This window comes from Anabrus simplex, chromosome X, assembly GCF_040414725.1.
Source record: "Anabrus simplex isolate iqAnaSimp1 chromosome X, ASM4041472v1, whole genome shotgun sequence".
NCBI classification, from domain to species: Eukaryota; Metazoa; Arthropoda; class Insecta; order Orthoptera; family Tettigoniidae; genus Anabrus; species Anabrus simplex.
The window spans coordinates 208,488,145-208,632,323 of NC_090279.1; the positions used below are offsets into that span (position 1 = coordinate 208,488,145).

Below are 144,179 nucleotides of genomic sequence, written 5' to 3' on the forward strand. Positions count from 1 at the left end.
CGACGATGCGGAAATATAAATATATCATATTCCAGAAAACTAGATCTTAATGATGCTCATTATAGTTCAAGTTTCATTATGATACAGGTTCTCCACCAATCAGAGTTCAGATTTTCATTATGATACAGGTTCTCCACCAATCAGAGTTCAGATTTTCATTATGATACAGGTTCTCCACCAATCATAGTTCAGATTTTCATTATGATACAGGTTCTCCACCAATCAGAGTTCAGATTTTCATTATGATACAGGTTCTCCACCAGAGTTCAGATTTTCATTATGATACAGGTTCTCCACCAATCAGAGTTCAGATTTTCATTATGATACAGGTTCTCCACCAATCAGAGTTCAGATTTTCATTATGATACAGGTTCTCCACCAATCAAGAGTTCAGATTTTCATTATGATACAGGTTCTCCACCAATCAGAGTTCAGATTTTCATTATGATACAAGTTCTCCACCAATCAGAGTTCAGATTTTCAATATGGTACATGTTCTCCACCAATCAGAGTTCAGATTTTCATTATGATACAGGTTCTCCACCAATCATAGTTCAGATTTTCATTATGATACAGGTTCTCCACCAATCAGAGTTCAGATTTTCATTATGATACAGGTTCTCCACCAATCAGAGTTCAGATTTTCATTATGACACAGGTTCTCCACCAATCAGAGTTCAGATTTTCATTATGATACAGGTTCTCCACCAATCAAGAGTTCAGATTTTCATTATGATACAGGTTCTCCACCAATCAGAGTTCAGATTTTCATTATGATACAAGTTCTCCACCAATCAGAGTTCAGATTTTCAATATGGTACATGTTCTCCACCAATCAGAGTTCAGATTTTCATTATGATACAGGTTCTCCACCAATCAGAGTTCAGATTTTCATTATGATACAAGTTCTCCACCAATCAGAGTTCAGATTTTCAATATGGTACATGTTCTCCACCAATCAGAGCTCAGATTTTCATTATGACTGTTTGACCAATTAGGAAAGGATAGCATCGCGCCTGCGCTCAACGCACTAGCTTCGCACTTGTTTCCAAAATCAAACATGTCGGACACATATATTAACATCAAAGCACATTATCGTTCCAATATTCCACAACCACACGGCACATTCCCGAAAATTCACTTCACTAACTGTACAATAAACAATTTGAAATAAAGCTAGGTTATGATAACCTTCTATCAAAGCTTTGAAAATATATGACATTGTCAAGGTCTCTGATCCACTCACGGAAAATCAATAACTCTGCGCTCTGTTCAGTAAACTCAACTGTCAAGCGACATCCCGACAGAAATTTATGAATATTTAAAAAAATAGAGTCATAATTATCGTCGAGCATAAACAGTTGCTTCGCTCGTTTCGTAAACATACTCGTGCCTCAATTATTGCCATTATAGGCGAGTTGCATAATGTACTATTACATACGAAAATAACTGGCTCACCATTTTAACAGCCGAGATTCAGACTGGTTATTGATGCTAGGTCAAACACGGGCATACTTCTTACAAGGCCAAGAACTATGCGTCCGCCCCCTGTAAAGCTGCTTAGGTCTCGTAGAGTAGAAACGTCGCTGGACGGTCAGGCTTTAAAAAAAAGAGATACCCTGTATAGTATTGAGAAGGTTGAGTCCTATTAAACTCTGATTTGTTAGTATAATGAGGTTATTCCTTATTGTTAATCACTTTTCTTACCTTACACTTTCTATTGATGAAAGTTGGTCATTATGTCCTAGCTAGCTAGCATCCTGGTAAAACAGTGATAAACACATAGTTCCAAACTACTGTATACAAAAGACAAAGACAAAGTCACCTCCGTACAGGCCATGAAGGCCCTTGGAGGAGTGGAATGTAAAGGCTTCCACCATTGTTAACCGCGGCACGTGAAGGGGTAGAGTGGTTAGCTATACGCCCGGCCGCCTTTGCTCCCATTAATTAACCTTGTACTCATTTTTGGTGTAGGCTGAGTGAACCTCAGGGCCATATGCACCTTCGGAAGTGGAAATCTCGTTTCTTAAATCTTACGACTTCCTGACGGGGATTCAAACCCACGTCTTTCCGGGCGAACCTAGCACGCATTTACCGCCTCGGCCAGGCAGCCCCTTCTAAACTACTGAAAATGAAAACGTACAACCTGTTTTCCAGTCATTGATCGGGTCAGGGATGGAATGAATGATGCAGATATAGGCTATTAGTACGATGGGGTCGCCACTCCCAAAGTGATTTATTAATGTATGGTAGATGCTATGAAATGAGAATGGAGAGTGTTGCTGGAATGAAAGACGACAGGGAAAACAGGAGTACGCGGAGAAAAACCTGTCCCGCCTCCGCTTTGTCCAGCACAAATCTCACATGGAGTGACCGGGATTTGGACCACGGTATCCAGCGGTGAAAGGCCGACGCGCTGCCGTCTGAGCCACGGAGGCTTTTCCAAACTACTGTATTCCCTAGTATTTTTATAACATAATAGAGTTCTTCTGCTTGGACTTCAATTTCTCCCTGTTTGCTGATGTGAATATTCCACGAGGCTCTATGTTGATGTGAAGGAGGTCTAATATCTTCCAGGATGTCGCACCACACTGCCAAAGTATTCCAGCGAGAGATGCATATTTAACACAGCTCCCGTGATGCACATTTCCGATGTGAATCCATCAGTCTCCTCGCAGTCTAGAAATTACAGTCATCAACCAATATAATCACTTGTGAGCTCGTCACGTGACCGGGGTGGCGAAGGGAAATGGCAAGTAGCGTCCTGGAGCGCCGTCGGATGTCATTCGTCGGACACGACGCCAGGTTCCTGCCGTTAATATGAAGGGCATTCTCAGCGCAGACCAGCAGCCTTACACTAAGTTGATTGTCGTACCAGAGTAGTTACTCATTCTCAATGCTCAATTACGAGAATCAAACCGAGAGAGACGGGTGGAGATGATTGTTCTGATAAGAAGTACTCGTTTTTAGGACAACGATTAAAGTGGTCAAAGACGCAAACTGATTTATAAACTCACTAAATATTTCTTTCTTAATCTGTTTACTCTGCAGGATTGGTTTTTCCCTCGGACTCAGCGAGGGATCCTACCTCTACCGCCTCAATGGCAGTATCCTGGAGAGTGAGACTTTGGGTCGGGGATATAACTGGGGCGGAGACCAGTACCTCGTCCAGGCGAACCTCGTCTGCTATGCTGAACAGGGGTGTTGTGGAGGATTGGGAAGATTAGAAGGGATGGACAAGGAAGAGGGAAGGAAGCGGCCGTGGCCATAAGTGGGGACCAACCCAGGCATTTGCCTGGAGGAGAAGTGGGAAACCGCGGAAAACCACTTCGAGAATGGCGGAGGAGGAACCTTCCGAGGATGAGTGGACCCCGTTCCAGCCCTCATACCACTTCTCAAATTTCGTGGCAGAGCGTGAATCTAACCCGGGCCTCCGGGGGTGGCAGCTAATCACTCTACCCACTACACCACAGAGGCCGACAAAAACTCTCTAAATATGAATCCTAAACCTATGTACACAGCAAGAAAAAATATAGAAACATGGAATATCAATCTACGAGGGCAATTCAGAAATTACGTTTCCCTAATTAAAAACATAGTTACATAAAAAACTTTATTGCCACGCGGTGAAGCAATGTTGGAGTTATTTTTCGACATAATCACCAACAGAATTGTGGCACTTGTCATAACGTAGGATCAACTTTTGTATGCCGGTGTCTGCCGCCTGGGGATGGAATCAGCGTTTATAGGATAGAATGCAAACTTAACAAAGTGAATAACAAGTGTCGCCTAGCCCGGACAACATCTCTGCTCTGATATTTGCATAAACACTAGGGGCGCGCCCTAGCAGAACCCCTGGAAGTTATGTAACAACACTTCTAACTAGCCACTTTAACCGGAATTCTAACCTATTACTGCCTAAATATCCATGATCTATGAATATAATTCAACAAATTTTTTCGTAAAAGCAGATTGGTTTTATTGAGGATTCAAATACACCATGTTATTCCCCAATCCTTTTGCTGCAATAATCTATGTTTCAACATAATCTCCGTTCAATGCACTGCCTTACGCCACTGCAATGTGAGGGCCTGAATGCCTGCATCGTTCCACTCGACTGGTCGATGTCGGAGCCAACGGCGTGCTGCATCGATGACTTCCCCATCATCCACGTAGCGCTTACCGCGGAGTGCATCCTTCATTGGGCCAAACAGGTGAAAGTCAGAAGGCGCGTGATCCGGTCTGTAGGGTGGTTGAAGAAGAACAGTCCACTAAAGTTTTGTGAGCTCCTGTCGGGTGCGCAGACTTATGTGAGGTCTTGCGTTGTCGTGGAGAAGGCTCACCGTGTTGTTGTCCACTGTCAGGTCTCCGTAGACATACTGCAAGTGCCTATGAATATCTGTAACGCCCTGGGTTTTCATCAAAAGAAACTCAATTACCGCTCTCTGTTTGGTACATACCTCCGTTACAGTCGCCATTTTCAAGGTTATTTATAGCGCAGCCACCTATCGGAAAATAATAAAACTCTACGAGACGAAGCGGGAATACTCAAAGATATCCCAAACAAAATTGCAATATTTTAAAGCCCAAATTGGCCTAGAAATAAAATGTGCTGTATTATACACAGAACGCTGCTCGTATCAATAACACACTGGTGACGTATAGTATAACTAGTACAGTATTACATATTGTGCGTGTGATTCCTGTTTCCGCTGGCCACACAGCTCCGAAGACAAGTTAACTATCCTAGAGCAGCTAGGAAGAGGAAAGATTGATACGGCAGCTCGAGCTTATGACGTGAATGCGATGGACATGAAAGACATTTGAGTCGCGCAAATTTCCTGCCGGCGTAGTGTGTTCCATTAGCAGAGGGAATCTGTCTGTCAGAGGTAATACAGTCGCCATGCAAATTAGTTGTCACGTCTTGGTGGATCGCCTGTTCGCCTTCCCTCGCATCCTCTGGGGAGAGAGGGGCCAGTCTGGGCTGCGCTATCATTGGAGCTGAAGGGGCAGAATGGTGGTACATTGTATAATAATAATAATAATAATAATAATAATAATAATAATATAATAATAAAGAAAAGTTGGAATTTCACCTACAGTGTTAATAACATAATATGGAAAAATCAACAGGGTAGAAAAGTTTAAGTACTTCGGAGAAGTAATTCAAATGAATGGTCTAGACAAAGAAGCAAATAAATTAAGAGCAAGGAAATTGGAAAAAGCTACCAACGCTTTCACGAAGAAGGAATCAAAACCCTCCCTGGGAAAAAAGTGTACATGTGTCAATAATGTAATAGTGCGTTTTCGCGAATTGTTCATTCCGAGAAACACAATGGCACCCACTCGGGGGTGAGACTACACAATTGTACAATATGCAGTAATACGTTTTCGTGAAACAAACTAGAGATTAACCAATATAATAATGCTCTTCAGGACCTGCTCATCTGATGAGTTATACTGACCACTGTCCCTGCATTGCAAGGAGGCCATAGCCCTTAGGGGATTCACACGGCTGATTGATTATTTTATTATATTATAACAACAGACCAGGGATGCCTATGCTGGTGAGAGTCTCTCCATCTAAACTAAAATCAAGCACTCAACGCAGTAATTAAACCAGAATGTCTCTAAGCTACCGAGTGTGTGCTCTAAATGAAAGCTGGAGAAATAAGAAGTAGAGGAAAAGGAAAGGAACATTCTAAGAAAAATCTGGAGCCGATCAAAGACTGAAAATGGAGAGTTCTGTCACGGGAAGTTTGCGGAAACGAAAAGAAACCGAATTAATATCTGATATGAGAATTAAGCTGTTTGGTAACATAATGAAGATGAATAATGCCAAAGTCACAAACCAAATGTTAACAAGATTAAAAAATGGCAGTCAGTGGAGACAAAGTATAAACAGTAAGAAAGAAGCCCAGCAAGGTCATCAGATATGCTTTGTGCTATGGGTGATACTTTCATAATCAGTACACATCTGTTACTGTATTCATCTTACTTCTTTTCACTTCCTTGTCTTCAATCATCTTCTGTACGTCCTTCTTTCCGCAAACCTCCCCCGACCTAACTCGTGTTCATTTTCCTTCCTTCCTTTTTTCCTTTTTTGCTACACACTTGCCTTTCCATCTTCCGCTCCATTCTAATTTTTTATCCTATCAGTGTTTAGTTACACGTTATTTTTATTTCTTCTTTCACATTTTTCCCCGATTCGTCTAATGACCTTGCTGTTTATTTCTCACGCAGACGTGTGGCGTCACCTGCCACTCGCAAGGTTATTGCACAGTGAGCCATCTAGGGCAGAACGGGAGTACCACTTACTAAAAACTAACGGTAAAGCATTCTGAATTTTTTTTGGCTATTTTGTTTTACGTCGCACCGACACAGATAGGTCTTATGGCGACGACGGGACAGGAAAGGCCTAGGAATGGGAAGGAAGCGGTCGTGGCCTTAATTAAGGCACAGCTCCAGCATTTACCTGGTGTGAGAATGGGAACCCACGGACAACCATCTACAAGGCTGTCGACAGTGGGGTTCGAACCCACTATCTCCCGGATGTGAGCTCACAGCTGCGCTCCCCTACCCACACGGCCAACTCGCCCGGTCATTCTGAAATTAAAACCTTCGTTATTAGAGGTCTTCTGTACGTGGCAATTAATGAAACGTGTCTCATCATCACAGGCTGTCTAAGACGTACACCGCGAGAAAGTCCGACTCCATAGCTAAATGGTGGCCTTCCGTCACAGGGGTCCCGGGTTCGATTCCCGGCAGGGTCAAAAATTTTAACCATCCTTGGTTAATTTCTCTGGCACCGGGGCTGTGTGAATGTGTCCTCTTCATCAACATTTCATCCTCGTCATGACGCGCAGGTCGCCTACGGGAGTCAAATCAAAAGACCTACACCTGGCGAGCCGAACATGTCCTCGGACACTCCCGGTACTAAAAGCCATACGCCATTTCATTTTCATTTACCGCAAGAAAAACTGTACTATGTTGTTGGTATCGCAACTTCTGATATCCGACCTGAGGTACCGATTCGCAAGAAGACCACATCATTCAGAAACACAAGTTCATCCACTGTATGGGCTCCAACCAGTACAATCACGGTCATATTCACACAAAAGTTTCATGAAGATCACACAGAATCTTGAAGGAACACAACAGCAAGCAAGACTCACTAGGGATGAGCACCTTGGACGATGGAAAACGCCATGTGGAGTACTGGATGTTACTAGGTGCAAGACCTGTCAGCACGAATGCGGATATTTGGTGGATTCTGTTTTTGTGTGTGCCTGTAGTGAGGTGCAGAGTATTTCCACACGAAGGCCACAAGCAATGTGATCGACGTTGTTAATTTCTGGTGCATCATAATCTGACTTTTTGTGCACAGTTTCGTTTTCTCAACTTATGACATGAATTTGTCTTATTTTTGGTGGTCATCCGAAAACTCTCCCTCTGTAACGTTCCGCGACAAAATGTGTGACGGAAGAGTAACCATAGCAACCGTATGGTATGGTATGGTATGGATTGATGACCAGACAATGTTACCTAGCAATCGTGAGGTAAGGTATGGATTGATGGCCAGACAATGTTACCTAGCAATCGTGCAGGCTGTGAGGTAAGGTATGGATTGATGGCCAGACAATGTTACCTAGCAATCGTGAGGTAAGGTATGGATTGATGGGCAGACAATGTTACCTAGCAATCGTGTGGTAAGGTATGGATTGATGGCCAGACAATGTTACCTAGCAATCGTGCAGGCTGTGAGGTAAGGTATGGATGGATGGCCATACAATGTTACCTAGCAACCGTGCAGGCTGTGAGGTAAGGTATGGATGGATGGCCAGAAAATGTTACCTAGCAACCGTGCAGGCTGTGAGGTAAGGTATGGATGGATGGCCATACAATGTTACCTAGCAACCGTGCAGGCTAGAAGGTAAGGTATGGATGGATGGCCAGACCATGTTACCTAGCAACCGTGCAGGCTAGAAGGTAAGGTATGGACGGATGGCCAGACAATGTTACCTAGCAACCGTGCAGGCTAGAAGGTAAGGTATGGATGGATGGCCAGACAATGTTACCTAGCGACCGTGCAGGCTAGAAGGTAAGGTAAGATCATTTGATTTTCACAAAGGGAAAAGATGTTCCTTTTTATAGAAAAGTTTTATACATTTTTATGCACATGGAACTTTGCTTCTGATGATGATGATGCTTGTTGTTTTAAGGGGCATAACATCGAAGGTCATCGGCACCGAACTTTGCTTCTGCCAGGATATCTACATAAATAAATTTGTAGGGGGTCCGCTCTCAGAAATATCGTTTATTTTGCCAATTTTTCAAATATTTATCCGTTTTAGGTCTACTCAAGACTGTATCAGTGGATTTTAGGTTTCATTTCTGTCCTTCTGTCCACCGGCCTGTTCCACCATCACGGCTAAAGGGCTGGAGAGATCTCGACCAAACTTCACATTTACAGTACACTCATCCAGGAGAAGGTTTAGATATGAATATGATTTAAAAATAACTGAATAGACTGCGGGTTTATAGGAAGACCAGAACAGGTTTTTATTTTCAAATTTCTCTTATACTGTTGTTTTTCTGTAAAATGCGTAGACTATAGGCGAAACGCACCTTCATTTTAAACAACCTGTTTTATGTACATAATTTCGCGTACTCTTCAAATGATGGAGAAAATTACTGTTTTCTGCAGGTTTCATGCTCTGCATTGAGTGGCCGACAACGAACCTACCGGTTACCATGGCGACGTCTCTGGCTGCCTGCCAGCAGGGAGGTAATAAAATGCCGTTTTCGACGTCATTCCTGTAAATCCGTGGTTGTTCGATGGGTAGAAGGGAAGAGAGACGCCAAGCTGCCATTCTTTATAATGAAATCTCCACTGTGATTGGTATTAGGCAATTGGGCCTGGCATTATAGTAGAAACTCCCGAACTCGATTGTGAATAGCAGTATGAGACGTGGCTTTACCGTGCATCTGAAACAATGTACGCGGTCCTCCCCGTAGTGTTTCTCGGATAAGGCTAAGGAACAGGCAATTTAATATAATCTTACTCACTGCGTGTAGCAATTTACGTAGAAATCCGTATACAATGTAGAATACGGCAGCCAAGCATGGGTGCTTTTGCTAGTATATAAATAAATCTGTTCCTTTTATTCTTCCCTCTAAGAAGTGTAATAAGCTGCAACACTGAACCAGATTTCTTGGACTGCACCACTGTACAGCCAGAACAATATAATGTCCACTCAAGAGTAATCAGAGATCGAACTCCGTGAAATGTGATGAGAAGTCGCAAGCTAACGCTCCCCCTTTTCGTACTGGTAAACAGGCAATTCTGGAGAGCCACAGAGAGTCGACTCCCGGACCCCAGTGTGAAAGGGGTTGAAGTGAATTTACTATCACAAGTAGTTTCAGAGCGGCGGTTGCCTTACAGCCGAGCCTTAACAGCGTCTCACGCCCCATTGCTCCACAACGTGTATAGATTGCGACGGCGGTGGTGCCCAGCTAGTTACAGTGGACTGAGACAGATTGACCTGCTAGTAATTCCCTTAAAACACAGAGAGAGCCACCTTGCCTGCTGCCTGCCATTTCCTCTTCCTTACGGCTAACGTCCTCATCTGCAAGGCAACATTTCATCAGCATCTACCAAATGCAAAAAAGATTCATGGATGAGAAACTCTTTAGTAAGGTATAAAAACAGAACTTACGTCTTATTTTAGTGTCTCAACAATGCATTACAAGCAATACACATTATAGAATTTTAACAGCTCGAATAATATTACTATATAATATATTAATAATAATTAGAAAGAGGCGATTTATGTTTTATGGACACATCCTTCGTATGAATAATGACCGGCTCACAAAGAAAATGTGGAATTTTTTAAAACCAGGTTCCAGGAGAATGATCTGAGAGAGGCGGACATTACGTAGGATAAATCAATGGCAGGGTTAGTTTCAGAAGGATGGTGGAAAGCTATCAGTGATTTGTAGTAGAGACAAAACCCAGAAGATTCAGAGACCCTTTACCAGAGGAGCGGAATAAAGCGCTGATCGACGGGCTTAAGACATACTGGCAGGACGTCAAAGCCGGCAGATAAACAAGACACAGACACTTAAAATCAGATTGGTTGTTAACACGCTGTCCATAGAAGCTTAATTCAAAGAACAAAACAAACAATATGCAGCGGAATGTTTAGGTTTTTATCAAAGGAGAAATTGAAGAATTATAGAAAGAGGAAAGGTCTGAGGAGAGTTACGAGTACTTGGATGAGCCAAACTGAAGAATTGTGAAAAAAATCATAATTTCTTTTTTATTGTCACGTGATCCGAATGAATCGGGAAAGAATGACTAAAAAATATACATTTGATCATTGTGACGAAAATCTCAAAACACAATAATTTGATTCATCGGACTGTAAAAGGATTTTGGTAGAAATTAAGATTACAAGAGTAGAAATTCTAGACAGGCTTACATTTCACAAAAGGATTAGAAAGTTCGGGGGTCTTCATGAAAAGGATAGAAAGAGTGCACTGTCTAGACGGATGAAAGAAGAAATGAAAATAATGCAACCATAGAATTCGAAGAAAGACGAAAGAGAATAACAATAATGGTAAGTTGTCCGACTCGTTGGATGAATGGTCACCGTTCTGGCCTTCGGTTCAGAGGGTCCCGGGTTCGATTCCCGGCCGGGTCGGGGATTTTAACCTTCATTGATTAATTCCAATGGCCCTGGGGCTGGGTATTTGTGCTGTCCCCAACATCTCTGTAACTCACACACCACACATAACACGCAGTTACCTACACATGGTACATGCCGCCCACCCTCATCGGAGGGTCTTCCTTACAATGACTGCACTCGGCTAGAATTAGCCACACGAAATTTATTATTGTTATGGAAAGTTGACCAAAAGGAAAGACAAATAATAAGAAAACCTGGTCTGAAGACAGAAATGAAGCCTACAGTAAATGAATAAAGGAAATATTGGCACAAAGGGAGGCAAAAGTACGCCTCTAAGTACTTTGCGTAGTCCTAATGAGCTTATTCGCTGTTGCTGCTGCTGCTAATAACAACAACAACAATAATAATAATAATAATAATAATAATAATAATAATAATGCACAGAGTTATTTAATTCCACCGTCCTATCATGTATCTTCCTCCTGTTCTTCTGTCTGTTGGTCAGATTGAGTTGATTTGGGCCTGTATACGATTGTCACTCACTCTTGAAGATGACTGTCCCAAGTTATTCCTATAAATAGGTGTGGTTTGCATAATGTTCACCAGACCTGTGGTGTAGGATAAGCATGTGTGCCTGTTAACCATAGGAACCTAGTTCGATCCCGCCTTAGTCCAGAGGTCCTCATGCGCATAGACTTATGGGCACGTAAAATAGCTCCTACACCTCACCTTTAAATAGTTATTGGAAGGCAAACACAACATTCTTCCTCTATTATTATTATTATTATTATTATTATTATTATTATTATTATTATTATTATTATTGTTTCGTCGTGCCCATTCATAGAGCGCGTTTGAACAATATGTTCATTGGCTTGATGACTTTTTTTGCTTCCTGTTACTCCAAACTCTCTTCATGAACTCACTGTGTTGCCTCCTCCTTCCTTCTGACCACTTTGCACCAGTACTGCTGCTAGTTTTCACCACAAATATGTGTTCATTTACTGAGATCCCCAAAACTTTGCGATTTTTCACGATGTCTTCCCCAATTTTCAATTCTTTCAAAGTCTCCTCTTGTTTCCTCCAGCCAACTTATTCTCCTGTTATTATTATTATTATTATTATTATTATTATTATTATTATTATTATTATTATTATTATTATCCCCAAATTTGAGCAATGTTTTACTCTACTTATACATATCTCAAATTTACCTAATGTGTCTAAACCTGCAAATTGCCTATACCACAGGGAAAGGCTATGTTTATAGTATCGTAAACTACTTAACCCGCCAATGCACGGGTTGGGTCTGTGAGACCCATGCGTTGGTATTTCCAACATTTTCTGATAGACGGTGATAGCTGCATACTTCCGGCTTCTGCTACCTTCCTTTTATCACCGGTGTAGTATTCCTGCAGACGAACATGGAAGTGATTGCTTTAGTACATGAGCAGTGGTAAGTTAAACTGCTCTGTGGGTCTGTGAGACCCAACCCGTGCAGTCGTGTACGTTTTTTTTATCATAAGCATTTTAGTCTTTCAATATTAACCGTGTACATAAAGATTATAGGGTGATTATTACTTAGCGCCTTGTCCAAATCCGTGGTTTAGCTAGCCTGGCTGTCTTTCACCTTAGTTCCTTGGGTTTTAAGTACAGAGGTGACACTGAAAATGGGTTGACCTAGGCTAATGAGTTCGTTTCTTCGTAGGTGTAAGAAAAAGGAGTGTTATGATGTCAGCAAGCCACGTGATATGGAACGAATTGCCGCATTATTGGAGGAACCATTGTCAGATGATGAAATTTACTATGGTTTTTCTCTCGTCGATGCACAGTGACGATAAAACTGAGGAAAGTAAAGAAGGAAAGAGGAAGCCTGTAATAGTCACATTCTATAATTCAGCTAAGGGTGGTGTAGGCTGTGTAGACGAAAGGACGGCTCGAAACACCATAAGTTGGACAATGGTCGTCTTCTATGCGTTGCTGAATATTACAGGCTTTAACGAATATTTAATATTCAGAGCCAACAACACTAACTCTCCAGACGCAAGGAACAGAATAATTTTTTTGAAGAAACTCTTGTTTCTTCTAACTGAAGAACAAATAAGAGAAAGAGCTGTCTCAAGATATCTTACTAAGAGCATTCGCGATACTGCAAGAAGGATATGTGGGTTGACGGCAGAAGCAGGACGTGAAAATACAGAAAATAAAAGAGGACGTCGTGCATACTGCAAGTCAGAAAAGACCCGCTACTCGTGCTGTTTGTGCAGAAAGTAAATGTATCTTGAACCCCCCGTATTTGTGTGTAGTGAATGTAAAGCTGAAATTTGAAAGTTCCAGTGAACATTCTGGATCGTGAAGATTAGGTTATGACGATTTCATAAATTTTGATTTGATAAGTTCTGAATTTTGTGATCAAATAAAATATTGTGTGTAAATTTGCAGTGGTTAGAGAATTGCTTTGTAAAATGTTAAGTAAGTGTTAATCATCAAAGGTTTTGTGACAGCAATGTGTTTATGATGTTATCGGAATAGGAGGGAATGAATACTGAAAATAAAAATATATTAGCATACTATAAAAAAGAAATATGATGATGGGTCTGTGAGACCCAACCCGTTTACTCATGTAACTTTTTGTGACCCGTGCACTGGCGGGTTAAGGTTTGAGAGCCAACTAAATCTTCAGCAATTGTATGGTCTCCTTCGAATTTCTGAATAATCCCCTGCAGTCACTTCTTCCTTGTGATTTAACGTAAGACGTCCAATAACATCTGTTATGCTACGTTTTCGCTTAGCAATGTTGGTGTTAGTAAGCTGATACAGGGAAGAAAAAGATAATATTGGAATGAGCTTCGTATTTTTGACCTTAGGTAGCACCTTAGTCGAAGGGAGGAATTTTCCTGAAAATTAGTCTAGGCAATCCTAACATTTACACGTTTTTGGCAGAAGTCGAGGCATAGTAACTTTCAAACTCTCATCGTAATTAGCTTTGGTGAGACACGATCCAGCGACCTTCAATATAGTATATGAGAACCATACGTATCGTATTACCCAGCTGTTGGAGGATGCCATTACATCTCTGCACAAGTAATTTATTGTAACCTCACGCTGCAAGTAACACAAAGGAAGGTTACCTGTTCATTGAACGGTACTGTACCAATAAAATGAATATATTCCAGTTTTTAAACTCTTGTTATTACCACTGCTGTTTTTTGTCTCAAAAAAGACAATACATCGGAAATCAAATTACATTGGATTTACGAGCAAGAAACAAATTTGCCGATAAATGAAAGGCAATGACTCAAAATAACAGTTGTAAAAGATAAGGTGGGTCAAGCCACTTTGTTCCTTGTGTTCTGTTTGTGGAAAGGCTAGAATCGTACGCCACACTTTCCGTAACAGGAAACACACTATAAAGAATAGAAGACGATCGATAGTTAATGATCGTACTGCCGTTTGAAACTCGACAGGTGGTTTCTGTAACAGGCGTCCTTCCTGGATACTAAATAGCAGCGCTCCGATGGTGCGCCAGTAATGGGCAACGCATCTGGCGAGTAACGTCTTGGTTAACAAGTTCTAGGAAGTTGGCTTCCTCCTGAACAGTCCAGTACAGATACCATTGTAATACAGGTTAGCAGGCATTCTTCTAAAGCATACAGTCTCTGCCCACAATATTCTTATTAATAATGCTAGTTCGATTGGTTGAGTAGTCTTAGTCAAGTGACACGGTCAATTACAAAGCAGCAGTTTTTAAATACAGACCAGTGGTTTTGCATTTAAATTCGCTTAAATGGGAATTGAAATAGGTTGTAGTTTAAATGACATCTTCTTCTTCTTCCTCTTCTTCTAAGGGTTGTGTCTTGTCGTTTTAACCATTCTTCTCTTTTTTCTGCTGCACTCTTCGTTTTTGTAATTTTGGTATCTTGTGACCTCCACTACATTTACACGTGTTCTCCCTTTTCATAGCTTTCTAGTCTCTTCAATTACTTCTTCGCTTTATTTCTTGCTTGTTCGCTTGATTTTTCGCGCATTTTCTCGCTTCTTCACTTACTTCGCTTTCTTGTTTGTCCGTCTATTTCTTAACTTGATTTCTGGCATGTTCGCTTGCTTTTACTCAAACTTGATTGCTTTTTCGCTTATTTGTTCACTTTCTTTCTTGTTTGTCCGTCTATTTCTTAATTTAATTTCTTCTATATTTGCTTGGTTTTACGAGTATTTTCTTGCTTCTTCGCTTAATTTTTCGCGTTCTTCTTTGTCCGTCTATTTCTTAATTTAATTTCTTCTATATTTGCTTGGTTTTACGAGTATTTTCTTGCTTCTTCGCTTAATATTTCGTTTTTCTTCTTGTATATTCCCCTAATTCTTACCTTGATTTCTTCATTGTTCGAATGCGTTCTTAGCTATTTATTTACTTGATTTCTTATATGTTCATCTACGTCTTCAACTGCATTCTTGTTGTTCACTTGATTTATTGTTTCTTTGCTTACTTCTTCACTTGATTTCTTGATTGCTCGCCTGCTCCCAAGGTAGATTTATTGTTCCTTTGCTTACTTTCACACTTGATTTCTTGCTTGTTCGCTTAATATTTTGCTTGATTTCATGTTTCTTTGTTTTTCTTCTTACTACCTTTCTTGTTTATTCGCTTTCTTTCTCTCCTGTTCCTTTACAGCTTCGTTTACTTTCTTGCTTGTTCACCTGCTTATTTCCTTATTCACTTGCTTACATCTTATTGACACAAACTGTTCCCTTTCACCGACACAACAGACAATGACAGGTGCTACAGCTGGAACACTTCACCAAATACAATTCAGAAACCTTCCATTCATTTCAATATAATCACAGTGATTGTGCCACTTATTATGTCCAGACATGTACTATTACCACGGACATCGCGGCGCTACTGTGTCTTGCGGTGCCCAAGATCACTGAATGATTCATTCTCGCGGCTTCATTCCCCCATGCTGCGCCTCCAGATCCAGTAATTTCTGATTTGGCACGCACCAACTCTAAGAATTATTACTGCGCTCTATTGATGACACAGGAGGAAGAAAAAGAAACACCCCATTCTTCAAGAAGAAGCTTACAGAAATTAAAGATCTATTCCCAAGAGTTTCTTTTGAATGGCTCGGTAAGAATTGATTTCCTATTCTGTGAAGCTGTAATTCAGTCGGTCACTGAGTTTGATATATGTCCGGTGATCAATGTGCATTCCATAGAACCTGCTGTGCAGTGCTGTGGATCGGAAACGTCTCTCAAGGTTATTCTGTATTAGATCTTCCTCTTAAACCGCACTAACAATACTCTCTCTATATAGACATTGCTTAAGTATTAACACTTCCCCATTTAAATACGATAAAAATCCCGCTATAATACTATTTAATACATTCTTAATTTTCATCGTCTTGTGGTGATGTCTCCTCACAGAAGAACGGAGACCATCTTGGAGTATATGTTATGTTCCTATTTTTAGGTTCCGAAATCAAATTCCCATATCGTAAATATCAAACCACTGTCGAAGATTCCGCCTCCCGAATAATCTCCTCCAACCACATCCGCTCCCACCTCTTCTATGATCAGCTGTAGGCCTACAAAGCCTACAGTGTCGATACTTCGACACCGATAACACTTCACGAAACACCAACAAGTTTCGTATTTAATATCACAGAAATAAATATTATTTACTTGGTGTATATACATCCCATTAGTATATATTTAAGCATTCGTAGATTTGACGTAATAATTCCTGGACTTTATGGAGTCTAGGATACCTTCTCATACTACTCGCTACATTTTGTTCTGTTCTGTACTGACCACCTCAACTCAATTGTTATAGTTTTATTAAAGGAGTCAGTCGCCATTTCCAGAAATCACACCTATGGATCTTATCAGCTACCTCGAAGCCATTCTGTATTCATTAAATTTTCATTAAATTAGTGTATATACTGGTTATGGTGGGCACTACCCGTTATCCTTGTGGCAGCCTGCACATATTATTGGAAGATATATCAATTTAAGAACAAGACATTCTGCGCACGGCTGTGAGCTTGCATCCGGGAGATCGTGGGTGCGAGCCCCACTGTCGGCAGCCCTGAAGAAGGTTTTCCGTGGTTTCCCATTTTCACACCAAGCAAATGCTGGGGATGTACCTTAATTAAGGCCACGGCCGCTTCCTTCCAACTCCTAGGCCTTTCCTATCCCATCGTCGCCATAAGACCTATCTGTGTCGGTGCGACGTAAAGCAACTAACAAAAAAAAAGACATTCTGCTGCTTTACTTGATTTGAAATACTGTCTGTCTGTCTGTCTGTTTATTGAGTCATACGCCAGGAGTAGGGTGAACAACTGTTGAAAGAATGAATGAGGGACAAGACAGTTAAAAAAAGGGGAAGAGGTAGATTTTAATACGTGATTTGTAAACGACAAACAATTTTAATATTTTTAAAAAGCATTGCGTTGACAGTTTCCATTTATTTACTAAGATTACTCTTACTGAAGTAAAAATATACAAAAACATTTAACTCATCTTTCTTGCATTCTTTCTTTTCCAGTCTGTGGGTTCAACAAGCTTCATCTAAATGAAAACATTCAAAAGTCAAAAAATTCTGAAATAATAAAATAAATATTGAACATTTTACATCATAAATGTAACCACAAGTTTTTAAATAATTGGAAATAGAAGAAAATTCACTTATTACATTTATCAGTTACATAAAATATTTTCTAACAACACTTGTTCTAAATTTCAATCTATAATAAAGAAATACTGAAAACTTCAATATAAATGGAATTATTGCATATTTTATCTTAATAATTAATTTAATGTTACTTGTTTTACGTCCCACTAACTACTCTTTACGGTTTTCGGAGACGCCGAGGTGCCGGAATTTAGTCCCGCAGGAGTTCTTTTTCGTGTCAGTAAATCTACCGACACGAGGATGGCGTATTTGAGAACCTTCAAATACCACCGGACTGAGCCAGGATCGAACCTGCCAAGTTGGGGTCAGAAGGCCAGCGCCTTAACCATCTGAGCCACTCTTCCCAGCATATTTTATCTTCTTTGAAACTGTATCTATCAGCACGTTTCGTTAAATTAGTGTATATACCAGTTATGGTAGGCCCTACCCTTTATCCTTGTGGCAGCCTGCATATATTACAGGAAGACATAGCAATTAAAAAAAAAACATTATACCGTTCTCTTTGACTTGAATTACTGTCTGTCTGTCTGTCAGTCTGTCTGTCTGTCTGTCTGTCTGTCTGTCTGTCTGTCTGTCTGTCTGTCTGTCTGTCTGTCTGTCTGTCTGTCTGTCTGTCTGTCTGTCTGTCTGTCTGTCTGTCTGTCTGTCTGTCTGTTGAGTCATCCGTCAGGAGTAGGGTGGGCACCTATTGAAGGAAATATCTTTGTCATTCAGTACATCCTGATCGCTCCTCCAAACATGCTAGAATCTGCTTCGTTGCACTTTCAAAGATCATATGTTTGACGACAGTTACTCTGTTTAGTTCAAGCATATAGAGTGACTGTAGTATTGTGATTGTTAGTACCGATGATAATAACACGAAAATTCGCTCAGATAGTAAACGAGACAATTACGGGACAAATGACGGGAGATTTACAAAATATGTTAAAATGCGTGGCGGGACGGTTGGCCGCCCTAGCCGGGAGGCTGGCTGGATCGTCAAATGGCAAGGTTATACAGTTACAAGGAAATCACAAAAACCAATAACAGCTCCAACATGAGGCGTACTATGCAAGATGAGGAGTGCAGCAGTTTGCCATTGCTTTTCTCACTGAGCCGGAGAGTGCTACTGCAGCCTGACCGGCTCTATAAACAGCTCAGAACATACCACACTACCAGTCGACCACCACAGAAATGCATAATGGTAAATACATCCCTCCTCATAAGATTGACGCCAGGAAGAGCATACGGCAGTAAAACTAGGGAAAGACAGCGTTACATGTCAATAGCAATATATAGCGACACGGATCAAGAAGAATAAGAAAATAAGTAGAAAATATTCAAGCTAATTTTATAAGATATTTGTTTTTATGTATCTTTAAAACTAGTACAAATATGGTGCATATAATGAATTATTAACAAATTTTGGGATAGACAAGCTGCATACTAGGACAACATTAACGAGTGTAAAATGCCTACATAGAATTCTAAAACGTTAAGCAGATAACCTGCATGCACCGTTTGGAAGAAACAGAAATAATGTAAATTTCTTTATTAAAACGTGAAACAAAAATCACCATATGAATTCACCATTGAACAGAATATATCAGTCAATTAATAAAATGCCAAATGTGGACATATTTCACAAGGACAGTGTCTTCATAAGGTCAGTCAGAAGGGAACTCACACAGAGAGATGACATAAAGTAAATAGAGTTCCATACTTGTGTACCATGAATAGTTCAGTCCTTCGATTAATTTAGATTAACAATGTATATTTTAGGAGAAGTTAAAATATTAAATTTAAATACACACTTACCACTGTCCATAGTTGGTAAGTAGAGTATTAGGTTTCATAATTTATTTCTTATTGTATATTATCTATAACATTAAAAATAAGAAATGTTCTCTAAGTGGGGAGAAATGCCTGATGAACAATAAATTAAATAAATATATAAATAAAATAAGGAGAAAAGCACACAAAGAATTCAAAACTGAATGTAATGAATTTGGTGTAAAAAATCTAATTTTTTTTGGGAACATCCTCCTTTAAATCCAAATTCAAATATTTAAAATAAACTTATCATTGCAAAAATAAGATATTTTTTCATATAATAACTACACATTTTAAAAATTTGTCATTACTGTAATATTTCCATATGTTCCACAGTGTGTAATGAACAACTCCTGAAAAAGTCATACCTCTGGGATTTATAGCTCTCAAGAAATGATAAGCATTTGTCATATTTGAATATGGCAACAACATTTTTGAATGCAGTTTTCTCACACATATAATTTTTTGCAGAATTTGAAGCCTTTTCTCAAAAAAAAGCTATAAGTCTCAAAGCTATGGTTTTTCAAGAGTTGATCATTACACGTTGTGGATTAAATGAAACTATAATTTTAACGATTGTTTATTTAAAATGTTATTTATAGGATATTATGTGGTGAAATATGATAAGTTAAAAACTTTTAAAATATAAACTAATATTCATATGTAATTAACTATAGTTCAGTATTCATACTGTAGTGACAAATTGGTACAATAAAAATTTCAAACCGAGCTCGATAGCTGCAGTCGCTTAAGTGCGGCCAATATCCAGTATTCGGGAGATAGTAGGTTCGAACCCCACTGTCGGCAGCCCTGAAAATGGTTTTCCGTGGTTTCCCATTTTCACACCAGGCAAATGCTGGGGCTGTACCTTAATTAAGGCCACGGCCGCTTCCTTCCCATCCCTAGCCCTTCCCTATCCCATCGTCGCCATAAGACCTATCTGTGTCGGTGCGACGTAAAGCAACTAGCAAAAAAAAATGAATTGCATCATTAGAATTCTTGTTGTTAATTCTTTCATGCAAAAAGGGCATCACTGTTAAATATTTTATAATATTTATGTATATGCCTGACATTTAGGTCTCTATATTTTTTTCATTTATTACAGTTATTTATCTATATGCACACATAATGTAATGGGTTTAATTCTATAACTATGGTTGTAATGGTTTTTTAAAGAAAAGCTTGCATTTCGGAATACATCCCTCCCCTTAGATAGTAATTAAAATCTTAAAAACGCACTTAATTGAATACCTCGGTGAAGGGATTACAGAAAGTTGTAATCAAGAGAAATCCAAAGAATCGAGACTCTAGAAAACGTAAACAGCTTTTAGTTAATTAAAAACATTTATAATAAAAGTGTACATACTGGAAGTGCAAAATCCGACACGAAACGACAGTTATCAAACTAGAAGGACTTTACGGAGCAAAGGCAATATCTTAGACAAAAAACTAAAGGAATAATTAGAAGTTAATGAAAGGAAAATCATTAGAAAAATTCGATGACCAAAAAGGAAAGACAGGTAAAAATATGTTTGTGCAATCCTTTATCTGGAACCCCTAGACAAGTTAAACCCAACAAATCTCACACATCCTTAAAAAACCACACTTCACAACAAGTGGTGAACATGACCTATTACTCTGAGAGTTTATGTCGGGTTAATAAATATGGTTACTGTACTTAACATTATTTCTACTGTGAAATCCAAGTCATTGAGTACAATTTTTTCATCCGCTATTTCACCTTGAACATAATCACCTCTAACTATCGGAAGGTGATATATGATTTTAATTACAATTTTTTTTCTTCCCGACGAACTAAGCACTTGTTTTGCTTATCAACTTTATGGCATGTTGTAGCGGTCTCCTACTGGGCGATTGGGGCCCCCCTATCGCTTCTCTAAGATTTACGTCTTCCTCTTTTCAACCCCCTCCTCCTCCTCCACCTACCTTTCGCTTACTGCACCTCCCATATTATCTTACGTTTCATTTCCCATCGTCTTCTACGATATATTGGTCGAAATTTTTGAAGGATTCTCCTCTTCTAAATGAGACCACCTTCGGGTGAAATACTATAGATTAAGAAGCGAGCCATCTGGAGATGACTTGGGAGTATAATGAGCTCATAAATAAAGAAGGACCACATAAAGCTTGTTGATTGGCAAAAGGGAAATTGAATTTATAGATAATCATCTGGCAATTCAATTGCGTGCGTATCTGAAGTAATTATGCATGGATTATGTTAAGTGCCATGACACTGTATAACACCTGTCATTATTTATTACGTCTACCAAGAGGGAAGTCATCCACAGAGAGAGATGGCGATGTAGTTTGGTCACATGCGGTAGCTGTCAGTTTCCATTCAGGAGGTAGTGGTTTCGAATCCCACTGTTGGCGACTCTGAAGATGGCTTCCTGCGATTTTTTAATTTTCACACCATTATTATTATTATTATTATTATTATTATTATTATTATTATTATTATTATTATTATTATTATTATTATCATCATCATCATCTGTTGACCCTCCAGGTTCGGTTTTTCCCTCGGACTTAGTTAGGGATCCCACCTCTACCGCCTCAAGGGCAGTGTCCGGGAGCTTCAGACTCTTGGTCGGGGGATACAACTGGGGAGTATGACGAGTACCTCGCCCTGGCGGCTTCACCTGCTATGCTGAACAGGGGCCTTGTGGAGGGATGGGGAGATTGGAAGGGATAGGCAAGGAAGAGGGAAGGAAGCGACCTTGGCCTTAAGTTAGGTACCATCCCGGCATTCGCCTGGAGGAGAAGTGGGAAACCACGGAAAACCACTTCCAGGATGGCTGAGGTGGGAATCGAACCCACCTCTACTCAGTTGACCTCCCGAGGCTGAGTGGACCCCATTCTAGCCCTCGTACCACTTTTCAAATTTCGTGGCAGAGCCGGGAATCGAACCCGGGCCTCCGGGGGCGGCAGCTAATCACGCTAACCACTACACCACAGAGGCGGATCATTATTATTATTATTATTATTATTATTAACAAATACATCGCAATTGGGAAATATCCCCGTGGCAAAGGTCACTTACACTAGTGGCATAATAGAGTTAAAAGGTAATTACCCAACAACAACGACAAGAGTACAACAAGCAATTCCATGGAAATAAAGTATTACAAGAAATATTATTAGTTGAACATTCTAAATCCAGTATCAATATACATAAATTCAGACAAAACTTAGGTATTTCTAGTGCCAGACACTACGGCAAATGATGGAGTTGTATCTTTTGTATCTTTTGACATTCTCTAAAACAAATGTACAAAACCTAGCGAACTTTGTAGGCGTCTTGATACCCATAGCAACTGCAACGTGACCTCGAAAATGTTGTGAGATGGACAGCAGGCAATGGTATGTTGATAAACGGGGTTAAAAGTCAGGTTGTGAGTTTCACAAATAGGAAAAGTCCTCTCAGTTTTAATTACTGCGTTGATGGTGTAAAAGTTCATTTAGAGGATCATTGTAAGTATCTAGGTGTTAATATAAGGAAAGATCTTCATTGGGGTAATCACATAAATGGGATTGTAAATAAAGGGTACAGATCTCTGCACACGGGATGGGGAGATTGGAAGGGATAGACAAGGAAGAGGGAAGGAAGCGGCCGTGGCCTTAAGTTAGGTACCATCCCGGCATTTGCCTGGATGACAAGTGGGAAACCACGGAAAACCACTTCCAGGATGGTTGAGGTGGGAATCGAACCCACCTCTACTCAGTTGACCTCCCGAGGCTGAGTTGACCCCGTTCCAGCCCTCGTACCACTTTTCAAATTTCGTGGCAGAGCCGGGAATCGAACCCGGGCCTGCGAGGGTGGCAGCTAATCACACTAACCACTACACCACAGAGGCGGACTCTCGCTTTTCTTAAAGTAGAATACTAAGAAGAATCGAGTGAGCCCTCAGCAACCGGCACTTTTCTCTCCTTCTTTCTTTCTTTCTTTCTTTTTTTATTTCTTTCTTTCTCCAAAGCTTTTCCTAAAGGAGAATAAAATAAGAAGAGGAAGAAGATAAGAAGGAAAGAAGAAAAATAATGAGCCATATTTGATCAAGTAAGCCCTCAGCAACTGTTATTTTTCCACTGCTTTTCCTAAGGCAGAAGAAGAAGAAGAAGAAGAAGAAAAGAGAAGGAAGAACAGGATGAGAAAAGAAGAACGAAGGAAGCCATGTTTGATCGAGTAAGCCCTTAGCAACAGCTCTATTTCTTTCTTTCTCCACTATTTTTCCTAAAGCAGGAAAAGAAGGAAAGAAGATAAATAGGAGCCTTATTAGATCACGTAATGCCGCCCCGTGGTGTAGGGGTATCGTGCCTGCCTTTTGCACCCGTCCACCTCCCGAGTCCCAGACTAGCATTTATCTCAGGGGTGTCGGTTCATCATTTTAAGTCCACGAATATATAAATATAGAGGCATAATAGAACACGGGAATGAACGGAGCAATTTAAAATTAGAATGGGGAAAGCTCGATTGTAAACTTGAATTTAAGGACTCCATGATAGGACTAGGAAGTGACTGTTAACTTTAAAAAGGGTCTCATCTAACTACGATAAAAAGATTATGAGAATGGTTTCCTTTGAAATAATTGCCAGAAGGAGCGGTTTATTACGCCACCCGACGTACGAAACTTTGATACATTTGGCAATGATATTTAAATTTCCACACATGTTACATAAACAAATCACTTGCTATACCGCAAGTGGTATCAATATCTTGCTGGGAAGCTTCTGAAAGAAATTGCAATTGGAGTATAACTTATGGGTCGATTCCATTTGAATCGAACCGTTGTTCAAGGATATAGCTTCCTTCTATCGGGAGCCCGAGCATAACCCATGTTACGGTCGGCTTCCCGATTTAACTAAGATGATGTACCCCGGCTATATACATTTTTCCGAGACCGGTACTCGGACTGGGTAATGTTTCTCGTGAATTACGAAAAATGGATTACACGGACAGTTCCTATCTTACGATGTCCAGCTGATGCCATACCACTGAATTGGCATTTATATTTTATTTACACATAATCTGAGATGGTACAAAGTAGCCTCAGTAGACTACTGCCACAGATGAGATAACGAGAAGCGGTGGGAAATACCGTGCCGATGACCTCCCCTCACATCGCGGGCGAAGTAAACAAACACACAAAGTATTACTGTAACTCGTCCCGTGCGGAAACCGTATGATAACGAGGTAACAAACGACTAATATTTATCATTCTTATTATTCAAACATACGAATCGAGGGATGTTGTCACCAATTAATTAATTAATTCACCATCGTCAGAAATTATCATCCTTGAAATTATTATTATTATTATTATTATTATTATTATTATTATACTCAACGGTTCCTGGCACTGTCACGTTTGATTAATATCGTCATTATTATGCGGGATGCAAACACAGATGGTTACTAATGTTATTATTATTAGTATATCCCTCTTGTAGTTATTATTATTATTATTATTAATGAATAGGTGACTCAAGATATTATTATTATTATTAATGTTACTCAAGATTATTATTATTATTATTAATGAATCGGGCACTTCCGCCAAAAATGCATTAGGATATCGTCCGCGATCACGATTACTTCACTGATCAACCAACGTCATCATTACTGTTATTATTATGACAATTTATTATTAATCTGACCGCGACGATTTGACATCGTCCTAACATTGTTATTATGATTATCGGTTGCATATTATCCTTTAGATTCCCGTTTAACATCTTTATCAACGCTCATTTAATTAAGGCGGTCCAATCCTTTATCTGCAATATTTATTATTATTATTATCACGACATCATGATTGTCATCATTCGTCATTACAATGATTACAATATACGATCATTTATGTGGAATCTGAACTCTCATTATCCTTAAATCCGTAGTATCTCGACGAATTGCGGTGCAGTCTATTTATTTCGTACATGCTGTCACGGGTTCGAATTCTACCCGCTACATAACTCAGTATTTCTCTGTGACACTGCCCGTACATTTTACACTCATTTATATCCTAAGTGTCTCTCGTACGGAATTTATATACCTTTCTATCTCAATATTCCTTGATTCATTTATTTCTCACAGAATTATCAACTGACTTATTTATTCACTTCTTACATCATACGACCTTTTATTATCTGACTGCAGAGTCTTTAACATTTTCTATCTCATTTTGATCTACGCCTTAGTTCGTTCTCCACAAATAATCGTAACATTTTGAAATTATATTTACCAAAATTTGACAATCATGGTTTCGTAATATTAGTCCTACGTGTTCCGGCTACTGAATTGCAAATTTAAGACACGACATTTATTCGTAAAGAAAAATATTGGACCGTAATTTAAACCACACGTTCATTAACATGTACGGATTATTAGCACCGATCTTAAATTTCAATATTATTAATTTATCAAGTTAAATTACCACACACTTTAATTCCGAATTAAAAACGACATCCCGTCATTAAATGATTTCCGACAAACTCAACACCTGATCACTTAAATTTTATTATTACGCACTGATCACAAAAATTCCCAATACCTCATGAATTATTATTATTATTATTATTATTATTATTATTATTATTATTATTGTACCGGGCGGTACACCTCTACTCTGTTTATTTAAAAGTTGCGCCAGTTGAAACTCCTCTTCTGGAGGAAGGTTGAACTTTATCTATTCTATTAATTCTCTACTTTCTCAGAAGATGTCACCACGTGGAAAATTTTGAGTTTGTGAACTGTGTAACTTTTGATGTGTTTTTGTTTCGCTTGAAGTAAGAAGTGTGAACTTTCTCTTCTAGAGGACACTACTGACGATCAACAATAGTGCGACCTAGTGCGGAGTTAAAGAACTATTTTGTTGGAGAAATTTTTATTTCAAAAGTTTGTTTCTTGTTAAATTTCTTTCTGTCATGGTTTAAGTTGGCTGTATACCCCTCTTTTTCCCCTTATTTTGGATCTAGCCAATCCCGAATTTCTTTAATTAATTTTCCACCAATAATGTGTTTCTTCTTCCTCTATGTAGGGGTTTCTTTTCCCGAACCAATAAAAACTTTGAGGGAGGGTGTTTTATTTCCCCTAACGCCTAGAATCTTCCGCGAGAGGATATAAACTGCTGATTTTGGGGTCTCCGGGCCACTTCTGTTCCATCTTTCAGTGTATTAAGTACATAGCAGGAGGCGGGAAGCGCCTCTTTCCCCGGCAGCGATCTACTACCAGGTAATGGCCTATTAATATCTTCTTTTCTTGCTAGGTCGGCAGTTTAACTCTCGCGGCGGGTTCGAAGCGTTTTCCATCATGTAACCTTTTCCTAAAATGTAACTACTCTTTTCTTCTTTTTCTTGTAAAGCTACATATTGGGATAGAGAGTGCTAACCCTCTCGAGCTCCCACTCACATTTGTTTTGAGGTGAACTTATTTTCTCAAACTTTTCTTCGTTTATGTAATGTAAAGTGTTCTTCTCTAAGTCACCTCTGTAGTATGGGATTAGCCCTTGCGTTAGTGGCCCAGAGCCAGATTAGGTTTTAAATGCAAAGTGTATTAGGAGTGCAAGTTCGCCTCCTCTCAAGTTGTATTTTAGAGGTCATGTATTAATCGTTTCTCACCTAATAGACCTCAGTAGGTTGGGTATTTTACCCCTGTGTATATGTCCTTTGAGGACAACTTGAAAGTTGAGTTTGGTGTGGCCTGGGAGAGGCTTAACTTTAAGAGCGAGTGGCTCTTTTCTAAAACTGAGAGTTGTATGCCTCGAGGAGGCTTTGCTGTGTAATTTGGAGCAAGGGCTCCAGGGTTTGAGTGGGGTATTCTGCCCCTTTTGTTGAAATTGGTATATCGTAAAGTTGAGCTAGTTGCTCAAGAATTGTGTTTTCAGGGCTCGAAGCCCAAATTCTTTAATCCCTGTAATTGTACATTTCAAGTTGTATTTCGGCTACTAAGTACCTGTTCTATTTGTTGTTACCTAATGTTGAAAAGAAAATATAACCTTGTTAAATTTTAAAATTTAATTTCTCTTTAGTAGCTTGAGACCTATTCACCACCCAGCACCTTCTTTCATGCTTAACTACCACAAAAACTCGGTAACAAGTGGTAGCAGAGCGTGGTTGAATGGGTCTCAATTTAGCCCCTTTTGACGGCTAAACATTGCTTTAATTCGAACTCTAACAATTGTCTCAGTTGCTGGAATTGTTTGAGTTTTTCAAAATTGTTCTGTCATCATGCCCGGCCCTCGCGATGTTCTCCTCCTTAACTATTTGCGCAAAGAGGAGTTGATATACGAGTTAACTATCAGAAATGTGCAATCTGGAGGCACGGTTGCAATCGACACCAACAAGCTTAGAGAGTCCCTTGATTTGCCCATTTCCATCCCCAATTTGGGAGAGAAAGAAATTGATGACTCTCTTTCCACGATCGTCGAGAATATTACTGGGCTAGCATCTGTAGTCAGCTTTTTTGATGAAAACGATCCGTCTCCTAATCAAATTAAGCGTGTGCAAGGCAGGCTGTATCACTTTGCAAATAGAGTTAATGATCTATTGTCTCTAAAGGTGAATGACGTTCAGAGGAAGCAAGCTAATACGCTCCTTGAAACTATTTCTGAATTATCTAATAAGGTCACTCAATTGCTAACCGGCGAAGCTCCTCCCAAAACTGATCAACCCGCCACGGTGAATGTAGGTAACGAGGAAGAGCCTCCTCAGGGAGAAGTCAATAGGATAACCGTTGCTGCTCAAACTATCTCTGCCCCATCGAACAACGAATCTGAACACCGTGCGTCATTGAGTAACATCCGCTCTGAATTAACTTCTTTGCCATTGAAACCTTTAACGACCATGACACCTGGGTTCAGCAGCTTGCCTCATCCATTGGCAATGTTGCTTAGAGGTATCTCTAAGTTTTCCGTCAACACCACCAGTGACGTAATTTCATTTTTAAGATTTCTAGTGGAATTTCAGGATCATGCCCTTGTGTTTTCTCTTTCCCCATGTCAAATTTTGCAAATTATCTATCCTTATGCTATTGGTGTTCTATCTGACAAGATAGTTAGAGCCATTGCCGAGCAATCTTCTATTGAGGATTTCCATGCCCATTTGCTAGCTAACTTCATCCCGGCTAGGGCCAGGTCCTCCCTTATTCAGAAATACTATTATCGGGTACAGCGCTTGGATGAAAACCTGGCAGACTTCATCCAAGATATTAAGTTTTATACGAGGGTGTTTGCTCTCCACTTCCCTGAGGATCAGATCGTGCAAGCTATTGTTGAAGGGATTTCACCACCCTACAGGTCATATTTGTGTTTCGCGGCGTGCCCGCAAACCTTCTCTGAACTGGAAGCATTAGCCGTCTCTGCGGAAGGAGTTAGGTATGCCGATTCCTTGCGTGTGGCGAAAGAACCCCCGCCTTCCTTCAGTAACACTCGGCCTCCACCTCGCCGACCAGTCAATCCCCGTAAATGTTATGCTTGTGGGTCGCCTGACCATCTGCGGAATAAGTGTCCTCTGATCAAGTCAAGTGGGACAAGGAATGGAGCAGGGTCATCACAAGGCTGTTTTAAGTGTGGGGCCTTCTCACATATCGCCAAGAATTGCCCAAACTCAAATAGCACCCCCTCCTGCTCAACTTCTGGTGCAAATTCCAGCTATGCCAATAATAAAAAGTGACTAGTGGCGTCGGCTGAGCCGACTAATCCATATTCCCGAGACTCAGCCCCTAGTAAACAGGTTGTAAATGCAGAGAACGACCAGCCTTCAAATTCATCTTTTGAATGCCCCAAAGAGTGTCTTAGGATTGCGGCGGATACCCCCGCACCTGTTCCTTTTCTTAAGATTGAGTTAAATAACGAGCCTGTAACAGCTCTCTTAGATTCAGGCAGTGTTTGTTCCATTATTTCGGCTGATTGGTATTCTAAATTGAAATCTGTTTGTAAACTCCCTGACTATGTCTCTTCTCCTGTTCAATACGTTTCGGCTAATTCATCTCCATTAGAAATTCTAGGTTCCTTACTGGTCAAAATTCGTATTTTTAAGTTTACATGGAAAGTTAAATTGTTTGTGGCCAAGCAATTGTCTTGCCCCATTATATTGGGAGCTGACTTTATTTCTCACACTGGTCTTGTGCTCGATCTCCGGTCTAGGTCGTGCACATTCAAATTTGCTTCTAGTTATAAAATCCCACTATTAAAGTGTAATTCTGTATCATGTTCATCTATTTCGCCTACCCAGGATGAGATGTTGTTAGACCTTAGACATCTACCTGAGGAGCAGGCTGATAGTATTCGCAAACTGTGTCAGTCGTTTCCCGAGGTGTTCTCTGATACTCTTGGTGTTACTGACCTTATTGAATACAAAATTGAGGTCACGGACTCGATTCCTGTCCGTTTTCCACCGTATAGGCTATCTCCACCTAAAATGAAGGCTCTGAAAGAAATCATCGATCAGATGTTGAAGGATGGTATTATTAGGCCCTCTAAGTCAGCGTATTCTTCGCCTATTTTTCTAGTCCCGAAACCCCAAGGAGGCTTCAGGCCTGTCATTGATTACAGGGCTCTCAATCGGAAGGTGGTGTTGCAATCTGTGCCCCTTCCCGACCTTCATTCTTGCTTTTCATGGTTTCGTAAGGCCAAGTTCTTCACCATCTTGGACTTGAATCAGGCCTATAATCAAATTCCCCTTGCCGAAGAGTCTAAACATCTTACAGCGTTTGCCACGGACTGGAACTTATACGAATACAACCGCGTGCCTTTCGGGCTCCCCACCGGGGCAGCTGTGCTCACTAGGCTACTAGATAGGGTCTTTTCCGACATCAAATTTGAGTACTTATATCACTACTTGGATGATGTCGTCGTATTTTCCGAAACCTTTGAAGAACATCTAGATCATCTGCGAGAAGTTCTCGATCGCCTTCGTAAGGCTGGGTTAACTGTTAAGTTGTCCAAGGGTGCCTTTGCTAAGCCCTCAATGTCATTCCTAGGGCATATTGTGTCACCCGATGGGGTATCTGTCGATCATTCTAGAACACAGGCCATCCGTGATTTTAAACCTCCCAAGGACATCAAAGGTATCGCCAGGTTCATTGGTATGGTGAATTTCTTCAGGAAGTTCATTCCTAACTTTGCTAATAGAGCGGCGCCCTTAAACCTTCTTCGTAGGAAAGGCATCAAATTCGAGTGGGGACCTTCTCAACAAGCCGCTTTTGAAGATCTAAAATTAGCTCTCTGTAATGCCCCTGTACTTGCTATGCCTGATTTCTCGAAGAAATTCATCGTCCAAACCGACGCATCGTCGTCAGCAGTAGCCGCAGTTCTTCTTCAAGAGACTGAACTAGGGAGGCGACCCATCGCCTATGCGTCTAGGACATTGTCAGCTCTAGAAGCAAAGTACTCCATATATGAGCTTGAAGGTTTGGCAGTCTTATTCGCCTTAGAAAAGTTCCGTCTCTATCTGGAACACGTCAAATTCGATCTGGAGACAGATAATCAAGCCTTAAGCTGGGTCTTAGGTAGGCCGCGTCGTACTGGTCGTATAGCCCGTTGGGCCATCCGTATTTCTGCCTTCCAATTTGATGTACGACATATCAGAGGTACCGAAAATGTTGTTGCTGATGGACTCAGCCGTATGTTTCATAACGACGTCGAGACCCACGAACCGGTCGATAGTTCATCACCTTCCGAGTCCATACTATCTGGTGTTAATGCCATCTTAACAGATGCTCCCATGCTTTTTAGGGATATTGAGAAATACCAACGTGAAGATCCGACGCTGGCTCCTATAATGGAAACCCTTTCTTCTGGGGAACATGTTGTCCCTTATGTTCTGAGGAATGGTGTTTTATGTTGCCCTTCGAGGCATGATAAGTTAATGAAAGTTGTTGTTCCAGCGGTTCTTGTACCTATGATCTTCAAATACTATCATGAGACCCCATTGGGGGGGCATCTTGGAATCTTTAAAACTCGTGAAAAGATTCGTGAAATGTTCATATGGAAAGGTATGGACGGTGAAATTCGAGAACTTGTAAAAGCTTGTAAATCTTGTTTGATCAGTAAACCCACCATGTCCACTAAAGTAGGCCTTTTGTCTTCTCATCAAGCGTCGCGCCCCATGGAACGCCTGTATATCGATTATGTGGGACCCTTCCCCCAGTCAAAGGGTAATGCCAACAAGTTCATCTTTGTGTGTGTAGATGGTTTTACAAGATTTTCCTGGTTATTTCCGACTAAGCTGGCTACCGCTCAGTCCACCATTACTTGCCTAAATTCCATTTTTGCTTCTTTTGGTCCGTGCCAATACATTGTATCTGATAATGCTAAAGCTTTTACATCAAATCTGTTTCGTAAATTCTGTTTTGACTTGTCCATCTCTCATGTAACTACATCTGCTTATTACCCTCAACCATCTCTGGCTGAACGGGTTAACCGTAATCTCAGGTCCGCACTTATTGCCTATCATCATGAAGATCATTCTAGGTGGGACACGTCCCTGCATTGGTTAGCTTTTGCTTTGAATTCGGCGGTTCATGAATCTCACAAATTTACTCCAGCTTCTTTGATGTTTAAGTTTGTTCCCAACACGCCGCTCTCTAACCTCTGGTCTCTGAATGACATTCTGCCCGAGACAATAGATCCGGACAACATTAAAGATCTTTGGAAGAAGGCTAAAGCTAATCTTAAGGTGTCTCATGAAAAGGTTAGGGAAAGGTATGATCGTGGACGGAGACCCACCACTTTGAAGGTAGGTGACCAGGTTATGGTCAAAAATTTTGTTCCCGCGGGCAAGCTTGCCCCCAGATTTCATGGGCCTTGTATCATTCTCGATTTTCTTACGCCGGTTACCTTATTGCTAAGTAATCCAGCCACCGAGAGGATATTTAGAGTTCACCTGTCCCAGGTGAAACCGGTGTAATTTCTGTGTTAACTTGCTCCATATTATTTTGAAAGGATATGAAGGTTATATTTTTTTTGAGTTTCACTTTTAAGGCATTCTGCCCCTTCTGTAATATTTTGGTTTTAGATGTAAGCCTTATGTAAAACCTGCCCCGACCCGTTAAACTGCCATCCTGTTCTTGCCACGGCCATTACCACGCTCCCGTCTCCTGCTCCACTCTACACAGTGGCTTAATGAATACCATGAATATCTGCACGCCGCTGGCCCCTCACTCTCTCTACAAGCCTGTACCCTCAAAGAAAATAATTGTCCAACACAATTCTGCCGCCTAGCTTTAATGTTTCAGCGCCCCCGCAGCCGCGCAGCGCCGTGCAGCGACTGGGGAGGGGGATGGGCCCCCTCCTCTCCAGCGAGGACGACATGTGCACGGCGAGCCGGAGCTCACCTCCCGGCCAAGGCTGATGTGCGGCGCACGACCTGCTACATGCCCGCAGCCTGTATCTGTTCACCGCGGGCGCGGCGTACTTCAACACCTCTGCTCCCCTCATAGTGCGGGCGAGCGGTATCTCAGGGTACTTGAGGGGTCCGAGCGGCCTCCGTTGGACGCAAGCTGCAACGGCCGGTCTGGCCATCCGACCATCAACTACATGGACAGTCACCATAAGCAATAATTACATTTGGGAATTTAACAACAATATTTGGTGGACATTGCAAAATTTTTCTTCACTTTTAAGCATTAAAGGTTTATCTTCAGAAATTCAACTACTACAACAGAAAAACTTTACTGCACCTGCAACAACAAAATTTTGAAATTGCAACCAACCAAATTACTAAAATCTTATAAATGCTTCCGCAATTAATCTTAATATCAACATCAAAACTTGGACCTTATTTTGGAAACAAAGCTTATGTTCTTCTGTGTTACCCCTTGGAGGAACTTTTGGGGGGGGAGGTCTGTACCGGGCGGTACACCTCTACTCTGTTTATTTAAAAGTTGCGCCAGTTGAAACTCCTCTTCTGGAGGAAGGTTGAACTTTATCTATTCTATTAATTCTCTACTTTCTCAGAAGATGTCACCACGTGGAAAATTTTGAGTTTGTGAACTGTGTAACTTTTGATGTGTTTTTGTTTCGCTTGAAGTAAGAAGTGTGAACTTTCTCTTCTAGAGGACACTACTGAAGATCAACAATAGTGCGACCTAGTGCGGAGTTAAAGAACTATTTTGTTGGAGAAATTTTTATTTCAAAAGTTTGTTTCTTGTTAAATTTCTTTCTGTCATGGTTTAAGTTGGCTGTATACCCCTCTTTTTCCCCTTATTTTGGATCTAGCCAATCCCGAATTTCTTTAATTAATTTTCCACCAATAATGTGTTTCTTCTTCCTCTATGTAGGGGTTTCTTTTCCCGAACCAATAAAAACTTTGAGGGAGGGTGTTTTATTTCCCCTAACGCCTAGAATCTTCCGCGAGAGGATATAAACTGCTGATTTTGGGGTCTCCGGGCCACTTCTGTTCCATCTTTCAGTGTATTAAGTACATAGCAGGAGGCGGGAAGCGCCTCTTTCCCCGGCAGCGATCTACTACCAGGTAATGGCCTATTAATATCTTCTTTTCTTGCTAGGTCGGCAGTTTAACTCTCGCGGCGGGTTCGAAGCGTTTTCCATCATGTAACCTTTTCCTAAAATGTAACTACTCTTTTCTTCTTTTTCTTGTAAAGCTACATATTGGGATAGAGAGTGCTAACCCTCTCGAGCTCCCACTCACATTTGTTTTGAGGTGAACTTATTTTCTCAAACTTTTCTTCGTTTATGTAATGTAAAGTGTTCTTCTCTAAGTCACCTCTGTAGTATGGGATTAGCCCTTGCGTTAGTGGCCCAGAGCCAGATTAGGTTTTAAATGCAAAGTGTATTAGGAGTGCAAGTTCGCCTCCTCTCAAGTTGTATTTTAGAGGTCATGTATTAATCGTTTCTCACCTAATAGACCTCAGTAGGTTGGGTATTTTACCCCTGTGTATATGTCCTTTGAGGACAACTTGAAAGTTGAGTTTGGTGTGGCCTGGGAGAGGCTTAACTTTAAGAGCGAGTGGCTCTTTTCTAAAACTGAGAGTTGTATGCCTCGAGGAGGCTTTGCTGTGTAATTTGGAGCAAGGGCTCCAGGGTTTGAGTGGGGTATTCTGCCCCTTTTGTTGAAATTGGTATATCGTAAAGTTGAGCTAGTTGCTCAAGAATTGTGTTTTCAGGGCTCGAAGCCCAAATTCTTTAATCCCTGTAATTGTACATTTCAAGTTGTATTTCGGCTACTAAGTACCTGTTCTATTTGTTGTTACCTAATGTTGAAAAGAAAATATAACCTTGTTAAATTTTAAAATTTAATTTCTCTTTAGTAGCTTGAGACCTATTCACCACCCAGCACCTTCTTTCATGCTTAACTACCACAAAAACTCGGTAACAATTATTATTATTATTATTATTATTATTATTATTATTAATATCGCTTCTCACAAATTTAACAACTTCACTTTGGTATGACAAGGCTGGACTTCCCTTCAATGTCATTACATAACTCGTCAAAATGACTAACAGAAAAGCACAGATCGGGTCTATTTGACTCTGATAACAAAATCAAATGTAAAGAAAATTATTCTTGAATACAAAGAAAATAAGAATACATGCATGACTTAACGTACTACCCTATATCTACAAAATTTACATCTACAAGAAACTGACTACATAAAAGGACCCGATTATTTACATTGTTATTATTTAATACTGTCCGTGCTACAAATTTAGATGGGGTCGTTAAGCGACTCATCTTGTTACAGAAGGTAACCAAATCTAATCAAATTATTCCCATTTTTCCAGTCGCGCTAACATTTCCCAAATATTATGTACAGTTTAGTACTCATCTTAGTTATCGGTAATCCATTGCAGCTTGGCAGATGAGAGGCTCCTTTCGGCCCCTCTCCGCCGTTCTTACTCCTCCATTCTTGATGGCGTAGTTCCACAAATGATTTCCTGGCACTTACCATTTTACACTAATACCTTAATTATCACAATAATTTACCATTGACAAAGTTAACACTGAACATTTTACTTTTATAAAACAAATTAATACCCTAGACCCAAATTTTTAATATTTTACACTGTTTTAAGCTTCGTCCAATTACCGCACAATGGACATGGACACGTACGGCGGTGTGTCGAATTCTACGCCCGTCGCGATTTATGTCGTCCGACGCGATATGTCTGTTTCATACGGCCCTCTTGAAGTGTTCATGATATCGGTTATATTCCAAAGTACAGGCTATTATTCCCTCAAAGTACTGTTCGTCACACAGTATGTTATTTACGTACTTATTGCGGTGCAATTTATATTACTTACTCTTACAATGCAATTAACTGACTTCACTATGATATTTATAACTGGCAAACACTGTCCTAAGTTAACTACTTCCAGTTCATGTTGCTTGAGCGCGATCACATTTTATAAGTACTGGCGGATGCTCGCGCCATTAAATGTTGAGTTACTATACGCCCGACGGATTTGAAGTCGGCTAAGAACGACGGTTCAGCTCCAGAGATTCATTTCAAGTGTGGTGGCGAGTATCCCTTGCGCTCGTATATATGGATGAAGCTTTCCCTCGCGGATTCATTGACGTCATCCCCTTGAGGGAGGGGGTGGATTTTTAATATCGGCACTTGCACTCCGAATTTGACGTTAAAATTTATATCAAATTAATCCACTCCGCTAGCTTATTTGCTGGATTAAATATGAACTCCTGGCGATCACAGATTTAGGAGATACGGGTGGATTTAGCTCCTCACATTTCGCGCCTTTGGAAGCGTCCCTTACAACGTGGTTTTCGTCCAGCCAATGACATGCAAGCTGTCTGGTTTCCAAGAAATCCAGCCTTCAATTTATTTAATTTGCCAATAATTATTGATTATTTTTCCATGCGTGACATCTAATAAATTCATTACATTGCTCCGTGTACTCACAATAATTTATTACTGATTACTTTTGAAGTTACGAGAATATCTCATCGATCATCTCTTAAGATGGTATCCCTGAGTCTTCCATCAACTTTTAGCGATTGGCCGGCAAGTGGTCACGTGATTTAAATTTCCACCTGCCCGAACCTAGGCTAGCGAATGTCCTCGCAACCGCTGTATTTTTCCATGACGTCACTGAAATCTCCGTCCGCCAAAAATATCCCAGCGCATTACTCATGTTGCGAGTTTCCTTTGTGTCCACTACCCCCTTCTCTTTCTGATCAAGACTTATTTGTGGACTTGTATATTCCCTGATCGCCAACTAATGAGATCCCCTGCTGTGAAGTAGCTAAATGTTGTTGTGTCGAGCTAAGCCTCACGGCTCCAGTTTGTCGCGTACTCAACCCATTATTTCAACAAAGCTTGTACGGAATAAGTTTTCTGTATCTCAATAAATGTACCATATATTATTTCATCAATCAAATCATGACTGACTATGGACCTATGTCACTCGGGTTCACTTTTACCCGGAGGGCCCGGGTTCGATTCCCGGGCAGGTCAGGGATTTTTACCTGGATCTGAAGGGCTGGTTCGAGGTCTAATTGGCCTACGTGATTAGAATTGAGGAGCTATTAACGGTGAGATAGCGACCCCGGTCTAGGAAGCTGAGAATAACTGCCGAGAGGATTCATCATGTTGACAACAGGACACCTCGTAATCTGTAGGCCTTCGGGCCAAGTTGCGGTCGCTTGATAGGCCAAGGCCCTTCAGGGCTGTAGTGCCATGGGGTTAGGGATTAGATCGAGTAAGCCCTCAGCCAATTTTGTTTTTGTTCCTTTCTCTACCGCTCTTCCAATACTCCAGTGCTTTTGGGTGCGGACGACTACTTTTCTGGATATTTGCCCGTAAGACACAGCGCGTACCAATCCGCTTACGGGTGATTTGAGTTTGAACAGAATAAAGCTAAAACTTCAAAACCGGGCGAGTTGGCCTTGTGGTTAGAGGCGCGCGGCTGTGAGCTTGCATCCGGGAGATAGTGGGTTCGAATCCCACTGTCGGCAGCCCTGAAGATGGTTTTCCGTGGTTTCCCATTTTCACACCAAGCAAATGCTGGGGCTTACCTTAATTAAGGCCACGGCCGCTTCCTTAAAACTCCTAGGCCTTTCCTTTCCCATCGTCGCTATAAGATGTATCTGTGTCGGTGCGACGTAAATCCACTAGCAAAAGAAAATTCTAAAAACCTATGTGAAAGAAGAGTACTGTATTTGCAATACAATATTTGTGGACTGGAGTTGAGAGGAATGTTGCTTCTAATCTGTACACAGTAGGCTACGTATGGCAATAATATGCCAGCAAAATATACAAGTGAGTAAAATCTAGCAACAATGCAAATTGCTCAATGATGTCGGACACGATCTTGGCTTAAATGAGATGTTCTTTCTGACTTTCCAAATAGTAGAAATCATCGAGTGTGATACACACAACTCTTTTGTGATGCTGAATTTTGTTTCCCCATTTTTTCTCAATATTAAACGCTTTCTTTTTCTTTTCCGATAAGCTGGGCTGAGTGGCTCAGACGGTTGAGGCGCTGACCTTCTGACTCAACTTGGCAGGTACGATCAGGTGGTACTTGAAGGTGCTCAAATACGTCGGCCTCGTGTCGGAAGATTTACTGGCACGTAAAAGAACTCCTGCGCGACTAAATTCCAGCACCTCGGCGTCTCCAAAAACCGTAAAAGTAGTTAGTGGGACGTAAAGCGAATAACAGTATTATTATTCTTTTGCAACATTTTCACAAAAATAAGCATTACAGTGCTGTCATCAATTCCCAAATGCGTAACAACGAAATCAAAATTGGACGTTATAGGCGATACATTTCTCCAAAAACCTGATAAAAAATCCACAGTTCTAGACCTTCAGACAAGCAACTCAAATTTGAAAACATCCTAGGGATACGAGTTACGGATTTTAGGTAAATAAAATATAATAACGTATGAGAACATAGTTATTCCTTATTTATTCCTAAAACTTACAATCCGTTTCTTAATCATAGTTATCTGGTCGATTAGATTAGCAGTTTGCCTTTTTCTACCACTACGAGCGCTAATGTGAGTCAATGCATTGTTTCACTTAAGCGCCACTACGAACGCTGATACGAATCAATGCAGAGTTTCACTTAAGCCCTCATAGATATATTTGGTGTGGAAATTTTTCAAAACACAAAAAACATTAGGTTAATGAACCAAGGAACCCATTACAGGAAGCATTATGTAAATAAGTTGATTTGGCTAGGATCTGAATAAAAAAGAAAACGAGTAAAGAATCAGGGGACTGTAGACTGTTTTTCCTGAACTGCATTTAGGCAGGAACAGATTTTTGAAATTTGACTTTGTTTAGTTTGATATAGCTATCGAAGCCTCACAATTTTAAGTCTTTCCGGGCCCTTTAGCCCTTTAACTTTCGTCACAATTGAGGAAATTGCTTAATTTTACGTTTTTCATAGTATGGGGACCCCTACTTTGTCTGCTACGAAAATATGTTGTCGACATTAAAAGATTGTCGTTTAATACGATATGTCGTTATAAGCGATGTCGTTATAAGCGATTTTTTAAATACAGTGTTTATATACGATTCAGACAAGGCCATTAGATTTCGCCGTTATATTCAATTAGACATTAAATTAGCAGTCTAAGATTTAAATATAGAATTACTTATGAGCCAACGATACGTGCTGTTCCTAAACGGTCACCCATCCAAGTACTGACCACGTTCAATGTTGCTTAACTCCGGTGATCGGATGAGAACAGGTGTATTCTACATGGTATGGCCGTGAGCGATTAATGTAATAGAATTTAACATTCACTATACAAGTTAACTTATTCACTATTACGTTCAGGGGTCCGCAAAATGCAGATCCATGGTAAGTACTGACCTTTGAGAGAACCTCTGTTTTATAATACAATTTAGAATAGCATACAGCGTTGACCATTAATTGTAATTTCTGTTATAAGAGCACCTCTACAAAGTGGAAGCCAACTAGTACTGATATTTTGCTTGTGCAAACGAATCTCTATATCATGCCTGTATTTGTCCACCGAAGTATTGTGTGGTCTATTGTAAAGCAACTGTTTGATCTGTAAGGATTGTGAGGTCCCAGAGGGGATATTTCCTGGACTGTGTGTCACTAGGCTGCGTGGGCTGTATGTACATACTGTACAACAGGTCACTCTGCAGAACAAGTACATTTTGCTGCGGAGTTCTAGTCTGTTCTGTCGGTTTTAAATACATTTTATGATCCACTCAGCTCATATAGGGTGGGAGTAGGTGAGAAAATCACCCACTGAGCTTTAATGACGACAATGCACCTCTCAAGTCTGATTTAAGGTGGAATGAAAGACAATTAGTAGTTGACACCTGTCAAATAAATGAATAAATAAATAAATAAATAAATAAATAAATAAATAAATAAATAAATAAATAAATAAATAAATAAATACATAAATAAATAAATAAGTAAATAAATAAATAAAAAATAAATACCAGTGAACGGGAAGAACAAAAGAAATGATCGCTATTTGCTTTACGTCGCACCGAAACAGATGGGTCTTATGGCGACGATGGGACAGGAAAGGGATAGGGCTGAGAAGGAAGCGGCCGTGGCCTTAATTAAGGTAATGCCTCAACATTTGCCCGATGTGAAAATGGGAAACCAAGGAAAACCGTCTTCAGGGCTGCCGATAGTGGAGTTCGAGCCCACTACCTCCCGAATACTGGATACTGGCCGCACTTAAGCGACTGCAGCTATCGAGCTCGGTAGAAAGGATCGAAGAGTGGTGTCAAGATCTGTTACCTAGCATCATCAGCAGTCAATAACCACTGATCGGCATCAGAGCAGTCGCCCACGTGGCAGATTCCATACCTGTTTCTTTTACCAAGAATTTTCTTAAATAATTGCAAAGAATTTGGAAATTTATTGAACTTATCCCTTGGTAAATTATTCTAACCCCTAACTTCTCTTCCTATAAATGAATATTTGTCCCAATTTGTCCTCTTGAATTCCAACTTTATCTTCATATTGTGATCTTTTCTACTTTTAAAAAACACCACTCAGACTTACTAATGTCATTCCACGCCATCTCTCCCCTGACAGCTCGGAACATACAACTTTGTCAAGAAGCTCGACTCCTTTCTCCCAAGTCTTCCCAGCCCGAAGTTTGCAACATTTTTATAACGCTACTCTTTTGTCGGAAATCACCCAGAACAAATCGAGCTGCTTTTCTTTTGATTTTTTCCAGTTCTTGAATCAAGTAATGCCATACACTGGAACCATACTCTAGCTGGGTTCTTATCAGAGATTTAAATGCCCTCTCCTTTACATCCTTACTACAACCCCTAAATACACTCATAACCATGTGCAGAGGTCTGTACCCTTTATTTTCAATCCCCAGAAGGAATTTTCACCTCATCAACGCAATATTTAAAACTGAGAGAATTTTTCCTGTTAATGAAACTCACAACCAGATATTTAACCCCGTTTTTGTTCATACCATTTCCTGATGTTCACCATCTTGTAATATATTTATTACTCTATGCAGAATAACACAATCCACATTATAGCATCATCGGCATTTGCTGATGATCTAGCAGTCTTGTCCAGAAACAAAGATATAGCTTTAGAATAGATAAATCTACTCAAGGAACAATTAGGAAAAGCAGAGCTCCAGATATCTTTTGAAAAAGCAAAGTTCAGGACAAACATCAAAACTTCACCCCCATCGTCTGAGGACAAGGTATGGTAGGACTGAGAGAGTTGTGAGCTTCAAATAGCTCGGTGACGTTGTCCAAAACGAAAACTGAAAGGGAAACCAACAACAGCAAGCGAGAAAGTTGGTCAGTGCTTTTAGTAGAACTGTCAGACTTTATAAGAAGGAAGCAATCTAATTGGAGTAGAAGATCAGACACTACAATATTGTGATTTAAACTGAATGTCTTCATGCCAGCGAATGACTGTGGAGGCTGTTCTAAGAGACGCTGTGAGGTTTAGAGAGAAAACCTACATAAAATAATGGGTGCAAAAATTGTAAATGGACAATATATGTCAGAGTATTTTTGCCAGGTCTCCCGGCATTTCAAGAAAACTCTAGATTTTTCTGCAACACACCAGCAAATCCAGCAAATTATTATTATTATTATTATTATTATTATTATTATTATTATTATTATTATTATTATTATTATTATTATTATTTGTTCAGATCAAGGCATTCCGCTGCATACAAAACCTCTGGTCTTATGACAGTGAAATAATGTCCGGGTTATGCGTTGAAGAAAATGGACTTCTTGTCGTAAACACATTTATTCAGTTGATAAGCCATTTCCATTTTAATCATGCGCGACGCAGAAGATTATTTTCACAGATGTTTGGTTTTAGCCACTCACCGAGATATTTAAACTTATCTGTCCATTTGATTGCCCTCTGGTTTACTTTTAGTTCTCTTGGCGCTGGCTTGGTGTTAGTTATGAATTGCGTTTTGCTCCAAAGAGATCTGGAAGCCTTGAAGATCTGTACCTTGAGATAGTTAATTTGCTTTGCAGCCATGCATAATGAATCAGAGACAATTTCCAGATTATTATTATTATTATTATTATTATTATTATTATTATTATTATTATTATTATTATTATTATTATTATTATTATTATGAAGAACAATGCAGAGAGAAGCGAACTGGCGGTATGAGGGTGTAGCACTATATTTTATGGTCTGGGGCCTGATATTTATAGACTTGTCCCCAGTAAATGCTTTATAGGCTGTGAATGTTTTTGGGTGGTAGAAGGTAGGTGTGTGTATCTATCTACGTCTCCTCTGGTATGCAGTAAGGTTATACCTGCAGCCTCTTATACATACCTGATTTATTAGCTCCTTGTGGGAGCAGCGAGCTCAGTCAGTCTGTCGGTCGCGAAAGACAAGTCTACCAAGTTCCACTAATATCTTGCTGTCATATAGAAAATGAAACTGCCTCTGGTTATGCGTTCACCGGGCCTTACTCGTACTACAGTGGAATGGAATGAACTGTTCTCAGAGCCCAGGTTACGAGTTTCTTGTGTATACTGTTCAGAATGTAAATGAAATCGTATTTCTATATCGGTCATGTCCACAGTAACAATGAAAAGTACGTTTTAATTTTGCATCAACTCTGTCTGCATGTGTGTTCGTGTATCACGAGAAAATGGCCGAAGAGAATTTAATGAAAATCGGTATGTCGGGGAATGAAACACTACAATCTAGGCTATAAATAATTTTATTCACGCTCAATGAAATGGTAGTTTAGGGGAAGGTAAGGTAAGGGTGTATTGTGCCCGAAGGCAGGTCCGAACCTCCGCAGAGGTCTTCCTGAGCCGGAGTTTACGTACGGTGGGGTGGCCAGTTCCTTTCCGCTCCTCCATTCCCTTACCCCCCACCAACAGCGCGTGGCAACCCACCCAACTCCTGACCACGCCCCAGTGTTGCTTAACTTCGGAGATCTCACGGGATCCGGTGTTTCAACACGGCTACGGCCGTTGGCACTTAGGGGAAGGTCTAAAATGTAATTCTCAAATATTTATGTTATTAGTGATCCTATCGATACATGCCACATAACTAAAGTTACAGTGGAACATCGATATCTCGAATCACTTCAGGAGCTCAATTTTGTTTCGAGTTATCGAAATTTCGAAATATAGAGAACACCGTTTCTGAGCATGTAAAGCACATAACTGAATCATATGCGTCTACGGGCTAACACGAACTTGAAAATATACACACAAACTCTGTTTTACCGAGCTCGATAGCTGCAGTCGCTTAAGTGCGGCCAGTATCCAGTATTCGGGAGATCGTGGGTTCGAACCACACTGTCGGCAGCCCTGAAGATGGTTTTCCGTGGTTTCCCATTTTCACACCAGACAAATGCTGGGGCTGTACCTTATTTAAGGCCACGGCCGCTTCCTTCCCACTCCTAACCCCTTCCTGTCTCATCGTCGCCATACGACCTATCTGTGTCGGTGCGACGTAGAGCAAATAACAAATAAAACCTCTGTTTTACGGCATCACCTTAATTATAATACTTATTATATCAACTTTTTAGAAGACAGGATGCAGTACACGCAGTAGTCAACATGAAACATACCTCCGTTAACACATTTGGAAAAAATCCGTTAGTCTCTTCTGTTTGTTACTGTTCACCTTTCCTTCCTTCGCGTTGAAAATTCTCGTCGAAACCACGCAGCCAAGATTCGTAAATGGAACTTGTCATCCGCGACTTCAGGGATTGCTTTCGTACGTGAGCGGTGATTAATTCACACCCGAGTAACAGCGACGCTTCGCCCATTTTCCGAACATTAGAAATTTTAGTTTTTCGGTTCCCGTCATATTAGCTCCCAGGATCAATGTAACCCTTTCCTTACTTGTTAACTGTTCCTCACAAACCACAAATAATGCAGTATTGCACAGTTAGTGTTGCACACAATTCGAATTACAGACTATTTTTTGCTTCAAGGGAGGAAATGTTTGCTTCGAAAAATCGAGAAATTCGTGCAACCGAATTTCGAGTAACAGAGAAATAAATACACGTGAATAATACGAAAAACGGTGGGGAAATTTAAGTTACTTCGAGATCAGGCGCGTCTCCATAATACGATCTGCAGAGCTACAGAACCACCACAATGAAAGATATACAGTAATATATAGCGATTAGCGATCCCATCCTTCATATTGATTGTTTATGTCGAGCCAAAGATCGATACCCATACAGCTGCTGGTGATCTGGCAACCCTGTTTAGAACTGTGAACGACAGAACCGACAGAACATTAGGCGAGCACACTTAACTACAGCTTTCTTCCGATAGGTGGCTAAGGGTCGCCCATAAGGTTCTGTATGAACTGCACGCCTTGCAGTCCGTCTGAGCTATTCCCGTGACCATAGAGTTAGTAAATAATACACAAGACAGCGCCACCGTCCGTGAGAAATTCTCTGCAGCGAGCGAGCATGTTATAATCTCAGCTGTTTGGGAAAAGCTCCCTCCAGTGTACTCCTTAGTGTAAATAGAGAACTTATAAAACTGTGTGGATATTGATATGGTTTAAAATTCTTACATGTCAACATCCTCAAATACTACAGTACAGTTGTGATGCGTCTGTTCAGTAGAAAGAAAGCCCAAATAGCTTAAATACAGGATAAATGCGTGATAAAAGAGGATGGTTGTGATTAAGTAACACAAAATCAATTTACTGTCCATGTTAATTCTTCAAACAACGTACCTTATCATTGGGGGTATGTATATTTTTTCTCTCTTTGGTGTAAATGACCAGGACTTCAGCAAAATTCTATCCAACGACCGAAAACATTCTCTCGTACGAAGCGAATGAGCGAGTTCTCAGGCCTACAAGTAATCATGACTATGTTTCTCCGTAATGGTAGTGAATTCTTCCGAGTTAGGTAGTCATGAAAATGAAAACAGAAACGCTAGTACCATTAGATGATGTTCCCCTTCCATTAAGAAATCCGGCAGCCAAAGATGTATGCAGGTCTCGGAACCTTTGTAAATATGAATGAGACGATAGGTCAACATTTTTTCGATAAGCGGAAGAGGGGCTTTATTTTTGTAACTTTTTAATTGGTATTTCTTTGTACAAGTCAGTTATTTATATTGTCGATGTCCCTCGAAATCGGGGTCTTACAAATTGAGATGAACGTCTACCTGTATTATTTCGGTACATTTTCGCGGAGTTGGAGGACGGATTCAAACGAGCTCAGCTGACACTTTCCGTATGAAATACGAATTTAGATTTGTCTATTACACTTACTGCAATGGACTGGGCGTCACAGAGTAGAGCCACCAACATTATTCAGGACGAGCCGCCATTGTTCGAGATATCGCGGATCGACTGTATATAGAATTAAATTTCCGAACATTTATATCTCATACCGGCTATGATAATACAATTCAGCATTACTGGCATCGAAGTATTGGTCAGTCGTGTGAACTGTTGATGGCTTTGTCTTAAAGTGAATAGCGCGTGGTCATCAGTGCACATGTGAAGATTATTATAAGAGTGACAACAAATTCTAAAAGAACGATCGCTTGAAGAATGAGAGAAGAGGGAATCAGGAAAGATGGAAAGACTCCCTTTACGTTAGACGCCCTAATGTCGCTGAGTCGGAAGGAAACTAAATGTAAAGGCCTAGCATGTCTAAAGCTCATAAAACTGATCAATAATAACATTACATTGACCATTGTTGTGATGTGATTTGTCTCTTCTGCTTCCACTCATCTCCGATAGATGGGATGGAATTTTCAGTATCTCGAATTAACTTAAATTTCCCGGCCATTTGTCCTATTCTTCACCTGTACTTATTTCTCCAAAAGCAAACATTTCCTCCCTTGAAGCAAATAATACTCTGTAATTCGAATTTTGTGCAACATTAACCGTGCAATACGACATTTAAGGTTTGTGAGGAACAGTTAACAAGTAGAGAAAGGGTCACAGTGATGCTGGGAGCTAATATGACAGGAACCGAAAAACTAAAACTTCTAGAGATCAGAAAATCGGCGAAGCCTCGCTGTTTCTTGGGTGTGAATTAATTACCGGTCACGTACGAAAGTAAACCCCGAAGTCGCAGATGACAAGCTCCAAGTACGAATCTCGGCTGCGTGGTATTGATGAGGAAACGTTAACAGTAACGAACAGAAGAGACTAACGTGTTTTTTTTTTTCCAAAGGTGTTAACAGAGGTACCTTTCTTGTTTCACTGCTGTATGTACTGTATCCTGTCTTCTAAACGGTTATTGTAATAAGGGTTACAATTAAAGTGATGCCTGTTAAAAATAATATATTCAGTATAAGCCCGTGGATAAATATCATTCAGTTATGTGTTATACAAAAGTGACGTATGGCTTTTAGGGACGGGAGTGTCCGAGGACATGTTCGGATTGCCAGGTGCAGGTCTTTTGATTTGACTCCCGTCGGCGACCTGCGCGTCGTGATGAGGATGAAATGATGTCGACACATACATCCAGCCCCCGTGGCAGCGAAATTAACCAATGATGCTTTAAATTCCAGACACTGCTGGGAATCGAACCCAGGACCAGTGTGACGAAAGGCCAGCAAGCTAACCATTTATCCATGGAGCCGAGGTGATACGAGACATCGCGGTTCCACTGTATATGACTGCCCTGTCAACGACAGCTAGTTTTACTTCTAGAGTAAAAACCGCAAAAAGATGTCCAAGAGACTGAATTAATACCACATATTAAACTGGACTGTGCGTAAGTCGGGAGAAAGAAGGCAAAGTACAAGGGTTGGTGCGAAAATCATGGAAATTATTTTAACATAAATACTGTATGTCTTAAAGCTAGCGTCATTCAAAAATTTGTGTAACGGAATTATGTGATGTAAGAAAATGTGTAAGGTGATGTTACCTAGGAACAGTACTGTATGCTGTATTGTGACCGTACCGGCACAATTAGTATTTATTTCAAGTGATATGCTTGGTAAGGAAGCTGGCAGCAAGCTTTCTTTGTGTGGATGCTGGGGGTATCGTCAGGTTGTGCAATACGAAGCCCGCCAGAGAGGCGCCTTCACCCGCCCACTGGGTGGCTTAAGGAATCCCCGAGCTAGGCACACGTCATAGAAGAAGCAGTAGAAGAACACTATTTAGCGACTCCATATTGGAAAACATCTGCCAGCGTACAGCGATGCCAGAGCGATCGGGCTAAATTTAATGCATTTTTGGCGTAAATAAGGCTTGGTTAACAAAACTGCACCTGTTAGAGGAGTGTGCTGAATTTTGGTGGAATTATAAAGTCAAGAGTTCTGATAGAAAATACTCTCCAAGCGAAAGGCGTTGGTAAACAAGTTATATAAGACCCATAGCGTACGGACGCTGTGGCTGAAACCAGATGCCTTCGGGGATTCCCTATTTCCCCTCCAAACTGATTAATTAATTACTGCAGATCCGCCGAACATATTCAACTCCGCATATCATAGCGTCCTTGTGCATATCCAAGTCACACAGTCTAGCTTATTGCTAATTTCGACAGGCTGGTTTATCCAGGAAAGGCCAGAATCAGAGTGGGGGTAGGACACGCTAGCCGCCCCTATTCCCGGTTTGGCTATAAGTTGTTGCAGATTCTTGGGGGTGTGGGTAGTCGAGAACGAGCTTCAGAAGGTGGAACTACGTGCGGTCCGCGAGCGAGGTCCACCTCTTCTTTGAATAACTGACACAAAGAAACGGGAGTGAAGTTTTAAAAATGTTTTCCAGTGTGCAGTGAGAGTAGAAAATGTAACTATATGACAGAGGTATTTGTGCGACATCCGATCGCGAAGTAAACTCTGAATATTTGTCATTATGTCTTAGGTAGTGACTGTAAAAGGCTAATGTCTGTAGCAGTAAGGGAGCTCAGCTTCGAGGAGTCTAACTTTGGGATTTGGTAAACTTTGTTTCAAAGAAAATCAGATCGTGTGAAGAAATACTATCAGTTAAATCCATGTAACATTGAGAGCAGGATTTCCGGAACAGATTATAACACCAAGTAAAGGGGAATGATAAGTACAGGATCTGATTTAATCGAGATAAGAAAGTAAGAAAAGGACGGTTGATATAAGTCACGGACGTAGGAGGCGATAGACTTGGGAAGGAGGAAACCACGAATCACAGCTTGCCTGATTTAACTAAATAGACTAGCTGAGATATCCATAATCATTAGCATCACGTAACTAGTATCGCTCTAGAACGATAGAGGGGAAGTTGGATGGTGTCGAGTGATCAACAAGTGTGCAAGATTGTGTGAATATAATTGCAGTGATTTGTTCACCAGGAAGATGGATTACTCCAGCAAGGTCATCACACGCCTAGAACCGAGGACTGCACGAGCCGGCGACATGGAGTGAGCACCGATGGCAGGCCCCTGAAAACTTCGGACGGGGGCCAGAAAACATCATAAACTGTTGAGTATTGAGCTAATTTCTTCCAATGTCTGTATTTCCCCTTGTAAATAAAGGTACTGTAAAGATAGGGTTAATGATGAGGTAATTGATAGGTTAATTACCTGGAGTGGTCGGATGACCCTTGTTTAATTTGTTTTTTTGTAAGTAGATATGGGAGGGAAGTGAACCAGGAAGGATGTATAGAGTTTGGGACCCCTTTTAGCGGATGCATGCGCACGCTATCCTATATTTTTTTTTGTTATGAGTGCTGAGAAGGATTTAAGGGGGGAAATAAATAGAAAATTGAACAGGTTAATGCCATAATTTCATCTGCGTGTCTGCATAATATGAGCAGGGATTTTAGGTGTCAGTATCATTAACATGTGCCTATACAGAAGTTAATGTGGGATAGTGACAGCACTCAAGTCATAAAAGTAGAGACAGTAGTTAGTTTTTGCATGCTAGTGTATAAGTTTGGCTGTAACTGAAGACGTTCGAGAAAATACGTGCGGAGGTTCAAACCTGGCCCACCCTACACACTAGCTAGGCTAATAAAGTAGAGATTTTCTAGTTGAGTTTGATCATGTCTGAATATTATTATTAGTATTATTATTATTATTATTATTATTATTATTATCATTATTATTATTTTCTTCTTCTTCTTCTTCTTCTTCTTCTTCTTATTATTATTATTATTATTATTATTATCATTATTATTATTTTCTTAATGTGACTTGATCAGTGTTTTATACTGATACATTTCAAGCAACAGGTTAGTGGATTATTATTATTATTATTATTATTATTATTATTATTATTATTATTATTATTATTATTATTATTATATGTATTTTCTTAAAGTAATGTGATCGGTGATTTTTATATACCGATATATCTCGAGTAGTAGGGTAGTATATGACAGGTACACAATCTCGCCTCAAGGTGGAGAGATTAGGGGACATTGTTCTTTGGGTTAAAGGCTGACGTAACTGTGGTAAAAAACGTACGACGGAAGAAATGTATGGTTGAACCCCAGACTCCTGGAGAGTTGACGGGATTTTTGGTATAAGATAGCGGCTTAATTTGAGAAATGATTCAAGGACATAATGATAGTATGAGCTGGTTCGAGCAGGTGTACCCTGCATTAGCTCGATTATATGATTTTGATGACTCGGAGGCTGCCGATATTGAGTGCGTTAAATGGTCTCTCGCCGCTGTGTGAAGGGGAGATTTATGGCCCCAGAATGGGAAGGTCCTTGTGAGAGGGCAGCTGAGGGGAGTCGTTTGGCCGAGAAATGTTCTTTTAAGACGGTGCAGTCTTCTGCGAGAATAAAGACAGAATATTTACGTAATTACCACACACGATCCACCAGCCATAATCTAAAGGCAATGTAGGAATTTATGACTGTTCTTGACATGATTAGGTTAATTAAGGTTTTTATTTCAGTGTCCCTGATGGAGACGACCAGAGTCTCAGGTTCGAACCTCAATAGAGCACAGAAGGGATCGATAGCTCGCTCAAGTGGCGGGTGCTGCGAGATGAAATACAGCCATTTATACTTTGTGTTGGTGTATAATATGTGTTTCTTTTTCAGAGTGTGATCTTGTTTTGTGTTATGTACTGTTCTGCGCGAATTTAGACTTCGTGAATTTTTCACTGGTAGTTGTTGGAAGTGACGGGTTCGTTGTCGAGCCTGTGTTCGTGTGATTTTTATTTCATTTGTCTTCCAATTGGTGGAGACGCGCAATATTATTTCCTTTTCCATGGTTTACGTAAACATATGATTATTTCTGCAGTATACTTTTTTTTATTCACGTATAGATATTTGGTGGCGGTAGATATAAGATAAAATGACCACTCCGGGGTAGTTGAATTAGTGTAAGTAAATGTTTAACTTCATGACATGGGATTCGGTCCCAGGGAATACTGATATTTGGAGGAAAATGGTTCGAATTGTAACTGTAAATAGGTAATCTGTGTTATATTTTGTTTGTGTAACACTCAACAGTTTTGATATCCAACGGGAGATAGACAGACAAAACAAATGGTATGGACGTAGTATGTCAACGAGATTGGACATCCCTCGGGGATGTATATTTTTCTGTGTAGGTCAAATCAGGTATCCATCAGCTTGTTAGTTCGGATGGAAGTATTCTTGCATTTGAAGTATCCTTAGGAACTGTGGTCATCCACATAAATATTCTTATGGAATGTGGATGAAGTTTAGCTGATGAATGGTAGCACGGATTTACCGTTGCTAAATATTTGTTTTTCAACTTGTCAATTTATATTAATTTTCCAAGGATGTCATAGTGTATGTGTATATTTCAACGAGCGCCTTAGTAAATTTGGTAAACTTATTTGTGCTTATTCTTTGCCGAAAAACAAGCATCCAAAATCCTCTTCCGTTCATTGTAGGCCTTTAAGGTAGTTTATGTTTTATAGCCTTTATTTGCCGCGAACGTTCTTCGGCCCTGAGGAGTCCGTGTTCAGACCTCAGGAACGGGAGAGTAGCTCTGATCTAGCTAGGTCGAATGGTCGATAACCCTTCATGTGAGTGGATTAAGTATACAATCCCAATGAGGAGAAATCGGCACAGACCGAAAAGATCCCTTGACTATCGACTTCCGTGGAGCATGGTCCCATGTGTTCGTGACCCGAAAGGGTTGGTTTGTTGTCACATGGTCCCATGAGTCATGGGGGACGGTGGGAAAGGTTCCATATGGCGCCCTCCGTGTTGGCATTTTCGGCATTTTCGGCATTTGCGCGTAGGCATTTTCGGCATTTTTCGGTAGGTATTTTCGGATTTTAATGTTTTCTTTATTGGGCGCATGGCACATATGCCTAAGTTAAAATGGATAGGAATGGCCAATTATGACAAGGAACTGATTTAGTTCATACTTGGATGCACGTAATTGGACCAGTAGTTAAATCTGAATGACTAAGTAAATAATAAATATTAATGTGAGGAATTTTTTCGGTATGTCGTGGTTATTATTATTATTATCATGGCAATAACCATGACGGTCATTCAAAGCAATGGACGTACCCGGAAGGTAAATAAGGATTCAATCGAGTCCAGGAAACAATGAAATGATTTTCCAGAATCTGGGGAAAAATGAATATCGATACCCTTCAGGTAATCGTATTCGCGGGTATGAGTCGGAAGGTACTGTTTGATGTAGGCCTCATTGCTAGTAGTGAATGTTATTTACATATTAAGGTAGATTTCTCGTGATTTAGCAAGGGTAACCTCAGGCCCTTGAGCTGATTATGAAATAGCAATAAATTAGGTTTCAGACGGAAAGTCTTGGGACGGTATGACCTATTGTATCGGGTATATCTGCCTCAATGCTTGACGGATGACCTGCTTTATTGGCATATACCACCAGTGTTGGTAATTTAATGCGCGCGTGATTAATTTATTCAAAATTGATTACTGATGAAAAAGGCTATGTTTTTAAAAGTTGTTTATGCACTCGGTGAAACAGGGGTGTACATGTTAGGCAACTTCGAGTTAGCCGTGTTTGAGGCGGTGTTTTGGAATTAATGTTTTGATTTTCAAAATTTTTCGAAGTTGAACGGGGGGAACGCATTCTTGAATGAACATTGTTTTGTGCGTCTATCAACCCGAGGTCCAAGGTCCGAAGGTGAAGGGGGTCTCATTTTAATGAAAACAGTTGTATTATCATGGATATGGAGGCGTTAAAGGAACTCTTACGGGAGATGAGTGAGGAGATGCAGGCAAAATTGAATCAAAATAGCGAGGAGATGCAGGCGAAATTGAATCAAAATAGCGAGGACATGCAGGCAAAATTGATTCAAACGAGTGAAAATATTCAGGGTAATTTAACGGAAAAACTGAATCAAACTAGTGAAGATATGCAGGAAAAACTGAATAAGAATAGTGAGGATATTCAGGAAAAGATGACGGAAAAACTGAGTCAGGCTATTGGAAACGTTCAGGAAAACATCAAAGAAATGATAGACCAGGTACAGACAGAGTGTAAGGTAGGAAGGGAGGAAATAAATAAGCGATTAGAGCGAATCGATGAGCGGCAGGATGAATTGGTCGAACAATTGAGAGTCGATCGGGAACGCTGCATTAAGATAACCGAACGTTTAGAAGAGCGAGTAGGGAGCGTTGAGGCAAAGCAGGAGGAGATCAGTAAGACCATGGATACGGCAATTGAACGCATTGACTGTGTTGAGGCTCAAAGCACAAGTGTCGCGGAGCAGTTAGACCAACATATGAAGGCGACAGTTGAATACCAAGAAAATCAGCGTAGGGAAACTGAGGCAATAACTCGGGAAATATCCCAAACCCAGATGAAGCTGAATGATGTACGCCATAAAGCCGAAGCGTTACGACAGGAGTTTACCGACACGATCGAACTGCGTGTAGCAGAAGAAAGAGAGCTAACGTCCGTAAACATTACCGCGATCCGGGAAGAAATCGACAAGAGGGACGATAAACTTTCAGACAGGATCGAGGATTGGTCACATAGAACTCAGAAGGTCAAGCTCAAAGTAGACATCCACGACGCCATAATTCAGGAATTAAAGGAAGAGTTTGGGAAAATTAAAGTAGGGAAGAATTTTCAGGAAGTTGGGAAGGAATTTAGCCCAATGAAATCAAGTCAATTTAATCCGTTCGATACAAAGCCCGAATCCGAAAGATCAGGACTCTTCCAGAACATGAATATGAGTCAAGATCAGATAGCGGGGACATCAGGGCATAACTCAACACTCCTTCCTGTCGAACCGATCCCCATCTATAATATGGTGAAGATGGCGGACGACAAACCAAAACGTTTCAAACCTGGCGGGAATATGACGCCAAAGAAATTTTTGATTGAAATGGACGGTTACATGAGCGATAACCGGATCTCGTCTGAACGAAAGTTACGGGTTGTCGAGAAATTTTTAGAGGACCAGGCCCTTGTGTGGTTCCAAGCATTTCGATACTGCTTCGACGGGTACGAAAGCTTTAAGAGGGCATTTCTCGACAAATATTGGGGGATGCAAACGCAGCAGGGTTTGCGCCTCGAACTGTACTCACGTCGGTATTCGATGACGGGACCGACGCGCTTCTGCGAGTACTTCACAGGACAGCTAGTGAAGATGAGGGAGTTGGACAACCCTCCGGCAGAAGGCGAACTATTAGCAGCGCTCACAAAACAATTTCCCGCTGACGTGCAGCGTATTTTGATAGCGGCAGATGTAAAAACAGCTGTTGAGATGGAGCAAGTGTTACGGCACCTGGACCAGACGTCAGGTGGCCAACACATGCGGACCAGGCAGACTGAAATGGTAAACATCGTGAACTGCCAAGGAAATGCTAATTCGGTCGGTCAAAAGGACCAAGGGACAAGTACGCGGGAGTTGTACTCTACAAATAACCATTCAAGGGATAGTAGGTGGAATCCTCGTCCGTGGAGAGAGGATGGGCGTAGTTACGGTCGGCAATCCTATACGAGAGATAATTACCGTAAGGACCGGCGACCCTATCCGAAATGGCAACCTAGAAACGATAGGAATCCGCAACCACGGGGAGAATATCGTCAGGGAGACCAGAACGACCGTAAGAAGGAATCTCAACGGTACGTTAAAGAACTGCGCGAGGCGCGAAGCAATGGAGACATATGGGAGCAGCCCATAAGGCAACTCTCCCAAACTAATGAGTGTCAAGGGGCAGAGAGTCTTGCGTTACAGCAGCATAACGCGAATCAAGGGAGGTTGAACCCCTGTGCGCCAGAGTATGAGGCCACAGAGGGGAATCGCCTTAAAAAAAAGCCCAACTACTAAGCGGGGAGATAGCCGGATTTTCGGAAGCTATCGATCCTCAGGAGACGTCATGGACGGTCATTACGATAGACACCTGGGTGGTGCAAGCTGATGATTTACTGGAGGAACAGTTGAAAACGGACGTTAAGGTCATAAGAGAACTACCCGTTATTTACATCAGGGTTAACGGAGTTCGAGTTCGTTGTCTTGTGGACACGGGAGCCAGCGTGAGCGTTGTCTCTAGAATTCTATTACAAGAACTTCAATCCAAAAATGATATACCGGTTATCCCAATATCAAATGTCAAGGTTCGTGGAGTAATTCCGGACAGGACCACAATCTGCAATAGCCAAGCGTATCTGGACCTGGAGATTGGAAAAGACATTGTTTCCCATCCATTCATCGTTCTATCCAAAATTGAATACAATGTGATCATCGGTTCAGATTTCCTAAGGGAATATAAAGCCCATATTAATATGGAAACAAACGAAATTTGTTTAAAATTTGATTCGGCCCAAACCGAGATGAAGTTAAATGATTTTGAGGACTTAGAAACTGAGGAGAGAATTTGGACGACACAGATCTGTTCAGGAAGCACGGAGGGAGAAGAAAGCGGGATAGGATTGGACGGAATCTGCCACAAAGTCTTTGAGGAATCTGGAATGACAATAGCAGCATTGGAGACAGAAGAGGAACCATCGTTGGATTCAACCATTCAAGGGAAAATTCATGAAGCCAAAATTGGGGAAAATGAAAAGGACCAATTACTCAAAATTTTAGAACAATGTAAAGAAGTTTTCGGTTCGCGACCGGGGAAGATCCCAAACTTTCAATATACCTTGGTAGTCAACAGTTGGGAACCTTTTAGGCAGCGCCCGTATCCGGTACCAGAAAAGTATCATGACAAAGTCAGTAAAATCATTGGCGAGATGGAGGCTAGTGGTTTAATTATGAAGTCCCCAACGCCTTTCCTGAACCCACTCGTAAGTGTTGAAAAAGCGAATGGGTCTCTTCGCGTTTGCCTTGACGCGAGGGCTATTAATAAACGCTTAGTCCCCGAGTATGATCAAGCCCCTTGTATCAAGGACATCCTGAAGAAATTTCGGCATATGAAGTTGTTTTCTGGGGTCGACTTAACTTCCTCCTTTCATCACGTAGAGTTAGACCCGAAGACCAAAATTTTGACTGGGTTTATGTTTGACCAGACGACATACGTCTTCAATCGGCTTCCGTTCGGCATTACGAACGCGGGATCTGCTCTTATCCGAGCTCTCGATAGAAACCTTAGCGACGAGGTAAAGGCATTTACGGTAAGGTACATCGATGACATTTTGGTGGCATCTGAGACAGTCGAGGACCATCTCGAAAAGATCAAGAAGCTCTTGCTCGATCTGGATCGAAACAACTTTAAAGTCAACCTTCCAAAGTCACAGTTCTGTCAAAGGAGTATTTTGTTTTTGGGACACGTGATTGACTCCGATGGCGTGACCCCAAACCCCGTCAAAATTCAAGCAATTCAGAACTTTCCAAGACCAACTAGGGTCAAGCACGTTCGGCAATTTTTAGGGATCTGTAATTTCTTCTCTGATCACTGTCCTGGGTATACCGAAGTCGTAGCACCCCTCCAAAATTTGCTAAAGAAAAATAACCGTTGGAAGTGGGACGAGGAATGCGAAGCCGCTTTCAATAAGACGAAGGAACTCCTCGCCAACAGCATTAAATTAGGCTACCCAGATTACTCTAAGAAATTCATTGTGCAAACAGACGCATCTAAAATTGGGGTCGGTGCTGTATTGTACCAAGAAGACCCGGAGGCACAACCAAAAATCACATATCTGGCATTTATGAGCCGCAAATTGAGAACTCACGAGCTCAAATACACAGTGACTGAACTCGAGATGTTGGCTATCGTCACAGCCCTAGGTCAATGGCGGAAGTATATCTATGGCTTCCCCATTGTCCTTCGGACAGACCATAAGGCACTAACTTTCATGCTCAAGTCAACAATGACGAGCGAAAGGGTCAATCGTTGGTGTCTTTTCGTCCAACAATTTGCCTTAACGGTTGAGCATTGTGCGGGAAAAAACAACATTATTGCAGATGCCCTAAGTCGAAACCCGGACTCCAGCGAAACTTCCATTTTTCACATCCAGCTGGAAGATGAAGACCATGCCACTCTAGAAAAGTTGAAAACTATAGGGGAGGAGCAGGAAAGATATCCGGAAACAGGGAAATTGATTGAGTTCTTCAAGCGGAAATTACAACCGGGTACCGCCGAGCACTCAGAAATAGAGAAGAAGGCAGAACGGTACAATTACTTCAATGGGATTCTCCATAAGTTTGTCGATGATAATCATACTCGATACAGGATTGTAGTGCCGCCCGTTTTACAAGAGGACTTAATCTGGTTGGCACACCGAGCCATTGGTCACGCCGGGATCGACAAGGTTGTATCAACGTTAAAGGAAACCTTCATTTGGCCAAATATGAGGAAGATTGTCCGCCGTGTATTGATGACATGCGATATATGCCAGCGGGTGAAGCTCAATACCTTTTTGCTTAAACAACTGCCGCGACCTTTGTTGCCGAAACAGCCCAAAGAGCTCTTCGCGCTAGATTTTTACGGTCCCTTACCCAAGGCACGACGCGGGATGCAGCATATTTTGGTTTGCGTCGATGTCTTTTCGAAGTTTATCCAACTTTGCCCCGTACAAAAAGCGAATACCTGAGCTGTCATCAATCAGATAAAGAATAAAATCATTCCGAGGATGGGTAAACCGGAGTGTATTTTAACAGATCACGGTTCTCAATTCACGTCCGGAGCTTTTAAAAGGGATATCGAACGACTGGGGGTGAAGCATCACCTGAGTTCGATTCGCCACCCCGAATCAAATCCAGCCGAGCGAATCATGCGGGAGATAGGCAAATTTTGCCGGATCTACTGTTCCCGTCAACATTGGCGATGGGTGGACGTCCTTCCTATTATTGAGGAATGTGTGAATGGGACGGTCCACAAGTCGACAGGGATGATCCCAAGCGTCGTTCACTTCGACGAAATTCCGAAAAGACCCTGGGTGAATGCAATCCAATGCCCTCAAGACCCCCGCTTATCCGTGGAACTCTGCATACAGACAACGGCGGAATATTTGAAAGGACAGGCAGAGAAGCGATTACGGCGATTGCGCGGAAAAAGGTACCATCGTCCGCTGCGAGTTGGAGAACTTGTTCTTGTCAAACGACCAGCGATCTCCGATCCCGCAAATAAAATTTATCATAAGTTTGCGGAGTTATACATTGGGCCGTATCGGGTCATCGAAAATTTAGACAATAATTCCTACAAGGTCCAGAGCATGGACGGCACGACTGAGACCGTATACAATGCCGCCAATTTGAAATTGTACCATCCTCCAGGAAGCAGCAGAATAGACGCCAATCAGGTAGACGAGAACGCCGAAGAAGAGGAAGAGGATCTAGAGAGAGACGAAGATGAGGATCCAGGGGACGAAGAAGGAGATGGTGAAGAAGATCCAGCAGTCCATGTAATGACGGTGGAGGAACGAGATGATTTGAGTGACCAGAGTTGTGAGGAGTGCGTAGAGATGTACCAGAGACGCGACATTATGGCACGAGTATGTTTCTTGCTCCAGAGAGAAAATGTCCCAGTTGAGGTTGGAATCGCAGAAACTTAGAGCAGCTAAAGAAGATTGATCTTAGGACGGATTGAGTAGTAATTATTCAAGAAATTCGCAACTCCGTTTCAAATTTCTTGAAACCAACGGAGGGGCAGATGTGACCGTACCGGCACAATTAGTATTTATTTCAAGTGATATGCTTGGTAAGGAAGCTGGCAGCAAGCTTTCTTTGTGTGGATGCTGGGGGTATCGTCAGGTTGTGCAATACGAAGCCCGCCAGAGAGGCGCCTTCACCCGCCCACTGGGTGGCTTAAGGAATCCCCGAGCTAGGCACACGTCATAGAAGAAGCAGTAGAAGAACACTATTTAGCGACTCCATATTGGAAAACATCTGCCAGCGTACAGCGATGCCAGAGCGATCGGGCTAAATTTAATGCATTTTTGGCGTAAATAAGGCTTGGTTAACAAAACTGCACCTGTTAGAGGAGTGTGCTGAATTTTGGTGGAATTATAAAGTCAAGAGTTCTGATAGAAAATACTCTCCAAGCGAAAGGCGTTGGTAAACAAGTTATATAAGACCCATAGCGTACGGACGCTGTGGCTGAAACCAGATGCCTTCGGGGATTCCCTATTTCCCCTCCAAGCTGATTAATTAATTACTGCAGATCCGCCGAACATATTCAACTCCGCATATCATAGCGTCCTTGTGCATATCCAAGTCACACAGTCTAGCGTATTGCTAATTTCGACAGGCTGGTTTATCCAGGAAAGGCCAGAATCAGAGTGGGGGTAGGACACGCTAGCCGCCCCTATTCCCGGTTTGGCTATAAGTTGTTGCAGATTCTTGGGGGTGTGGGTAGTCGAGAACGAGCTTCAGAAGGTGGAACTACGTGCGGTCCGCGAGCGAGGTCCACCTCTTCTTTGAATAACTGACACAAAGAAACGGGAGTGAAGTTTTAAAAATGTTTTCCAGTGTGCAGTGAGAGTAGAAAATGTAACTATATGACAGAGGTATTTGTGCGACATCCGATCGCGAAGTAAACTCTGAATATTTGTCATTATGTCTTAGGTAGTGACTGTAAAAGGCTAATGTCTGTAGCAGTAAGGGAGCTCAGCTTCGAGGAGTCTAACTTTGGGATTTGGTAAACTTTGTTTCAAAGAAAATCAGATCGTGTGAAGAAATACTATCAGTTAAATCCATGTAACATTGAGAGCAGGATTTCCGGAACAGATTATAACACCAAGTAAAGGGGAATGATAAGTACAGGATCTGATTTAATCGAGATAAGAAAGTAAGAAAAGGACGGTTGATATAAGTCACGGACGTAGGAGGCGATAGACTTGGGAAGGAGGAAACCACGAATCACAGCTTGCCTGATTTAACTAAATAGACTAGCTGAGATATCCATAATCATTAGCATCACGTAACTAGTATCGCTCTAGAACGATAGAGGGGAAGTTGGATGGTGTCGAGTGATCAACAAGTGTGCAAGATTGTGTGAATATAATTGCAGTGATTTGTTCACCAGGAAGATGGATTACTCCAGCAAGGTCATCACACGCCTAGAACCGAGGACTGCACGAGCCGGCGACATGGAGTGAGCACCGATGGCAGGCCCCTGAAAACTTCGGACGGGGGCCAGAAAACATCATAAACTGTTGAGTATTGAGCTAATTTCTTCCAATGTCTGTATTTCCCCTTGTAAATAAAGGTACTGTAAAGATAGGGTTAATGATGAGGTAATTGATAGGTTAATTACCTGGAGTGGTCGGATGACCCTTGTTTAATTTGTTTTTTTGTAAGTAGATATGGGAGGGAAGTGAACCAGGAAGGATGTATAGAGTTTGGGACCCCTTTTAGCGGATGCATGCGCACGCTATCCTATATTTTTTTTTGTTATGAGTGCTGAGAAGGATTTAAGGGGGGAAATAAATAGAAAATTGAACAGGTTAATGCCATAATTTCATCTGCGTGTCTGCATAATATGAGCAGGGATTTTAGGTGTCAGTATCATTAACATGTGCCTATACAGAAGTTAATGTGGGATAGTGACAGCACTCAAGTCATAAAAGTAGAGACAGTAGTTAGTTTTTGCATGCTAGTGTATAAGTTTGGCTGTAACTGAAGACGTTCGAGAAAATACGTGCGGAGGTTCAAACCTGGCCCACCCTACACACTAGCTAGGCTAATAAAGTAGAGATTTTCTAGTTGAGTTTGATCATGTCTGAATATTATTATTAGTATTATTATTATTATTATTATTATTATTATTATCATTATTATTATTTTCTTCTTCTTCTTCTTCTTCTTCTTATTATTATTATTATTATTATTATTATTATTATTATTATCATTATTATTATTTTCTTAATGTGACTTGATCAGTGTTTTATACTGATACATTTCAAGCAACAGGTTAGTGGATTATTATTATTATTATTATTATTATTATTATTATTATTATTATTATTATTATTATTATATGTATTTTCTTAAAGTAATGTGATCGGTGATTTTTATATACCGATATATCTCGAGTAGTAGGGTAGTATATGACAGGTACACAATCTCGCCTCAAGGTGGAGAGATTAGGGGACATTGTTCTTTGGGTTAAAGGCTGACGTAACTGTGGTAAAAAACGTACGACGGAAGAAATGTATGGTTGAACCCCAGACTCCTGGAGAGTTGACGGGATTTTTGGTATAAGATAGCGGCTTAATTTGAGAAATGATTCAAGGACATAATGATAGTATGAGCTGGTTCGAGCAGGTGTACCCTGCATTAGCTCGATTATATGATTTTGATGACTCGGAGGCTGCCGATATTGAGTGCGTTAAATGGTCTCTCGCCGCTGTGTGAAGGGGAGATTTATGGCCCCAGAATGGGAAGGTCCTTGTGAGAGGGCAGCTGAGGGGAGTCGTTTGGCCGAGAAATGTTCTTTTAAGACGGTGCAGTCTTCTGCGAGAATAAAGACAGAATATTTACGTAATTACCACACACGATCCACCAGCCATAATCTAAAGGCAATGTAGGAATTTATGACTGTTCTTGACATGATTAGGTTAATTAAGGTTTTTATTTCAGTGTCCCTGATGGAGACGACCAGAGTCTCAGGTTCGAACCTCAATAGAGCACAGAAGGGATCGATAGCTCGCTCAAGTGGCGGGTGCTGCGAGATGAAATACAGCCATTTATACTTTGTGTTGGTGTATAATATGTGTTTCTTTTTCAGAGTGTGATCTTGTTTTGTGTTATGTACTGTTCTGCGCGAATTTAGACTTCGTGAATTTTTCACTGGTAGTTGTTGGAAGTGACGGGTTCGTTGTCGAGCCTGTGTTCGTGTGATTTTTATTTCATTTGTCTTCCAATTGGTGGAGACGCGCAATATTATTTCCTTTTCCATGGTTTACGTAAACATATGATTATTTCTGCAGTATACTTTTTTTTATTCACGTATAGATATTTGGTGGCGGTAGATATAAGATAAAATGACCACTCCGGGGTAGTTGAATTAGTGTAAGTAAATGTTTAACTTCATGACATGGGATTCGGTCCCAGGGAATACTGATATTTGGAGGAAAATGGTTCGAATTGTAACTGTAAATAGGTAATCTGTGTTATATTTTGTTTGTGTAACACTCAACAGTTTTGATATCCAACGGGAGATAGACAGACAAAACAAATGGTATGGACGTAGTATGTCAACGAGATTGGACATCCCTCGGGGATGTATATTTTTCTGTGTAGGTCAAATCAGGTATCCATCAGCTTGTTAGTTCGGATGGAAGTATTCTTGCATTTGAAGTATCCTTAGGAACTGTGGTCATCCACATAAATATTCTTATGGAATGTGGATGAAGTTTAGCTGATGAATGGTAGCACGGATTTACCGTTGCTAAATATTTGTTTTTCAACTTGTCAATTTATATTAATTTTCCAAGGATGTCATAGTGTATGTGTATATTTCAACGAGCGCCTTAGTAAATTTGGTAAACTTATTTGTGCTTATTCTTTGCCGAAAAACAAGCATCCAAAATCCTCTTCCGTTCATTGTAGGCCTTTAAGGTAGTTTATGTTTTATAGCCTTTATTTGCCGCGAACGTTCTTCGGCCCTGAGGAGTCCGTGTTCAGACCTCAGGAACGGGAGAGTAGCTCTGATCTAGCTAGGTCGAATGGTCGATAACCCTTCATGTGAGTGGATTAAGTATACAATCCCAATGAGGAGAAATCGGCACAGACCGAAAAGATCCCTTGACTATCGACTTCCGTGGAGCATGGTCCCATGTGTTCGTGACCCGAAAGGGTTGGTTTGTTGTCACATGGTCCCATGAGTCATGGGGGACGGTGGGAAAGGTTCCATATGGCGCCCTCCGTGTTGGCATTTTCGGCATTTTCGGCATTTGCGCGTAGGCATTTTCGGCATTTTTCGGTAGGTATTTTCGGATTTTAATGTTTTCTTTATTGGGCGCATGGCACATATGCCTAAGTTAAAATGGATAGGAATGGCCAATTATGACAAGGAACTGATTTAGTTCATACTTGGATGCACGTAATTGGACCAGTAGTTAAATCTGAATGACTAAGTAAATAATAAATATTAATGTGAGGAATTTTTTCGGTATGTCGTGGTTATTATTATTATTATCATGGCAATAACCATGACGGTCATTCAAAGCAATGGACGTACCCGGAAGGTAAATAAGGATTCAATCGAGTCCAGGAAACAATGAAATGATTTTCCAGAATCTGGGGAAAAATGAATATCGATACCCTTCAGGTAATCGTATTCGCGGGTATGAGTCGGAAGGTACTGTTTGATGTAGGCCTCATTGCTAGTAGTGAATGTTATTTACATATTAAGGTAGATTTCTCGTGATTTAGCAAGGGTAACCTCAGGCCCTTGAGCTGATTATGAAATAGCAATAAATTAGGTTTCAGACGGAAAGTCTTGGGACGGTATGACCTATTGTATCGGGTATATCTGCCTCAATGCTTGACGGATGACCTGCTTTATTGGCATATACCACCAGTGTTGGTAATTTAATGCGCGCGTGATTAATTTATTCAAAATTGATTACTGATGAAAAAGGCTATGTTTTTAAAAGTTGTTTATGCACTCGGTGAAACAGGGGTGTACATGTTAGGCAACTTCGAGTTAGCCGTGTTTGAGGCGGTGTTTTGGAATTAATGTTTTGATTTTCAAAATTTTTCGAAGTTGAACGGGGGGAACGCATTCTTGAATGAACATTGTTTTGTGCGTCTATCAACCCGAGGTCCAAGGTCCGAAGGTGAAGGGGGTCTCATTTTAATGAAAACAGTTGTATTATCATGGATATGGAGGCGTTAAAGGAACTCTTACGGGAGATGAGTGAGGAGATGCAGGCAAAATTGAATCAAAATAGCGAGGAGATGCAGGCGAAATTGAATCAAAATAGCGAGGACATGCAGGCAAAATTGATTCAAACGAGTGAAAATATTCAGGGTAATTTAACGGAAAAACTGAATCAAACTAGTGAAGATATGCAGGAAAAACTGAATAAGAATAGTGAGGATATTCAGGAAAAGATGACGGAAAAACTGAGTCAGGCTATTGGAAACGTTCAGGAAAACATCAAAGAAATGATAGACCAGGTACAGACAGAGTGTAAGGTAGGAAGGGAGGAAATAAATAAGCGATTAGAGCGAATCGATGAGCGGCAGGATGAATTGGTCGAACAATTGAGAGTCGATCGGGAACGCTGCATTAAGATAACCGAACGTTTAGAAGAGCGAGTAGGGAGCGTTGAGGCAAAGCAGGAGGAGATCAGTAAGACCATGGATACGGCAATTGAACGCATTGACTGTGTTGAGGCTCAAAGCACAAGTGTCGCGGAGCAGTTAGACCAACATATGAAGGCGACAGTTGAATACCAAGAAAATCAGCGTAGGGAAACTGAGGCAATAACTCGGGAAATATCCCAAACCCAGATGAAGCTGAATGATGTACGCCATAAAGCCGAAGCGTTACGACAGGAGTTTACCGACACGATCGAACTGCGTGTAGCAGAAGAAAGAGAGCTAACGTCCGTAAACATTACCGCGATCCGGGAAGAAATCGACAAGAGGGACGATAAATTTTCAGACAGGATCGAGGATTGGTCACATAGAACTCAGAAGGTCAAGCTCAAAGTAGACATCCACGACGCCATAATTCAGGAATTAAAGGAAGAGTTTGGGAAAATTAAAGTAGGGAAGAATTTTCAGGAAGTTGGGAAGGAATTTAGCCCAATGAAATCAAGTCAATTTAATCCGTTCGATACAAAGCCCGAATCCGAAAGATCAGGACTCTTCCAGAACATGAATATGAGTCAAGATCAGATAGCGGGGACATCAGGGCATAACTCAACACTCCTTCCTGTCGAACCGATCCCCATCTATAATATGGTGAAGATGGCGGACGACAAACCAAAACGTTTCAAACCTGGCGGGAATATGACGCCAAAGAAATTTTTGATTGAAATGGACGGTTACATGAGCGATAACCGGATCTCGTCTGAACGAAAGTTACGGGTTGTCGAGAAATTTTTAGAGGACCAGGCCCTTGTGTGGTTCCAAGCATTTCGATACTGCTTCGACGGGTACGAAAGCTTTAAGAGGGCATTTCTCGACAAATATTGGGGGATGCAAACGCAGCAGGGTTTGCGCCTCGAACTGTACTCACGTCGGTATTCGATGACGGGACCGACGCGCTTCTGCGAGTACTTCACAGGACAGCTAGTGAAGATGAGGGAGTTGGACAACCCTCCGGCAGAAGGCGAACTATTAGCAGCGCTCACAAAACAATTTCCCGCTGACGTGCAGCGTATTTTGATAGCGGCAGATGTAAAAACAGCTGTTGAGATGGAGCAAGTGTTACGGCACCTGGACCAGACGTCAGGTGGCCAACACATGCGGACCAGGCAGACTGAAATGGTAAACATCGTGAACTGCCAAGGAAATGCTAATTCGGTCGGTCAAAAGGACCAAGGGACAAGTACGCGGGAGTTGTACTCTACAAATAACCATTCAAGGGATAGTAGGTGGAATCCTCGTCCGTGGAGAGAGGATGGGCGTAGTTACGGTCGGCAATCCTATACGAGAGATAATTACCGTAAGGACCGGCGACCCTATCCGAAATGGCAACCTAGAAACGATAGGAATCCGCAACCACGGGGAGAATATCGTCAGGGAGACCAGAACGACCGTAAGAAGGAATCTCAACGGTACGTTAAAGAACTGCGCGAGGCGCGAAGCAATGGAGACATATGGGAGCAGCCCATAAGGCAACTCTCCCAAACTAATGAGTGTCAAGGGGCAGAGAGTCTTGCGTTACAGCAGCATAACGCGAATCAAGGGAGGTTGAACCCCTGTGCGCCAGAGTATGAGGCCACAGAGGGGAATCGCCTTAAAAAAAAGCCCAACTACTAAGCGGGGAGATAGCCGGATTTTCGGAAGCTATCGATCCTCAGGAGACGTCATGGACGGTCATTACGATAGACACCTGGGTGGTGCAAGCTGATGATTTACTGGAGGAACAGTTGAAAACGGACGTTAAGGTCATAAGAGAACTACCCGTTATTTACATCAGGGTTAACGGAGTTCGAGTTCGTTGTCTTGTGGACACGGGAGCCAGCGTGAGCGTTGTCTCTAGAATTCTATTACAAGAACTTCAATCCAAAAATGATATACCGGTTATCCCAATATCAAATGTCAAGGTTCGTGGAGTAATTCCGGACAGGACCACAATCTGCAATAGCCAAGCGTATCTGGACCTGGAGATTGGAAAAGACATTGTTTCCCATCCATTCATCGTTCTATCCAAAATTGAATACAATGTGATCATCGGTTCAGATTTCCTAAGGGAATATAAAGCCCATATTAATATGGAAACAAACGAAATTTGTTTAAAATTTGATTCGGCCCAAACCGAGATGAAGTTAAATGATTTTGAGGACTTAGAAACTGAGGAGAGAATTTGGACGACACAGATCTGTTCAGGAAGCACGGAGGGAGAAGAAAGCGGGATAGGATTGGACGGAATCTGCCACAAAGTCTTTGAGGAATCTGGAATGACAATAGCAGCATTGGAGACAGAAGAGGAACCATCGTTGGATTCAACCATTCAAGGGAAAATTCATGAAGCCAAAATTGGGGAAAATGAAAAGGACCAATTACTCAAAATTTTAGAACAATGTAAAGAAGTTTTCGGTTCGCGACCGGGGAAGATCCCAAACTTTCAATATACCTTGGTAGTCAACAGTTGGGAACCTTTTAGGCAGCGCCCGTATCCGGTACCAGAAAAGTATCATGACAAAGTCAGTAAAATCATTGGCGAGATGGAGGCTAGTGGTTTAATTATGAAGTCCCCAACGCCTTTCCTGAACCCACTCGTAATTGTTGAAAAAGCGAATGGGTCTCTTCGCGTTTGCCTTGACGCGAGGGCTATTAATAAACGCTTAGTCCCCGAGTATGATCAAGCCCCTTGTATCAAGGACATCCTGAAGAAATTTCGGCATATGAAGTTGTTTTCTGGGGTCGACTTAACTTCCTCCTTTCATCACGTAGAGTTAGACCCGAAGACCAAAATTTTGACTGGGTTTATGTTTGACCAGACGACATACGTCTTCAATCGGCTTCCGTTCGGCATTACGAACGCGGGATCTGCTCTTATCCGAGCTCTCGATAGAAACCTTAGCGACGAGGTAAAGGCATTTACGGTAAGGTACATCGATGACATTTTGGTGGCATCTGAGACAGTCGAGGACCATCTCGAAAAGATCAAGAAGCTCTTGCTCGATCTGGATCGAAACAACTTTAAAGTCAACCTTCCAAAGTCACAGTTCTGTCAAAGGAGTATTTTGTTTTTGGGACACGTGATTGACTCCGATGGCGTGACCCCAAACCCCGTCAAAATTCAAGCAATTCAGAACTTTCCAAGACCAACTAGGGTCAAGCACGTTCGGCAATTTTTAGGGATCTGTAATTTCTTCTCTGATCACTGTCCTGGGTATACCGAAGTCGTAGCACCCCTCCAAAATTTGCTAAAGAAAAATAACCGTTGGAAGTGGGACGAGGAATGCGAAGCCGCTTTCAATAAGACGAAGGAACTCCTCGCCAACAGCATTAAATTAGGCTACCCAGATTACTCTAAGAAATTCATTGTGCAAACAGACGCATCTAAAATTGGGGTCGGTGCTGTATTGTACCAAGAAGACCCGGAGGCACAACCAAAAATCACATATCTGGCATTTATGAGCCGCAAATTGAGAACTCACGAGCTCAAATACACAGTGACTGAACTCGAGATGTTGGCTATCGTCACAGCCCTAGGTCAATGGCGGAAGTATATCTATGGCTTCCCCATTGTCCTTCGGACAGACCATAAGGCACTAACTTTCATGCTCAAGTCAACAATGACGAGCGAAAGGGTCAATCGTTGGTGTCTTTTCGTCCAACAATTTGCCTTAACGGTTGAGCATTGTGCGGGAAAAAACAACATTATTGCAGATGCCCTAAGTCGAAACCCGGACTCCAGCGAAACTTCCATTTTTCACATCCAGCTGGAAGATGAAGACCATGCCACTCTAGAAAAGTTGAAAACTATAGGGGAGGAGCAGGAAAGATATCCGGAAACAGGGAAATTGATTGAGTTCTTCAAGCGGAAATTACAACCGGGTACCGCCGAGCACTCAGAAATAGAGAAGAAGGCAGAACGGTACAATTACTTCAATGGGATTCTCCATAAGTTTGTCGATGATAATCATACTCGATACAGGATTGTAGTGCCGCCCGTTTTACAAGAGGACTTAATCTGGTTGGCACACCGAGCCATTGGTCACGCCGGGATCGACAAGGTTGTATCAACGTTAAAGGAAACCTTCATTTGGCCAAATATGAGGAAGATTGTCCGCCGTGTATTGATGACATGCGATATATGCCAGCGGGTGAAGCTCAATACCTTTTTGCTTAAACAACTGCCGCGACCTTTGTTGCCGAAACAGCCCAAAGAGCTCTTCGCGCTAGATTTTTACGGTCCCTTACCCAAGGCACGACGCGGGATGCAGCATATTTTGGTTTGCGTCGATGTCTTTTCGAAGTTTATCCAACTTTGCCCCGTACAAAAAGCGAATACCTGAGCTGTCATCAATCAGATAAAGAATAAAATCATTCCGAGGATGGGTAAACCGGAGTGTATTTTAACAGATCACGGTTCTCAATTCACGTCCGGAGCTTTTAAAAGGGATATCGAACGACTGGGGGTGAAGCATCACCTGAGTTCGATTCGCCACCCCGAATCAAATCCAGCCGAGCGAATCATGCGGGAGATAGGCAAATTTTGCCGGATCTACTGTTCCCGTCAACATTGGCGATGGGTGGACGTCCTTCCTATTATTGAGGAATGTGTGAATGGGACGGTCCACAAGTCGACAGGGATGATCCCAAGCGTCGTTCACTTCGACGAAATTCCGAAAAGACCCTGGGTGAATGCAATCCAATGCCCTCAAGACCCCCGCTTATCCGTGGAACTCTGCATACAGACAACGGCGGAATATTTGAAAGGACAGGCAGAGAAGCGATTACGGCGATTGCGCGGAAAAAGGTACCATCGTCCGCTGCGAGTTGGAGAACTTGTTCTTGTCAAACGACCAGCGATCTCCGATCCCGCAAATAAAATTTATCATAAGTTTGCGGAGTTATACATTGGGCCGTATCGGGTCATCGAAAATTTAGACAATAATTCCTACAAGGTCCAGAGCATGGACGGCACGACTGAGACCGTATACAATGCCGCCAATTTGAAATTGTACCATCCTCCAGGAAGCAGCAGAATAGACGCCAATCAGGTAGACGAGAACGCCGAAGAAGAGGAAGAGGATCTAGAGAGAGACGAAGATGAGGATCCAGGGGACGAAGAAGGAGATGGTGAAGAAGATCCAGCAGTCCATGTAATGACGGTGGAGGAACGAGATGATTTGAGTGACCAGAGTTGTGAGGAGTGCGTAGAGATGTACCAGAGACGCGACATTATGGCACGAGTATGTTTCTTGCTCCAGAGAGAAAATGCCCAGTTGAGGTTGGAATCGCAGAAACTTAGAGCAGCTAAAGAAGATTGATCTTAGGACGGATTGAGTAGTAATTATTCAAGAAATTCGCAACTCCGTTTCAAATTTCTTGAAACCAACGGAGGGGCAGATGTGACCGTACCGGCACAATTAGTATTTATTTCAAGTGATATGCTTGGTAAGGAAGCTGGCAGCAAGCTTTCTTTGTGTGGATGCTGGGGGTATCGTCAGGTTGTGCAATACGAAGCCCGCCAGAGAGGCGCCTTCACCCGCCCACTGGGTGGCTTAAGGAATCCCCGAGCTAGGCACACGTCATAGAAGAAGCAGTAGAAGAACACTATTTAGCGACTCCATATTGGAAAACATCTGCCAGCGTACAGCGATGCCAGAGCGATCGGGCTAAATTTAATGCATTTTTGGCGTAAATAAGGCTTGGTTAACAAAACTGCACCTGTTAGAGGAGTGTGCTGAATTTTGGTGGAATTATAAAGTCAAGAGTTCTGATAGAAAATACTCTCCAAGCGAAAGGCGTTGGTAAACAAGTTATATAAGACCCATAGCGTACGGACGCTGTGGCTGAAACCAGATGCCTTCGGGGATTCCCTATTTCCCCTCCAAGCTGATTAATTAATTACTGCAGATCCGCCGAACATATTCAACTCCGCATATCATAGCGTCCTTGTGCATATCCAAGTCACACAGTCTAGCGTATTGCTAATTTCGACAGGCTGGTTTATCCAGGAAAGGCCAGAATCAGAGTGGGGGTAGGACACGCTAGCCGCCCCTATTCCCGGTTTGGCTATAAGTTGTTGCAGATTCTTGGGGGTGTGGGTAGTCGAGAACGAGCTTCAGAAGGTGGAACTACGTGCGGTCCGCGAGCGAGGTCCACCTCTTCTTTGAATAACTGACACAAAGAAACGGGAGTGAAGTTTTAAAAATGTTTTCCAGTGTGCAGTGAGAGTAGAAAATGTAACTATATGACAGAGGTATTTGTGCGACATCCGATCGCGAAGTAAACTCTGAATATTTGTCATTATGTCTTAGGTAGTGACTGTAAAAGGCTAATGTCTGTAGCAGTAAGGGAGCTCAGCTTCGAGGAGTCTAACTTTGGGATTTGGTAAACTTTGTTTCAAAGAAAATCAGATCGTGTGAAGAAATACTATCAGTTAAATCCATGTAACATTGAGAGCAGGATTTCCGGAACAGATTATAACACCAAGTAAAGGGGAATGATAAGTACAGGATCTGATTTAATCGAGATAAGAAAGTAAGAAAAGGACGGTTGATATAAGTCACGGACGTAGGAGGCGATAGACTTGGGAAGGAGGAAACCACGAATCACAGCTTGCCTGATTTAACTAAATAGACTAGCTGAGATATCCATAATCATTAGCATCACGTAACTAGTATCGCTCTAGAACGATAGAGGGGAAGTTGGATGGTGTCGAGTGATCAACAAGTGTGCAAGATTGTGTGAATATAATTGCAGTGATTTGTTCACCAGGAAGATGGATTACTCCAGCAAGGTCATCACACGCCTAGAACCGAGGACTGCACGAGCCGGCGACATGGAGTGAGCACCGATGGCAGGCCCCTGAAAACTTCGGACGGGGGCCAGAAAACATCATAAACTGTTGAGTATTGAGCTAATTTCTTCCAATGTCTGTATTTCCCCTTGTAAATAAAGGTACTGTAAAGATAGGGTTAATGATGAGGTAATTGATAGGTTAATTACCTGGAGTGGTCGGATGACCCTTGTTTAATTTGTTTTTTTGTAAGTAGATATGGGAGGGAAGTGAACCAGGAAGGATGTATAGAGTTTGGGACCCCTTTTAGCGGATGCATGCGCACGCTATCCTATATTTTTTTTTGTTATGAGTGCTGAGAAGGATTTAAGGGGGGAAATAAATAGAAAATTGAACAGGTTAATGCCATAATTTCATCTGCGTGTCTGCATAATATGAGCAGGGATTTTAGGTGTCAGTATCATTAACATGTGCCTATACAGAAGTTAATGTGGGATAGTGACAGCACTCAAGTCATAAAAGTAGAGACAGTAGTTAGTTTTTGCATGCTAGTGTATAAGTTTGGCTGTAACTGAAGACGTTCGAGAAAATACGTGCGGAGGTTCAAACCTGGCCCACCCTACACACTAGCTAGGCTAATAAAGTAGAGATTTTCTAGTTGAGTTTGATCATGTCTGAATATTATTATTAGTATTATTATTATTATTATTATTATTATTATTATTATCATTATTATTATTTTCTTCTTCTTCTTCTTCTTATTATTATTATTATTATTATTATTATTATTATTATTATCATTATTATTATTTTCTTAATGTGACTTGATCAGTGTTTTATACTGATACATTTCAAGCAACAGGTTAGTGGATTATTATTATTATTATTATTATTATTATTATTATTATTATTATTATTATTATTATTATATGTATTTTCTTAAAGTAATGTGATCGGTGATTTTTATATACCGATATATCTCGAGTAGTAGGGTAGTATATGACAGGTACACAATCTCGCCTCAAGGTGGAGAGATTAGGGGACATTGTTCTTTGGGTTAAAGGCTGACGTAACTGTGGTAAAAAACGTTCGACGGAAGAAATGTATGGTTGAACCCCAGACTCCTGGAGAGTTGACGGGATTTTTGGTATAAGATAGCGGCTTAATTTGAGAAATGATTCAAGGACATAATGATAGTATGAGCTGGTTCGAGCAGGTGTACCCTGCATTAGCTCGATTATATGATTTTGATGACTCGGAGGCTGCCGATATTGAGTGCGTTAAATGGTCTCTCGCCGCTGTGTGAAGGGGAGATTTATGGCCCCAGAATGGGAAGGTCCTTGTGAGAGGGCAGCTGAGGGGAGTCGTTTGGCCGAGAAATGTTCTTTTAAGACGGTGCAGTCTTCTGCGAGAATAAAGACAGAATATTTACGTAATTACCACACACGATCCACCAGCCATAATCTAAAGGCAATGTAGGAATTTATGACTGTTCTTGACATGATTAGGTTAATTAAGGTTTTTATTTCAGTGTCCCTGATGGAGACGACCAGAGTCTCAGGTTCGAACCTCAATAGAGCACAGAAGGGATCGATAGCTCGCTCAAGTGGCGGGTGCTGCGAGATGAAATACAGCCATTTATACTTTGTGTTGGTGTATAATATGTGTTTCTTTTTCAGAGTGTGATCTTGTTTTGTGTTATGTACTGTTCTGCGCGAATTTAGACTTCGTGAATTTTTCACTGGTAGTTGTTGGAAGTGACGGGTTCGTTGTCGAGCCTGTGTTCGTGTGATTTTTATTTCATTTGTCTTCCAATTGGTGGAGACGCGCAATATTATTTCCTTTTCCATGGTTTACGTAAACATATGATTATTTCTGCAGTATACTTTTTTTTATTCACGTATAGATATTTGGTGGCGGTAGATATAAGATAAAATGACCACTCCGGGGTAGTTGAATTAGTGTAAGTAAATGTTTAACTTCATGACATGGGATTCGGTCCCAGGGAATACTGATATTTGGAGGAAAATGGTTCGAATTGTAACTGTAAATAGGTAATCTGTGTTATATTTTGTTTGTGTAACACTCAACAGTTTTGATATCCAACGGGAGATAGACAGACAAAACAAATGGTATGGACGTAGTATGTCAACGAGATTGGACATCCCTCGGGGATGTATATTTTTCTGTGTAGGTCAAATCAGGTATCCATCAGCTTGTTAGTTCGGATGGAAGTATTCTTGCATTTGAAGTATCCTTAGGAACTGTGGTCATCCACATAAATATTCTTATGGAATGTGGATGAAGTTTAGCTGATGAATGGTAGCACGGATTTACCGTTGCTAAATATTTGTTTTTCAACTTGTCAATTTATATTAATTTTCCAAGGATGTCATAGTGTATGTGTATATTTCAACGAGCGCCTTAGTAAATTTGGTAAACTTATTTGTGCTTATTCTTTGCCGAAAAACAAGCATCCAAAATCCTCTTCCGTTCATTGTAGGCCTTTAAGGTAGTTTATGTTTTATAGCCTTTATTTGCCGCGAACGTTCTTCGGCCCTGAGGAGTCCGTGTTCAGACCTCAGGAACGGGAGAGTAGCTCTGATCTAGCTAGGTCGAATGGTCGATAACCCTTCATGTGAGTGGATTAAGTATACAATCCCAATGAGGAGAAATCGGCACAGACCGAAAAGATCCCTTGACTATCGACTTCCGTGGAGCATGGTCCCATGTGTTCGTGACCCGAAAGGGTTGGTTTGTTGTCACATGGTCCCATGAGTCATGGGGGACGGTGGGAAAGGTTCCAGTATGTCATGGCCATCCATGAATATTTCACGATTGCTAGGTAACATCGTGTATGACAGTTTATTAAAATCCGACCTCGATAGCTGCAGTCGCTTAAGTGCGGCCACTATCCAGTATTATTGAGGTATTGTGTTCGAACCCCCACTGTCGACAGTCGTCAAGATGGTTTTCCGTGGTTTCCCGTTTTCATACCAGGCAACTTCTGGGGCTATACCTTAATTAAGGTCAGTTCCGTCCCACTCCTAGCCCTTTACTATCTAGTCGTCGCCGTAAGATCTACCTGTGGCAGTCATACGTAAAGCAAAACTGTAAAAAATAAAAGTAGGAAAGATCACAATATGAAGATAAAGCTGCAATTCGAGAGGATATAGTAGAGCAAATATTCGTTTATACGAAGGGGAGTTAGGGACTTTAATAACTTACCAAGGGGGATGTTCAATAAATTTCCGAATTCTTTGCGATTATTTCAGAAAAGAAAGGAAAATGTAGTGTGTTCGAACCCCCGCTGTCGGCAGCCGTCAAGATAGGGATAGGGATAGGGAATTCGCCACCTGAGCGACTGCCCTGAATCCAGACCAGTAGTGATTGATTGATTGATTGATTGATTGATTGATTGATTGATTGATTGATTGATTGATTGATTGATTGATTCGAACCACGGACCTCTAGGCAAGAGGCAGGACTGCTACGCCTAGACGTGGGACTGAGAGAAACATCCGCAATTTGCATATTTTTGGGTTAAGGAAAAACTGATTCAGTCGATCGAATAAAAAAAATCAATATTTCTGATTATTTTGGCCGTGTACTGCGAGGTAGAAAGTACGGGCTACTACACCTGATATTGCAAGAAACGATAGAAGACAAGTGAGAAGCTGGCAGACCACCGATGCTATGGTTTCAAAACATCAAAGACTTGCTTCAACAAAACCGACCAATTCTTCAATTTAGTTAAATACTGAGATACTTTCTCCAGGGTGATGGCCGATGTCTAGGAAACCGGAGATGGCACTTGAAGAAGAAGAAGAAGTGTTTTTACATTCAGATCAGGAGTAAATATTTTTAATAAAGAGAAAATTAAAAGTACTCTCTCTCCACCTGCTCCTTTAATCCAGTTTAACGAAAGAAAACAAAAAATGGACATTTCTGACACTCTGGTATGTTTTCCAATGCGCAGACAAGTATGATGAACTGAGGCATTAAATAAATATTTTTTATTATTTAAGGTCAAGTACACTAGTGGTTGGTATCAGATATCTATCTCTCGAATAAGAGAAACTCGTAAATAACTGAACAAAAAGAAATTCCGAGCTGGCGGAGCATAATAGATCTTGAAGGTGGAGAATAAATCTAACATTCCGCTGATACATAGCAGCAGAAGTAAGCTAATATATCAATAGAGGAGAGAGAGGGGACACGAGCATTACCTGTAGGTCCGCAATAGCTGGTAGGTAGTTAATTTGTGTAGCAACCTGAAACTTGACTTGACTTCCAAAGTTAGATACGTTAATCTCGTCTCGTGGAAGGAGGGGAGGGAGCGATCTTCTTGGATTACAGTACCACACCTTGTATCGTCAATAGATATTGAGCACCACTGTCAGGAGGCTGGAGTATCTCCCAGGCTGAAAATAAACATAAAGATAAACGTATTTTGATTAAACATTTTTTACAATCTTCGTATTAGTTTAATCACAATTGTGCTTATAGCGATTATACACAAGAAAATAAGTAATCAATTTAAAATCGGAATAATTATTATCATCACATTTTAATTTAATATCAATGAAAATTAGCTTTTCTAAGACTAAAGTGATAATAATATCTCTGGAGAAAAGTAAATTCTTATGTTCAAAGACAGGTATCGAGAGCCTGAGAATAAAATATGATACAATTGACAGGGTCCCATGCTTAAAATACCTCGGAGAATTTATCGAACCGACAGGCCTTGATAAGAACTCGCAACAAACTCATCTCAAAAAGTTGAAAAAGCATTAGGATTAGTCCAAGACATCTGCAGCAAAAAGATTTATGTCAAGACATACAAATATTCGGCATGACAACACAGTCTTAAAACCAACAGTCCTTTACGCAAGTGAAACATTGTCACTTAACAGTAAACAAAAACTTGAAGAAATAAAAAATAAAAAAAGAAGAAGAAGAGAAGAGAGGAAAAATAATTAGAAGAATCTTAGGAGCAAGACAGACCCAAGACAGCTACAGGTCACAATAAATCAAAACACGAGAACAAACATAGAAATTGATATTAGGAAAAGTCGAATTATATTCTTCGGTCATCTCACTAGATTACCAGAAAATCGATTGACAAAAGGATTAATAGATTATGTAACCTCTCTTAAAAACTGAACATCCTGGCTTAACGAACTTCGAAATGACCTCAGATACGCAAGCATAAGCTCAACAGATATTGGAGAAAGAGACATCTTTAGACACAAGGTAAACAATTGGGAAGCTACATCAGATCAAATCAGATCAACTACGACAAAAAGAGTACAAAACAAAGTGGTCCGAAGAACGTAAATAACCCTTCTCGGAAAGAATGAAAGCCTATTGGAACAACAAGAAGAACTCAGAGAAGAATTGATTGTGTTATTTGATTAACGTCTCCCAATATTGGGAGAATTCTTTACTACTACTAATAGAAATATCTGTAACAAAACTTTTTTATATTAAAAAACTCGAAATACACACTACAACACAGTAGTCAAACTGGAATGCCTATACGCGAGTGAATGACTAGTACTGAAATACAGGTATAAATTAGAAGTACTGGAAAGAAAAATTATACGGAAAATACTCGGTCGGCTGAGAACTGCAGAATTCTGGAAATCAAGAGGTTATGATGAAATATATCAGAACAGTAAAACTAATAATACGGAAGAGGCAATTGATATTTTTTGAAATTAGTTGTAGGTAACCAAACAAATCTTCAAATATCTTTGACACAAGAAGTAAACAACAACCTGGATTCACGTAGTCAAGAAAGATTTGGAAACAAAGCAATATACAGTAGAAGAAGAAGAACCAACATAGAGAGAGAAAGAGAGAGGTTTTTAGAAAGATAGTGTTAGACATGGAAGGATTTCAATGTCGGAAGGGAAAGGAAACAGGCTCAAAAGGTTCCGAGGAGGGAGAAATGAGACAGAGTGAGAAGATGAAGGCGTATTGAAGGAACAACAAAGAATTAAACATAAAATGTTTTACGTGATCGCTAGGAACCCCTAACGGAGAAAGGAAGCAAGAAAGAAAGAAAGAAAGAGTAATAAAAACCAATGGCAGATTTACAAGACTAAATTGATGTCAGGAGGTAAGAAACCCAAGCGACACACAGCTGAGAATACAAAGCTGGAACAGGTAGATCATTTCAAGTAAGTGGGTTCTTCCAGGATGATAGTATAGTAAGTCAAATTGAATCAGGGCGCAGCAAAGCTAAAGCTATGAGTTCGCAGTTGCAATCAATCAATCAATCAATCAATCAATCAATCAATCAATCAATCAATCAATCAATCAATCAATCAATCAATCAATCAATCAATCAATCAATCAATCAATCAATCAATCAATCAATCAATCAATCAATCAATCAATCAATCAATCAATCAATACATACATACATACATACATACATACATACATACATACATACATACATACATACATACATACGTACATACATAAATAAATAAATAAATAAATAAATAAATAAATAAATAAATAAATAAATAAATAGAAAGAAAGAAAGAAAGAAAGCAAGAAAGAAGGAAATAAATAAATAAAAAATAAATAAATAAATAAATAAATAAATAAATAAATGATTGAATAAATAAATAAATAAATAAATAAATAAATAAATAAATAAATAAATAAATAAATAAATAAATAAAAAAAATATAAAATAGATAAATATATAAATAAATAAATAAATAAGTAAATGATTGAATAAATAAATAAATAAATAAATAAATAAATAAATAAATAAATAAATAAATAGTACTATAACAATCCCCACAGAAACTTTCGAAGGTATTACAATTGGACAATATGAGTACTATCTTACGTGTTGAACAGGAGTGTGTAAAGTAAACATTCTTACGTCAAGTTTTGCGACACATCGCAGAACATATTTTCCAAGAAGGGGAGCGAAACGCGTTCTCGAGGGCAGCCTGTGCGGGAGCAGTAAGTCTGGAGCTGTATCTGGCTGATTTACGCCAGCGGTCTCGTCGTATTTACTGCCCTGTCAAAGCGGGGTGACAACATGGATACAAATTGTACCGGCTCTTCGCTCTCGCTGTACCGCCCTCGGGGTTTTCGCCGCGACCCTGGCGAGTCGGCAGCAGGATTACCGACAACATTTATTATCCTTATAAATAAAATTATAATTTTGTCTCCTAGTCAGTTTTCAGAAAATTACAAAATTTGAAAGTACAGTATGTTCAGCTCAGAGTTTGTCCGTTTAATTGTTACGATATCAATGTAGAGTGACATAATATTCCGAAACCCATTATTTGATTTCGGGAACAACCAGGGTGGGTTTTAGGCTATACAGTATGTCGTTCAATTTGTGTTCAGTGAGCTGGCACATGCGATCATTGGTACCAATCATGCTGGGGCGTAGATTCAGAATATCTTATAATTTGAACCTGCAGTGCTGCCTTCTTGGAAAAACAATGGAACAATGAAGAAATATCGTAAATCATCCATCTCTTCCTTAGTGCAACGTTCACCATTTTCAATAAAATGTGGATCATTGTTAAAAATTGTGCAAATAAAAAATTGAACGTATAAACAAAACGATGTGAAATATTTCAGCTTGTTTAGATAAAACCCAATATCTGATCTCGCAATCAATAAGAACGGAATTCCTCAAGGCAGTATTATTGGACTTATATGTTTTCTTATATATATATATATATATATATATATATATATATTCCCCCTGTGGGTGGGGGTGGTAGAATAGTACCCACGGTATCCCCTTCCTGTCGTAAGAGACGACTAAAAGGGGCCCCGAGGGCTCTGAAGTTTGGAGCGAGGGTTGGCGACTACGGGGCCCTTACCTGAGTCCTGGCATTGCTTCCAGTTACTTATGCCTGGCTCCTCACTCTCATCTATCCTATCCGACCTCCCTTGGTCAACTCTTGTTCTTTTCCTACTCCGATGGTATTAGAGCACTCGATGCTTGGGAGTCTTTCATTTTCACGCCCTTTGTGGCCCTTGTCTTCCTTTGGCCGATACCTTCAATTTTCGAAGTGTCGGATCCCTTCCATGTTTTCCCCTCTGATTAGTGTTACATAGAGGATGGTTGCCTAGTTGTACTTCCTCTTAAAACAATAATCATCACCAAAACCACCTTATACATAAATGAGTAAGGACGTGGAATCAGAGATAAGGCATTTTACGGATGATGTTAAACTGGATAGAGTAATACATAAGTTACAGGATTATGAGCAACTGCGAAAAAAATCTCAAAAATGTGCTTAAAAATCAGCTTGTGAGTTTCACGAATAAGAAACGTCCTCTGTTTTAATTACTGCATTGAAGGGGTGGAATTTCCTTATGGGGATCTCTTTAAGTACCTATGCGTTAATATAAGGAAATATCTTCATTGCAATAATCACATAAATGGATTTATCAATAAAGGGTGCAGATCTCTTCACGGTTATGAGGGTATTTATGGGTTGTAATAAGGATGTAAAGGGTAGAGCATGTAAGTCTCTGGTAGAGTACGGTTCCAGTATATGGGGACCTCACCAGGATTATTTGACACGAGAACTGGAAAAAATCCAAAGAAAACAGCTCGATTTCTCCTGGGCGATTTGCGATAAAAGAGTAGCGTTGCAAAAATATTGCAAACTTTGGGCTGAGAAGACTTTGGGGAAAGGAGACGAGCTGCTCGACTAAGTGGTATGTTCCGAGCTGTCAGTGGAATGACAATAGTAGACAAATAAGTTTGAGAGGTGTTTTTAAACAATGTGAGGTAAAGTTGGAATTCATGAGGACAAATTGGGGCAAATATTCCTTTTAGGAAGAGGAGTTAGGGATTGTAATAATTTACCAAGGCAATAAATTTCCACATTCCTTGCAGTTATTTAAGAAAAGACTGGGTGAACAACAGATATGGAATCCTCCACCTGGGCGACTGCCGTAAATGCAGATCAGTAGTGACTTATACAAAAACGAGACAGGCACCAGCGACAGTGCCCACTACAACCAACCGTATTCATATTCGTGGTCAGATTTTGTAAACTGAATGCGATGGGTAGAGACAAGTCGCGAGGCAGGCCTGCAGCGACCGCCCTATAACTCATCCACTGTGGACTGGAAACATGCTTTAAGACGTACGAAGGTACAAGACCTCCTAGAGTGGGCTAGACCGGTGATCCCCCAGCTACAAATTAAACCTCCCGTAAGTCTCTGTGGGAGACCCGGCGTTTCACCTCATTCTTTTTCAATCTGCTCACCGCTAAAATACTCCTTGTCTATACGTAATATAGGGTGTCCCTAAATCTTGAGCAAAGAAGTAGTCTTATATTAACGAGTGAGTTGGATAGTGGTGCGGGTTATGTAGCTGTGGACTTGCGTTCAGGAGATTGTAGTTTCGAACCCCGCCACCAGTAACCCATCCGTTCCAATTTTTACACCAGGGTTCAAGAGCAGGGCTTCTTCTTCTTCTTCTTCTTCTTCTTCTTCTTCTTCTCTCTCTCTCTCCTATCCCATCGCTGCCGAAGATGTATTTCAGTTAGTGCGGCGCTGAAACCTCTTGCCGTGTACGTGGATGCATCTTCTTCTTCTATGAATCTGTCTTGAGACAGATATCAACTGGACATCCTCCATGATTCCCTGCACTGAGCAACTTGTTTCAGTTGTTCATAACTTCTTCCTTGTTTTACATTTGTTAGTATTCCAAACCTTCTTCTTCCTTTTCTTCCACCTATTTTTCCCTCCATCACCATGTGTTGAAAACAATTCTACATAGTATGTGACCCAACCACGATATTTTCCTCTTCCTTACCGTTTTCATCAGGTGTCTCTTCTCTCCTGCTTTTCTTAGCACTTCATCATTTCTCTCTTTATCTGTCCACTTCACTTTTTTCTATTCTTCTCCACAACCATATTTCATTTTTTTCCTAATACTTTTTCCTTTCTTTCTTAATGTCCATGTTTCACTTCTATATGACACCACACTCAACACAAAACACTTTGCGAATCTCTTTCTTACTTCAATAGGGATTGCCTTGGATGTCAAAAGCCCTTCCACCTATCAGAAAGCTTCCTTTCCCATAGATATTCTGCCTCTTCTTTCTTCTGTACAGCTTCCATTCCATGTTAACAAACTTCCCAATATCTGAATGACTTTACTTACTCCAATTTCTTTGCCTCTAGTGTTATATTAACAGCAGTCTCCTCCTTTCCTGTTCTCATCACCTTAGTCTTCCCAATGTTGATCTTCATTCCGAGCTCAAGCATCAGCTCTTGCAAAATAGGTTGAATTAGCTTTCAACCGAGCAGCTTCATACGGCTGCATACCAATCGAGTCCGTCGGATGGAGACGTTAAGCCTTCCGCAGTATCCCTGGCGTTGTTTCACAGGAGCAGGCTATGAACTGTCACTAAGTTTCACCCTACCCCTGCCTCATTATCATCACGAAGGAAAGGATTTTAAGGCGGAAAGTATGGTCAGAAAAGAGGGGAAAATGTTCTGAAAAATACATACAAAAAGGTGCAAAAAAGGTGAAAATGTATTGATAAAATCACATTATTAACGTTTCAAGCACTTACATGAAATTTTCTTATCCCATTTACTGGATTCTAATCATTATTAAACTTGTTATATTGGATTGCATTCAATATTTCAAATGTTTTTGAAGTAAGTCGCTGGTACTTTGAGCCCATTAGATTTATTAGAATATTCCATAATATAGTGAGGCTAATGAAGCATATATTTTCAGCACTCGTAAAGGGAGTTCAGTCAAAGTTGCAAAGGTTTCCACATCTGGATTGTTCTTCAAATTTAATTCGAATTTGTCATTAGCAAATCCATTCTCCCTTCTTCCAAACTCTGAACCACTTCATGCAAATAGTTGTAGCTATGCACTGCAAAAAGTTCAAAATCTAGGTCTAGGGCACTTATGGAGCAATTGATTTTATCAACATTTTTGCCCAAGAAAATCTGTTGAAAAAAAGGATTAGGTCTCTTCCTTTAAGAACGCAGATGAAAGTGGGGGTGGGGGGAAGTTCTGAAGCATGAAAATAGAAGGAAAAGGGTGGCAACGGACAGTAATATCACAAACAGGTGCCATAAATGGTGTTTATTTCACTTTATTTTATGTCCCCAAATATATACCGGGTGGTACAGCTGCCCCTATTCACGCAGTTTTATGCAACCCGCAGATTATAGTCGAACCTAAAAATATTGACCTTGACTACTCACTACAATGTCTGCTCTTACAACGCTTTCCATAATTCGTTTATTCGTGTCAAGCAAATCAGCATTAATGATAAATTACCGATGGATGGTAAAGAATCGTGAAAATTATGTCTCGCAGAAACGTCCTGTACAGAGAATATTATTGGTGAATGACCAGAAGTAGCAGCAACACAACAGCGCTAAACAGCAACCGTGATAGCCGAGCTTGCTAAAAGTTAGAGGAGAGTACCGGTGTTCGTTAGTAGGCGGTTCGAGTCCTGTGTACGACGAATATTTTTATTGCGTTGTTGATGTTCGTGAGAGTCGTGTTGTTGACGACAAATCTAAATCATGATCAGTTCTCATATTGCAGGTACTCAGCTATGTTTGTTTTTTAAGGAGCTCTTAAAAGAGCTATTTGCAATAAAGTGAGATTGTACCGACAGCGGTGCGATGGGCTTATCCATGGCCATTCGATTAATGAAGCAAATGTTCAAAATGACCACCTGCTTCGTTAATGCACATCTGAGCACGGTGGAGGAGAGACATTCTTGCTTGCTGCAACATATGTGGTGGAATCTGCCTGCAGGCTTCCGTGATGAGCCGCCGTAAATGATTCGGGCTCTCAGGCTCCTGCTCATAGACTCTTTCCTTTAAATAACCCCAGAGGAAAAAGTCGAGTGGAGTAAGGTCAGGTGATCTAGCCGGCCATGTGACCGGACCCCTCGTCCAATCCATCGTCCAGGATATGTCCTATGCAAGTGGTTCCGTACTGCCAACGACCAGTGTGGGCGAGCTCCATCCTGCTGGAACCACATCCGTAACCGTGTCATAAGGGGGCACACCCTCCAATAAGAGTGGGAGGTACTCACGAAGAAACTCTAGATAGCGTCGTCCCGTGAGATTTCCTTCGAAGAAATATGGTCCAATTATCTTGTCACCTAGTATCCCGCACCACACGTTGATGCCCCATTGTACCTGAAATCGAGCTCCCTGATCCAGTGAGGATTTTCAACGCTCCAGTAATGGAAGTTGTGACGATTAACAGTTCCGTTGTTGTGAAATCTGGATTCATCAATAAAGAGAATGTCCATTAAGAATTTCGCATCACCTTCAACTCTTTGTAATATCCATTGCGAAAATTCTAACCGTTTTGGAAAGTCATCTCCGTGAAGTTCCTGGTGCAGCTGTTGATGGAAAGGGTGGAATTTATGGCGGTGCAATATTCGCAGTACAGATACATGACTGATGTTCAGTTCATTTCCTATGGCCCGTGAGCTTGTGTGCGGGTTGTATTCAATTGCATTTTGAACAGCTTCGTCGTTATTTCCAGACGTCACTGGAACATTCCGAACGGGGGGTAATGTATGAAATGACCCCGTTGCACGCAACCGTCTTTCAACACGTCGAAATGTATCTGCAGTTGGCAGCCTTCGTCCAGGAAATCGTTCTTGATACAAGCGTCTGGCTCCCCGTGCATTTTGCCTTGCTTCTCCATAAAGTAGTACCATATTCACATAATCATCCCGTGAATACATAATGTTTGCATTCGTGCTAACCGTACAGTACGTGCTCACACGTTGCTGCTAGGATTACGATATGCTGTTTCATGTGCCCTACGTATGAAGTGTAGACCGCTGTTAGTTGGTCTTCGAGTCCAACGTGCGCAGTTCCTTGGTTGAATGGGTGGGTCAGAATGTTGACAACACGTGCACTGCGCTTCATTCCCTGTAGTCGTTTGCCATATGGAAGTCGCATGTTATTATTCCTTTCGTATGTATGCTTTCTTTGTAAAGGTGGCAAATTACTTTTGAGACTTAAGAACGTTAAATATTTATTACGAATGGCCTTACAAGTATAATATAAAAATAAAATTGAAAAGCTCGTTACTAGATTCGAACTCTAAATGCCTGCTAACATATCGTATGCTCGCTGCGATTGGTGCCATGTAGCCACTGCAGGCGACAAAGAATTGGTCTCGTAGCTCTGTACTAATGGAATTACCTAGGCTATCGCTTCGATACTGATCGTTGATGTTAAAAGTTCTGAACTCGAATGGGCAAACACCACAGTGAACTAAAGAATCGCGTCTCTCTTACGCCCAGATAGTTGCAACCATTTTCTACGCGTTACTTGGTTGAATGAGTCCAGCGTTATGTTTCAGGTGGTATTCACAATCGGTGCGTATGTGGTTGGAACCCTTCCTGCTTCAAGTAACCTGTCGAGGTACGTCTTCCATACGTAATTCCGCGCAGCTATTTGCAACGTACAAGCGCCATCCTTGTAACTCTGTATTCACGAGGAGAGCGGAAGGTCCCGCTTCGACAAGTTACTGATGAGTTACAGCCTTATGGTCCCGTTTTTATGCCTTTTTTGATCACTCTAACGGTAGTAATTACATGGCGTAAGCTATCACATCTGCTGTACAGCATTTGCGTGCCACATATTATAAACTACAGTGCAAAACACGTTTCTATCAATTTCGATGTGATGAGACTGTACAAAATGGTGATGCATTGACATGTCTGTAATTGGTCTTACCCTATCACGTTTTCTATGATACCACGACCGCCCTTTCTATCAAAAGAAAATGGCCTCTTGGACCAATCAGGTGCGCAATTCTCTACCGACAGCTATAGGCGTGTTTATGGTTTGTACAGTATAGTAACATTTCATAAAAATTAGTAGAGTATTGGACACCGCTTTACATACAATGGTACAGTGTTTTTGAGATGAAATGAAATGAAATGTCGTATGGCTTTTAGTGCCGGGAAATCCCAGGACGGGTTCGGCTCGCCAGGTGCAGGTCTTTCTATTTGACACCCGTAGGTGACCTGCGCGTCGTGATGAGGATGAAATGATGATGAAGACAACACATACACCCAGCCCCCGTGCCATTGGAATTAACCAATTAAGGTTAAAATCCCCGACCCGGCCGGGAATCGAACCCGGAACCCTCTGAACCGAAGGCCAGTACGCTGACCGTTCAGCCAACGAGTCGGACGTGTTTTTGAGATGGACCTCACTTACTGCCTCTTGTACCATTTTCCCATTGTGCGGAGAAGTCTACATCGGGTTAACTGCACATAAAATTGCTGTAAGGTGTTGCGCAAGATGGGACTAAGAGGCTTTTACGTCCTAGCTGGTTGCATATATTCGGGAAAAATAGGGGCAGCTGTACCACCCGGTATATTTAACACGCTGTATGAAAATAGCTATATTTTCGGAAAGGCGTGGCACCTTAAAATCCCTCCACTAATCATCCATCACATACATGCGCCCAGTCATCCATAGACGTCAACTATAAGACCTACTCCAGAACTCTCCTAAGATTATGTGGTATCAGTCAATAGAATGTAAGTTATTTTCACTGAGCTAATTTTGAAACAACTCTCACCAAATTAAGCAACGCCACTTTAGATTCCTTCTTATTTAGAAAGAATTCTCCACTGCATGTTGTGATATTTATAAACCAGAACTCGCATGTTAAGGCTGTAATAGGATAGAGTACAAACATACTAACATAATAAACATAATAACAAGTATACTCTATCCGGACAACCGTTCTGCTATGAGATTTAAATAAGCAATAGGGACCCGGCCTGTTAGAACCCCTACAATGTATGTTACTCTCACTACACTACGGAAGAGCAGGTAGACGACAGTTCCTACCAGGTAAGTTGGTTTGCATTCGAACCAATTACTGCCTAAACATCCAGGCTCCATTAATAATCCTCTGGAAGTACATGAAAGAGACATTTGAAACGTATGTATTCGTAGGTGTAAATTGGGCGATTCTCATATCCCATTACGATTCATATTTATTTTCACGTTCATAACTAGCTTTATGCATCGCTACTCATCAACTTCTCTTTATTAGAAACAGATGTTTCATTGAGATGAAGAACAAGACACAATATTACGTCTTTGTGTAACATATAAATTATATTCTTTCCTTTCCTTCTTTTCCTTTATTAAATATTATTTCCTCCAGATTCCACCCTTGTTGAATGAAAAGAAATCTAATTTGATTTCATTATCAGATGTGACCAAATATCTCAGCGATTGATCTCTTTCTAAGAGGAAGAAGAAAATTAAAACACAACAAAGATAAGCCGAAAAGGACGGAATGGAAACTGAAGAAATAAAGGAGGGTGGGTAGAGTTGTAACTTGTCATAATAATCAACATAAAAGGGGTGAATTCTCCTGATAATAAGAAAGAGAACGTAATGAAGGAAGTAGAAGATTGGAAATTGAAATTTAACTGAAAAAAAAAAAGAATGAGAGACAGATATACGAAGCTATATATACATATTTTTCTTTCTTATTAACGGTTAGACAAACCCTTTTTGAATCAAAAATATGTTATTGGAAACTGACGAAAACGTATTTCTGATATTTAAAAATTAATTAAGTTTTTTCATCTCCCTTTTCTTCATCAAACATTCTTTGATATCAAAACATGTTGAAGGATTGGAAATATGCTTTCGCCTGTTTCTGTGTTTGTGTTCGGAAACGATTCAATTACCTTAGCTCAATAAGTCGGGTTGAGATATTCATAGAGAAGGAAGAAATCACACGTTTGCGAGATTGAGTTTCGTATTTTATTTCCACAGGGAGTTGCAAAGTGGAATGGGAAAATCAATTCACTACGTCATGGAGATCGTTTATGAAAGTGATTGAATTTAAAAGTTCTCTTCTCCTCTGACGGGGTTGTTGTTAATATTACCACCACAGTTCGTCAATTTCTAACCAACATCAAATGAATTGAAAAGGAGGAAAAGCGAGTCAAAGTTATGAATAGAATGTTACAACTTCAATGAGGAGATTTCTTCCTGATAATTACTATAAAATCAATAACATTACGCAGTAACTTGCGTTTGAAAAGTTCATGTCTAAATTTAATAATGAATTGAACCCGTAAATGAAATTATGCAGTGAAAATAAATAATTAAAACTATTAGCGGCACTACTGTCATGGCAGCAGGTTTTGGAGGGTGTCGTAGACTTACTTATTAGAAATAAAAGACAAATGTTATGTGGATAATATATTGTATTCAATGGAGAATGTGGGTAATAACTGGTGTAGTTTGTGTCTGTGATAAGAGACATAAGAGAAATAATTCAAGAGTTAGGGAGTAAAATTACAAGTAAAAGTAAGATCAATAAATGAATTGCCCAATGTGCTGGGAGAGTTGCTCGGCACAACACTCAAATTAAAGTGATGTTTGAAAAAATCAAATGCCCCTTCATTTCTTTGGATTCTATTCATCTTATGTTACCTTTTAACTTTACTATGTTATTACCTTTTAGTGCTAAGCTAGCAGTAAGCTCAACCTATAGTAATGTAAGCCGTATTGTTAAGCACTGGAAATACTTAATTTGTGTGTGAATTTGTTTATGATGATGCTGGATTTAAAATGTTAAACTAGTAGTATTTCTTGTTATATTATCTTTCCATGAAATTGCTTGTTGTACTTTTGTTGTTGTACGTTTCTGTTGTTATTGTTCTTGAGTAATTGTGTTTTAACTAAACTTTATTATTACACCACTGTAAGTGACCATTGCCACCAATTGCGATGTATTTGAAAATAATAAAATATATATTAATATTGGCCATCGTCGTCAATCAGTAAACTTGATTCAGAGTAACGCATCGTTCCATTAAAGATAAACATTTCCAAATCGCCAGAATTGGTGGAAGGATGAATATACTGTATACGGATGCTAATATAAATCCAGAAGGTCTTGTTAAAAGTTACGTCTATCATAAATACATCACCGGCACACCACTTTCTTCCAAGTGTAGTTTGCTACTAACAGTAAAATTTATTAGTTCACAACCTGCAACACTATTTAGATTTCTGTGTATTGCTACACCACTCTCTTTTCCTTTAACATTACTTTCTTTGGATTTCGATGTCAGCTAACCTCCTACTGAGCACGCGAGTCTACACAGCGCCATCTTGTAACAGAGTCAGCATGTGACATCACATACTTAGCACAGATTTTGAAGCGCTGTTACATGAAAATTTCATTTTTGCAAAAGGTAGCCTCATCTCTTATCTGTCAATTGAGACCTTGAACCTAGTGGTAAGTTAAATAGTCTCGGCGATATACGGATTCTACCCAAACACTAAATGCGTCTTAAAATTTTCAAGTTCCCGTTGTCGAGGAATGTAAGCCTATGTTAAAAAACAATCATGTTCTTTAGAACTACTCAACCATAAAATTACCTCCGTTTCGCTTCAGTATAGCCATGGACTCATCAGTTTGATTACTGGCGTCTAGTGCGCTCTTGTGACACCACTGCAAGTCTCCTAAGTATTACAGACGGTGGACTTACACGTTCAATTGTACAAATACCTACATTTGATTTTCATCTACATGTATAAAATAACAGTTTTGTCTGTACATTGCTCAGAATTTAAAAAGGATGGTATTTCTGTAGCAGTCATACCCACATTAACAAGGAAATGGACTTTTTACTTTTCCGTAATTTCTGTCTGTCTGTATGTATGTATGTACACGCATCACGAGAAAACGGCTGAAGAGAATTTAATGAAAATCGGTATATAAAGTCGGGTAATAAGTCGCTACAATCTAGGCCATAAATAAGTGTATTCACGCTAAATGAAATGATAGTTTAGGGGTAGGCCTAAAATTTAATTTACAAATAATTATGTTATTAGTGGTCGTATCGATAAATACTACATAACAGTCCTTATCAGCGCCGAGTCACGAGAAAATGTGTAAACAGGATTTAATGAAAATCGGTATGTAAAGTCGGAGAATAAGGAACTACAGTCTACGCTATATTTTTTTAAGATGCCCTAATATCACTGAGTGGAAAGAAAACTAAATGTGAAGGTCTACAATATAGAAAGCTCATAAAATTGATCAACAATAACATTACATTGACCATTGTTTGTTGTGATGTGCTTTGTCTTCTGTTGGCACTCATCTCCGATAGATAGGATTACTGCTGCGTACCGAGTATTTTTTTTAAGAATTTGCCTTACGTCGCACCGACACAGTTAAGACTTATGACGACGATGGGATAGAAAAGGGCTATGAGTGTAAAGGAAGTGTCCTTGGCCTTAATTAAGGTACAGACCCAGCATTTGCCTGGTGTGAAAATGGAAATCCACGGAATAACATCTTCAGGGCTGCCGATAGTGGGGTTCGAATCCGCTATCTCCTGGATACAAGCTCACAGCTGCGAGCCCCTAACCACACGGCCAACTCGTCCAGTCGTATGAGTGTTAACAGTCTGCCTAAATATTGGCGAGAAGTAGCTGGGGAGTTAGGTAACTTTCTTCTTTAGCATGCCATTCCTCTGGTTCATAAATTTTCCGATACTGCTGGTACGTAACACACTGGTTCATCATAGTTTTTCATTTGATCGAGTATTTTATGTGATAACATTGCTTTTAATCGCCACATTCCTACTGACATTTTTGTAATGACCTATGTTGACTTCAATTAGGAAAACCACAAAGTCAGTCTTTCTGAAAATCCCGTAGCAGAATACGAGTACATCAGCTAGTATTAAAATATAAGTTCCATATCCAGGCGATGAAATTAATTTATCGTGTCCTTCGGGAACTTTTTTTTGACGTCAAATCAATATTTTTACTAGCGATGTAAGTCCGTGCAAAAATTGAAAGTAATTGCTTCCGCTATTCGCAAACTCAACATTTCGTTAAACAAAATTCTTAGACCTGCAGTACGCTATACTTGGCTACTAATTTAGCATTGAAGTAATGGAAGTTAACACAACTCTATGTAGGATAACTGGGTTAATTTTAGGCTGGGCTGACTTCCGTCAACGGATAAAGGATGCCATCGTACGTAAAGTTGACACACATTGGAATAGAGTAGTCACCTCTATATTCGCCGATATACCGAATGGCCCACCAGCACTTTCCAAGCTAACAGTAATTCTATGCAACCCGCCGCTTTTCCGAAAAACATTGGTTGCTCTCCCTAATCCGGAGCAACGTAACGAGAACTGTGGTTACGACCTAGAAGAAGGCAAGAAGTCGTGAACACCACCTTGAATGAAGACTGTAGACTGTATACTATGTTATTAATTGTGATACTTTATTTATGTACTTAAACTTTATTCCTATGGCAATGCAGAATGCCTAGAAAGTCGTTAAGGTTTTTTTTTTAGTAAAACGGATTAGATTAAGATTAGTTTAGAGTAGATTTAAGTTAGGCTAGTTAATTTTATGTAATACTTATTTGTAAGTTCTCTGTGTATCACAAATAATGCCACTGTAATTGGGAGGAAAATCCTGTAGCAAGCAAAAAATCAGGCCATGAGTTCTAAAATCCGTAAATGAGCACATATAGGAAGAACACATGCCTTACAACGGGAGGTGCACACACAGACCAGGAACTGATCATGTATTGGCTGAGAACTGGCCGCTGCATGACAAGCCTCGCAATAGCTTACTTGACAGGGGCGCGGTCGGCAATATGATAGATCCCTGCCTTATGCCATGACAACAACGGCTCTTGCAGGGTCACACAAACCAATCAGTCTGTCGAGGGAGTTGGCACTACGGTTAGAGGCGAGCAGCTGTGAGCTTACATTCGGGAGGTAGTAGGTTCGGCCCCACTGTCGGCAAACCTGACGTTGGTTTTCTTGGTTTCCCTTTTTCACACCAGAAAAATCCATGCTGGGGCTGTACCCTAATGAACGTCACTTTTTTCCTATTTCTAGCCCCTACCTATCCCATCGTCGGCAAATGCTGGGGCTGTATCTTAATTAAGGCCCCTGCCGCTTCCTTCCCACCCCTAGCCCTTTCATATCCCATCGTCGCCATAAGATCTATCTGTGTCGGTGCGACGTAAATAAACTTGTAAGAAACGAATCGTATTGCCAGTACATCATTTTGGTACGAAAAGATTGGAGTGCTTAGCGTAAATGAAGACATGTTAAAAGGATATACAAATCTGAAGTATTCTTGAGGAGTAATAAACCTTATATGTGCAATATAATTAAAGAAAATTATTGGAAGCTATAATACAAAATTGTAAATGAACATAGATGTGGAACAAGTCTGAGTTATAGAAGTTATTTTTCAGATTATCAGGTACTACAATAAATATGGCCCCAGAATAGTATGAGTTGTAATTCCTAAACTTTTGAAAACGTTTCCCTCAGAAAATCAACATCCGATAACAAAATATCAATTTTAAAAATGTGAAACTATAGATCATAGAAAAATAAAATTACAAATGAAATATTTGTCCATGAATGGAAAATTTATGGTGGATGTATCTGTGTAGAATGGTACATCCACGTATTGATAAAAATCCACAACACAGGACAAAATGGCCATGTGCAAAATATTACTACGCTAATGTTAATGTACAAACTTTAATAATATTTTAAATCTCTGCTCAATATTGTTCATAGGCGTCCAAATATTTGTGACTTATACTCTTAAGGATGTTCTTTAAAATTCAATGTTATGTCAACAATTTGAAGTGCATTTTAAAGGCAAATTTTATGTTAAATGTGTGTTAATCCAGATACCTTTATGATTTTTATTTATTTATTTATTTATTTATTTAGTTAGTTAGTTAGTTAGTTAGTTAGTTAGTTAGTTAGTTATTTCGAACTGCTGATGATTTCAAAATAATCGTAACTGGTTACATTTAATAAATGTTGCATTTTATATGAAGTGATGAATAGTGGAACATCCCTCGACTGATTCCTTTGATAATGTTGCAAAAGTAAGGATTGCAACAATGTACAAAAGTATGTAACAACTTCACCGGAAGATAAGCACGTTAAGTTCTTTGCAGGTTTAAGTAACTGCAAAAATAATGTATAATATCTTACAAAACACTTGCAAATGTACTGTATATAAGTTATAAGTTATTATAATGAGAAGCTACGATTATTGTGTTGTCAAAATTTCATACGGGCTACCGAAAGCAGAGAACGTTAATAAAGGTAGCGAATAATTCCTATGCAGTATCAGAACCTTCCATGTATCCAATATGTAATCAGAACGAACTTCAGGGGGATGGACTTTATGTATTACTGTAATTTCCAAGATAGCCAATCAAAGATAAATTTGCTTTGTTGATGAATTCTATTGCAAGACAATCAGATGCGGTGTGTTTCCTTTCATTGGGCAAATAAAAATAGTTCAGCTAACTGCCACATACACAAACACATCGAGGTGCACATTTGTACGGAGATGACGTGTACTGGATAATTAAGGAACATACAGTATATCAATGTTGCGTGCAATACAAAGTAATCTTCTGTCTATAGCCCGAGAAAGGATTTACGAAGCGCAATGGAAACACTCTTTAGGTATGGCATCCTATTTTAAAAGGACACGGCATTTAAAAGTTTGTAACCTTTGGAAATGTATTTATTTCAGTTGTTCTTTTAAGATTCCTCTTCTCGAGTGATAGTTCCTTCGCGTTTATCTTCTCATTTCGAGAGCTATCTTCCTGGTCACACGTTTTTTCTTATAGAAACAAACATGAAAAAAATCGCACCGTCACCATCACATCAACGATGCTTGCCGTTGATGACTTCGTATGGGATTCTAAATTGCCGGGTAGTTCCCATGGTAAACATGTGCTGGTGACAGTAATACATTTTCCAAAATTACAATTGTGATGCACTTGGTTTGTAAATATTTTAAAATAATATTTCCGAGGATATTTGGAAGTTTATGAAAAAGTAATAATTGCGAATATCTCCGTTAACATCACATTTTTGGCAGCTATTGTCATGTATCTATTTTTTATTAATTACAGCTATCATTAACAGATACAATTAGAAAATCCCGATTTTGTCCCCTCAATTTTTCAACACCATTGTATAATAATTTATATATCTTAATCTACACTCCGGCTATCCACGAACATAAATGACGAGAAATTCTGTGGGCAACTCATACCGCGATGCCGACATAATGAAAAAAAGAAACAAACAAACAAGAAAAGAAAGAAAGGATTAAACAAACAATCGAAGAAATAAAAAATCAAAGATCAAGCAGAAAATAAAGAAACAATGAAAAAAGTAGAAAACAGAGAAACAGAAACACAATCCAATAAAGAAACGAGAATCAAACTAACACAGAAATAAACAGACAAACAAGAAAACAAAGAAGCCATCAAACAAACAATTGACCAAACAAAGAATCAGAGAAATAATCACAGAAACAAACAATCAAATAAATAAATACAGAATAAAACAAGCAAACACACAAACAACCCAACAAAAACAAGCAAGAAAGTAAACGCAGAATCAAACAACAAATAAAGAATAAAAAAACCAAAATTATAACAAACAAACAAATGTACAAACATAAACAAGCCAACAAACACAAACACACAAACAAACAAACAAACAAGCAAACAAAGAAGCAAAAAAGAGACAGACTAATAAAAAGTAAATATTCAAATAAACAAATAAAAACAAATAAAAAATAACAAACAAACAAAGGGATTCAAAAACAAGCAAACAAGCAAGCAGAACGACAATTGATGAAACAAACAAAAACGAACACTACAAGAATCAGGCAGACAAAAATTGAACTCATCATTTGTGTACCGAGTCCAAGATTGATACGAAGTTGGTGGTAGAATTTTCATGTTACAGACAAAATTGTAATTTTCGTTATACAGTATTGATAGTGCTAATCTCACAAAATATAGACTTAAGGTATATATTATTTTTTATAATATTTTGTTAATTGTAGGGTAGTGTCTTCAGTATTTCGTGTTATAAACAACTAACAATTTGTATGAGTAATTATTTGCCTACCTGCTGGCCAAGAGGAGTATTCTGTCAATTATTTCATTCATTCATTTGTATTGTGGGGGAGAAGTAGGCGCTGCGTGACGCAGACAACAACGACATCAACAACAATGTATTTTCTCGACTTCGAAGCGGAATCTGTTCCTCACTTCCCACTGAAGGAACAGCTTGTTGAGCGTTTCTTGCTTCTCCATAACTGCTATGTATTATAAACGTTTCTCTTTTCCATATGAAATCTCCTCGGACTACAACATTAGATCACATTATTATTTATAACGATATTTATCAGAACTACCACTCATCTAAATGGCCTGTTTGAAAATAATTGATTGGTACGAACTAGTTAATTCCTCACATATGTGCATCCTTAATGATCAGTTAAATGTAATTTTTATTTTAATTTATCTGCTCCAACACTGTATCATTTTTCCACCTAGGCACTTTTCCTCGGAGCTCACGCGATATCTGGGAGGAAGTAGGGTTCAGCGAAGGTATTTTACCAGTTAATGACATATCACCAAACACCAGCCCCAGGGGAACTTCTGTCAATTTTTTTTGTACACTGTTATTATTGCTACTTCTTCTTCCCCACCACTCTTGCCTACATTTCCTTTCGCTACTGATTAATATATGCAAACACCTGTTCGATTTAAAACTAACGCCAATGAATATACTGACGTGTGTGTGTAGCACACATATCACATTCTTGACAACTGAAAATGCGACGGTGAGGCGCTAATGGGACTGCTCACGGAAGGCACATTTATAAAGCGTCATTCTATCACTGTCACAGATAGCATACTTTTCAGTAATATGATATTGTATTTAAAAGGTATATGATGTTTTGTAAGTTGCTTACCGAAACCTTTTACACTTCAGATAAGTTGAAGATTTCAACTTCAGTTTTGAAGACATCTCCAAATATGGAACCATTCCATTTGTTTTCAATCGAAGTATCTTCAACTTTTGCTAGTGTTTCTGCTACGTAAAAGTATTCCAGTCTGATTACTACGCAGTAGTGTCTCAGTTTAGCCTGGTAGGAGCTGGATTTGGATCTGTAAGTATCATGGCTCATTTTAAATGCCACTTCCATCTTCTGTGCTTCGTATTCATTGTCGTTCGGGGTAATGTTCGCACGAAGGTATTATTGTTATTTACAATTTTCTTTAGGTTGCACCGACACAGATAGGTTTTATGGCAACGATGGGATAGGAAGAGCCTAGGAGTGGGAAGGAAGCGGTCGTGGCCTTAATTAAGGTACAGCCCCAGTGGTCGTATCGGTAAACACTACATAACAGTTCTTATCAGCGCCGAATCACGAGAAAATGTGTAAACAGGATTTAATGAAAATCGGTATGTAATGCCGGAAAATAAGGAACTACAGTCTACGCTATTAATAAATTTGTAAGATGCGCTAATATCACAGAGTTGAAAGAAAACTAAATGTGAAGGTCTACAACGTAGAAAGCTCATAAAATTGATCAACAATAACATTACATTGACCACTGTTTGTTGTCATGTGCTTTGTCTTCTGTTGCCACTCATCTCCGATAGATAGGATTACTGCTGCGTACCGAGTATTTTTTTAGAATTTGCCTTACGTCGCACCGACACAGTTAAGTCTTGACGACGATGGCATAGAAAAGGGCTATGAGTGGGAAGGAAGCGGCCGTGACCTTAATTAAGGTACAGCTCCAGCATTTTCCTCGTGTGAAAATTGGATACCACGAAAAAACAACTTCGTGGCTACCGAAATAGGGCTTATTATTATTATGATTATGATGATTATTATTATTATTATTTCCTGTCCCTTCACTATTGTTATTTCATCTCGGTGTTTTCCAAATTCGTACGTTCCTCATCGCCAGATGTTTCATTCCAGGCTTGTGTCAATGTAATACACCTGTCAATGTCATGTTATGTACATATGTTACGTGACCAACTTAGTCTGATTCTGATGGTTCTGTCATCTTCCGCTTCGAACGCTAGCGCTGTGCCACGTCCGGGGAGCCATCTGGTGGCGAATGAACGTACCATTTCCACTTCTATTATAACGTCTAAATTTCAAAGTGTCATTGTTTGAGAAGCTTTTCTCGTGGACAGTCGAGATTTTCTTCTGATGACGCAGAGCACAGTTCTCTGCGAAACGTAAAGAATTTCACCTCATTCACCTCAGCCTATACAGCATCATGTCTGTTATTACTATTATTACCCTCTCATATTTTCAGATAATATTGTTATTTTATCTCAGACTGCAGAAGATCTGAACGTCGGTATATGCAGAGTGGGTTTCGGCCCTTAAGAGGCCATGGCTTGTCCATGGTCCAACAGCTCTGTACTCGGCCACGGCTCTACCGTGGCTCTACGCCTCTGCATTCGGGAGACGGGTCAGGGGCACAAGGCTGGACTTCACGCCTGGCCCCTCCCGTCGGCTGTCCTGAGAATGGTTTTCTGTGGTTTTCCATTCTCCTACACTAAGGCGAATGCCAGGACAGTTCGTAGTATAGACCACGGTCGCCCAATCCCTCACCTTCTCCGCACATCTTCTTCACCGCAACAAATTTCCAGGCCTGAGAGACGGCGCAACCGTCTAAGAGGCCCGCCTCCCCCTTTCAGGGGAGAAATGAAAACGTTTAGTAGTAGTATTACGATCTCAAGAACTTGCTGAATGGTAACGACAGAGTCTTGGGTAAGGAGTACAAGTTGAAAATAAATAAGTCCAAAACAAAAGTAATGGAGTGCAGTCGAACGAAGTCAGGTGATGCGAGAAATATTAGATTAGGAATTGAAGCTTTAGAGGAAGTAGGTGAATATGGATTCTTAGATAATAAAATAACTAATGATGGCAGAAGTAAGGGGGAGATAAAATGCAGACTAGCACAAGCAAGGAAGGCCTTTCTTTAGAAAAGAAATTTGCTCACTTCGAACATTGATATAGGAATTAGAAAGATGTTTTTGAAGACTTCCGTCTAGACCGTGGCACTGTATGGAAGTGAAACATGGAAGATAACTAGCTAAAAAAGAAAGAGAATAGTAGCTTTTGAAATGTGGTGTTACAGAAGAATGCTGAATGTGAAATATATAGATCAAATCACGAATGAAGTGAGACGGAATCGAATTGGTTAGAGAAGCTCGATATGGCTATCACTAAATTTGACGAGAAAAAGAGTTCGAATGCTAGGACACATCTTATGACAAGCAGTTGATTTTTGAGGGAAGCGGTGACCAATGGTATAAATATGACAAGCAGATTAGAGCAGATGTAGGATGCAGTAGGAAAGGTTAACACGGGATAGAGTGGCATGGAGACGTGCATCAAACCAGTCTGTGGACTAAAACAACAACAACAACAACAACAACAACAACAACATTATTGCTGCTATTATTATTATTATTATTATTATTATTATTATTATTATTATTATTATTATTTCTCCCTTAGGGTCTTCTGAGGACCACCAGACAATTTCAATGCTTCATCCTTTGTTGTTCGTTATTCCTCCTCCATTATTCCTTCATCTGCTCATTGCTCAGACCATTTTGAGCCTGATTTCTTTCCCTCCCGACATTGGAATCCTTCCATTTTTAACATTTTATTTCCAAAATCTCTCTCTCTTTCTCTGTTGTTTCTTCTTGCCTTATGTTGTTTCTTTCCAAATCTTTCTTGACTTCATGAATCCAGGTTGTTATTGACTTCTTATTGCAAAGATTTATTATTATTATTATTATTATTATTATTATTATTATTATTATTATTATTATTATTATTATTATTATTATTATTTCTCCCTTAGGGTCTTCTGGGAACCACCAGACAATTTCAATGCTTCAACCTTTGTTGTGCCTTCTTCCTCCTCCAATATTCCTTCATCTCCTCATTGCTCGGACCATTTTGAGCCTGATTTCTTTCCCTCCCGACATTGGAATCCTTCCACTTTTAATACTTTATTTCCAAAATCTCTCTCTCTCTCTCTCTTTCTCTGTTGTTTCTTCTTCCCTTATGTTGTTTCTTTCCAAATCTTTCTTGACTTCATGAATCCAGGTTGTTGTTGACTTCTTATTGCAAAGATATATTATTATTATTATTATTATTATTATTATTATTATTATTATTATTATTATTATTATTATTTTGTGACACTTATTTCTTGAATTCATTCCATTAAGAGTTATGGGTAATTTGGACAATGCACATACTATTTAGGGCAAATATATCTCCTTCCTATTTTTCGGTTATTATCTCGCCGATTTGAACTCATTTTTTGAATATTTATAGGTCATTTTATTTGTTACTTTTCGGCATTTATTAGGTCATGAAAATCTTATCCCTGATAATGAGATATACATTCATAACCAGGAAAATACTTATCAGGACGTAATCCATCCTCGAACACTTATAATGTGGAGGCCCTTCCTTTAACAGCCTGTATAACGGAAAGAAATCAGTATTATTATCACATACGATAGTAATAAGGTATAGAACATTCACAATGAATGCGGTTGGTAATTGAATTTCAGTCGAGAAAATCTTTTGTGACAGAACTGGTGGATGTGTGTATATATGTGTGTGTGGTTCCTCTTTTACTTTGAAATGGATAATAGCTTAAAAAAGAGCGAGTGAGTAAAGGGGAGGGAAAGAGGAGGGGGGCATTAATTGGGAGTGAACGCTTACTAGAAGAGGTTTCAATGTATTATTTTTACAGCATGCTTGTGGGCGGACTGGGGATGGAGGAGGGAGGTTCCTCCGGCTTCTCAGTTTTCTATTCAAAACTCGGGATTTTTTTACGTATTCAAACAAAATGAAAATTAGAGAAAAGAGTAGGAAGGATAAGGGGTGGGGTGTTAGGGAGGGGTGGACATTATACACGTATAGATGGAGAGAAATTGGTGGAGACAGAGGAAGAGTAAAGTGTGGGTGGGGTTCAATTGTAAGCTTTTTGAAGAGAAATAGAAAGGTTCTCCCCCTCCTCTTTATATAAAAAAATATGACTGTGTAGATAAAAGTGTGATATGTAGCAGATAAAATTCTATAATTCCCTACATGTACGCCTCGTAATGTATTGAAGACTGGTTCATTCTTCGGTGCGCTGTGATTTCTAAAACACGATACGTACTTGTAGACATGGTTTGCGCTTTTGGGCTTATGCTATGTCGAGAAAACAAGGTGAAACTCTTCACGCTTCGGAGATAAGTTTTCTCCGCGCCTTCAGAAGAAAATCTGTTCAAACTGTTACCCAAACAGGTCTAGGATTATACGGGAAGCTGTGAAAATACGTAAAAGTCCTAACAATTTCAACAGGGACACTGGCTATCAATTACGTAATACGTGGTTTGCAGCGATTAAGGATTTACATAGCTAGTTCTCTTCTCTGTCCTTTCTATACAGTTATTTCGTTTTGGTGTTTTCCAAATTCGTACGTTCGTCATCACCAGATGATTCATTTCAAGCTACGTGTCATGTGTCATACTTTCATTCCTGTGTACCACAGTCTTGTGCCCCACCCCCATCACTATACCGTCCTCATCATTATTTATCCTCTCGTTTTCTCCACATTCTTTAGCTCTGTTCTATTCTATCCTGGTGTCTTTCATTACATTTTGTTTTATTTATTTCTTCTTCTGTTCGATTTTGGCCACTATGGACCACGGAATAACACCCTGGATCATCTTTTCCCTCCCCTGGCTTTGATCTTCTGCCAATATAGCTTCCGTTAGCTTAACTACTTCCTTCTTTCTTCTGAAAAAAAAATCACTTTTGACGATTTCTTTCCTCCTTCTTCTAGGAAGCTTCTGGAATCTGAAACTAATTGTTGAAAGTGGTTCTTGTTTCGGATGTCTTCATGACTAATGCCCTTTCTCTCCATATCTGCATGTATCCACATAAACCACCGGGGAACAATTTCTTTCCCTTCAAAATGTGTAACGAGTTTTCGAGTCAGCCTTTCTTGATTCATAAGCAGGAGATGTCCATAAAATTGTATTCCTCTCTTCTTCATCGACTCAATAATCCCCTCAGTCTCTTTGTTATGTCTTAATCTTCGTTGTCAACCAACATAGGTCCCAGAATCTTCCTTTATTCCTTCTCCAGTTGTTCCAGCAATCCTCTGCTTGTTAAATCCAAAGTCTCAGAAGCGTATAGTGCTTCTGTTTTGATGACGGTGTTATAGTGCCTTAGTTTTGTTCTCAGACTTAATGATTTCTTGTAGTACACATCATTCGTCAACTGCTACGCTAATTGCATCTTTCTGATTCTTGCCTTGATTGCCTCCTGTTCTAAGCCATTAGATTGGATCATCTCATCAAGGTATTAGAAGCGCTTTACGTTTTCTACCATCCCTCCTGTTGTGTTCATGATTTTTGGAGCTGATTTTTATGTTTGTCATGCTTTTTTTTTTCAAAAAAGATCTACAACAAGCTCGTCTTCATAGCAGTTTCACAAAGAATACTGATTCTTTTACTTGCTGATTCGACACTATTCGCAAAGGTAGCCAGATCATCTGCAAAAGCAACGGAATTTGAGTTCACCGCTTAATTCCGTGCCCCAATCCTGAATTGTGAACTGTCCCCTGTATTACTTCACACGCACACACGGCGTGATCGAAGATCTTTATTGGAGCTTAATGTCGATTTCGCCGGCTCCCGCTTGTAGCGCTGTGCCTGCATACAGCGAGCCACCTGGTGTCTAATGAACGTACCACTACAGTTCCAACGGTAACACAATCAAAAATTCAAACCCTCATTATTGTAGAAGACTTCCTCGTGAACAATAAAATTGAGAGTTTCTTCTGAAGATGCTGAGCAAAGTTCTCTGTGGAAACGTAAAGAGGTTCACCTTATTTTCTTGACACGGCATAAGCCCGAAAGCCCATATCATGACCAGAAGTACGGGCCGTGAAAGCATCAAAGGTAACGGTACATACCGTCGTTACAATACATTGTCAGTGTTTGCTTTACCCAAGGAGGGAGGGACTTGCTGAGTTTGCTGTGAAAGACATAGGTTTGGGATGGATATTGACAAAATTCATAGCGAGAATGACAGGTTGTATGAGGTTGACTGCAACAGGAATGTGTAGCAGACGATTTCCTTGGAAACAAAGGCAGCGGATATACGACAGTTCACTCTGTCGTTGTAACTTAGATAGCAAAAATGTTTACGTTCTACGGCTAAGCATTTGACACAGAACTGACGATCCTTTCCCACATAATGCCAAGGATGATTATAGTGGAGCTGAAAGTACGCGACAAAAAGAAAATGAAGATTCTGAGAAAAAATCTGGGACCACGAAAGACTACTGACAGGAGGAATAAGGAGCTCTACAAGTACATTTTAAAAATCACGGTCTCAATGCGGAAACAAATTGTGCGGACATCTAGTAAGAATGGATGAGAAACGCCTGGCCGAAAAGATCTTGTGATACATCATGGGGTTAATGGACACCTGCAAATGCGTACGAGAGGTCAAGAAAGATACGGAAGAAGTTGACATTTCACTAGAGATGATCCACAGTATAAGGGAGAGTTTAAAATCATTTGAAGAGAAATCACTAGAAAGGAGGAGAGAAAGATGCGAAGCGAAAGAATGAAGAGGTTCTGGGAACAGAAGGGAAGGCCAAGTTATATGACGTTCATAGATGGCTTTGGAGGGCCTTAGCCTACCAAGCGACCGCTGCTCAGCCCGAACGCCTGCAGATTACGAGGTGTCCTGTGGTCAGCACGGCGAATCCTCTCCGCCACTATTCTTGGTATTCTACACCGGGGCCGCTAACTCACCGTCAGATAGCTCCTCAGTTCTAATCACGTAGGCTGAGTGGTCCTCGAACCAGCCCTCAGATCCAGGTAAAAATCCCTGACCTGGTAGGGAATCAAGCCTCCGGCTAAGAGACAGGCACGCTACCCCTATACCACGAGACCAGCATTCAGAATAATAATAATGAGTGAGTTGGCCGTGCGGCTAGGGTAGCACAGCTGAGAGCTGGCATTCGGGAGAGAGTGGGTTCGAAATCTCATTGTCGGCAGCCCTGAAGATGGCTTTCCGTGGTTTCCCATTTCTACAGCAGGCAAATCCTGGAGCTGTACCTTAATATAGATCACGTCCTCTATTAATAGTATTAATAAATCTAATAATATTATTCATAAGTTAGAAGTAACAGACATGAAAGTAGTGAGAATGATTGCTGGTACAAACAGGTGGGAACAATGGCAAGAAGGTACTCGGAATGTGGAGATAAAGGCTAAGTTAGGAACGAACTCGATGGATGATGCTTCGGTGGTGAGGTAATGTGAGGTGAATGGAGGAGAATAGGTTACTTCGGATAATAATGGACTCTGTTATGGAGGGTAAGAAAAGTAGAGGGAGACCAAGAGGACGATGATTAGACTCAGTTTCTAACGATTTAAAGGTAAGAGGTGTAGAAATAAATAAGGCCACAACACTAGTTGCAAATAGAGGATATTTTTTTACAAGTTGCCTTATGTCGCACCGACACAGATAGGTTTTATGGCGACGATGGGACAGGAAAGGGCTAGGAGTGGGAAGGAATCGGCCATGGCCTTAATTAAGGTACAGCCCCAGCATTTGCCTGCTATAAAAATGGGAAACCACGGAAAACCATCTTCAGGGCTGCCGACAGTGAGATTCGAACCCACTACCTTCCGAATACTGGACACTGGCCGCACATAAGCGACTGCAGCTATCGAGCTCGGTAAATAGAGGATTGTGGTAACGTTTAGTAAATTCACAGAGGCTTGCTGACTGAACGCTGAAAGGCATAACGGTCTATAATAATAATGATAATAATAATAATAATAATAATAATAATAATAATAATAATAATGTAGATCACACACAGACACAAAAGAGATCTGAATAATTTTTATTATTGATGCACGTTTCTTTCTTCTCGTTTTTATTTTATAGGGGTGTAGCGGGTGGGAAAGTGAGATGGCTGGTGGAGAAATTGAAGTGAAAGCTTTTGTGATAGAAGGGCAGGAGTGACGGTATGTATATGCAGTACATAGAATATCTACGGGTTTATATGTAAAAAAATATATAAAAAACGAGCAAGACAGGAATATGAACACAGAAGTTGTATAAGGGAGGGTAAGAGAGGACGAAAGGGTTGGTGAGGGAAAGGAGAGGAGGCGGTAGGGAGGGGATTGAGAGGGTGAGCGAGAATTAAATTTTAAATTTAATCGTGGTTTCGGATGACGAAAAGGCAGAGAGGGAGACTATTGAATAAGTCATTACGCTGTTCCGTTCTAGATAGTTCACTTTTTCACGGACACGCCTGTCTCTGGAAGAGGAAAGATTCAGTTGCTTCCTTCACGACAGATTAATGCCGATAATTCGGTCGTTACTGTGTTAGATTTGTGGTCAGCCTTGAAGATCAGCACAAGGGTACATTGGTGTGTTACGCTGTCGGTATTCCAAATTGTATGTGCAGAGTTCTCAATTTCGCAACTGAGATCGTTCCCTTTCCCCTGAAGGGGAAGGTGGGCCTCTTAGACGGTAACTCTGTTTCTCAGGCCAGGAGATCTGTCACGGTGAAGGAGATGCACAAAGAAGGTGAGGAGGTTGTCGGCCGTGGCCTATACTATGAACTGTCTCGTCATTCGCCTTAGTGCCGGAGGATGGAAAACCATTCTCAGGACAGCCGACGGTTTGGGGCAGTCGTGAGGTCCAGCCCTGTCCTATCTCCCGAATGCACAGGTGTAGAGCCACGGTAGAGCCGTGGCCACCCCTCCTCTGTACGGTTGGCCGGTCAGAGTGCAGAGCTGTTGGACCACGGACCGCCGTGGCCACTTGTGAGCCGAGATCCACTCTCCATCCACCGACCCACTGTCTAGCATAGCATAGCAAAGCAGAACAAAGCGAAGAGTTTGTTCAATTCCTACACCATAAGGTGCAGGCGGGCCATCAGCCGAGGCTCTTCAGCCTTCGTAATGGGAGAAGTATATTGCGTATTGATAATACAGGGAAGTACGTTCGTACATACGTAGGGAGACTAGATGATAGAGGTTTTCTGGCGCAGGAACCACCGCAACCCCCAAATGAGCCCCCAGAGTGCGCCCGCATCGCACTCGCTATAGTTTCGTCCCGCTAGAATCCGTTCATTTTCCAAAGATAGATACATAGAAATACAAGGAAAATATGTACAAATAAGACATGGGTGGTGCCTCCTCTATGGCACTGACATGAAAACGAGAAAATTTGAGTCCAAAGTAAGTCTTTTGTAGCTTCTTTGGCAGAAAGAAAAGCGCAAAGATATATTGTGCCCTACTGCACTATAAAGTTCCGTCCAGGCGAAGGCCGGTCTCGAACCCAGAGTACAGTAGTGAACGAACTCTCACAGACGTGAGCTGGTGCACATAGTCTTACCTGAACACTGTCCTCTTCAATCAGCCGGTAGAGCGCTCTTCTCAGGATAACATGGGTATAATGGGGCAACATAAAGATAAAACACTAGGACATGTGCCTCCTCAGGTAAGAATTCGACTAAATAAAAAATTTAAAATAAAATATCTAACAGAAAACACCGCTGCATTCCAAGTTTAACAAATAGGGATTTATTACATAAAATAGAATTATTTACAAATAAAAGATCATTTCAATATGAGATGGAAAAATGACGCTGAGCCGATGACTATCATTTCACTGCCTTCACAAAAACACGTGAATCTGCAACAAGCATGTAACCCTTGTGTAAGTCACGAAGTTTAGAAAGATGGATATCTGCTTAATGACACAAAAACAATGATTCCCTTAAAATTTTACAATGCCTCGCGCCGTCGAACCCCGGTGCAAACAAAATCACCACAAAATTTACAATGACCTGACACGGTCACGAACCCTAGTCCTATGACAGGTAAGGTGTCCAAGATACCTATGCAAACAATATCAAAGATCCAATCAACACATACAAGGGTGTCAGTATAAAATGGGCCAGTGTTAAAATCTTACGTAAACAAATAGGACATAAAACAAATCTCTCTCTGCTCTCAAACCATGAAGGTCGTTTCTTCCCCTTCTGGCATACTTGAAATACTGCAGACGACCAACACACCCGCCTGTGACGTCAAGCTCAATGACCTCCATTCTCACCCCTCCACTTGCGGCAGTTCCCTAATTTACGAGCTCAAACGGGAAGACAGGCTAAAGTCTTGCCTTTCAAAGAACACTTCACGTAGTCAGCTGTTAAAGCCCTCATTTAAATATACCTGGGCTATCTGCCCTTGTCTCCATACTTCAGCAATCTCGCTCATCTTACTTATGCCTCTCATGGGCTAAATCCTGGTGCTACAAAACACTAATCATTAAGCGATCGTCACATTGCCATACTTGGCATTTCCAAAATATACTCAATAAACTCTCAATGGTTGGGCTCTCTCAGGCCAACTGCAAATCTTACTTTTGCCTCTTATGGGCTCACATCTCTTAATACCTGGACTCGCTCGCTCTATCAATGAATCTGGGTGAATTACTGGTCACGACTTGGTCATAATTATACACTTCTACGTCTGCAGAAACAAATGCCTGAATGTGATCTAATAAAAGTACCTATCTGTAGACTAACCTCCTATGCCCAACTGAGTTCGATCAGACCCTTACACAAACATGTACTTCAAAATAACGCAATCAAAATGAACTATAAATTCGCTAACAAGGACTCTACAAATAACATCTACCTTAAAGTACGGGGTTCGAGTTTGAGGCCTAGCTCTATATTACAAGGGAAACTCTCCTATTAACACAAATATGCTGACTGACGGCCCCCATATTCCTATCTAAATTTAAATGACATGCTTGAAACAGAATTGGAAAGCTCTGACCTTAAAATAGAAGACATAGCGGAGCGGCCATCCCTGTGGACCACTGGATCTACCACATTCTGATAGACTGCCGGGCTTGCATCAGATACTGTTGACCACTTGGAGACATTCTTGCTGGTGTGGCGTCTTCGTACAGCTCCCTCTGTAGTCGGAAGGTGTCCTCTTCGATGTTGTGCTGGTCAGGTGCTCCCAATGTTCCTGGCTCGATGCCCGTTGTTGTGTTGGCTTCAGCTCCTGGTTGTGGCTTCTTTGGAATGATGCTGTCAAACACTCGTTCTGACTTGATGCTGGGGTAACTGAAAATAAATTCATATATTACAGACTGTCCAAACTTGATGCCTGTCTTCACTACTAGCGTGTCTCACACGTTACACTGACCAAGTCTCGTTCAGAGTTTTAACCTGGTACACAAGAGTTTCTTTACTACTCTCCGTCACTGTTCCCTCACCCTATCACACGGACAACATATAGTTTTAGAATTCCTAACCTGAGCCAATATTAATACTAGCATTTCGTCCGTCATACTTTGACCTCCCAGAAATATGAAGCTCCTAGTTCATTAGTCTCTTATAAGCAATACCTCATCTCCCCATAGCATAATCTCACAGGTAAAATCTTCAATTCATCTGGATATTCAAGTTGATTACTTACATCTTTGCAGAAATAGCAGTACAGGTAGTCCGTGTAGCTTGAAGACAAAGCGTTGTTCTCAGGACCAACACGCCGTATGACGATTCGTTCCTGCAGCCTCTCGTTCCAAGAATGACCCTGATATGCCCTGGCGGCCTTAATTTATAATTCCGGGTGGCGTCATCAAGCCACTTGGCTGCGTGCAATCTTAGCGTGCCCGGGAAAATTTTCCCGCATTAATTATCATGAGCGCAACTTAGCGAATGCATTAATTAATGCAGCCCTAATGCCTATCAAAATAAAGCAGATATAATACAGGTTGCAATTCTTGTCTCAAATCCAATGCAACTCTTCTGTAACCAAAGATATTAATTTATTTCATTCTTCCCTCCTAGAATAAGTTTAGCCGGGAACTGGAACGCGTCCCCAAGCTTCATCAAGAGGCTTCGCTTTGGACATAACTCCTTCTAATGGGTTCTGGAGATTTCTCATAATGACGCTTGCACTCACTTCACATAAGAACGCTTCTTCTGGACCCCTTTATGACATATACTGTCAGACATCGGCTTCGTGGGTGGCCTAGTATTATTCCAATATCCAATACTCAAATTGATATAATTGCACCAATGAACAGAATGGTTCAATATAAACACAATATAACACACACCGTTGTCACTAAATAAGAATATATGGTGCGCCTCGTCTGTGGCTTGAGAAATGCAAAACACACACGGAAAAAATCAGAAAGGAAAGAAATGGAAAACCATTCGTGCCACCACCAGGCACAATGAAATAATAAATGATATATTCACAAGAGATTACAAAAAGAATGTCATCGTGCCGTGTCTTTGCCCGAAGAGAATGACGCAAATGAAACAAACAAAATTATCCACAAATATAAATAAACTTCTTCCGGGCCACTCTTGGGCACAATACTGTAAAATAACAAAAGTGAATCTATACTAATATTATAAAGAGGAAAATTTTTTTTGTTTGTAACGAATAGACTCAAAAACTACTGAATCGATTTTAAAAATTACTTCACCTATAGAAAGCTACATTGCCAGTGAGTAACACGGGCTGTATTTTATTTTCAAAATAATTCGAGGAGGAGGGCACGGGGGGGGGGAGATATAAAAATAATAGGCTAATATAGGCAAAATATCGAATTTGTCGTATAAGGACGAGACAAAGATCAATTTAATCCTCTTGACGCAAAGAACAAAAATCGCTAAGCCCTACGGGCCCGAAAACCATGTTTTAAGAGTCTAAAACCAGCCTTTACGGAGATATTGGCACCACACTTCCCCTGCTCTAGGAATCAGATAAAGTAATGAACTGTCGTAACCATGGCAACGTCAGCTCCAGGATTCTACAGCAGCTAAATTACGCATGTACGTTTGGCATAGCTGCCAACCAGAATTGATACACATATGACTTACTATCTGGAAAAAATAAACTGTTGTGTAAGACGCTCATAGCACTCCTTTGGGCGGGAATGGAAAGGGAGTGAAGTATAAAAATAATAGCCCCGGAGATCTCCGTAGTACAGCGACCAGCGGTTGCCGACGGACCTCCGTTTTTACGCACTGGCTTAGTTTTCAGCATTTTGCGGAGTACGTTACCCATAGTTTAAAATATTTTCTATCAAATCATGGAGTAGTAGGATCATTGATGTTATTAGTGCCGATATTTTGGTCCACTTTTACGATAATTGTAATCATGAAAACAACCTATATAATGTACACAATTGCCCATGACTTGAAAACATTTCTAAACCTTTATATTCAGATTCATTATACGATGTGCGACATGAGTGACAAGCCCTGGGAATCATAATTCTCGATGATAATAATAATAGTTTCTTTTATGCATCGCGTATTTCCTTGGTCATTTGTAATAGTTACGAAATGTCGGATTAAACAAATACATTCAATAATATTTATATTTGTGGCACTATCTAGCGGAAGTATACTTACACTAAACCTGCAGGTTTGTGAAGAGAGCAGGTATATCTAGGTGGGAATGAAGGAAAAACATGGTAGCAAAAGATCTTAGAGGTCGACGCTAGATAGGAACTAATATTTAGAGGTCCCCATGAAGGAAAGAAGAAGAAGATACACTATAATTCCAAACATGACTAATAATTTCTACGTACTTAAGTAAATACACCAGTGATATAAATATCTAATGAAGTCAGTCACACCGATAGTATGAGTAACTAAAGCCAGCTTCTGATAACCCGTACGAAAGGACGGGTACTTCTGCTAGTAGACAATAAAGCACGAAAGAAAAATATTCACGTGCCTCTTCTATGGCACTAAGTAAAAACAGTAAAGAATGCAATGAAAAACGAAACATATAATACACTGGATATAACGAAAAGAATGAAGAACAGAGAAAAGAAGCCTGACGGAAACACCTCACTGCACTGAGTATACAAACACTGTCTACTCTGGTACTAACTACTGTACCAATCAGAGCTGCCGATATGCTAGGAGTAATGACTGCCATGTTGTTGTTGTTTGAGTCATCAGTCCATAGACTGGTTTGATGCAGCCTTCCATGCCACCCTATCCTGTGCTAACCTTTTCATTTCTACGTAACTATTGCATCCTACATCTGCTCTAATCTGTCTGTCATATTCATACCTTGGTCTACCCCTACCGTTCTTGCCACCTACACTTCCTTCAAAAACCAACTGAACAAGTCCTGGGTGTCTTAAGATGTGTCCTATCATTCTATCTCTTCTTCTCGTCAAATTTAGCCAAATCGATCTCCTCTCACCAATTCGATTCAGTATCTCTTCATTCGTGATTCGATCTATCCATCTCACCTTCAGCATTCTTCTATAACACCACATTTCAAAAGCTTCTATTCTCTTTCTTTCTGAGCTAGTTATTGTCCATGTTTCACTTCCATACAATGCCACGCTCCACACGAAAGTCTTCAAAAACATCTTTCTAATTCCGATATCAATGTTTGAAGTGAGCAAATTTCTTTTCTTAAGAAAGTTCTTCCTTGCTTGTGCTAGTCTGCATTTTATGTCCTCCTTACTTCTGCCATCGTTGGTTATTTTACTACCCAAGTAACAATATTCATCTATCATCTACTTCCTTTAAGACTTCGTTTCCTAATCTAATATTTCCTATATCACCTGCCTTCGTTCGACTGCACTCCATTACTTTTGTTTTGGACTTATTTATTTTCATCTTGTACTCCTTACCTATATGCCATATGTTATTATTAGAGCCCGGATTTTTATGCATTAATAGGTTAGAATGCAAACTTACTGAAGCGAGTAGCAAGTATAGTCTACCTTCACAACGATTATGCTATGGGGCTTGCATAAACATTAGGGGTACGGCCCATCAGAAACCCTGTAATTTATGTTACTCTTGCTACATTATAGAAGAGCGGGTGGTCGACACTTCATACTAATCAAATTAGTTTGCAAAATAACCTGTTACTGCATTAAAATCCGAGCTTTAGTTATTATTATTAATAATAATATTAACATTATTACTATTAGCAAAATCTCCGAATATTGGAAGACGTTAAAAATAAATAACTCAATCAACATATTCTTCTTTGGTTGTCCTTGTTGATCGAATAGGCTTTCATTCATTCCGAGAAGGCTTGTTCACGTTCTTCCGACAACTTTGGTCTGTACTGTTTTTGTAGTCGTTTCTCTGATGGAGCTAAAGATATCTCTTTCTAGAATGTCTGTGAACTTATGTTTGCGTTTCTGAGTTCCCTTAGAAGTCCTTCTTCTTCTTAATCTTATTATTATTATTGATTACGTTTTCACAACTGTTTTTCCCCCTGGCTTCCACATTTCCGCATCTATGCCGAATTTATTCTCAGTGTCTTAGCTATCCTCCTTCCTTGCTTCCTCACTTCCTTCCGGTCACATCTTGCCTGATTTAAGCTTAGGCTATTCTTGGAAACTCCGGTGTGCTTCAAGTTTTACCCTGAAGGAGTCGCGCTCGTGCAATTTTCCCCTTTGTAAGTTTCCTTTCCCTCCACACCAGTCAACAATTTCCCCTTGGTTTTCTAGAAAGTGAGTAAACATCCTGCTTGTAAATTTAGCTGGGCTCACCTCCCGTTATTTTTTTTACACGTTGTGCCATCTTCTGTATTCCCCGTTTACTTTTGCTCTTTCTTTTAGTTGCTTAACGTCGCACCGGCACAGGTAGGTCTTACGGCGATGATGGGACAGGAAAGGGCTAGGACTGCGAAGGAAGCGGCCGTGGCCTTAATTAAGGTTCAGCCCCAATACTTGCCTGGTGTGAAAATTGGAAACAACGAAAAACCATCTTCAGGGCTGCCGACAGTGGGGTTCGAACACACTGTCTCCCGAATACTGGATACTGGCCGCACTTAACCGACTGCAGCTATCGAGCTCGGTGCCGTTTTATTTTACTGGGCACAAGATGTTTCTAACATTCTTTCCTACTTAGACTTCCAATTTCACCTTTGCTATGCATCACATGGCAGCCCGCAACTAACAGGGCCTCCAGGCATATGACATACTAAACGGCCCAGTAAGTTACCACAGTCATAAACATGGTGTTCCGATCCTGGATTAATGATTTAATACGAAATATATGACATACTGCAATATATGCGACATTTACCTGTAGGAAATCGATTAACCTATAAATTTGTCAACATTGTGATGGCGGCAGATTACTTGAGTTGGGCTTTTACTGTAGATGGGTATGGAACAACAGTGTTGCAATCAGGATGAGAAACTATTGATCAAGGTCAAGTTCGGTGCTCTCTGATTCATAATCTCTTTTAATTACCCGTTTTTACATTACTGCGATTTCTAGAAAGGAGTGTGGAAAGTCATTTACTGTACGGTAAAGTGTCATTTTCCGTACCATTTTCGAGTACGGGAAGAAGGCAAGTACGTCATACTGTGTCACACGGAGCTGAAAGATGCTATTTGCTTTACGTCCCACTAACTACATTCTAAGGTCTTCGGAGACGCCGAGGTGCCGGAATTTAGTCCCGCAGGAGTTCTTTTGCGTGCCAGTAAATCTACCGACACGGGGCTGCCGTATTTGAGCACCTTCAAATACCACCGGACTGAGCCAGGATCGAACCTGCCAAGTTGGGGTTAGAAGGCCAGCGCCTTAACCGTCTGAGCCACTCAGCCCGGCAAGAAAGAAAGAAAGAAAGACACAAAGTAGACATGATATAGGCCTTTGGCTTATGCCATGTCAACAAAGTAAGCTGCAATTATTTACGTTTCGCAGAGAACATTGCTCTGCGTCTTCAGAAGAAAATCTCAATTGTTCACGAGAAAGGCTTCTCAAGCAACGAGATTTGAATTTAGACGTTGTTATAGAAGTGGAAGTGGTACGTTCATTCGTCACCAGATGGCTCACCGGACGCGGTACAGCGCTAGCGTTCGAAGTGGAAGCTGACGGAACTATACGAATCAGTCTGAGAGTGCTACATAACAGGTGTACACACATGTGAAAGTATGGCATTGACCCAAGCCTGGAAGGAAACATCTGGCGATGAGGAACGTACCAGTTTGGAAAACACCGAAACGAAATAACAATAGTGAAGGGACAGGGAAGGGAACTACCTACGTAAATCCCTAATGATGTGTTCCAAAATGCTCGAGCTCTTACCCACACTAGACACTACAGGTCCAGGATTATACGCAAAGCTGTGCAAATACGTAGAAATCATAACAATTTCAACAGGGATCAATTAAGAAATACCTAGTTGCCAGCCATTAAGGATTTACGTAGGTAGTTCCCTTCCCTGTCCCTTCACTATTGTTATTTCGTTTGGGTGTTTTTCAAATTCGTACGTTCCACATCGCCAGATGTTTCATTCCAGGCTTGTGTAAGTGTCATACGTTCATATGTGTGTACACCTGTTATTTTATGTGACCCTATCAGACTGATTCTGATTGTTCCGTCAGCTTCCACTTCGAATGCTAGCGCTGTACCGCGTCCGGTGAGCCATCTGGTGACGAATGAACGTACCACTTCCACTTCTATAACAACGTCTAAATTCAAACCTCGTTGTTTGAGAAGCTTTTCTCGTGAACAGTCGAGATTTTCTTCTGAAGACGCAGAGCAAATATCTCTGCGAAACGTGAAGAATTTCACCTTACTTTTTTTGACAGGACATAAGCCCAAAAGCCTATGTCATGTCTGTATATACGGGCCGTGAAAGCATCAATGGCAAAGATACAAAGTATTTGGGACGTTTTGAAATATGGTTGTGGAGAAGAATGGAAATAGTTAAGTGGACAGATACAATGAAAAATGATGAGATACTAAGAAGAGAAGAGACGCCTGATGAAACGATAAGTAATTGTCTTCAACAGAGGGTGATGAAGGGAGAAATAGTTGGACGGAGAGGAAGAAGAAGGTTTGTAATGTGAACAGATGTCAAGCAAGGTAGAAGCTACGAACAACTGAAACAAGATGCTCAGAACAGAGAATCATGGAGGATGTCCAGTTGATACCAGTCTCAACACAAATTCACACAAAATGAAAATCCACAGCCTGTTTTCAGTGATTTAACGGGGTCAGGAATGGAATGAATGAAGCCCCCTTCTAGCGGCGAGGTTGGGAATTGTGCCGGCTACCGAATCCTGTCACATTCCTCTGGGGCAATGATTAATGAAATGAAATGATTTGGAGAGTATTGCTGGAATGAAATATGACAGGGAAAACCGGAGTACCTGGAGAAAAACCTCTCCCTCCTCTGCTCTGTCCAGCACAAAACTCACATGGAGTGACTGGGATTTGAACCACGGAACCCAGCGGTAAGAGGCTGCCGCCTGAGCCACGGAGGCTCTCACAAATTCACAGAAGAAGAATTAAAAGAATTCACATTACAAAGGTGAAAATGTTTCACGTGGGGATTCGAAATTCATCTCAAATCATACATAAAACATGACGTTCGCGGTTTGTAACACTGTCATTTTTTACTATGGGCTGAAGCTTCTGGCTAGTAGTGTTAATGTGGACGTTCTCTGTGGCAGAGATAAGAGTCGAACCCAGCAGGTCAGTCACGAGTGGCTATGCTTTACTTACACCTACGTAAAGGAGGTTGGACTTGTCTAATCTGAAAGAGCATCCTCTTCTCCTAAATGTGCAGTCTATAGGTGCTTCCCTTGCGCTAATCGAATCTCCCTGTGACTACCACTCTCCCCTCCTCCTCCTTCTCCATTTCTACCCACCATTCCTCTGACTTTCTTTCCAAATTGATTACTTACCCCCTCCATTTCCAGTTCCGTTTTCGCAGACTCATTCTTTTAAAATACGTTATTATAAGAATTATTAATACCTGGCCATAAATTAGAACATCCATCTTACATATTATAGAGGCTACATAAGGCGCACAGGCGAATTAAACACTTAAAATATTGAAGATTTTTTTCACTCGTTTTATTCTTCACCCTCTTTATTATTAGACACTGTTTTCAAGATATATCAAAACAGGAAATCAGTTTAATTGAATAGCTACTGTAAGTTCGAAGGAGGCTTAATAGTGCAGAAATGTTTTTACGACAATTGTAGTGGTTTTCTGAGAGAATTACAACATGTTACATACACCTTTCGGCGTTCAGTTTGCAACACCCTGTCAATTAACTAAGCATCTTCACAGCCCTCTTTTCACCACAACTACTGTGATTTCATTTCCTTTTTCACTACTTATCATCGAATCACTTAAAGTGGAGATCTGGCTTGTCAAAACTATGAAAAACTGTTCAATACATATTATTTAATCGTACATGATTTTTACATCTCGAAGTGCCCTGAAGATCAGTTTCACCGAGCTCGATAGCTACAGTCGCTTAAGTGCGGCCAGTATCCAGTATTCGGGAGATAGTAGGTTCGAACCCCACTGTCGGCAGCCCTGAAAATGGTTTTCCGTGGTTTCCCATTTTCACACCAGGCAAATGCTGGGGATGTACCTTAAATAAGGCCACGGCCGCTTCCTTCCCACTCCTAGCCCTTCCCTGTCCCATCGTCGCCATAAGACCTATCTGTGTCGGTGCGACGTAAAGCAACTAGCAAAAAAAAAAAAAAAAAAGAAAGATCAGTTTCATAAAGCTGGTTACAATGATTGTAATAGTGTATTATTTCAACAACTGATGTAGTGGGAGATTTCGAAATATACAGGTCTGTCTTTGGAAAATAGTGTGCGTTCCACACTATGAGATGATGTGTGGTTTGTATGGCTTTTTCAGGAAAGTCACAAATTCGTGAGGGAGCTACGTTTATTCTGTGGAGGTAGAATTGGAAAATGTCCATGATTCGTTAAAAACGGCTTAAGTATATTCGAGGGTCGAGTCATAAGTCATGGCAACTATTTTTTTCTCGTGAACAGGAGACAACATGGACAATCTAAGATATGCATATGGAAAAATAGGGTATGTACTTATGCATAGTGCCTGAAGAAAAATTCAAACTTCAGGAGATTCTCGTTGGAAAGTGACAGAATACAGGCCATTGGTAAACATTGTTTTATTACGGTATAGACAGCGAATACACAAGACTACGTACAAAGGACAGGTCTGCACTGGTTACAGACCTTCGAAATAATCACTCAAGGTTTCCACTGTGCGTTGCCAGCGGTGGGGCAGGCGCAGAATACCATTCGCTTCATGTGTATCGCTAACGTGTGACACCTCTCTCGGAAATGCTGTTACGATGTTCTCTTTGTTAGTAAACCGTCGTCCACGTAACGACGTCTTGACTTTGGGGATTAGATCATAGTCACATGGGCTCTGCATGGCATTGACGTGCATTTCTGCCGCGGAGAACTGCTATTTTAATAAACGATCGTTGCTCCTGCTTGTTGAATTCCATTTTGTGACGCTCTCACTCACACACTGAACTTGGGGGCATGCTTAGACCCACACTGTTGTTTACATACACCATCTAGTGTCATCATTCGCAAGTACATACCGAACGTTTACAAATGCATATCTTAGATTTTTCGCGTTGTCTCCTGTTCACGAGAAAACACAAGTAGTTGCCATGGCTTATAACTTGGCCATAGTTGTAGCGAGAGTCTGAGGACAATGGCAGGTATGAATAGTTTGGCGTCAGCTGCAACTTCAGAGTTGTACAGTAATTCTTCTATAGCTCAATGGAATTCCGTTGTAATCTACAGTGGTTTCTACAGTTTGGGACTGTTTTGACTTGATAATCAGCAATTCCATTTCCTTGCATCCCAGTATGTCCCTTGACTCAATGAAAGGTGACTGAGGTATGCTTTTGTATGTTTAATACTTTCGTTGTTATTTAGAGAGCATTAAAAAATGTGAAGTCAGTACCCAGGTATTGACACTCTGCTAAAGTAATGCAACTGCGAATAAGAGTCCCTGGTAGTACCATTCAAAGTGAAAAAAACCACATTGATATGTTTAAAGATTTTGAATTACAGTAAAACGTGCTATTTAGCGGAACCTTTATGAACCGAAAAACTGTCCATATCGGAAAACTTTTCCGGTTCCGTGAATTACGATTTAATGTTCATATAACTTTACCTGTATTTAGCGGAACTAGTCTAACGCAGAGAGGGAACAAAATGCTGCCACTATGACGGAAAAAACCAGTTACATTTTCTTCCTAACCCTTTTCAGTACATGTGCGTTCCGATTAGATCCAAGATGGCCTGCAAATGTCTCTGCACTCGTTACTGTACAAGGAGTGTCATCAAATACGGTACGTCAGTGCTTTCACAAAGCCAAATTTGTCTCACACCCTTGAGTAGAAACCGTATTAAACTAAAATACTAATGTGCTGAAACAAACTCTTGAACAGCGTAATTATGATAATGTCAAAGCAGAAGATTACGTGCCTATTGATCTAGAAGTTAAAACAGAACCGGCGTTAGAAAACATCGAAGAGTTCGACACCCATCGCCTCCAAGAAAAGTAACAGAAATTGGTGACGATAAAGACGATGAAGAAGAAGGTTTGTGTAACGTGAAGTCCTACCGACAGTCGTAAAGGACACTGAATGACGTGAAATTCATCGACATTATTTGCGAAGTCCGCATTTTAATAATTTGAGAACCGTGCTACCAGGGATAGTTACGTCCAGCGTACAATTCCGGAATAAATGCCAGTACTGTAGAGTATTGTCATTGGTGTTATTTGTATAAAACATGCAACCTGTCTATACTAATATTATAAAGAGAAAAAGATTTGTATGTCTGTATATTTGTTTGTAAAAAGCCTCCGTGACTCAGACGGCAGCTCGTCGGCCCTTCACCGCTGGATACCGGGGTTCAAATCCCGGTCACTCCCTGTGAGATCTGTGCTGGACAGAGCGGAGGTGGGACAGGTTTTTCTCCGGGTACTCCGGTTTTTCCTGTCATCTTTCATTCCAGCAACACTCTCCATCATCATTTCATAGCATTTATCACTCATTAATAAATCACCTTGGGAGTGGCGACCCCATTGTAATAACAGCCTATATATGTTTCATTCATTACATCCCTGACCCGGTCAATGACCGGAAAACAGGTCGTAGGTTTTCATTTTTCATATATTTGTTTGTAATGGATAAACTCAAAACTACTGAACCAATTTTAAAAGTGCTTTCACCTATAGAAAGCGACATTACCAGTGAGTAACATGGGCTGTATTTTATATTCCAAATAATTAGAGATTCCTACAAAATTATATAATATAACGTAAGGTATCAAAAATTTGTCTATAAAAGTAATTATAGGCCAATATGGACGAAATATAGAATTTGTCGCACAAGGACGAGACAAAGCTTATTTTAAGCCTCACTACGCGAGGAAAAAAACTCGGTAAGGCCCTATGGGCCCCGAAAATCATGATTTAGGGGCCTAAAACAAACCGTTATGGAGATATTGCCATCACACTAGCCCGCTCTAGGAATCGGAAGAAGAAATGAGGAGCAGTGACTATGGTAACGTCAGCTCAAGAATTATTCTACAGTAAAATACAGGCTTGCGGTTCGAAGTAGGCGCGTGCGTAAATGTCGGCTAGTCCCAGGAGAGATTCTGCTACACATATGACTTTCTGAAAGAAAACCTGTGGAGGTGGGGAGGGAGTGGCTTATAAAAATAATCGAAAATATTATCGAATCCATAGGTTTCGGGGTCGCTGAAATGAACATTGACACTCCGCATGTCGTTTAAGTCCAAGTTCAGCCCCCATCGGCATTGGGGGGTGAGAACGGATCAAAAAAGTCCAAAATGGCCCAGGTTGTAGATATATGAGTGTGCACCCCTCAGGCGGTGGTAGAAAAGGGGTGAAGTATCAGTCAGCGTCACAATAACGAAATCTACAAAAATTCGCTGCGTTAATAAAATACCTGAAAGTAAATAAAGCTAGTATTAAATAAGTGAAGGTACTGTACTACTGGGCACTGTGAGGAAGTTCTAAGCAAGAACAGATGCATAAGTATGCGATTATAGTCATTATTGTACTGTGTCTACTACCGCACAAACTCATATAAATCTACTGCTGAATGATCTAACGGCGATATGCTTATATATTTTTAAGCACCTTTATGAAACGGATTCCTGCTGAGTTCCGGTTGTATTTGTGGTGAACATTTTATTTTGTAATTACCAGGATACTGGAAAAGCTTTCGCACTATATTCAACTGTACATCCTTGCAGGCAAGCCCTTTGAAGGTCCTTAGAAGAAGCTCATCATTTCTGTAAAATAGGTGGCTCATTTAGAAGTCAGCTCATCATAAATTGACGCCTGGGTCGTTACGGTATCTCGATTTTCATCTCGTCCATTCTCCAGTATCGTAAAGTACAATAGTGAAGGTATCTCGTAGGAAAATATGGCAGCCCCAGCTTTCATGTCAACAAGGCAGTCATTTTATGAACAGAGGGTCAGAGAAAGGTTAGGGGATATGAATACATTTCTGATTCAACAACACGCTCTCTGGCGAGGAGACACAAAGTGTTTAGGAGACAATTGAAAGTTTGGAACAGGGTGTTTAACAAGTTAACTTCACATTTCATTCTGAATGGACAATTCATATAGAGGTTTGTACCTTATTCACTTTGTTCTCTTATCTCCTTTCCTCGAAGGAACCAGAACTCATTTCAAGAGTGATTGCTTCGAAATTAGTTCCCACTGTTGTCGCATCTTCTGTTAGCTCCCTGTTGGTGGTGATTATTGTTTTAAGAGGAAATACAACTGGTTTACCATCCTCTATTAAGACTAATCAGTCTGGATGAATGGATCGGGCGGTTGAGGTGCTGGTTTTCTGACCCAAACTTGGCAGGTTCGATCCTGGCTCAGTTCGGTGGTATTTGAAGGGGCTCAAATTCGTCAGCCTCGTGTCGGTAGATTTACTGGCATGTAAAAGAACTCCTGCAAGACAAAATTTCAGCACCCCGACGTTTCCATAAACCGTCAAAAATAGTTAGTACAACGTAAAAACAATATTATTATTATTATTATTATTATTATTATTATTATTATTATTATTATTATTATTATTATTGGTCCGACTCATTGGCTGAATGGTCAGCGTTGAGGCCTTTGGTTCAGAGGGTCCCCGGTTCGATTCCCGGCCGGGTCAGGGATATTAATTGTGTTTGATTAATTCTTCTGGCTCGGCGACTGGGTGTTTTTGTTTGTTCCAACACTCTCCTCTTCATATTCAGACAACACACCACATTACCACCCACCACAGAAACACGCAATAGTGATTACATTCTTCCATATAAGGTTGGCGTCAGGAAGGGCATCCGGTGGTAAAAAGGTGCAAATCAACATTCGCCGATCAAATTTCACATCGGTGACCCTACAGATGTGGGAAAAGCGGTAGAACAAGGTTATTATTATTATTATTATTATTATTATTATTATTATTATTATTATTATTATTATTATTATTATTATTATTATTATTATTAAGACTAATCAGAGAAGAATAATGGATAATGATGATTCTTTTAAGAAAGAAGGTATCGGAAAATAAAGGAAAGAGCCAAGAAGGTCGTGAAAATGAAACACTCCCTAGGCCGCGAAATCCTAATATCGCCGAGTTCGGAAGAGAACAGAGTGTTGACCAAAGGAGGTTGGATAGGAAAGATAGAAGGGATAGCCTGATACAACCAAGTGGAATCAACATCAGACTCAGCTAGGACCCCCGTGGTTACCAACCCGTGCTCGCAAGTTGACATGCACTTCTTCTTATTCTTCATCCATTCCCTTTTCCAGATTCTCTCTGGGTAGGATAGTATACCAAAGCCCTCCACATTACTCGACCTTTCCACCATTCCTCTTCTAGTTCTTTTTTGCTATCAACTCCTCTATTTGCATTACAGTCCACAACAGAGCTCCTCCATCTTATTCTAGGACGTCCCCTAGGCCTCTTTGCAGTCTCTGTATCCATGAATGTTCTCTTTGGTATTCTCTCTCCTGGCATTCTCATAATTTTAGCTTTGCTATATCAACCTCTTCTTGAGTTTACACACTCCCACGCTTCTCCTTATTTCCTCATTTCGCATTCTATCTCGTCTTGTCTTCCCCTGTATGCCCCTCGAGAACCTCATTTCAGCTGCTTGAATCTTACTTCGGTTCCGCTTAGTCAACGTCCAGGCTGCTGAAGCATAGGTCAGTATAGGTTTATAATAGGACGAATATAAAACCTTCTTGCACTTCATTGGCATATCTTTGTTCCATACAATGTCTCTCACACACTGGTAGAAACTTGCAGACTGCTGCATTTTAAAATCAATTTCTCCATCCAAATTTCCATCTTGTGACATCACGCCGCCCAAATATTTTAAAATTTTCACTACTTCAAGAGGTTCATTTCCTATTTTTATCGCACCCCTGGATTTTCTGTTACCTCTTGTCGCGATCAAAGTCTTACTTTTCGCAGTACTAATCTTCATTCCAAAATTTCTTATCTCCTCATACACTCCTGCCCTTTAAGCCACCACTTATGACTGGCAGGGGATACCGTAGATATATTTTATTTCGCACTATGACGTAATGGCCTTCTTTCTATACTCAAAAGAGTACGGAAAATGACACTTTACTGTAGTGGAATTACTTAACGCACTGTTTTGTCACAGATCGTCTCTGATTGGTTGAACGACAGTATAACATTTTGGTCATTTGCACTGATAAGGTTCCAATTAGAGTATGGTATGAGGCCTGCACTTGTTCTGGGCGATTTATAAAAAGAGTAGTGTTACGAAAATGTTGCAAAATTTGAGCTGGGAAGACTTGGGAGTAAGGAGACGAGCTGCTCGACGATGCGGTATGTTCCGAGCTGTCAGTGGTGAAATGGTGTCGAATGAAAATAATAAACTCGAATGGAGCTTTTAAAGGTAGGAATCGTCAGAATATGATATCGTTGTTATTCTTGTTGCTGTTTGAGTCCATAGACTGGTTTGATACAGCCCTCCACGACACCCTGACCTGTGCTAACGTACGTAACAACTACATCCTACATCTGCTCTAATCTGCTTGTCATATTCAGATCTTGGTCTACTCCTACCGTCTTTACCACCTACACTTCCCTCAAAAAGCAACTGAACAAGTCTTGGGTGTCTTAAGATGTGTTCTATCATTCTATCCACCCATCTCCCGTTCAGTACTCTTCTGTAACACCACATTTCAAAAGCTACTAGTATCTTTCTTTCTCAGCTAATTGTCATATATATTTCACTTCCATACAATTCCACGTTCCAGACGAAAGTCTTCAAAAACGTGTTTCTAATTCCTATATCAATGTTCGAAATGAGCAAATTTCTGGTGCTAGTCTGCATTTTGTGTTTTCCTTACTTCTGCCATCGTTAGTTAATTTACTACCCAAGTAACAATATGCATCTACTTCTCTTAAGGCTTCATTTTATACATCACCTGAATTCGTTCGACCGCACTCCATTACTTATGTTTTGGACTTATTTATTTTGAAGTTGTACTGCCTCTCTAAGACTCTGTCAATTACCTTCAGCAATTTCTCCAGATCTTCTGCAGATAAGGTTGGAATTCAAGAGAATGAATTGGGTAAATATTTGTTTAAGTTATAGGAAGAGGAATTAGGGAATGGAGAACTTTATCAAGGGTGTTCAATACATTTCCTAGTTCTTTGGAATTATTTACGAGAAACTAGATGAAAACGGAATCTGCTAGTTGGGCAACAGTCCTAAATGTAAATCAACGATGACTGATTTTTTTGAACTACCGACTTTCTCACAGTCAATCAAACCTACATATTTCAGGGTGAATTATGCTTATCTTTAACTTAACTGCTTGTTCGGCAAGTCAGCTCATAGGTAAAGACTAGAGACCGGAAGTTTAGGCAGTGATAGTTTAGAGTGCAAACTAATTTGCCTAGTAACATGTTTCGACTAACCCGCTCTTCCATAATGTTGCGAGAGTAACATAACTCCAAGGGGTTCTGCTGTAATAGGCCAAACCCCTAATGTTTATGCAAATATCATAACAGAACTGTTGACTGGGTTACGTGCCAGATGCGACCGTGCCGGATGCGACCCGGCCATTATCGTGCCAATAGCGACCGAGCGGATATGCACCGTGCCGCATGCGACCCATCAATCACTTACAATTGATCTGCATTAAGGGCTGTCACCAAGTGGCAGATTGCTTATCAGTAGCTAACTTGGTCTTTTCTAAAATAAAGGTCTGACACCGTTGTTAGCAGGTTCGAGTGCCGTTGGTCGAAAGAAAAATATGATAATGTTGCTGGCTTTACGTCCCAGTAATTACTTTTATGGTTTAAGGAGACGCCGAGGTGCCGGAGTTTAGTTCCGCAGGACTTATTTTACGTGCCAGTAAATCCACCGACACAAAGCTGACGTATTTGAGCGCCTTCAAATACCACCAGACTGAGCCAGGATCGAACCTGCCAAGTTGGAGTCGGAAGACCAGCATCTCAACCGTCTGAGCCGTCGAGCCACTTAGCCCGGATGAAAAAAAATTCACCATGCGAATGTAGGCCGGCAGGGTAGGAAAGTTGGTGTATACAATTTGTAATCACTAGATTGCGTACCAAAATCCTGGATTCAAATCTAAACTTCTTCACAGTGTTCAAATGAAGTGAGGGAATATGATGCTGTTGATGGTGATTCGGCCGTCGGATAGGGACGTAAAGCATTGAGCAGACCCCTTGGTATTATTCAAGAGGAGAAGGGTACGTGCCGACACCGGGTTTAATCTTTCCCTACCACATTATCATAATCTCACATACAGACGCGCAGGCCTCCCATGTGCGTCAGGTAGAAAGACCTGCACCAGTCAAGCCGAACACGTCCTTGGACACTCCCGGCACTAATAGGACACGATAAGTAAGTAGGCCTAAGTCGTAAATAATTTCAGAGAATTAGGATCTTCTTTTTTTTGCTAGTGGTATAACGTCGCACCGACACAGACAGGTTTTAAGGCGACGATGTCCGACTCGTTGGCTGAATGGTCAGCGTACTGGCCTTCGGTTCAGAGGGTCCCGGGTTCGATTCCCGGCCGGGTCGGGGATTTTAACCTTCATTGGTTAATTCCAATGGCCCGGGGGCTGGGTGTTTGTGCTGTCCCCAACATCCCTGCAACTAACACACCACACATTACACTATCGTCCACCACAATAACACGCAGTTCCCTACATATGGCAGATGCCGCCCAGCCTTACAAGGGTTGCACTCGGCTAGAAATAGCCACACGAAATTATATATATTATAGGCGACGATGGGATAGGAAAGGGCTAAGAGTGGGAAGGAAGTGGCCTTGTCCTTGATTAAAGTACACATCGACTTTCACATTTGCCTGATGTGAAAATGGGAAACCACGGAAAACCACCTTCAGGGCTGCCGACAGTGGGATTCGAACCCACTTTCTCCCGGATGCCAGCTCAGAGCTGCGCGCTCCTAACCGCACGGCCAACTCGCCCGGTAGGAAATTTATTGAACATCCCCCTTGGTAAATTATTCCAATCCCTAACTCCTCGTCCTATAAACGAATATTTTCCGCAATATGTCGTCTTGAGTTCTAACTTTATCTTTATATTGTGATCTCTCCTACTTTTAAAAATACCACTCAAACTTATTCGTCTACTAATGTCATTCTACGCCATCTCACCACTGACAGCTCGGAACATCCCGCTTAGTCGTGCAGCTCGTCTTCTTACTTCTAAGTCTTCCTAGCCCAAGATTTGCAATATTTTCGCAACGCTACTCGTGTGTTTTGTTACCAAACATTAACGATTGTTTTCTGAAAGGGATTCAAACTTAATTTCGGAGTCCCCGGTACAGCGTAATTAGATTCTGATACAAATTTAGATATGACCAGCTAATGTACCCGTGCTTCGCTACGGAATTCTACACTGTATTCAGAATTCTAGGTTAAATACTCTACACGTTGTGAATAAGATTATATTAAACTACATAGCTCTTAAAGTTACTCAGAAAAGCGACGGGCAAGTCACCATACGTATTTTCGCATGTGAAGACTTGGTTAGGAAATTATAAACGCAGGTCCTCTTGCCTACTGTCAGTCACAATCAACTTGGTAAGTTTTCATTATGATGGTAGGCCCACTTGCCTACTGCCAGTCAGTGGAGTTGGGCAGTTTGATGATAATGGCAGGAACTCACTCTCTACCTGTCTTTTTAGATCATGAGAAAGACTGTCTTTGTGGTTTTGCCACCTGAAATCATCATAGGTCATTACAATGAAGTCAACAGAAATGTCGCAGTTACAAGCAATGCTATCATAATTATGAAATACTCGATAAAATAGAAAACCGCACATTTTCTCATTTTTAACAGTACTATGCTGCCGATCTAACAGTCCAAAGTTCCCGACCTGGAATGACCAGGCCGCAGACAGCCGTGAACAATCCTCTGCCATTATTCCTTTAAGTGTGCACACTGCTCATTCCAATCAGTGCCACAGAGAAGGAATCAAATGCGTGGAGTACTATGATAAACCAGTATGTTACGTACCAGTAGTACCAGAAAATCGATGAACCAGAGGAAAGTCATGCTAAAGAAGAAAGTTATCTAACTCCACATTCCCCTGTGGAGGGGGGCGGTAGAATTACACCCACGGTATTCCCTGTGTGTCGTAAGGGGCTCTCAACTTGGGAGCGTGGGTTAGTGACCACGAGGGCACTGAGTTGAGTCCTAGCACTGCTTCCACTTACTTGTGCCAGGCTCCTCATTTTCATCTATCCTATCCGACTTTCCTTGGTCAAATCTTGTTCTATTCCAATCCCGATGGGATTAGAACTTTCTAGGCCTAGAGAGTCGTTCGTTTTCACGTCCTTCGTGGCTCTTGTCTTTCTTTCGCTGATATCTTCCTTTTTCGCAGTGTCGGATTTCTTCCATTTTTCTCCCTGATTAGTGTTAAATAAAGGATGGTCACCTAGTTGCACTTCCTCTTAAAACAATAACCACCACCACCACCACCACCACCACCACCACCACCACCACATTAACACGTAGCATTTCTCCTCTAATGGTTGGCGTCAAGAAAAACATCCAGCCGTAAAAGAATGCCAAATCTGCTACACACCCTGACCCGCAGTAAGAACCGGATAGAGTGGGGAGTAATAGAAACGAGCCCATTGGCATCACTGCTCGCTTCTCACCAAGGCAGTCCGGGTTTGATTCCCGGCCAATATTTGTGGGATTTACGAAATGAAATACCACGCCCATTTTCCTGGAGATGAAAAATGGGAAACCACGAGAAATAATTTTCGAGGATGGCCGACGGGGTATTCGAACCCAGCAGCCTACCGAAGTAGCTGTAACTAGTCGTCCGGCAACGCACTGACCTAACCTGCTTGGTACCTTCTCCCAGACGTGGAGGCGCAGTTCCATATATGAAGATATTTGAGGAAAATACTATTTATTTGCTAATGGCTTTACGTCTCACCGACACAGATAGGTCTTATGGCGTCGATGGGATAGGGAAGGCCTAGGAGTTGGAGGGAAGCGGCCGTGGCCTTAATTAAGGTACAGCCCCAGCATTTGCCTGCTGTGAAAATGGGAAACCACGGAAAACCATCTTCAGGGCTGCCGACAGTAGAATTCGAACCCACTATCTCCCGCATGCAAGCTCACAGCCGCGCGCCTCAAACCGCATGGCCAACTCGCCCGGTGGGAAAAGACGTAAACGCATCACCATATTTCGTGTTGCAAAACGAGTTTCCCCCAGAAGTGTTATGTAAAGTAGGGGCAGTAGCTGCTTATAAGACTTTTTGAAATTACATTGCACTTCGTTTAGCTTACCTTATCTTGGGTGATGACACAACTTATAAAATGACAATTTGCTTGTCAACGCCGGTCGCATCCGGCACGGTTACAGATTATGCGGTCGCTAGTGGCACGGGTCGCATGCGGCACGGTCGCATCTGGCACGCCACCGTTGACTGGGCTAGTATACATGTTACTCCTTTCGTAAGTCTGCATTCTAGCCTTTAAATGCCTAAACATCAAGTCTTTAGTAAAGACATTAGCTGCTCAATCTTCATAACTCTGATACTATAGTGATGCAATTTACTTATTTCTTAATAAACGGCATGTCAGCCTTACCTGCTGTCTGGGAACGAAAGGCAGTTGTTACATAAATATCGTCAGAGCTTTAAAAATATTTTTTGGCGGAAGGTGGGGGAGGGAGGAGAAGAGAGGTAGAGAGGGAGGTTTGGTATTTCTTCTTTGTTCTGCTTTCCGAAAACTAACTGTTATTGCACTGTTTGGCTGAGGACATTTACGGATATTTACAGCCTTCCTTTACCAGCACGGGATCGTAACATAAGTCCCCATCAAGAGCAACAATGACGACCCACCCCTCACCACCTCCATCGAGCGAAAATCTCGGCATCGTTTCTTGAACAGAGATGGGAAAACGAGAGTTATGACAACATAGACAAAGACGTAGAAAGAAACAATCTTTATTATGTGACTTGTCAATTCTAGCCATTTTTGTTATGGAGAAGGAAAGGTTTCAGAGGGACTGCAATGATTCTCGAAGCCTATTTTCATCTACCTTCATCTGGTTTCGTTTCACACTGAAAATGCTAAACAACCTAACCTGTTAGAAACAGAATAAAAATATCAGACTTGCCTCTGATTATCACGTTTTCTCTGTAACAATGTTGGTATGTACTCACAGATTTTAATGCCTGTGCGCTTCGTTACGCGTGCAAATCGCAGTAAAAACAGTTCACCTTACCAATGGAATGGCCTGTGTTACATTAATAAACAGTGGTTACATCCATCAAATGAAGGATTAATTAAATATTTTTTATTAGCTGCCTGCATGGATCATGAGTAGAGTGACGGCCTCCCAATCCCAAGGTAGCGGGTTCAAACCCGGAAGAGACAGTCGGACTTTTGAAGGACGGAAAAAAAGTCCTTTTGATACTGCACGTCGCACGATGCTGGCATGTAAAAGATCTCTGGTGACACATTTGGTGTTTACCCGCCAAAATTCTTTAAAACTCAGCCTTAGACGCCCAAAAGAGTTTCGGTTTACTCTGGCTGCCATCTAGTAGGCCTAACGTACAACGGAACGTTGACGAGCAGACAGCCAGATGGCGTCAAATTGAGATGTCTACACTCGGTAGCTGAGGTCATATTATTATTCATTTACAAGATTGTTCCCCTTAAGGAGAGCGATTGAACTTGAACACATAATGTCATCTTCGGGTGTTTTTCCTCTTTTCTTCCCCAAATCTCGTCATCCTCTTTGAACGCTTCCTCTTCCGCTCCTGTGTCCACTTTTTCCCAGGTTGTTGTGATATACTTAACTCAAATATTACATCTGTGATCTTATTTCGGCACTTGGTGCGATCCTCGAGATTCGTTATGTTGATCTGTTGTAGGCACCTCTGAACCTCCATTCCGTACCGCATTTACTCTTTGTAACGATGTTGAGTAGTTTCTTTGCCGTTCTGGAGTTGTCCATTCTGTAAATGTATGTGTAAAACTTTGCTCGGTGTTTTCTGATTTCATCCGTAATGGTGTTAATTTTTTCATAGAGGTCGTTGTGCTGCTTCTTCATCCAGATGCCATTGGTATTGAGTACCCCGTAAATATTGAGAAGTATTTTCCGTTCCTGTTTTTCTATGTCCTTAATTTTAGAATGGCCGTCAATCACCACTGTTTTGCCTGCATAGGTTTCTTCTAGAAGAATTACTGTTTTATAGTGCCGTAATGTTGCATCCATCCAAATGCTTTTCTTGTTGTAGTGAGCTCACGTTAGCTTGTAGGTCTTCTGTAGCTTGGTGATTCTTTGTTCACTGGTGATCCGGTTTAGTCCTGAGGAAAGCATAGTTTCACTAAGGTATTTAAAATGACTTAGTTGTGCGCTTTTACAGTATTGTGTGATTAAAGAGGATTTATTTTCTCGCCATCTTTCTATATATACTGGGTTTTATCAGAAGAGATTTGTATTAGTGGATTCTTTCAAAATATTAAGTATTGACTTTTAAGATAACGAGTAGAATAGCACGAGCGTTTTTTATTGTTAATTTGAGATCTCTAGAAATAGCTAGCGTCATATTAGGAGTTGAAGTAATTTGCGAGCACCCCTCGTGTGGTGACAAAAGCAGATAACGACTGATCTGAACCAGTTTGCTTCCAGCATTATATTATAATCCCGTCCTTGTGTTTGTTCTAATGAAATTCTGCCGTTGTCAAGCGACCATCGGGCTAATAGACTGAGATACAAAGAGAAGACGGAGAAGCTGCCGTATGACATATGGAATTACTTTATGACGCGGCTAGTAGGCGAATAAAATTGTATAACATATGTAGCTCCCGGCCATCCTAGCAACTCATCCAAGCGATGTTTGCCTTGCTTGAATCGTTCATGCCTAAAATACCTTTCTGTAGTCCAGGCCCCCTTCCGCTGCTCGGCAAATCCCATTTTCTAATTTCCAGGAAGGACATTAACGTGGTCCAGAGAGACACACAGGAAGAAAGGCCTCGCCTCATGCGATGTCTAAAGAACAAAGTGATAATGCGTTAGAAACAGCAGAGGGTTTCTGGACTGAATTACTTTTTATTATTTTCTATATAAATAAAATTGTATTTTTTTCTGTACACTCCAAATTCTTGCCTCATATATCGTATTTATCACGAGTTATATGTCTGTATAGAAAACTACAAAATAGGATGAATTCAATATTTGTCAGTCTCAGGAGAAAAGTAGCTTAAGAGATTTTTCGAAAATCGATATTCAAGTTCCGAGATAAAACAATTTGTGCATAGGCTGGAGGAAAGATTCGGCTAAATCCTCCCTAATGAGGTAAAATAGAAAGTGTGTTACATTCTGAGTGTTAATTAAAATTATATTTAAACTCAGGAACAATCCGTAACTCATGTTCTTTATAATTATAGTATTTTAAATCAGTATTATACGAATTTACCTCACCAGTTTATTTACTAGAATTTCTCCTGCTTTTTAATATTGCCAGGATTGACAAAGCTTGCAACATATTATAAAAACGAACTTTTAAAAAGTGTTAGAAATGAAATATACTGTACATATCTAACAGCTTCAAAGAAAACTGTAATTTGCCATAAAATGGAACAATATACAGGGTGTACCAAAACTCGACGGCAAAAATTTAGGAATGGATTCCTCACATAGAGAATAAAAAAGTTGATGACATCATGGGCCCGGAAACTTATTTTTACGGATTTATTCAAACTTTGTGATACAAATTAATGTTAGTAATAATTTACATGATCTGTTTGCTGCAAAATAATTCGAGACACCGGTTATAATTGTTACATAAGTAATCATGTTGTGAATGAATCTTATGTGAGTATTAAAATACCTTAGCTCTCACACATCTACTGACTGCTACGAGAAAATCTGACGTGCCAGTATCATATGCAGCGTGTACAAGCCTTGTCTCCCGGGGATTATCCTGCAAGAGCAACGTTCTGCCGGTGGTTCCAACAACAATGCGGGATGACGCCTAATTTCGCAGCTTCTGTGTTGTTCACAGATGAAGCGACATTCCCAAGAGACGAAATACAGAATTCCACAATCAATACGTGTGGAGTGATTCAAATCCTTATACAATCATCCAAATCAACAGAGGTTCGCTATTAACATCTGGGCAGGCATTATTGGTGATTCCTTGTTGGGACCATACGTTCTTCCGTACAGGCTTACTGGACAGAACTGCACGAATTTCTTGCTTACTGCATTGCCTGATTACTTGGAAGACATGCCACTTGCATCCCGTCGACAAATGTTTTCCATGCATGATGGTGCTCCAGCACATTTCGGTCTACCTGCCCGCAACTACCTGAATACCCATTTTCCTGAGCACTGGATAGGTAGAGGAGGACCGATTGTTTGCCCACCACGCTCTCCTGACTTGAACTCCCTGGACTTTTACCGGTGGGGACACGTTAAGTCTCTCATGTATTCGACTCCTGTTCCTGATGAAGTAACTTGACGTGAGCGCATTGTGACAGCTGTCAGGCAGTACACACTACACCAGACATTTTTGATCGCGTGATCCATGTGACGACGAGTGCAGGCTTGTATTCAAGCTGAAGGTCGACACTTTGAAAATTTCCTCTGATACGTGCTCAAAGTGTTCATGCTGCCGTTACAGGCGTACGGTGTAAATTTACAAAAGTTTGAATAAATCTGAAAGTATACGTTTCCGGAACTATGTTGTTATAAACTTATTTTCTTCTCTCTATGTGAGGAATTCATTCCTAAATTCTTGCTGTCGAGTTTTGGTACATCCTGTATAGACGAAAGACAAGAAACGAAGAAAGAAAAATGTGAACTAGGAAACAAATTAGAAACCTATTAAAGAGGGGGCAAAGCGGGTAAATACTAAAGATACAGTATTGTAAAAACATCGAAATCATGAAAAATCCATAGTTCTAGTCGATCGGACAAACATTTCAGGGTCGAAAACATCCTAGCTATATGAGCAACGAATTTTAGGTAAATAAAATATAATAAGGTATTAGAATATATTCTTCATTTATTCCCAAAATTACAATCCATTTCTTAATCATCGTTATCTGGTCGATTAGATTAGCAGTTTGCCTTTTTCTACCACTACTAGCGCTAACGTGAGTCAATGCAGAGTTTAACTTAAGCCCTTATAACTTCATTCAGTGTAGATATTTGTTCAAAAACAATATATACCTGAGAGTAATGAACCAAAGGAAACATTACAGAATGAATTATGCAAATAAGTTAATTTGACTAGGATTTGTACAGAAATGAAAACCCGCAAAGAAACGAGCTATTTTAGGCTGTTCTTCGAGAACTGCATTTCGGCCGGAAGTTATCGTTACATTACATTAATTGATATACCAGATGGACCTCCAGCCCCGGAATTCCTACGTATTGCTGTCTCGCACGCACTAATGACGAACGGGATGCCTAACCGCTGGTTTACAAAGGAGCTACAATGTGCTGTATTTCTGATGTGAAATTTTTTAGTTTCTTACAAGTTGCTTTACGTCGCTCCGACACAGACAGGTCTCATGGCGTCGATGGGATAGGAAAGGGTTAGGAGTGGAAAGGAAGCGGCCGTAACCTCGATTCCTGGTGTGAAAACGGGAAACCAACGGGAAACCATCTTTAGGGCTGCTGACAGCTACGTGACTCAAACAGTGCAATCACTTGATCCTCGCTGGGACAACTGTTAAGTTACTCATATTCAGACTTGGGAAGTAACTGACTGAAAGTGATCAAACTAGGCTGCGTGTGGCGAATATATTTTTAGTAATTTTTACTTTGAATCGTAATTTGTTTTAAAATAATATTTCGTAATTGTAATTTACTTCTTGGAATAAAATTGTAATCGTTATATTACATTAATTGATATACCAGATGGCCCTCCAGCCCCGTAATTCCTACGTATTACTGTCTCTCACGCACTAATGACGAACGGGATGCCTAACCGCTGTTTTACAAAGGAGCTGCAATGTGCTGTATTTCTGATGTGAAACAAATAATAGCAGTAATTTTACTACACACTTTCTGTAAGAGTGTACATATTTGTAAACACGCCAAAGACGCAGAAAATAAAGTTTAATTACTTATTTAATAACTTATTAACTTATGCCCGTACAGACATTATATTGCCTCTAAACGTAGCTTGTATTGTATGTGCCTTGAACGATCCATTAGCTCTTAATTGCAACTCTTCTCGGCGAAATACGTGCATAGAAGACAGTAGACATCAGGTCATCAAATTCTGTCTTCCAGCGACCCCGCAGAAAAGATTTTCACGGCCGAACGCGGGAAGAGAGAAAAAAGAGGGAGGCCGTCACATCGCGTCCAGCCTCCCTCATAAAGACATTTTCACGTCGCAACAAGAACGGAGGAACAGGTCGTCGAACGGGCAAAGGCGGGGACATAAAAACAGGGAGGTCGAGACATCACGTGTCGTCTCCCTTGAAATACGTATATTTTATTTGATTGTTGCCTTAATTCGCGCCTCCCGCCTCTGTCGCTTGCTGGGGGCGCCGTGAGGCCTTCGGGGACCTCCTGCTCCTAAGGGTAGTACGGCCCTCTGTCAGGGGTCGTCATCCGAACAGACGAATCCCCCCAAGTCGCAACAGATCGCAGCGTGGCAGCTGTTCTACCGAGTACAACACCCCACCCTGTACCTAAGTGGTCTACAGACGATTCCGAGTCCCGGCATCGAACAGAGGTACACCCATGAGCAGGCGGACGGAAGGGATAAATCCCGACACGACCGCCCGAGTTGCTCCAATCGGCAAAATCAGAGGGCCTGAACGGCGCGCCCCACTGACGAGACGCACCTAGTAATGTCACATTGTTTGCAGCCTTTCGACTCACGGGACTCCCGAGAGATACTGTTGCTAGAAGGGATTCGGCCTTAGAGGTGTTCAGGCTTAATCCCACGGATGGTAGCTTCACACCACCAGGATCTTCTGCACATACGGTCTGAGAGCATCAGTTCCATTCCGACCAGATTATCCATAGTTTAAAATTATATCCGTGTATTCGTCGTTGTTGAACACACCAGTCATTGTTGATATGTTGAGAGGAATATTGTCGTGCTACTGTATCAAATGCCAGCCTATTACTGAGCGTTCGAAACCGAAGCTTAGTAACGCTAGGAGGCGCATATGACGGGTAGCGCTAAGGAACATGCGTCTTTCCTTATTCCGAAGTAAGTAACCTGCAGGCAGTAATGCGCCCGTGAAAATCAGTTATTAGGCATCCCACTTAGCACTTATAAGTAAAAAGTACGCAGCTGACGAGCCATCAGGTAGCAGAAAGGGTAAGAGGTGGTGAAGATAACATTTCAGTTACATTACAGTAGAAGCAGTAACTTCACCAGTGCTGGTTGAGGTACTTTCTAACCCCTCCAGTATTTTCAAAGATATCGACAGACCTCAGAATTGTAGGCGTTAATAGGTTAAAATACTAACTAATTTGGTTAGTAGGAAGTGCCGTCAGCCCGTTCTTCTAACATGTAGAGATAGTAACATACAGCTTAGGGGTTCTCATTGACCGCACCCCTAATGTTTATGAAAAACTCATACCATAATAATTGTGCAGGCTAGAGCATATTTGTTACTCGTTCCAGTAAGTTTACATTCTAATCTATTACTGTCTCAAAATCCGGGTTGTAGGTGTAAGACTTACCCTAGAATATCCATGACTGCTTGGATCGTTCTTAAAATTCAACACAGGTATCCCCTCAAGAACTTCCTGTTACGTGTTGTTTCCGCAAATCCAAATATGTACTTTCCCCCTAATTTTCGAGCCTTTCCGGTGAGAAATTTAAGTTGACACAGAAGCCAGTGATATCACAAACTATCGGCCCGACAACAAGCAGCCTACGTTCTGCTAGTTGTCAGTAAATTATATTCAAGTATTTCAGATTTTCTTCTCCGTGTGTATTATTTGGGGTTCCAATCACTCCTCACATTATCTCTCTTCCTCCTTGTTTAGCACGGACCCTCTTTATTCCCGACAGACATGCATGTATCGCACATTATCTTTCTCTCTTTACCCTATACTTCCTGTCTCTCTCAGAGCACGAACTAAATACAGTCTTTCTTCTCTATAAATGTAATGTGTTATAAGCCACCGCTTTCCTTACCAAATACCTCTCACCTTGGATATTTTATCTTCTTTGTCACGTAAATATCCCCCCTTTAAAAAAAGAGAGAATATTGTTATATATTTTCCGGTTGAGCACTCAAGATCCTGTAAGTCACTGTAAGAATTAGCATTATTCTCGGACATTTGAAAACTATGTCTAGATTATATATCACTATATAGTGAGCTGAGTAGCCCTCTGAGTCCAACTTGGCAGGTTGGATCCTGGTTCAGTTCGGTGGTATTTGAAGGTGCTCAAAAACGTGAGCCTCCCGTCGGTAGATTTACTGGCACATGCAAGAACTCCGCGGGACAAAATTCTGGTACCTCGGCGTCTCTCAAAAGCTTAAAAATATATTTAATGGTACGTAAACCATCAGCATCATCATCATTAGCGTTCTGCCCTAGGGCAGGTGTTCACATGGAAGCTCTCCATGCAATCCTGTCACCTGCTACCCTCGTCGTTTTCTCATAATTGGCATCTGTTCTGATACTTTCAGCATCTGGTATCTTCTGCGTCCTCTTCTTCTCCTTCTCCTTACACTCACCGTTCCTCTCATATCATCCATCAATAAACAATCTCTTCTCATCCAATGTCCAAGACAATTGTGTTCCCTCTTCCTGGTTACCTTTAATATTTCTCCCTCTTTCCCTCACTCTTCTCAATATCTCCTCATTTCTCACATTCTCCACAATTTTCACCCCCTCTATCCTCCTCCAAATCCACATCTCAAATGCTTCCAGTCTTATTTCTTTCTCTTTCTTCTTTGTCCATGTCTCAGCTCCATTTTCTTCCTCAGGTCTCTGTACATACAGCCATAGAGAAACCTCCTCTTATTATTAAATGCTTCCTGTTTGAATCTCATGTCTTCCGTTATTATGCTTCCCATATATTTGAAAGTACTTACGTCTTCTATATCTTCCTGTCGTAACTTTACAGTTGTCCTTAGTTTTCCTGCGCTTATCACCATAAATGTTGTCTGCTTCTTACTGATTCTCATTCCGAATTCCTCAGGGTCTAATTTTAATCTTCAATCAAACCAAGCATAGCTCTTTCACATTCAATAGGAATAAACATACATACTGATCGTCTTTCTGTCGATACATTCTTAATATTAAGCTGATACATATTCCCTATACCGCCTACCTTTGTCTGATCCTGTAATCATTAAAAAGGGAGTTCCTTAAGGCAGTATTATTGGATCTTTAAATTTTCTTACATATATATATAAGTGATACGAGTAAAGAAGTGGAATCGGAGATAAGGACTTTTTCAGATGATGTTATTATGTACAGAGTAATAAATAAGTTACAAGGTTGTGAGAAACTGCAAAAATGATCTTGATAATGTTGTGAGATGGACAGTAGGCAATGCTATGATGATAAACGGGGTTGAAAGTCAGGTTGTTTCTCTAATAGGACAAGTCCTCTCGCTTTAAATTACTGCGTTGGTGGGGTGAAAGTTCCTTATGGGGATCACTGTAAGTACCTAGATGTTAATATAAGGGAAGACCTTCATTGCGATAATCACATAAATGGGATTGTAAATAAAGGAAACAGGTCTCTGCACATGATTATGAAGGTTATTAGGGGTTGTAGTAAGGATGTAAAGGAGAGGGCATACAAGTCTGTGGTAAACGCCAACTGGAGTATGGTTCCAGAGTATGGGACCCTCAGCAAGATTACTTGATTCGAGAGCTGGAAGAAATCCAAAGAAAAGCAGCTCGATTTGTTCTGGGTGATATCCGACCAAAGAGTAGCATTACGAAAATTTTGCAAAGTTTGGGCTGGGAAGACTTGGGAGAAAGGAGACGAGCTGCTCGACTAAGTGGTATGTTCCGAGCTGTCAGCGGAGAGATGGCATGGAATGACATTAGTAGACGAATAAGTTTGAGTGGTGCTTTTAAAAGTAGGAAATATCACAGTATGAAAATAAAGTTGGAATTCAAGATGACAAAATGGGGAATATATTCCTTTATAGGAATGGGAATTAGGGATTGGAATAATTTACGACGGGAGGTGTTCAGTACATTTCTAAATTATTTGCTATCATTTAAGGAAAGGTTAGGAAAACAACATATACGGAATCTGCCACTTGGGCGACTGCCGTAAGTGCAGATCATTGATTGATTGATTGATTGATTGATTGATTGATTGATTGATTGATTGATTGGCCATATAATAGCCTGCAAATATCACGTTCAGTTTTTTCTCTTTATCTATCTGTTGGTCTTTCTGTTTGTCTGTTACAACATCCCGGGGAAATGTATATTCTACGGGAAGCAATTGATTTTTGCAATAATTATCTTTTTATTGGGTGCTCACATTCTCTAAATATACACTAGGGTGTTGAGTACTCCGATTTACTACTCATGTTTTCCATTTACTATTCTTTCGATATCAGGAGCAAGCATCCACGAAACCGCCAGCCGCATAGAGTGGCGAAGGCTGTCGTCGTCTGTGAAAGATAATCACTTGATGTGTTAGCCAAAAGACAACTTTCACAGATATTTGTAGAGCTAATCGCTTATGCCACCTCCTCATGAACTCTCGATTACACTTGTTCAGGGAATCTGCTGCAAGACTTCTGAAAAGCAGAAGAGTTGTTGAATCTATCTTTCAGATTGGTACTGCACTGTAGTTCTACGAGCTCCAACTACAAGGCATGTGAAACTTCATTTGACACGGAAAAAGGTTCAACAAATAAGTCATCAGTGGGCTTCAGCTCTCCAGTGTCAATCAACCGTGCGAATAAATTGTTCTCTTAAACTCAGAATTACTTCCCAATGGTTTGAGTTATCATGGCGTTTCAGGGAATGTTTCTATAAATTTCAATTTCTAGCTCTTTAATTTGTTAAGAAGGAAACCATTCTTCTCAGTATGGAATCAGAAACTCTTAACCTAGTAAAAGCAGAAGTACTTAAAGAATTAGAAATGGAGGGATGAAAGATACTCAGAAATATTTTGGGACCGCGAAGAACAGAGAACAGGAGAACCAGAAACTGTATACCAGGATAGAGAAAGTCTCGGGCATGGTATGGGAAAGAAGGAGCGTATTCTTCGGACACATCCTGAGAACGGACCAGGGGAGGTTAACACTGCAAAGAATACAGTTTCTTGTGAACAAGGGAACCAAAGTACGCTGTATCCAAGAGGTACAAAGAAATGGGAATACAGGTACCAGATATACAACAGAGTGATTTTTAAATAAAATGTTCATGCTTGCACAGGCTTTCAGGACATAACTAGGCCCAGAACAAAATCATAATGGACAGAGAGGGAAGAATGTGTTAAAATATGAGAACAAAAGAATATTGGAGAAGGAGAAAGACCAGATGAAACGAAGGGGATACGAATGAGCGTGGTCCTCACATAGCTAATACGAAGAAAGGAAAAAGAACACATTAGTACGAGAATGGCATGGTTCGTTGTGCAAAAAACACCCTCAGATTCAATCAAATCACTTTATATCATGCGCATGAAAGTGCAATATTGTTGAGTTGCGTAAACTTGTCGGTGATCATGAAAGGGTAATAATAGGAGCAAGCATGACAATGAATAATAATTTGGCCCCTTAATTGTCTTCAAAATGTTTTCTGAACTTATCTTATTACTGTTCTGGTTCTGTGTGTCCGTTGCCTGCAGCGTCACTGCCTGGACTGAATTCATGTCGTTGACATGATGGCTTCGTCGCGAGTTTGCCAGCATGAACCGGGCTGTCAGAGAGCAAGTCGAACGGCTGGCGGGGTTTCAGTTTAGAGAGTGCTGCTGTATGGATGGGCGGTCCTCTGTCGACTTCTTGAACTGACTCCACATCTTACAAATATTCTTCAATATTGACAACATCTACTCTATCATATGTCTTCAAGGTATTCTTTCCATCGCTGAGTGTTCCATCGTTATATTTTACCACATTCATTTTAGTTATTTTCGTGTAGCTCAGAGGTTTTATCTTAAAGTAAGCTTTATCGGAATAACCCTTCTCTAAATCATTTTCGATTTCTCCACCTACTTCTTTAATCCAGTTGTCCTTGGCTAGTCGTCATTTCATTTTTATGATTTTTTTTAAATTCTTTGTATTGATAAAATTTTACACCATCTCATGTGCAGCCGCCACCTTGTTCCTAGTTCAGCTCTAAGCCCCTGAAGTCACCTTCCTATATTACCCCCCTGTGAATAAGGCATACGTATTGAGCCTTATAGCTACCCGCTTTTCCGTAATGTTGCGAGAGTAACATAAATTCTAGGGGGTTATATAGGCCGAACCCGTAAGGTTTACGCAAACCTCTTAGCATAACTGTTGTAAGGGATAGGATATACTTGCTATTTGCTTGAGTAAGTTTGCATTTTTACTTAATTTCTTCAATGAGCTGATGAATTGTTGAGGTTATCCATGGTTTTCTTTGCTCTACCGAGGACTTCTGTGGCAGCTATCTCTAAGCCACGTTTTATACAGTCCAATTCCAAGTTACCTTTCTTCGCTTTGGTAGCATTCTCGATTGTTTGTAACACACCAGAATCTTGTAGTTTATTTAGGCATCATTCCTTCTGTCTGAGTGTTCAGCGTGGTGCGGAAGTGGTGATATGTGGTTATAGTGCATCTGTCTTCCTTACATGGAGTAGAAAATGTTCTCAATCGGAAGTCAGAAATTGAACTTTCCGCATGGGAACGTATTTTAGATCATACACGCCTAGGAAGGCAAATACTGCAAGCGGAGAATCGTATCTCCCCTGCATAGCGTTCATCACAGGATGGCTTGTAGAGGTGTCACAACGGTTTGCTAGCCAGCTAGTGTCTTGGAAAGGTACTGTTGCCGAGCATCACTGGGATGGGCAAAACACTTACTCTTATGATTAGAGCTCGGTTTTTTAGGCAGTGACAAGTAGGAATGTAAACTGATTTACAGTAGGAGCTATCGTCTAACCCGCTTTTCTGTAATGTTGCGAGAGTAACATAAATGCTAGGGGCTTGTATACGCCGAACCCGCAATGTTTATGCAAACCTCCTAGCATAACTGTTGTAAGGGATAGGATATACTTGCTAGTCGCTTCAGTAAGTTTGCATTTTAACTTATTGCTGGGTTAAATAACGGGATCTACCTCTGATTCAGCCTTCAGAATCTATATAATAGACTAGAGCCTCCTCATGGGAATTTGATTTTTGATCAAGACTCTCCATATTTTTTCGGAGCGTTCGAGGTCAAGGGTGTCCTCTGTGAGCATTAGGACATGTTATATGGACCTTAATTTTTTCTTTCCAAGAAGGAGTCATTCATCAATTTGATAATACTGGTGTATGACCTCCAGAGAGTTCTGGTGCAGGTTTTTTGTACTGGACAGCCTATCAGGCAAGCTCCATTTCTGTGAGATTGGAAGGCCCTACCTAAGATGATTTCTAATGCTGAAGACATCAGAAAAACTCAGCCCACGAGCCGGAAATCGAACACGAGACACCCTCGTCCAAAGGCCAGCGGGCTAAAATGGAGCCAGACGGCAATCTGATGAACCCAGGAGATTGAATTAAAACACAGTTTATCTCTATATATAATCATTTCTCTGATGTAACTATTTAAAACATCTGGGATGATTTTCTCTTCCTAATATTATAATAAACCATTTTGAGAGTGATATTTTTTGTGAGGATTCAGCAGGAAGTGCGGATGTTAGACGAACACTGGAATATCGTTTTATACGTAAACTATTCATTTCAAGCGAATGGCATTAAATTAACAATAGATTACTATTATTATTGAGCTGGCCGTATGTCGTTTCTCTTGTAAGCTAAGCCATGCAGAACGTGATATAATGAATTATTTATGGGGAACAAGGGAAAATGTTGTCGGTTTTCTTCGCATTCATTAAAGGGGTTCTCGGCTAATGAACAAACAAATTACAGTTGACCATCTCGTGCATTCATTTGTTGCCGTTACAGGGGTCGGTTCTGGGACCACAACTAATTGGTGTATAGAAAATACAACTCCTAATTAGATAAGCATCTTAGAAATCCATCAGAAAATGAATATTTTAATGTGCTTAATTCCCACCATGACAAGATTAAAAATGTACTTATACACATCTGAATCAATCTGTACGTTTTATGATCCAAGTATTATTTATTTATTTATTTATTTATTTATTTATTTATTTATTTATTTATTATTGTATTTAGGAAATAGAAGATCATTTATTTTAGTTACTTTCATGTTTACTCTTAAGGTGTAAGATACGGTCAACAGACCCTAATTTTGCCAGGTAAAGTAAATTATCTATCTATCTATCTATCTATCTATCTATCTATCTATCTATGTATCTATCTATCTATCTATCTATGTATCTATCTATCTATCTATATATATATAATAAGAGTTTTTTCTGTACATTGCTCAGAATTTGAAAATAATGGTATTTCTGTATCGGTCATGTCCATAGTAACAAGAAAATGCACTTTTTACTTTTCCGTAATTTCTGTCTGTCTGTCTGTCTGTCTGTCTGTCTGTCTGTCTGTCTGTCTGTCTGTCTGTCTGTCTGTCTGTCTGTATGTATGTACACGCATCACGAGAAAACGGTTGAAGAGAATTTAATGAAAATCGGTATGTGAAGTCGGAGGATGAGCCTCTACAATCTAGGCTATAAATCATTTTACTCGCGCTGAGTGAAATGGTAGTTTAGGGGAAGGCCTAAAATTGAATTCTCAACTATTTATGTTATTAGTGGTCTAATGAAAATCGGTATGTGAAGTCGGGGGATGAGCCGCTACAATCTAGGCTATAAATCATTTTACTCACGCTGAGTAAAATGGTAGTTTAGGGGAAGGCCTAAAATTGAATTCTCAACTATTTATGTTATTAGTGGTCGTACTTTAAAGAAAATGGGTATGCAAAGTCAGGAAATAAGTCGCTATAGTCTGGGCTGTAAATTAGTTTATTCACACTGAGTGAAATGGTAGTTTAGGGGAAGGCCTAAAATGTAATTCTCAAATATTTCTTATTATTAGTGTAGTCGATGAATGCTAGATAACTAAGGTTATATAGTATTAAATTTCCTATTATTTATGTCTTATACATTGTTACCGTACTGGCTATGATCAGGATATTCATGAATTTGAATTTTTGTTACTAAGTCCATATCAGCGCCGAGTAACGAGAAAATGGGTAAACAGTATTTAATGAAAATCGGTATGTAAAGTCAGAGAATAAGAAACTACAGTTTACGGTATAAAATATTTTACAAATCACAGAGTCGAAAGAAAACTAAATGTGTAGGCCTACAATATAGAAAGCTCATAACACTGATCAACAATAACATTACATTGACTATTGTTTATCGTGATGTGCTTTGTGTCTTCTGTTGCCCCTCATCTCCGGTAGATAGGATTACTGCTGCGTACAGAGTATTTTTATTTGATTTCCGTCGCACCGACATAGATAGGTTTTATGGCGACGATGGGATAGGAAAGGGCTAGGAGTGACTTAGCCCTTAATTAAGGTACAGGCCCAACATTTGACTGGTGTGAAAGTGGGAAACCACGGAATACCATCTTCAGCGCTGCCGACAATGGGATTTGAATCCACTATCTCTCGGATGCAAGCTCACAGCTGCGCACCGCTAACCACACGGTCAACTCGCCCAGTAGGACAGAGTGTAACAGCCTGCCTGAATATTGATGGGAAGTAGCTGGTGAGTTAGGTAATCTTCTTTAGCATGCCATTCCCCTGGTTTATAAATTTTCTGATACTACTGGTACGTAACACACTGGATCATCATAGCATTAGGTCTATTCAATCCCTACTCTGAGGTACTGATTGGAATGAACAGTGTGCATATTTAGGGGAACAATGACAGATGAGTGTTCATGGCAATCTGCGTCCTGGTCATCCCAGCTCTGGAACTTTGGACTATTAGATTGGCACCGCAATCTAACCGCAGCACTGTTCGTTAAAAGTGATAAAACGTGCGGCTTTCCATTTGATCGAGTATTTTATATGATAGCATTGCTTTTAATCGCTGCATTCATACTTACGTTTTTGTAATGACCTATGTTGATTTCAGTTAGGAAAACCACAAAGTCAGTCTTTCTGAGAATCCCGTAGTGAAGCACGGGTACATCAGCTAGTATCTATATATATATATATATATATATATATATATAAATAACGCGCCCAGTGGCCTTTGTAGTTAAGGAGTTAAGGCTTTGAGGGTCTGAAACCGTGATTAGCTGGTTCGAGTCCCGTTGATGAAAAAAAGCAATCGGAATATTGGCCGCCAGAACGTGATAGGTGGCGGTATTAATTTTCTAATGATAAGATTGCGAGCCAAAAACTGGATCCAATTCCAAACCTTTCCGCAGTGTTAATTTGGAGTGAGGGCACATGACGCTGTAGATGGTGATTTCGTTCGTCGGATGGAGACGTTCAGCCCTGAGCAGACTATTCAAAACAGCAGTAGGCTATGTGCCAACATGGGATTTCATCATCATCACCATCATCATAATAATTTGACACCCACAAGCGCAGGTGCCAACAGGCGTCAAATAGGAATTATTGTACTTGCACCAGGCGAGCCAAACTTGTCTCGGACACTCCAGGCGCTAAAGACCATACACTACATAAATATTTAAATAAATAAATAAATAGAAATATATGTATCTGTTTACACAAATTAGACTGCTGAAAAATGTCATTGCATGAACGTACGATTTGTTCACAAAGAATCGTTTACGGACTGACATAAAAAATTTGGTGTGTCAAGGTATTTTTTCCATCCTAAAATATTAAGTGATCTTTCTAAAATAGAACTAGTGAATTTTGGAAACTGGACCATTAAAGTTAGTTATGAAACAAGACGTTCAATGTTTTAAATACTGAACAAGCCGTGCCGAGAAACCCCCTGGAGGAGTAGAAAGTTACGACGTAATCTCGCGACTGAATGGGATACAATAGTTGGCTCTATGCCAGCCCGTTGTTACTCCTAGGAACTAGACGGGTACCCATTTTCGGTGTATATTGAGTGAACTTCAGAACCGAATTCCTCTCCAGAGGACGGAATCTTGTTTTTAAATTCTTCAAACTCCTGGAGAATCCACGTCTTTCCGGCCGAACCGGCTCGATTAGATTGGTACAACATATACCTTTTGTTTGGTTAAAATTTGCTTTAAGACGCAACGACACAGATTGTTTTTACGGCGACGTTGGGATAGGAAATGGTGGGAGTGGAGAGGAGTCGGTCTTGACCTTAATTAATGTACAGCCCAAACATTTGCCTGGTGTGAAAATGGGAAACCACGTGTTCGAACTTCACTACCTTCCGAATGAATGGTCGCAGCTGCGTGACCCCAACCGTACGGTACAACATATATTTCACTGTTTTACACCACTCACTTCTCAAATAATAAATTTGCGCTATTTGTTCACATGTTCGTGCGTCCCAGAGTTGTGTGCGTGCTGAACGAGTATGGCTCTCCTGTCATCTTTCCGCTCACGCACGTTTGAACACGCATGGTGTGTGTGTTCATGCCCGAGTGAGTACCTCCTTTAATTGAATACCTATCATTGTCAGACTGACTTATAGGTTCTTTATGCGATCTTTAATTAGTTCGTTATTTAATTCCACGGATGGAAAACATTATCCTGAAACATCTCGTTACTCCCCACAGCCAGTCCTTCGACGTGACTGGCGGAATGACGTACTGCAAGACTCAGCTAACTCCTCAATATTACACCGAATTTGGAAGTATGGTGCAATTTGAGAATATTATAACCATTACATTTATACACTAGAACAGCTGGTACTTACTGTATAGTATTTTGAGTTAGCACCTAATGTGTGTATTATTTTTACAATCGAAAATGAAAATTCACAGTCTGTTTCCAGTCATTCGACCGGGTCAGGGATGGAATGAATGGAGCCCCCATCTAGCGGCGAGGCTGGGAATTGTGCCGGTTGCCGAAGCCTGTCGCACTCCTCTGGGGCAATGATTAATGAATGACAGATGAAATGAAATGATAGTGGAGAGTGTTGCTGGAATGAAAGATGACAGGGAAAACCGGAGTGCCCGGAGAAAAACTTGTCCCGCCTCCGCTTTCTCCAGCACAAATGTCACATAGAATGACCGGAATTTGAACCACGGAATCCAGGGGTAAGAGGCCGGCGCGCTGCCGCCTGAGCCACGGACAATGAATTCACGTAATTTTATCTGGAATACTTCGGGAAAATTCGCAGTAGCACGTGATTTCGTTACCAATAAAGAGAGCCGGGATTATGTGGCATGTCATCATTTAACTAGGGCTTCTGCTGTTTTGTTTTACAATCTTCTTCAGGTCGTACTGACACAGATAAGTTTTATGGCGACGATGGGACAAGAAAGAGCTAGCAGAGGGAAGGAAGCGACCATGGGGTTAATTAGGGTACAGCTAGTAATGGAATAATCCACCACTTTCTTAATAATCGAATACAGTAATCGAACGAGTTTCAAATATCATTCATTTGTATGAATCATGAATCAATTTTTACGGTTTAAGTGTATCGGATGGATAATCGATTGAAATAAGCGAATATGGTGAACTCTTATAAAAAATAGAAATACACCTTTTTCAAAACTATCTCCACATCTTGAAACTAAATGAGTGACTTAACTGTCTTTTCATTCGAACGTTTCGAAAGCATTCACTGTTCGCTCTCCTCATTCATTCGAATGAAAGATCGAAAAATAATCGAATGAGAAATATAATCGAATAATCGTATAAGCGATTATTGTGTATTCGATTATCCCATCGCTACTGTAGCTAAAGACCCAGTATTTGCCTGATGTGAAAGTGGGAAACCACAGAAAACTCTCAGCGCTGCCGACAGTGGGGTTGGAACCCACTATCTCCCAGATGCAAGCTTACAGCTCACAACGAACGGCCATTAGCTCGGTTATTGTGGAAGTACTCACGTAAAAGAAGCCTGTAAAAATGGTATGTACTGCAATTACTTTATTCTACTCCCAAAGCACACTTTACAACATTTATTATTGAAGAACATGATGTTTATAGGACGTAATAAGCTGATCAGACTTTCGCTGCACAATGGGACAAATGACTCAGAAACCTGAACGCTGATTACTAATTTCGTGTCAAATTTACAAAATATAATATAGCGGACAAATATCGAAAAAAAAATGAGTGGATTCGCTCGAAATTACGCGTATAAGGGTTTTCGAGGTCGCTTGAATATGCATTTGATGTCAAAAATGCGATATTCAAATAATACGGGTTGTAAATTGAAAGAATGTTCGGATTTTCGAACGGAAAATGCCATTTTAAGGTACCAGGTATATGCATAAGTTTGTGCCAGATTTTGTGGTAAAGAAAACACGTAATTTTCAAGGGAAATGCTTTTTTTGATTATTCAAAATATTGGCCATCGGCTTCTACATACTTCGCCCATGTTACAGGTAAGTTATCAATAGCATGACAGAGAAACTGCGTGCTTTTGCGGCAAACCATTCGTCG

General features: G+C 40.6%; 1 pseudogene; it reads right to left on the reverse strand.

Moving 5' to 3' along the window:
* Nucleotides 1-38,808: 38,808 nt before the first annotated feature.
* Nucleotides 38,809-38,927, reverse strand: LOC136886926 (5S ribosomal RNA; annotated as a pseudogene).
* Between the last annotated feature and the right edge of the window lie 105,252 nt (nt 38,928-144,179).